Source organism: Lepisosteus oculatus, chromosome 21 (genome assembly GCF_040954835.1).
Source record: "Lepisosteus oculatus isolate fLepOcu1 chromosome 21, fLepOcu1.hap2, whole genome shotgun sequence".
Taxonomy (NCBI): domain Eukaryota; kingdom Metazoa; phylum Chordata; class Actinopteri; order Semionotiformes; family Lepisosteidae; genus Lepisosteus; species Lepisosteus oculatus.
In genome coordinates this window covers 14,178,147-14,322,325 of record NC_090716.1, presented here as the reverse complement: position 1 = coordinate 14,322,325, position 144,179 = coordinate 14,178,147, and the positions used below count along the sequence as shown (strand labels likewise).

Genomic DNA, 144,179 nt, shown 5'->3' with positions numbered 1-144,179 from the left:
GGGTATTTTAGATTTATATGAACTTTGTCCCTTTGGTGTTCTCTTGATGCTCCTCAAATTCTAAATGTTTAGGAACAGACTTATACTTGGTTTACTGGTTCCTTAGGTGGCTTGGTGAAGAGTCGGTCTCATAATTATAGCATCTGTGACTGGTATCCAGGTATCCAGCATTGCATTGCAAGACCATGGGCAGACAGTCCGTGATTTGTTCAAACAAAACCTCCACTAGAGCTTCTGGTCCCCTTCTTGGCATGTAGCCAAATAGACACCCATATGCAAACATGTTTGCCTTTCATTAAAAGAACTGTTCATAAGTCATTTTACATATGACATTTGAATAGGCTGTAAAAAGACTGCTATCGACTGCTTTTCTCAGAGCACAGAGTCTCATTGATAGTATCCATGACTGTTTATTTGGAGTGCTACTGAGTTCTGAAATACGGAAGAAAGGGACAAAGTTGCATAAACTGGAAAGGCAATTTAAAAAAAAAGACCTTATACTGTAATTCACTTGAAAATCCTCCTGAAGGTTTCTATGTCATTCTGAATCGGATACATATTATTAATGCTGTAAAATATTTTACTTGTTAAAGTGCAGCTTTGCAAAGAACAGAAAACTAAAGAATTCTGTTTCCTATAATAAAATATTTTACGCGGTCCTGCATGTTCTTAGGAAAAAAGATTCCTGGGACAGTTTAAGAAACTTGTGCAAAAAAAAGGGAACTGATACACCTTCACTGCACTGATGGTTTAAATGCACATATTGTCACGACCACCAGCCAGCGGAGATCAACACGTAAGCGAGCCAATCAGCACCAGCAGCGGATTACTACTAACAAGCGCCGCCGCACGAGTTAACACACCTGCAATTGCTCTACCGTGCGGCACGCCGGGTTATTTATACCATTCGCACCTGATTCCCGTTGCTCGGTATTGGCTCGCTTACGTGTTGATCTCCGCTGGCTGGTGGTCGTGACACATATGTATTAATGTGTTATATGTTAGATGCTCTTTGTTGTGATGTGTGTTTACAGTGGACATGGTAGCTTATATCTGCAGTTATTTACAGAGCTGTACAAATGACCGATCACTGTTACAGTTCAGTGTTTGGATACATTAGAGTATACAGTATACATTGGATACTGTGTGCTTTCTCTGCCTTTAAATTTAAATTATGTCTTGTTTTTCTTGATGTTGCTAGTGCATGAATTTTAATGCACTCGTCCTCTACTTTTGGTTTTATTCAAAATTCTACAGCACCTTGACATAGCTGGACATGGTATTGAAATGTTGAAATCTCACAAACACAGTAGTTAGAATAGATAAGAGTCCACAGATCCCAAATTTCTGGCTCTTCAAGCTCTTCACATCCTAGTAACTTCCCCAGACTTCATCTTTCTGTTGGTTGAGAGGCTACTCTGTTTGGTCTTCTGGGATCCATTTCAGAAGTTCCTTTCTTTGCCTCTAGCCTCTTACCCTTTTAGTTTCAAAACAAAGTAAAAAGTGCAACAGATTAAGTAAACTTTACTGATCACTACCGAGTACTGCTAATCACAATTGTCAATTAATTGACTATAAAGTTGTTTTTGAAAATTTTAGTTTCAATTAGCTACTGAACTAGGAAACAATCAAGGTGTCCTTATACAAATGTAGTGTTGGCATTTCATTCGAAAATGAGGCTCTGGACTTTCACATTCATTCAAAATCCTCCACAATTTTACACGTCATTTGGGTAGTTATTTAGCAAGTTTTTTCATCATCATTCTGAGAAAATCCTACTTTGTTCTCAACTAATTTTGACCAAATAATATTGTCTTTCTGCTACTGTCCAAGATGGAGCCATCGTTTTGTTGCTTTGACTGGTATTAAGGATTAAAAAATCTCAGGAAAGGAAAGTTACAGGTATAATCCATGATCCCTGGCCATGTTTTTAACTGACAGTGATGGAAACTACCCAAGTGGCAGTGCAAATCTACATGAATATGACAAGAGCTGGGTAGGCTTTTGTTAGGAGGGGTTTCCAGGTTTTGAAACTTGTGGGACCTATCAGGCACCTAGACCCTTGAAGTGGTTAGGGCCTCTGTCGACTGACTGATGCACTGTAGATGAGTTGGAGGAGTATGAACACAGATTCTCATTTTCACCAGGAGGTACAGGGGCTAATAATGCAAAGCTGATTAATAAAACAAATACCTAAAATGGATGGGCATAAAATAAGAAAGACCTGCAGATTTGAACTTTTTTCAACACTAAAATTGAAGATACTGTTTTTACTGTCGACTGTCAATGTCAACAAATAAGCAGATGGATATCAAAAGATATTGTGTAAGTTAACATGTCTTTCAAAGGTGCTCTGTTCTTTACAATCAAATGGTATCACAACCTGTAAATTATTACCAGGGTGAGTGCAGCTTTCTAAATCTAGTACAAGGGATAAAACAAGGGAGTCCAGCATTTCTGGAAAATGTTCACACTCCCTTAAATAATTATATTCATTTGTTACCTATGAGTCAATGAATACAGTACAGAATATAAGCTACAGTATTTCATTAGAAACACAACTAATCCAGTTTTTGGATTGGTTGCCTTTTAAATACCTCTCAGACACAGAGCCGCATGCTCCAGCTCTGCAGCCAAGAAATGCTGGGACATGCTGGGTCTTGCACTGTCATCTTTGCAGATGCTGTTAAACAAGGTGAATGCTTCTTGTATTCCTACTCATTTTAATACTCTTAGTCTAAATGTCAACACTGATACTAACAATTACAAAGTAAATATGTGTTTATTTTAATCAGTATAATTCATTTATTTTAGTGGAAGCCTAAATAATTTTACTGTCAATTCTTATAGGAGCACCTGTGTTTTAATAGAGTTGCAAAAAGACGGAGCATTCACTTTAAACACAGTATAAGAACATGTTTGTCTTGGCACAAAGAATGAAAGTAAGACAGAGAGAAAGTCCACCTGTGTCAGGTGTGTTTTCCTTTTGCCTCCCTATGCAAATGATTACCTGGTCTGAAACTGCAAAGTAACCAATGAACTTGAGGAGGAAGTGAGTACAAAAAAATCTGATTGGCAGAAGAGCATCCTCTTTAAGTTGTCACATTTTTAGAGTTGTACAACAGAAACAGACCTTCAGCAATACGTGTGTGAATCCACACTGACTTGTTGCATTGCAGAATCTCTGTATACTCAAACAGGACACCTTCACAATAGACATTCTAATATTAGACCCCATTCTTCAAATCTGGTAAGTCTTGGTTTCTATTTTACTGTCACTTCAGCTCTTCAAACAATATGACCAAAAACTCTGCCAATGTTTCATTAGGCTGATGCTCTTCTGCTTCGCAATAAGAGGTTATTTTAATTTATTAGAGCAAGGCATTTTCCATGGAACATTTTAAAATTAATTTTTGATGCTATTAAATATATTGTTTAGGATTTATACCATAAAAATGATTGAAAGTTAAGACTGTGAACTTCATAATAACTTTAATATCGTTACCTGCAGTCATTAGGTAGTCGTTAACGAGTTAAGTTAAAACTAGAAGACCTTTTGTTTGTAATGGATTAGGTCTGAAAAACACTGTCTGGCACAATACATTTAAGTATTCATATTTAAAATGTATTCCAGATGTGGGCACATTCTGTGGAGTTTGCATATTGTCTCAATGTTTTATGTGGATTTTCTCCAGGTAATCCATTTTTTTCCTGACTCCCAAATACTTTCTTTGGTTCACAGCAGCTTAGGGAAGTGGTCAGGGTTTTCCACACAGGAACTGGAAAGATGTGGGTTGAAATCCCATGTAGAGCAATTGCAATTGGACCCTGGAGCAAGGCTCTTTACTCAGATTGATCCAGCAGAACACTCAAGCACCTGCCAAATTAGCAATAATAGTAACACGCTGGCCAGGTTAGATGGTGTTAATAAATTGTGTGTGTGCCCTGCGATTAGAAAATGCAATAATACAAAGGAACAGGACTTTACAATTTGATTCAGGAAATAATGGCGATGATCTGTTTTACACCAATGATGTACTGTGTTTGAAACAGTCCTAGTTATTGGAATACATTATGAAATGTTATTAGTAAAAGTATAATTATCACTAGTATCATACAGTACATTACACAGTTTATCACAGTTTACAAAGTGTTTCATTCTGTTGAAATATTCATTGCATCAATTTTATTTTCTAAACAATCTTTCCAGAATTGCAGTCCGTTTTGCAAATTTTACTCAAAATGTGTGTGCAGTAATATAAAAGCAGAGACCCTGACCTGTAACAGAACCATCTTAAACTGTACTCAGATTAGATTCGCTATGCTTTGCAATGTACTGTAGATGATGGAACCTATGGAAATACACTTTTCAAAGGCCTCTGTACTAAGGAATGTGGACTGCCTTTCCTGATTTAGCCTTGGTTCTGTAAAAAAGGCACCTAAACTATTTTATTGGCCTTAAATAACGTGTTTTGTGGTAGTTCTTTACTATTGAACTCTGCTTGCTTTGGCTGTCGTTTTACAGTAATTGACTGTGGATTCTGATTTCATGTCATTTTTCTCATACTTTGCTTTAGGATTTATTGGTATGAAATGACTGAAACATAGGAACATAAGAGAGTTGGTAACTAAAAAGAGGCAAATCAGGCCATCTAGTCCATTTGGTAGTCAGAGGCTTTGATTCAAAGTTCTCTTCCAGCCAAGAAGCCAAAGCCTCAATAACACAGATGGATAACTGGTTGCATACTCCCACAGCAATTTACAGGGTTTTATTTCCACTCCAGTTTATTTAATCATTGCACTAACCATACTACAGTACAATAGTATTCCAAAACTGACTTTTACTACAATAAACCAACAATAAACTTGCTACAGCACACTATTCCAAACCTTTCTGCAGTACTCCAATATTAACCTTACTACAGGACACTAACGTAAGCAATGGGCATGAAGCAGACAGAAGTACTCTATTCAATAGCAGGCCTTTTAGAGGCATAGAACATAGTTTTGACAGAATTTTGAATTAGAGAATATTTTCCCAATGAAATGTTATATTTGGCAGGTTTTAATACAGTACTTGAGAAGAAATAAAATGCTCCCTTTTTGTAAGGAACGAAGAGGAAATGAGAACCCCTAAGGATAGCTAGCTAAAAAAATATAATAAATTCTTTAGCCCAAGATATTTAAAATTCCTTTGTCATAACGTTTTACAGACAAACATAACAGCAAAAAGAACATATGAAAATGTGCACATGATCCACTTGGCTCATCTAACCTGTTTAGTAGTTAGTTACTACTAATGAACATCCAGCCATTTCTTGAGAGGATCCATGGTATTGGCTTCAACAACAACAACAGTAGTTGGAAAGGTTGTTCCATACTGTCCACAAAACTTTGGGTAAATAAGTTCCTCCTGTTTTTTGGGTTTATGTGCACTTCTACGTAAATTCCACTTGAGTTTTGTGGTTTGTTTTAGTATTTATTCTGAAGAAAATGTACAGTGGAATACTTCGCAGTATCATTCAGAATTTTGAATCTATACAACAAATTGTTTCTTAAGGACAGTTCAGGGGTTTGAGAGTCAGTACAGCAGTACAGTGTTATTTAAGGAAATTATGAGGAGATTTGAATCAGATTTTTGTGAAATAGTCTTTTCTGTCCCAAGACAAAAACAAGTTCAATTCATTCAGCCTGTTAGTGCGGGGCATTCTTCATAGTTTTTTATACATTAAATGTTTGATTGATTGTGGTGTTTGATTCCATTGGTGCTGTACTGTAAAAGTAAAGAATGCTGTTATAGACATTGTTGCAGGTTTAGAAGAACAGCGGAGCTCATGTGGAAAAGTGCAAAAGCTGAAAAATGACATGATATGATGGCCTACATAATGAAATAATATTGCTGTGTCCAGGTCAAGGTTGAAGTTGCCTTAAGGAGTTGTGTTGAGGTGAAGGACATACCATCCAGTTGAAATCTGTATATTATTTGGTTGCTGTATTGAAAATCTGTAAACTGAGCAGATGTTTTTTTTCAACATTATCTCGACCATGATGGCACATGTATTAAATTTCATAGCAAATGTAAACTAAAGGTGTCATATTATTAAAGACAGACATTCCATAACTTCCCTGTAGTCAGGTATTTCTGGTAAACTCAGGTATTGTAAATCACAAATCTTTTAGTCTGATGGGCTGTTAAAAGAAAAATAAGTCAGGAAACTATTTATTAAGATATGGATAAGGAAACACTTGAGTGCTCACTCATTAAAATTTATGGAAAGTTTAAATTTCATTAATAAAAATAGAGATTCTAGATTAGACTGTCCCAAATAAATAATTTTAGCAATCTCATTCACTCTTTCCATTTTTTTAATTTACAAGTTTTTCTACATTGAGTCAGTTGTTTTATGTTTTGAATTTGTTTTGAATCTGTACAGATTGTTTCTTAAAGACCAGAGTTCAGGAGTTTGTGATTCAGTACATTGGTCATTTTTGGAAATATGAAATTCATCATTTGAAACATACTTTAAAGTTCTTGGTTTCAACACTTTTGAAAAATGTAAGTTTCTCCAAAAATATATCAAACTGGTGCAGCAAGTTCAGGGTCACATAAAGTATTACTGTCATCTTGGATGTCCACGCTCTTCACTGCATAACAATGAAAAAAACTATGACAATTTTCTGTCCATGTCCATATTCATTGCTTGAGGTTCATTAATGAGTGAAGAAACCTGGGAAGTGAGTGTGATAATCTTTAAAAAAAAAATAGATCGTGCACGTTCACAAAATAGTTTCTGAGCTGGGCAGACATTAAAATTATCCTAAGGAACAAAATAATAAAACAATATTTTTTCTTCTAATTTATGTCTTGTTGTTGTTTTTTTTGTAGGCTGTTAAAACAGGTCAAGTTGGTTTACTCATAAGATCTTTTTGAGATAGAAATAGTATTGTTTCCTGGTATCTGCAGTGAATGAGAAAAGCTTGTTTTTTATCTCTTCAAGTGTGACTCTGTTAAAGTATGCGTGGAGAAAAAAAAATAAAAATAAATTAATTAACTATTTGTTAAAAAAAACACTGCAAAATGGCAATGTCAAAGTTTTCACTGTGGTTGAATGTATTGGTATATTTGCAATTGTGACATTAAAGAGAACTACAGAAAGAGTAGGAATCTTCCTTCCATTCTTATCTAACCACTTCATCCACTCTGAATGGGATGCCAGTCCATCGCAGGACACACACAGACAGGCACGTGCAGTACACACTCACCTACTTTGAATCTTCTCATACTGAATAAAATTTGCCTTTTTGCAACTATTCACCCAGAAGACAATTCATGAGATATTGAGGAAATTTTGCAAGGGAGCCCTGAGCTTTTAAAAAATGATTCCTTTTTGCAAGTGTCTTTTAACCTATACGAGAAGTCATTCAACTCTATAAATAGTACAATAAAATGAATATAAATAGTACTGTTTCAAATTCAAGTCCATCCGGACATTTTTTTTTTGCCTGCTGGGGAATTCTTCTTTCATTTCACTAAGAGACTTATTATAATGTTACTCTTCTTGAACCATGTATACAGTATATCAAGAGCAAGAGTACCACCATCACATACCTCAATCTGCAGTAGGAAGTTAAAAAAGTAATTTATTACATGTGAAATATTATAATATGTATTAAATATAGCGACTCCATCCAGTGAAGGTCATACAGAAGAGCTGCAACAATGTTTACAATAAAAACAGCAGTAAGAGCAAAAGTGCTGTAGGAGCTTACTGGGTTACTAAGCTTGTTTCACTGACATTCCAGTGGACAATAAGAGTCCAGTAAACCCTTCAGTGAAACCAGGAAGGTACTGTATGGGGTTTGGGATGTTCCAAGAAGCAGCATATAGTAGTTGGTAGGGCTCCTGACCTCCAAATGCAGGGCCTTAGTCTCTATTGCAGACTTTCCTGCCTGGAACAAGGCATTTTACCTTGATTGTAATAGTATGACCGGCATGCAGAAATGGGTCCCAGTATTGCTGAGGACCCTTGTGATGGACTAGGACCCATAAGGAGGTACTACAGTACTGTATGTACTCTATACTCAGGTCAGGTAACACAACAGAACCCCAGATAAGCTCTGGCCTGATGAGACAGACTAACCACAGTCTCAGTATGAAGGCTGTAAATTGCGTTTCCATAGATAACACCTACACCATGAAACAAAATGAAGTATATTTCACTCATCTGTGGGTTCACTTTTTATATGTTACAGTCTGCTTCTGTTGGCCCTGAAAATAAAATAAACCTGGAAGTATTATTTCCATTAATGTGTGCTCACAATTGAGAAAATAATGAATAAAATACCACATAAAAATGTAGAATCATTGCAGCCTGTGAGTTTAAATTGTAATTCCTTGATCGTATTGAGATCATATTGGGCCTGCATTTTAAATGACAAATTATATGATTATTACAATCAATTAAATCTATTTCCATTTTTTTCTAAGCACCCCCCACATTAAATTTATGCCATTCTCCTCCCTATTACTGTTTCCACAAACTAAAGACAGGTTAGGAGTTACACTCTCTTACTCAACACAAACTGTAGCTTTTCAGTCAGACTAATGTGAGTAGCCCGCTGAAGTAATCTTGACTAGAAAAGCTCTCACTTTGGTCAAAACTGTCTAATGTGTTGATAAAAAATATAATGAAACAATTTAGTTTTTCCACAAATGTACAAAAGCCAGTTTGTATTGGTCAGTATTAGAAACTGAAGTTCACTTGTTTGTATCCCTATTAAATACAAAAAATAAAAACCGATCAAATAATATAAAAAAAGCAGCAATGTAGTCTCAAACAAAGAATAAATCTGGCAAATCTCACAAGTCTTCATGCAAGGGAAACGTTCCTTCTATGAAGTTTCATCTGATCTGATTGAATGTATTCGCTTTGGGTGAGCTGTGTCTTTAAAGCAAAATGTTTTCTTTGGTTGTTATTACTCTTATGCCTCATAGGCGAAAAGAAAGTGTGTAAGACTAACTGAAAGAAAAGATCTCTTAGGTGACTAATTTAAACATATATAGGCAAAGCAAATGTAATTATGTCTGCAGAGGGCTATGATTACTCCTGTCACACAGGCTGCAGGGCGTATGAAGTTTCCTTTGTCGATTTACACTTAGCACCTGCCAGTACAGCACATCACGGAACAGAGTTTACAGTGTCCTGCGTTCTTGGCACTGACACTGCATGCCGATCTGTTCCAGAGAACAATGTTAAACACACAGGTAGATCTTCTTTAATGGGGGCTGATTTCTGGTAAATTAGACACTGTTACACTATCTACGTTCTTCCCACACATGGGGAGACTGGAAACAAAAAAGCCAACAGTGCCAAAAATAATGACTGATTATTTTATAGCATTAGAAAACAAGCACTAAAATGTGGCTGTTGAGTTTTTAACAATCAGAAGTTACACAACTTCACATATTTAATTTATATTTCATGTAATTCTTCACTGTGGCAACTTCCCAAGTCATCCCATAATAGGTTCACAATTGTGTAATCATCGAAACCATTACTTTTAGCTTAAATGTAAAGCAAAGTGTTAAATGAGGAAAGATTGCGTGCCATAAGATCCTTCTTTTCCAGGGTCACATATGTTGTCAGAAAATGTGTAAGCATTCTAAATGCATATTTTCCTGCCAAGAGACAAACAATAATGAAAAGAGAAATGAAATGGAGGGGAACTGAAGTCTTGTAAAAGGTGTTGTGCGTCTGGAGCTACCTGCCTAGCCATGTTATTGAAGTCAATACCCAGACTTCTTTCAAGAAAGATCTGACTGAGATTCTCAGATAAATTGTCTAGAAGCTAACAAACATTGAGATGGGCTAAATGGCTCATTTTTTACCTTTAAACCAATTCTACAAAGTAATTTTAAAATTACTGTATTTCTTGTCCTATGGGATAAATAATATTTTTTTTCGCTAGATTTCCTTACAGACTGTCATTTCCTCCTCTGATTGCAAAACGGGGAAATTTATTTCTTCTCAAGTGTAGGACTGTCAAGTGTAAAATCTCTTAAGGAAAATATTCTCTAATTCATAGTTGTCATAACAACAGTGCTGTTCTATGCCTCTTATAGATCAAATATTAGCCTATTAATATTGAATTTGTCTGTTAGTTGCTTAAGTTTTATGTACTGTAGTAAGGTTATAATTATAATTTTATGTTAAACTTGATTAAGTGGAAGAGCAAAGCTCTTCATTAATTCTTTAGCAATGTAGGTTGCTTATGTATTGCAATATTGGATCAAATTTGTAGACACTGTGAGCTTTAATATCTAGCAAAATAATTTGCATGCTAATCTTGTGTATCATACAAAAAACGGCATGTTTGGAAACAGTGCTGACACTGAGAAATACATGAACAGTATGTTATGAAGTGTGAACTATATAGTAGTGTGGTAGTGTAAACTGTTACACTAGTTTAAACTAAAATAAATAAAAAAATGTATAACCCTTAGGCATTTTTAAGCCAGTGAAGGACAAAGTAAAGAAAAATGTTAGGGCACGTTAAGAAAGATTTCTTTGTTTTTGCATTTTTTCAGTGTGTCCTTGCAGGATGTAAGATGAGCAACTACTGTACAGGGTTAAAGACAGTTGATCAGCAGTTGCAGTAATGTGCCACAGGGGAAATTTGCTCCAACAAATGAAGTACATTAGAGGTTTGGTTGATTTTGAGTTTAGTTTTATTGCAGTCATTTCAGGTGTCATAGGTAAAAATGGGAATGCTGTTTTCATTTAAATACTTTTTCATTTAAATCACTCTCAGTAATCAAACATTACTTATTAAATTTGCTTTTTAATACAACGTTTTCAAAGGTGCTGAAGTATGACTTAAAGATCCATGGTTGTGGGGGAACCTATCTTTACTGCTGTCCTTGTGATAAATGGGTCAAGTCTAGAGATATTATTGTTGTTTGTCATTCTCTTTGTGTTGAACTGGCAAAAGTGTTCTTAATCAGATAATATAATTCTGGGCAAAATTTATCAAACATACTTACAAAGGGGATTCTCTTGCTGCTCCATCACAGATGCTATGTAGAGTAACTGAAGAGCATTTTAACACCAGGAAAGCAGTTTTTCTTTTCTCTCCTCCATCCCTGCTGGTCACACTATTACTATTACTATTACTATTAGATATGCTGAAATTCTTTGCATTGCTTACATAATTTCCTTTTGATTAATTTAATTCTACTTAATATTTGTGAGCAAACTTATTTATGCATTTCAGAAAACAACAGATTAGCAGTGCTGATTTTATGATAATGTACTACACAGGTATTTGTTTTTCATCCATAGAAAAATTAAATAGCAAATCTTTTGGCCCAGTTTTCCAGCAGTGCACAGGAACACTTTTCATAAACAGAACACAATCTGGAGCAGTTGGCTTGTTGTATTTGTTATGTTTGTTACTAGCAGTATTTAAACATAATCATACTTAGGTTAAACAAGAAGCATGCATGTAAAGTAATATGCAGTAAACTGCAGATGGTTACTGAACATGCTTAAATATGAATTTAACTCTACAAACATTGGTAATAATCCTCTAGCTTTACTGTACAACAGATTGAACTGTTGAACTGAGCAGATTGAACTAAATCTATTTAAAATTGTAACATATATTTTACTTTAATTATTACAATAATTACATACAACAAGAAAAAGACAAAGTAGGCTTCAAAGTGGCAAAAAGAAAACTTTGAAGAAGTTCACATTGCGTCAGCATGTGTAGGCTGCAAAATAACAAGTAAAGGTTTATTCCAGGAAGAAAAGAGAAGAAAAGAAACACAACAAACACAGCCGAAACTTGAATTTATCAAGTGTAGGCGCAAGGTATTAATGACAGCCTATTTGTGTGGAAAAGAGACATATCCTTAAAGATTTTTTTTATTGATGTTGCAGTATCTTTGGGGAAAAAAACAAAATATAACAAAATACATTTTCAATGTGTGATACCCTCTATACATATACTGTATGTATGAAAACTAATGAATATAATTCAGAAATACACATATCACTGACAGATTTAAAACATTTTGTTTTAGAAAACCCAAAGGCTTATTAAAATTCCCTGTCTCCCAGTCTCCTTTATTCAAGTTCTACAGTAGGTATCCAATGCTGATCCTGGAGGAATGATGAGACTGTGAGTCTTTTAAGTCTCTTTAAAGCATTTGAAGGACTGAAAAGAGCTGAAACAACTGCCAAATTGGTCCAATTAAACCAGTATTGTGTTAATTTAGGTCATTAAGAATTGAATCGGAAGAAAAACCTATAGACACACTGGTGTGCCAGGAACTGGATTGGTAACCCTAGTTCCCCCAGTTCAAGAGGGATTCCTTTAACATGCTCTATCAGACAAACCGCCAAGTTCTTGGTACTCTTATCTTAACTCTAAGACTATAATATCCATTTTACTTTGTGGTGAACACTTGCAGGCAGTGCTGTGCAGTTGGGGCAGTGCTATTGGAGAGGGACCTGCCTCTCTTCCAACCTATCTGAGACGAATATGATGAATAACTCTGATTACATGGCTGGATTACATGGGATGTTAGAACAGAGGTTCCCAACTTTGGTCATGGGGGCTCACACGCCTGCTGCATTTCTTTCCAGCTAAGGACTCGAAGGTGGGTGGGGTCTTGAAGGGGGCGGTATCTCAAATATGGGCGGTATCTCAGATATGGGCGGGACCTCTATGTGGGCGGGATCTCAAATGTGGGCGGGATCTCTACGGTGGGTGGATCCACCTACACTTCCTCCCCTGTGGAAGATCGCAGGGATCAGAGCTCTGAGCCACAACGTGAATCTAAAAACACACAACTGACTATCCCAAATATGACAGAAATACAAAAATAACTGATGACTAAGACTGTTTTAAAATAAAAAAATGTAATGGGGCTAATGAAAAATATTTAAGATACCATTTCCTTTTACAGTATATAACAAACTTCATTTTTTCATTGAACGTATTATTATGTTGTCTACAAATAATAAGGTAGTTTCTTCCATCTAGCAAACAATAATATTCAACATATGTGTTGACTATTTTACATTTAAAGGCAGTCTGAAAATGTCTGACTAATCCAGTTGGCAAATCTGTCTGTTTTACAATTTCAAGATATGGTGAGTTAAGGTTTATGAAGGGAACATTCCATATTAATAGCATTTTTAAATAAAATATTATTACCAACATGATTAAAAAACATAAGAATACAACATATACTGTGTATTTATCTTTAGACACTTACAGTATGAAGTTGTGATGTCACTCTGGCTTCAGTTTTTCAAAACCATGTTCATGGTCTTCAAACAGTGTAAAGAAAGTTAACAAACAATACAGGGGCTGTTTGAGAACAGGTTGTGCAAGTGTTGCTTTCGTTATCAGTTGCTCATAAATGTACAGTACACAATTTAGCCAAAAAAAACAACTCCACTTTAAAGTTCTAAACAACCAAACTGGAAATGAATAAATTGCTGGATTGCTCATCACACTTCTTAGCAATCTGCAACCATATGAACCTTTCAGCTTGCTCTGCTCCTGCAGCATTGTTTTGCAAACAGACGTCTCTTTTTCCTTCTCTCAGATGCCGGACTGCCCTACCCTTTTTAATACCTGCATCCCTTTTTATTTTAAACTTGGGGTTTTCCATAGCTGGCTCTGGTGAAACTCTGAGGCCTTGTTGGGAAATTTACTTTTTTCATTTTCACATTTTTCCAGGACTGTACTATATGTCCACTTGTTTGCCTTAGTCCTACAAGGAGTATGTCATGCACACCATATGTGAGCCAAAGTACCAACTTCCTATATTCCAGATTCTGTTCTTATAAATATATATTGTATGTATAGGACACATACACTATATTTTATATTATATATACATTTATATATAATTTTTCTACATGTATATTTTTTATTTTATGTGAGGTTTAAAAATTATTATGAGTTATGAATGTGAGATTATGATACTGTTTTGTATCGTGAGACACAGTTCTGTTATTAGCAATTTAAATGAAAATATTTAACACTGTTGCTTGATGTTTTAAGCTGCATCCTGTTCCTTGTATATCTCTAGTATAAGCAAAAGACTAGACAAATAGAAAATGAAAAGGAGTTTTTTTTCCACAAAGCATATTTTAATATTCCATTTGAACATATAAAATATATGATTGTTTTAAAAAAACTATAATATTTTAAAATATTTGAAACATGGTCACATAATAAACCAGCTGTTCTATTATTATTTTTTGCCATCAGATCCATGGACTTCTCTATATTCTTCATAGGAACCCATCGTGTGTACATTTTAAACCCTTGTTAATTTTACTTATGTTAACAACTTAACATCAATATTAAAAGGTCACGATATGCAAATGACCTACTTTTCGTAGACTGGCAAAGTGGTGTGGCACTTAAAGTAGCTTCTTTACAGCTCTTGGGTCCTGAGTTTGATACGAAGTTTAAATGTTCTTTCTGCATCCATGTGGGTGTTTGCCCTTTGGTCTGGTTTACCCCAAAATCCAAAGATATACTAAGTTAATTGGTTAATTGGCATTTCTCCATTGTTCATTGTTGGTTTGTCCTGGTTGTATTTGGCATACACCATATGTCTGATAGATAAGGCTCTGACCCTGTATTGGACTAAGTGGTTGTTAAAAATGGGTGGATAATGTATAGTGCAAAATATATAAACTGTACTCAGATACATACTGTATACATACATTACTGTTTCTCTGCATGTTTGAAAGTGTTTAAGTAAAACTAAAATGCAATTATGTTAAATTCTTTGTGCAGAATCAGCAAGAGTGTGCACTTGCAGAGTTTCAAGTTTGCTCTTGCCTCTGGTGTACTGCACTGTGTCATTGTACTGCACAAGAATGCTGCTGTGATGTTTATTTGTCTCACTCATTCCTAAATCTGTCCCCTCTAGAGTGCTTAGCTAAAACAATGGAGCCTGAATCTTACTTTGCTTACTGCCCTCACCTAATTGTGAAAAAATGCCCCCTTTTGTCTCCCTACTCATAAAAGAAGACCCCTCTTTTTATCATATTTTTTCTTTTTGTACAGCCTTGTGTATGAAGGATCTTCTTATGATCTCAAAAGTAATACATTTGCCACCATTCTCCAGACTGAGATTTAACTTTGAGTGATTATTTTATTATTGCAGTAGGGGGTGTAGCAGAGGTCCTGAAATCCTTCCTGTCTCACTCTTTCAGCAGCACTGGACCATGGTCCGAAACACCAGCTGTATCATGAGCATCCCCTCCAGCGCCAGTGTAGACAGCCAGCTGACCGGACCTTGGGGTTCACACTACACCAGCACAGACGGTATGGGTTCAAAGCCCGAATGTGTTCTCTCATTCATCCTCAAAAAACAGACTTCCTAAGTGTGGCATTACACATTACATGAGTATGTGAACAGGTACATCTGTGTCCAAGATACAGTACATGCAAGCATAATTCAATGTACCTGAGAAAATAGAAGTGGTGCTCATACCAGCTCTGTGATTCGGTGGGCCTGAAATCTGGCTGCAAGTTGTGCATATACTCACTAATGTAAAACAAAATGGACAAACTGTCCATAGTTAAATAAGGATCAGTGAACAGAGCACCGCCCAATAATTTAACAATGTCTATAGAATCTGAATTGCATATTTGTTGCATTTTAAACAGACGTTGGGGACTTTTAGCTGCTCTGAGAATAATTAAGTTAACTTGGATGTGCTCTGTGGCTGTTTGCAAGACACACTGGATGATTAGTAATACCCAACTCTATTGTTCCTAGTGCCAACTGTAGCCTCAGGTTTCCCAGGCCGACTGTGGCAGCAGGAGACCCAGCCTCAGTACTGGACTAAGTTCCAGGTGTGGGAGTGGCTCCAGCAGACACTGGACGTTCACCAAATCGATGCCACCAGCATCCCATTCCAGAACTTCGACATTGACGGCCGGCAGCTGTGTGCCATGAGCTTCCAGGACTTCACCAGGGCAGCCGGCAGCGTGGGCCCCCTGCTCTACCAGAGCCTCACAGAGCTCAGGTGGAATGGTATGTGGACCAGCACTGTGGAAGGAAGACAGCTCCCACCCATTAAAATTAATTAAAAAATACAGGATATTTTAAATCAGGACTGGGGAAATCTGTGAGGGCCTGAGGTTCCTTTGGATTTCATTTCCCCACTGATCTGTCAAATCACTTATTGAGATCTCAGTCTGTGAATAATTGAAAAGCAACTATTAAACTGCCCATTTTGGGTACCTAAAGGGTAAAGCTCATACCAGAAAAACTTAGCAGTCCCAAACTTCTCCTGCATCCTGTAGTATCAGGTAGACCAGAGATTGTGTGATGCTGGCCCACTGTAGGGGTCACTGCCCAGCAATACTGGTCCTCACGTATGCAGCTAATGATTCATCTTGGCTGTTGGGAATATAGAATAAAACACTGGCAAGTCTTAGAGGAAAACCTCTGCTTCCGACCTAAACCTGGGGACTAAATGCACCTTTCAGAAGGACCCACATGGCCAAAGCTACATTGGAGTGAGTTAGTAATAAGAATGTGGCCCACTCAAAATCCTGACTTGAATCCTATTGAAAACTCTGCCTATAAGCAATCCCTAAGCAACTTGAGAGAGTTTAATAGAGACTTAATAGACACCAAAAAGACCTGTGGCTGTATCTGCCATAGATACTTCGACCAAATATTGAGTTTATGAGTCTGAAAACATCATACAATTAACATAGTTCATTTTTTTCTTTAGTCTTTGCTGAAATTTGTAACTTATCTTACCTTTAGAACTCTTCAGTTGAAGAATTCAGGTATGGTATGTTTGGAGAAACTACAAATTAAAAAGAGTGAACACAAAAAAGAACATCCCGTGTCTTGTCTGGAAAATCTGTGAAAGAACAAATACTTTTCTTTTGTCAAGAAATATTTTAATCAAGAAATCATATGTTATTTAATCTTCATATTCTTTGAACTCTTTAACATCTCAATGTCTGCAAAATTGATCACAGAATAAAATATGATAAAATGTCACATATTTGTCCATTTTGTAACCTGCCAACCAAAGTGTATCTTTTCTGATCTTGTAGGTCAGTATGGCAGTGAGCTCTTTGCACCTCTGGACATTAAGACAGAAGTAGACGGTAAGTATAAATTGATTTGAGATGTGACTGTGATTCGAGTAATTATTTCTCCCACAATATATACCACAGATCATTGGCCTGAGAGACTATCCAGGTGATCTCTGGAAACAGAGAGGTCATTTTCTAACCAAACGTAGTAGCTGAAACACTTGACTAGTAGCTCACATGACAGGTCTATTTTGAAAGCATTAGTGGTTGACCGGCATTTCTGCTTTTCTTATCAAAGCAGAATTTTTTTTGTTTAAACTGAAGGTCCTTATTGAAAGTAAAATATAGTACAGTATATGAAGCCACAAAAGAGTGAGAACCCTTGATCTTAGAAATGTGTGAAAAAGAAGATTCAAAAGACTTTCAAAACAGACAGAATGGTGCTAATTCATATACTCCAGCACTGGTTAAAAGGAAATTTAACACATTCTGGAAGTCCATCCACCTTCATGCACAAGGACTTTTCTCTAACTCATTAGGGTTTCACTGCTTCTCACTTCTCTTTCTAGATTTTTCATGCTCCATTCTTCCTTACAAAGAGGAGAGCTGCTTCTACAGCTGCACAAACACAGGTATGCTATATGGGGTCTATACATAAAAAAGCAATCAGTTTGAACTAGAATACTAACTAGGTTGGTCACATCATATTATGAGTTAACAACATAATTCTAGATGTGTTATAAGCATGTGTAAGAGGCAGATCTATTTTGTTACAGTATGATGCAGTAAGTGCTGTTGACAATTACATTTAAAAATGAATTGAAAGACAAACCTGAAACATTTCTTGATTTCTGAATTGCAGATCTTTTCGAAACCAAGGATCCATTTCCTTCTTCGATTGCTGTGTCAACACCGGCTTCTCCTGGTACAGGTAAGAAGTAATTAACTCTGTTATCTTACAGGATACTCTCAATAACATGAATTCAAGAGCACAAAAGACTAATGAATTACTGGGCAATTCAATTAATTTGAGCAAGCCTGTGGCTAAGTACTGTTCACCATCCTGAAACTTTGCTTTCAGACCAGCCAATGTTAAAGTTTCATGTTGTTACATGCAAGGTCAATATTTTATTATTTTTCACAAATCTTCTCACAAATGTGGGACTTGGTTTGACCACCATTAACATACACCTCGTTTGTCTAGCTGATTTTGGATGTCTCATGAAAATTCTGAATAGAGAACAAGTAGCAAAGTTATGTTTCATACTTTTCATATTTCATACTGGTGATTATTTCTTATTCTCCATGGCCTATATGTGCAAACTCTGTCTGCTTGGACATGCAGGCCTATCTAGATTCTAAATTCCACTTTGTATGACTCTCCATTCTTGCTCCTCAGTAAAGTGAGAACACGTGGCCTGAAGAGGTGCATTTCAAAAGACACATGAATGGTGTCCTCATCTCACCTCCTAGGGCTATAGCAGAGAAAAATACCTGAGTAGCAGGAAGCAGTTAAAGAGGAACTGATATGATATGTTTATATTATTAACTTAGAAAGAAACAGCAATGATGAGTACATTTCAAACCACAATGAAAGTAAAAAGTACACAGTAACATGTAAAACATCCTGTTTACATCATGAAATTTCCAGGTATGCACAGTGCCATACAGTATTCTACAATTCAGAGCAAGGCAACAAAACTTCCAAAGATGTGAAAAGGCCCTATTGCATACATCTCAACCTTGAGACAGTTTTGCCGACAAATACTGCTTACTCATTAAATCTACATAGAGATCACGTTGAAACATTTCTGTGCTGAAATGTCTGCAGTACAACCTTATTCGCTCGTTTATCACATTACAGTAGTCATTACGGTGACTAGTGATCAGGAAGGGCCGCTTCACATCACAATTTGCACAAGCTCCTGCGCTCTCCCGGAATGGAAAAGGGCGGCCATACTGTAATTTCACATATTTCAGGATTTTGTGCTTAATGCGGAATTTGTAAAGTTTTGATACAGTCAATTAATTTGATTTGTTACCGAGATTTACAGTAATCACCGATCTGAGAAATTAGGACTGCAGTTCCCCGTTAAATTAGTTATTAAAGAGAAAATATGAGCAGACTCTAAATTTAAATAAACAGTACATTCATTTTTTGTGAATCCACATACTGTAGTTCTTATGTTAAAAAGCGAGATGAAACACCAGGTGAAGACCTAAATTCTTTATTGTAGCAGCTCAGCCATACAAACAAAACCATAAGTGTGAATTGGAAGAGTCATTTTAAAAATGGCAAGTTTCTCAGTTCTTTGTTTCTCCCTACTCAGTGCGGTGGGTCATCCAAGAAAACTATCTAATTGTGTGATGTACTGTATAGTAAACAATGTCAAGAAAGGCTACAACCAATCTAGCCCGTCTGGGAGTGAGTATTTGAATTCCACAAATCTTATCCTGCTGTTTCATAAAAGAAGCCAAAGCCAAATATTCTTTTGTGGCGACTATGACTCCTGCCATCAGCTTTAAATGAACTTCCAGCATTTTTCCATTTGTGTCCTCTGATTCATTTATCAAAGTTTATTTTAAATGAGTCATCTAAGCTCACTTTATCAATGTCTTAGACAAAGTTTGATATTCTCATGTGGCAAAGGTAAATTTGGATGTGACAAAAACTAATATACAGTACAAAGACTTTTTAAAGACATTTTTTGCAGATTTGCAGTTTGACAGCTCTCAGGATCCACAGGATGCAGCTCTGGGAGATTTGCATTGCACAAAGAGTCTAATTGTCTCTTTATTGTCCTCTCTCATGTTCCCAGATACAAAGAAGCTTCACAGCAGACCTCAGACTTCACAGATGAAAAAACACAGTAAGTCTAATTTCTCAGCCCTCATTGATACTCCTGGATTACTTGGGTTTATCAAGCTTCAGCATCTGTTATGTATACCTGGGCCTGTTTTTTGCGTTAAGACGACGAGACGAAAAATCTACTTTATGATGATAATAAATCACTCTCCTGAGAATGTAAACAGTTGTCCTGTGCACTGCATTTTAAAATAATGCAGTGTGTAAAATTAATGTGATTACCTGTTCATGGCCTAGATTTTGAATCTCATCAGCTTCCAGCAGCATATATTCCTGTATACAATATTTTCTGGCAAGTGTTCTCTAGCTACAAAATATATTTAAAATAAGAGAGATGGTCAAGTATGTCATGGAGCTTCTCTTCTGTTTCCCCTTCAGATCCTCGTGGGACACACCTTTGGGAGTTCATCCGGGATATCCTGCTGAATCCTGAGAGGAACCCTGGGCTAATTAAGTGGGAGGACAGGTCTGAGGGGGTGTTCCGTTTCCTCAAGTCAGAGGCCGTAGCACAGCTCTGGGGCAAGAAGAAAAACAACAGTAGCATGACCTATGAGAAGCTGAGTCGTGCCATGAGGTAGAGCCATATAGATTTCTCTCAAAGAGCAGCATATAAGAACCGAAGATATGTTTTTATTATTTTTTCAAGTTCATAGACCATCATAGTTTTGAAGGTCTTACAATGTGATTCTATTAGGGCTTGAATTTGCATTAATCAGTAAGATGGTAGTCTCTCAAAATCCAAATCTTAAGAGTAAACTGAAAATAGAGCCTCTTTATCATATCCATGTATCTATTCAATATCTATCTACTCAAACTCGGTTTTGGAAATAATATGCAATAATAATTATGCAGCGATGACATCTATTTCCAGAACCAAGCCCTCAAAATGTACTCCTTTTTCATCAACAGAGGATACCCTAGCAGTGTTATTGACAGGGCCCTTGCCTGAGCCAAAAACACCCCTCAGACCATCAACTCAATCAGGAACTCCTGCCGTAACAACCGCATTCCTTTGGTGCTTCCCTACCACCCCAACACACTTCCTATCCCCAGGACTATTAACGACACCTTTTCCATCCTACAGGGTGATCCCTCCATTGGGGATCCCTCCTTTTCTGACCACCCCATCATCTCATATCACCGACCACTTAATCTGCGTAACCTTCTTTTTCACAGCTCCCTTGACCGCCCTCAGCAACCATCCACACCAGGCACTTTCCCCTGCAACAGAGCTCGCTGTATCACCTGCAAGTACACAGCCACCACCACACTCATTCAAGGCCCCTCAGGACAATTCCGGATCACCCAGGTGGCATCTTGTACCTCCAGCAACCTTATTTACTGTTTCTCTTGCAGTAAATGCCCAGCCATCTACATTGGGGAAACAGGAAGGAGACTCAGAGACTGCTTCAGAGAACATGTTAGGGCTGTGAAGATTAAAGATCTCTCCAAGCCCATTGTTTCTCATTTCACCTCTGATGGCCATGACCACACTAATCTCTCCATCTGTATTCTCAAAGACGGTTTTCAGAACTCATACTGTACATCAGAAAGACTACAGAAACCAAAATTATCCTGCATCTAGGATCACACATTCCCCCTTCACTTAATGACAGACTATTTTTCTTCTAAACTCTCTCTATTCATTGTAGGTTTCATTTCACACCTCTCTTCACCTATCTTGACTTCACACCTCCTGACTGGCCTCTCTTTCTGTCCCTTGCTCCCGCCCCTCGCTCCTCATCTCTCCCAGCTTTTGTTCTCCCACTGCATTACCTTTGCTTACTGCCCTGTCTCTCTCACACCTGAAGAAGGCTCCACGGCCGAAACGTTGTGTTTTATTTCTTCTTTTTTCAGCATGGAATAAACCTATTACTTGTTCCTTTGCAGCCCCCCACCTGAACTACTTTGGAAATAATGTTTGTAAGACAGTTCCCAGAGTTAATCACTGTTGAAATATTTATAGTGGTGTTACTCATAAATTTATGGTTTTGAAAAAGTGATACATATTGTCATTTATTGAAACTTTGGTTTAAGAAATAAGTCTGTAATTGTTTCATGTCAACTTTAAAATGTATAACTGTTTCAAAGAAGCTTTTTATTAGCAAGAATACAAACGTTTTTCCTGGATGATATAATGACACTATTGTCAAGATTTAGGTGGCATTAGATGAACAGCAGTCTAAAGGACACACCCCTGCTGTACAAATAAAAGCTCACGTCTTGAGGAGATGGCAGAGACAGTACTTCTTCAACTGAGTCTTCAATAAAGGATTTTTTAAATTTTCTATATACCCTGATATAAATCATTTGTCTTGAACCTTTCAAATGGATAGCTTCTTTAAGAGCTTGCAACAATCATGTCTTGTGTTTGTGTATGTGTGCCATTGATCGTTCTTCTGTCAAAGTCATTGCCAGCTTGAAAACTGACATTTGACGAAAACCGAGAAAAAAATATTCTTTCTGATTGGCTGTGGAACACTCTCAAATAATAAAAGTAATGATTGCCTCTTTTCTTAAGTGTTAGAACTGGGCAGAATGTGAACAACGAGGAGACCAAAAGCACATTATTTAAATATTTAGTACCTAAATACAGTATAGAAATATAACCTATTTATATCTCTATATATAAAGTTGACTTTTTAAGCTCTTTGGTTGGGTTGAACACTGTTTTCTGGAAGGGTATGGCAGTGTTTTCCCAAAGTGAATGCAAAAGTCTTGGATCAGAGGTGGTCAGCACTCAAAATACATCTCTGTCCATATTTTTCAGATACTACTACAAGCGAGAGATTCTTGAGCGCGTGGATGGAAGGAGGCTCGTATACAAATTTGGAAGAAATGCTCGGGGATGGAAAGAATCAGACAAGTGATGGCAATGTATTATCTTGAAGCCATGAAGACTTTAATTTATGATATGATACAATGCAGCTATCTTTTACTATGAAGAATATTTCTTTGTGTGTTCATTTGCTTTTTTTTTGGTATTTGGTGTGCTTTGCGCTTCATGCGAAAACATGGACAATTTTTTTCCACTTTTTTCTTTTGCTCTGTGAAGATTTTTTTCCAGAGAATGTTGGAATGGTTTTTAATATGATGATAGCCATCTCTGGGAGGGCATGCTTGAACCTGAGAAACAATGGAAAATGTGGACAATAATGGAAACCACACATGGATGTGCCCTGCCTACCAATAATCCCCAGCAGTGTACATTTTATTTAATCTTTTGTCAAAATCCACTGTTCTGTGTTATATTCTATGGTTACAAGAAGGTGCTCTGAATTCAACTTAAGAATTTAAGAGCTTTTTGTTTGTGTTATTTCTATTGAATCACCACACTAAATAGGCCAAGTTAATTTTTTTAATATGTTTACAGTTTGATGTCTCTGTTCTTTCTGAACTAATGCTAACCCTAATCCATTTTTTCACGGGCTTCCTCACAAAATGAATCATACTGTTTGTCACAGAATAAGCCTTGATAAAGGTACTGGATCCAGATAAAGCTGGATTTTTCTTATTTTCGGTGCATGAGTAGAACAAATTGTTCAGCCATAATGAGATTGATTCCATCAGACATTTAAAAAAAAAGTGGAAAATCAATTAGCTGTTATAATCAAGTGATCAAGATGGGCTGAATGGCCATTTTTTATTTGTATTTTTTCATATTTTCTTAGTTAGGATTCCATATTCTCTCCCGGTTCACTGGAACATTAATTTGACAACTCTGTAAAAATGAAGGCACCATACATGTATATAATATGCCAAGCACTATTGACAGTGTGCAAAGCTCACTCTTTAATACCACCCAAGCTCACAGAACCAAGGCTCCCAAGCCAATTTCAATCCATTTGATCTCGGTGACATTTGGCTAACTGCATCCACTACACTGTTGAAGAAGCATTACCAGAACTGAAATTAGTGATTCCTGACTATACAGCACATCTTTCACTTTTAGCCATTAGGAACCCCCTGGAAAGTATCTAAATCAATAAGAAGAATTGACTTCTTTCCTTTCTGTTGTTCTTTTAGCAATATGTCAGCCAAAGGAAACCATTAATTACTTATGTCCCTAAGAAGGAACATCGGTCCTATTCATTAGTTCTTTAAATGGCATGCCATTTAAACACTGCAGCCTATTGATTTTCAAAAATGACCTGCATTACTCCTACATTTGTATTATTTATCATTGAAAGCATTTAACTCACACATCTTGTGATAATACGATCAATTCACCATTAGAAAAAGAGAATGCAAATTATGTTCTTCTTTACTACAGATGAAAAATGATCCCTCTGTTCTTAAAAACAAATAATATCTTGGGTTATTATAATTAAAATATAGATGATACAAGGCCATTTAGCCCATCATTTCATTTTTCAGCTGGTAATTAGTTCCGGATTCTAACTGTAAGAAATCTAGCTAAAAACCAAAGAAAAATGAAGAATCAGCTCTTATGTTGGTTAAGTGTTGGATGATCATCGACATCAAAACAAATTAACTGAAGGGCAACAGAGAACCTGCTTGCTGAAGGAGGTCTGTCGCATGTGCCTTATAAATGGATAAATGTTTTTGTTTGAAGGGACATAAAAGAGATATGGAATGAAGGGACATTAAAAGAGATATTGAGGAGCTCTATCCTGAAGAGGGATTTTGATCCAACCTCCAGCTGTCTCGGGTGTATGACAGCCTTCTAAAGAACCTGCTTGCTGCTGGAAGAGGAGTACTGGTCACATCTTTGCTCTTCATTTCACTGATCTTAAAGTGCAGCATGAAATTGCCTGGCTGTAGTGCTTGGTGAAGATTCAGTAGCATGTATGAAAAGAGAAAGCATGGTAACAGGGATGTTTTTTTTGTCGTTTCCCCCGTGTGAATCAGACCACCCTGATTTGTCACTGTTTTCCAGACAATGTTGCATTTTGCAGTTTTCATCAGGTTTGTAATACATACCAAAGATATGAATATTTGAATAACCTCTACGCACTGAAGGACTGTTGAAGGACACTTGAAAAAGTACTTGCTCCATTATGGAGTGCAGATATTTCACTTGGCATTTAGTAGATTTGTAGCTGTGCCTTATAACCCTTTACATTCTTTAAAACCTAGATCACATTACCAGATTCAGAGTGTCGATTGCTAAACTTCCAATTGTCTCACAATAGAAAAAGATTACATAAATGTATAGAAGAATATTGTGTAATAAGAAAGTCAATTACACTTGGTTCAGTGTTTTTAAGGAAAATGTATATATGAGAAATCTTGCACTTCACACAGTACAATTTGCCTTTGTTACACCCTTTTCCACAGCACCAGCAGTCACAAAACTAAACCAATTAAAGGATAATTAAAGGATAAAATGATTAAATTAAATTAAAGGATTTACTTAATATTCCAAACTCTCCAGTTAACCGTGGCTCATGAACCTTGAACAGCCACCGATGTCTGTGTGTTTTTCAGAAAGAGGTGTTTCCCATTGTAGAATTAATTACTTCAGTCCTATCCTTCTCAAAACAGGGACAAATTAACCGAACACCTCTACAGTTTGAAGCCAAGTGGGGAAAAAAAAGCAGAGGATGCATTCAGGGAAAGCTTTTTTGAATTGGGATGAGGTGCTTTACCCAGAATAATGAGGAATGATAACAATTTGGATCAAGTGAATATTCTTAGGCCACTGAGTATCCAATCAGGCAGACAGTCAATCTGTATTTCTTCAAAGGAAACAAATATACAGTAGCACTGGGGAAATGTCTTTTTAAATGTTAGAGTTTGTAAAGGATTGTACAGATGTGAACCATGTCATCTTTGAAATAAAGTATATACTGTACATTATATATACTCGAAATGCTTTGTCGCAATGACTAACAACTGCTTCTACAATATCTTAATTGATCAATAATTGTCATTTACAGATTTAAGTCTGTATGCAGTGAAGCACATTGTGTGAATTAACATTTCGAAGGGTGAAAGAATCTGCAAAATAAAACTAAATAGAGTAAAATTAATATATACGGTATATTATCAAAAAACGTTTTTTTATCAGAAGCTATTACTCTTTGAAGTATGGAGGTAACAAAATACATTAACTCACAGAGATTTAACTAACAATGAGACTTGACTTTATAAGAAGTTGTTATGTTATGTTTTATCACTTCCCCCTTTTTACCAGTGAAGAACGATCCCTTTGGAGGTTTCAGTCGAAAACTCCAACCTTAAGTAAAGAAGCTGAGGTTTGAGGATTTTAACACCTACAGGAATCTGTAGTAACAAACACATAAACAAACAGTACAGTTCCTATAGAAAGTCTTTACACACTTTCCAAAGTAACACATTTTCTGGCTTCCTAAAGAAAAAAATATTTTTCATGTAATAAATAATACAACGAAAATTAGTAATTCTGATTAATTTTCAGAATATTTGAGCATTTGATTTTCACTTGAAGTTTGTGCGTTAGCACAGTATGTGTGACTAAAGGTAAAACAAATTCTTATTTAATGTGTCTTGATTTCAGGATGTTAGGCTACAAAATGTGTTACTTTGGAAAGAGTGTGTAGACTTTCTATAGGCACTGTGTACTCAAAGATACATTAATAAAACCTTTAAAGATATTTACAGATAGCATAAGCTATCTGTCATCTTTTTGCACCTTGTACCTGGATTATGATACAGAATGTATATTAGATCTACGCAGTTTCACTTCTCATCGTGCTGTTCTGGGTGGATTGTTCTGTTAAAGAAGCCTTTCTCTTATCATAGTCAACATGGAGTCACTGCAGAAGTTGGCTGAACAAGCACTCACTTCTTTTCTTTTGCTCCAGAAATGAACCGAAATTTCCAAAGATGGACAATAAAACAGTTCTTTGATTCATCTTCTAGAGGGGATTTTATACTCACGAAAGAGATTTTTTAAATAACATGCAAACCAGAAAAATAATCCTGCTATGCATATGTTTAAAAAATTAGAAATGAAAAAAATGTTAAAGCAAAATAAACAGTAGACTTAACAAGTGATTGAGTTCCAAGTGACACAGATTTACTATGTGTGTTGTATGCACACAGCATACAGTTTATTTATTTTTTTATAGAGAAAGTCTGTTGTGCATCAAATTTAATGTTTTTTATATAACTTACAAAAATTATAAGATTAATTTAATGTGGTTGGTGTTATATTACTGAACAAACTAGTCTTTCTTTGTGTAATGTTAGGTGCAATGGCAGTTAGTCAGATTGACATTATCCAGAAGAATGAATTTACATTCTTATGAAAGAAAAAACGATGCACGATGATTCAGCAAGTTTCTATTTTTGTAAGTTATTTTCTTCAGTGCTGTATATTGCTTGAAACCATTGAAACAAGAACATTATGCAAAGCTTCACAGACACTGTGGTACAAAATTATGTAAGTTTTATAAATTCATGGAAAATCATGTAGATAAAACCTTAGTATCAGCTCAAGTTGTTTAAGTTGAATTTTGTCGCTCTCTGGATCCTATAATTACATAGAGCATAACATCGGCAACTGTATAAACCTGGAAATTCCACTGAAACAGTAGTGAAAGCCAAAAGTAATTAAGGGTGTCTGTGGTAAATGAAAATTGTCTAGCAATGCTAATACACTGAGAAAAATTAAGTATTTCTCTCTCTTCTTTACCATTTTGAATGTCAGCTTTCTCCAGACATTAGACACTGCCGTTTATAAAGCAGTTGATATTTAGCACAGGAAACCATACATAAAAAGTTACATTTACGGGTTAAACATTTTTTATTTGATTGAATTTTTGTTAGTACTTTGATTCTTTTCTGGTGTACCTACTGCTTCAAGAGAAAACAAAGTACATTATGCACATAATTTCATTTTAATAAGCACATTACATACGTTACATAGTGTACTAGTATGTAGTGTGAAACCTACTAGAAAAATTGAATGAATGAAAACATGATATAATGTAAAAATGCACCAGAATCTTGACATTATGAAATGTTTGCACTATAGTTATTGCATCTTAAGTTCCATATTCTTACAATTAGGCAGAGTAAATGAAACTGTCTTTAGTGTGAGCCAGCCTGGAAGGAAGGGATATTTTGTTCGTTCCTTTGGCCTGCTTGGGGGAAATTCTTATCTCTTAAGATACAGTTTCTAAGTTCATATAAAATGTAATGCACTAGGAAATATATCACTTATAACTACAACAGATTTATTAGGTTATCAGGGAAATTGCCAAATATGTTTTCTTTTTAAATTCACTATGTTGATTAAACTTTTTCGGCAACAGAATTGGTGAACTGTACCCAATACACAGGTACACAGTCAGGAGCTGGTAGTGCATGTATGACCACTATTGAAGAAATCCAATCTGTACATCTATTGCAGAATAGCATGATGGCACCGTGATAAGAAGTGCTGCCTTATAGCACTGGGTTCAATTCCTGGGGTGCTATTTGCGTGGAGTTTGTACTGTCTGTATGCTCTGCCTGAGTTCTCATGGATTTCCTCCAGGTGCTCCGGTTAAGTCCCATCATCCAAAGACATACTGGCAGGTTAATTGGCTTCTGGGAAAACTGGCTGTGGTGTGAGCGTGTGTGTTTGTGTCTGTGTGTGTCCTGTGATGGACTGGCGTCCATCGAGGGTGTACCCTGCCCATGGCTTGCCAGGAGAGGCTCCAGCTGCCCCGTGACCCCGAATTGAATAAAGTGGTTAGAAAATGGAAAGGTGGGTCTGTGATGCATGCATTGTATCAGGTTGCACATGCTGGTCGGGGATTCTGTGCCATTCCTCTTATAGACCCTGGCATGCATCTACTCACTGATCCCTGAGCCTAGATGCCACATGTCATCCCAGGTCATCCTGCCAAAAAAAATCAACGTGGACACCCATTGCTCAGCTATCATGCTCCCAAATTGTGAAATAGATATTGTTACAAGTGCGGCCAATTGTCTGTCTCATAAATTAGGCGATTTAGGGGTTTTGCAACAGCTAAAGATTCCTGTCCTTTATCCTGAGTGTCCCAAAGCCTCTCTCTAGTGTCTTTAACCAAGATGGATATTCCAGGATTCAGTTGTTCCATTACATTTAAGAAAAATATATTCTATAAATATAATAATTACAATTTAATGTAACAATTTGCATTGGAGGTTTTTTACAATTTACATAATCAGAGTTTGTAAATATGTTTTCAGAAGGTGTTATGCAATAACCTTATTAATTTTACATGAACAAAATAATAGCAGTTATCTCCTTAAAATCCTTAATTATAATTTATTGTGACTGTTTCTGCTTGTAACTAATGAGCAGTGATTGTCAATACGCATTTTTTTCGATAACCAGATTAACTTCTTAATTATCTTGATAGATGGGTTAAGCATGTCTGCCATCTTGATGAAGGGAAGTCTGTTTTGACATTGTTTCAGTTGTAAGTTTCCTGTCTAATAAAGACAGATATGGCTAATAAAGACATGTTAATACCAGTGTGTTGCATAAGGTAAGTTCTTCAGTGTAGAAATAGCTGGGTGTAAAACAGATTTTAATTTCAATATAACTGCTAGTATCATTTGTTATTTGCTGTGAGAAGCAGTTCTTCGTGAGTAAATGAATAAATTTGTTAGCTATTTCAGTACCAGAAATTCACTGTTCAATGTTCAGATCATCGAAGATTAAACTAGCTCACTTGGCAAAACACAAAACTACACCAACTAACTCTACTACATTATAAAGTCATGTTTCACAAGCTATTTTTTCTGCAGTCATCATTAGATCATTAGTCACTGGTGCATCCTGTGACCATTTCAATTCTTTAATCAGTCCCCCATTTTTCAACAGGAAGTCAGGCTGGACTGAAAATTTGCTACTTGTTTGCATTGCATTTGGTGGAACTAATGTGCTAATACAGTATGTGCCTCTGGTGTTGTTTTTAAGCCACTGGTTTTGTGATACAAGGTGCATATCACTGATACCATGAGAAGTCATGAACACAAATGTCCTTTGAAGCTGCATCTGAGTCGTCTATCATCGCCTCAGTATGAGTGATAAGAGCTTTGGTTTAGATCAAAAAGATGAGAGCCTGTCAGTTAACATTATGTTAGAACCGTAAATCACAAACAAATAGGCTCCCTCCCTGTATGACAAATGATTAGTTGATTTGGATAATGGCATTTGCTTCAATCTTCTTTTATCTCACTTGCTGAAATGCAAATTTTCAGATACAGTAAATGTTAGTACTACAGTCTCCTATCCCAAGGCATTTTTCCCTTAGTGCTGAGACACTATTGTTTTGTGATTGACCCAAAAAGTGAGGACAAGCGATCTCAATAAATGTAAAGAGAATGCTGGCACAACGTACTTATGGATACAGTGAAAACTCTGATCTCTTCATTCCTCTTGCCATACCAAATATATTTCTAGCAATATTATCATTCTCAGATCTTCACAATGCCTTCCAGAAAAGGAGAAAAAATTCACTGAACCCCCCCAAAAAATTTTTGCAACCTGCACATCTATTTTACATCTTATTGTTTTTACTCTACATGAATAGATATTCTTATCCACAGTGTAAATACAAAGCAATATTGAGATTATGGTCCGTAGCTAATGATTTCACTGATGGTATTAACATTTTATATCTGATCAGCTGGACACAACAATTCTATACTCATGTTCAACAGGGTGATCTGTACAAAACCTGGATTCGTCATCAAGAGGATTTGGCTCTACTGTTGCCGAGACCATCTGAGGTGTTAATTTTGCCAGTGAACACTGGTAAGCACCAGACCCCCTATGTGGTCCACTGCATCCAATGATGTTGTACTGTCACAGGGGTTACTGTAAATTGGGATTTCCAATGTAGTGTGAAAACAGAGTTGGAACGATGATGTGTCAGTCTTGGTCTTGGCAAGGTGTCATGGCTCCTGGTGTTCTAAATTACGGCCTATTATTAACAGGCTGAGTTTGGCTATAGAAATCTACCTCTGTGCTTAATTTGGAGCTTGCAGATTTGCCAGATAGGTGCCTAGAGATCCCAGAGTATGAACGCATCTCAATTTGAGACAGTCCTCACCCTGGGTCCTCTATACCCATTCTGGCAGCTCCTTGTGACGTGAAAGATTTAAAATACATATAGAGTGCAGCTCTCCTGTGCCCCAGCTGTCACAGTCACTCGCAGGCTCTTGTTCATAACAATGCTCCCAAGCCAGGAGATACCTCCACCACACCAGACCAGCTCCTCTGTTATAGCAAGTTTTACACTGTCTTGGAGAGGTGTGGTGGGTCCTGAAGCCTTGTGTATACAGTAGATTCTGAAGCCTAATGGGAAACATAACGTTTGGCAGTCATTTTGCCTCTTTAAGAGAATGTAACGTAAACTTTGCGTGTTGTATCAATAGAATATTTTGTTAATTAAAAATTAAAATTACATAATGATTTCATACATTTTATGTATCTTTAAATTGAACTGCATCTTTAGCCTTATGCCAGATTACCAGAGTGCACTGGAAATTTAACACAGTATTTAGCAGGTTTTCTACATTTTATACATTTTCCCCATGTTTATATCATGCATTTACACAGCATTACCTTGGTTTTCCACACTTTACCAAACTTCTGCTCAGCTTTTACTATGACTTCATATACTATACAAAATATCAATTTTCCATGGTATATCATGGAAAAACATACAAAATTACACCTTTAAGGCGCTATGTGCAAAGATTCAAATTCTGGGAAATTACAATTGTATGCTGTTAACATATCTGTGTTCATGTGAATACAACATTTCCTACAGCACCTTATACTCTACAATCATTGGAAATGAGAGGAGTACCATAGGGCTCAATATGGCTTTAGCAAACAATATTGTTTCTTTCCAGCAATAAACCCAGTCTTAGGTCTTCCTTTATTTAATCAGTAGCTAGCTGAGGTTTTGTCCCCTAGGCAATTCTGTCTTGATTTTAACTAAAAAATGGCTGTTGTTACACATGTGGATTAGGAAAATCTGAATAGATCAGAGTCAGAACAAATGATTATGAAACTGTTAGGCAAATAATCTTGTCTGATTAAAACTCCATTGTGTATTAACACACGGAACTGATTTCCCTAACAGTTCACTGCCTGCCTCCAAGTGTGAACATAGCAACAGATATTATGAAACTTCAATAATTTTATTTTATTTTACCACCAACATGATATCACCACTCAGCACTGCAACCTGCAAAACTGGAATCCTGCACTTTCATTCAACTGTATCAAAGGCAAATATTCTTACTTTGGGAAAACAGTCAAAAAGGCAATCCTGAAATTACAGCATATCATTACACAAAATGCACAAAACAGTAGAGCTCTGTTTCATGTTCATCAGAACCAAAGCAAAGTGAATTACTTGCAACTTTACTTCAGGGTGCCACCAATGGTCAATGATCATTCTCAGTGTTAACTACTGTAGTTTGAACATTAAGAATGTTCTAGCAGTGACAGTTCATGTGACAGCAGCTAGGCCAGCTCTAGAACTCCCACTGCCTGTTACTCTGTTGTTTTTTATGTGTCTCTAAGGTTTTGGGGACATAAACAATTGAGAATCTCTACAGTACGTGCTTCTTCCAGATTCTGAAGAAACGGAAAGATTTCCATTCTTCTGAACTTTCTCAAATAGCCGCTTCACTCACATACAGAAAGTGATGCTAGTTCAAACCTGAGAGGATGAGTTCATTGATTAGGGCAGCGGCTACAGCCATACAGTCTCAGATGCCAGCTACTCAGCAACAGATGCTGAAACTAGCTGGAATTAGTTTGAGGTGAACAAAGAGAACAGGAAAAGGTGTGAATGCTTATGTCGTGAAATTGGAGAGTTTGAAATTTAAGTTGTCAAGCTGGAGGACAAAAACTGTTGTAATAACATCTGCATAGTGGGTCTTCCAAAGAGGAATTGAACTAGACAATCCGGTTAGATTCTTGGATAAATCAGTCTGTTTATTTTGGCATAGTGGGATATGGTAATAGGAGAGGTCTCTGCGGTACCTACTGTACTCTTCTGGGGGCTATGACAATCAAGTTTGAAGTCTATATCCTCAAACGTCTCGACTATATTGACAGACACAATATATATTTAAGAAATAAATACTACATACTGTATAAATGTTAAAATAATAACACCCAAGAGGGAATATTACTTCTTTTTCCTTTGGACCAGAAGAGGGGCTCATGGAGTCCCCCCCAGGGCCCATAATCGAAGCCTTCTGGGAGTAGTCTTCCTTCATCACTCTCTTGCATGGGCTACAGAGCAGATTGCAAAGGCCAGCCAACTGCTCAAACAAAAGAGTAGAATCTGAGGATATTACTCAGACATTCACTAAATTAAAATGTACTGTCACCTATAAAACATATCAGAGCCTAGTTTGTATGCAGTTAAATAAATAAATAGACATAACTGAACTCTTGGGTGGACCTAAAATTAGACACATGGCCCTTCAGGAGCTGAATTTGAAATCCTTATTCTAAATTACTTCTAAATTAATTTAATAAATATCTTTATCATCTTAAGATTGACAGAACAGAGGGAAAAAATGGATAGAGTAGAGTTCTGTACATGGAAGTCTTTGAGGAAAACCTGCTTCACCTTTCAACAGAAAAATTATCCAGAGCACAAGGCAAAGTGGAGCAGCTTAAGAATAAGAAAATGGATGTCCTTGAGTGGCCCAGTCCTGACGTTGAATCCTACTGAGAATCTGAGAAAAGACCAGAAAACTGCTGTCCTTACATAATCACCATGCAATCCCCATGCAACCTGAGTCAGCTTGGTCAAATTACTTGTCTATTATTTTAAACACTTCTTTCCCACGAGGAATGGGAAAAGATTGCAACAAGTCAGTGTGCAAAGTTTGTAGTCTTACCAAAAAATCGGTGTGGCTGTTGAGTTTACAGGCCTGCTTATGCAATCAACATTATTGACTATAACTTTTCTTACAAATCTTCAATTGAGCACTCATGTTTTGAATAATTCAAGAATAATACTTCTTAAAAAATATCTATACATCATTTTGTTACACCATAAAATGGAACACCATAGGAAGGGTCTCAATACATTTGAAAAGCACTATAGATAGTGCTTGAGGTGGAGTGGTGACTCTGTGGCTAAGGATCTGTGCCTGTGGCTGGAAGGTTGCCGGTTCACATCCTGTGCCTGGCAGAGGAATTCTACTCTGTTGGGCTCCTGAGCAAAGCCCTTAACCCCAACTGCTCCAGGGGCTCTGTACAATGGCTGACCCTGTGCTCTGACCCCAAGCTTCTCTCCCTGTCTGTGTGTCTCATGGAGAGCAAGCTGGGGTATGCAAACAGATGAATTCCTAATGCAAATTGTGTATGGCCAATAAAGTGATCTGATCTTATAGATACACAATTTGTCAGTTAATCTGTTGATAACTGAGCTAATAAGGATTACACATATCTCATAATTAAAGCATTTTTATTCATTTGTGAGCTCCACATGGCAATCTACTGTAGAAGAGGTGTCTATAAAGTGTAAAGAAAGAAATATAATTTGCAATCACTCAGTACTTTTAATTTCACATACATGTTATCTTATTAAAATATGTTTATAAAATGTGAAAATATGATACAAACGTGGAATTTGAAGTTTTATGAAAAAGCTTTAAAGAACTGGGCTAGTAAACTTGAAATGTGTCAAAAACGACTTAATTAAAAATAATTTACAACCACACAACACTAAACTCAGGTGCATGGAAATAGGAGACTTGGCCACTCCTTGAAATGAGGAATCAACACAGAGCCTCATAATGTTTGTTTTTTTTTAAAATGCCACATGCTGTAAACAAAACTACTCATGTAGGTTGGCTCATCTCATATCTCCAATGGCACCTTGCCAGCTTTAGCACAAAACCACAGTTGACTTCTTAATTCTCTGGAAGTATCTGGAAACCGGTCTAGTAAGAGTATAAATTAAAACGCTCCTTCTTGAATGTTGACAGACTTGGCGCAAACTACAGCACCTGGCAATTAGCAGCCATGCTACCAAACTGGTTGTAAAAGATATCAGAGTAACATTAGACTGAGACACAGAAAATGTTATTGAGGTTTTGGTATTTAATTAAGCTTGTCATCATCTCAGAAAGCAAGCATTGGCGACGTTTTCACACATACAAGTGCAGAAAACATTTTCTTGGATTAGTCTTTACTAGTCTCGCTGTACCTTCCAGCTCTCAGTCCTTATTTCTGAGGGTGGAGTGTTTCAGACACCTGCTGCAACCTGAATAATGATGAGGCAGAGCCCGTAAACCTGTTGTTTAAATGGAGCAGAAACAAACATCTGATACATTGTGGAAGACAGCACTTCCCGCTCACCAAATGTACAATTCAGTAGAAATCTTCATCAAGATCTAACAATAAACATTTTCATTAATGAAGTTTCAGTTTACATATAAAACTATTTAAAAACAGATCTTGTAGTTGATTATAAAGCAGGGGACTTACTGTAAATATATCATAAATACATCTCCAACAATGTTCATTTGATTATTAAGTATAAAAAAAAATGTTTAAGCTGTAGCTATTAGTGAACGGTATGTTTTATATGTCCACTGTCTATAGAGATGCATTATTTTTGTTCTAAAGTATTTAACTTTGAACACACAAGATTTTAGATTATTGTTTTTGTCCCCTAGGAAAATGCTCACTAGAAATGTTACTCTATGGTCATATATAGCAGATTTAAATATTAGTTGACATGTGAATGAATAATTTGAATATGAATTCAAATGTCAATATACTGTAGGTTGTTTTAAAATTGGTTGACTATGAGGTGGTAATAGCTAATGAAGGTCTTAAACATAGCTTTACTTGACCAGACTTTAATTTTAATAGAATCAGTTATGTTGTTTCTTTCCCTACAGCATAATCAGCTGGAGAATGTTGTGCCTTGTCTGTCCTCATATATCTGTAGAAATCTGACTCTGGCTTGGGATCATTACTCCTGGCTTGAGTGAATTTTAAACAGACACCTGTTGTTGTATATGATGTCTCAGAAATAGTCGAAAGGCTGGATAAAATAACCAGGAGTAGCCACTGGGTCATAAGTAGGATGGTAGCTCATAAACCTCCATTCCTGGACCATGGCTGGACCCAGACTATAAAACCTTCTGTAACACTGTTGCAATTCGGGGCACTATGAGAAATACACCTTGTGTTTATCTCCTTCAGTGTTCTCTGGAATGGCCATTTTCATCACAATTAAACTCATCACGAACCTTTACTGAACTGTGTTGTGACTCCTTGCATCCCAACATATCCTACCAAAACTGAACAGTCTCTAAATCAGAGAAATGATGGAGTCACGTTAAAAAAAAATCTTGGGTAGCCTGTTTCCACTTGGGTTTCAATGTTTATTCTGAAGAAGGAATAATTAACTCTCCCACCAGATGCTTCATAGAAGGACTGAATACCTTCTGAAACGTCATGTAGAGGTCTCAAGACTTGCAAACTGCAAATTCACAATCTCTTACTTAAGAAAACAAAATGAGAAAATTCAGAAAATTAAATTCCTGAGAAACTGGTCACTTAAAAACAGTTTACAAATTAAGAGAAGGGGTAATACCGAAGACGAACTTACTGTGCATATGACACACAACACACAACTGAAATGAACTGTTTGGATTTTTACATAATTTACAGTACAGTATATCTTGATCCTGAAGCCTCAAAATATTCAAATGTATTTTTTAGGTGAATTTCAAAAATCAAATAATAGGCCATTTTGATTTTTTTTCCATGAACAAAATTGACAAATACATTTAAAATCGTGCTCATGTAAAATACACTCTTATAATATCAAGGGAGAAAATTTACTATAGAAGAAAAAGACAATATACAAATATATATATATAACAATCTACAAATCAGTCACTATTTTTGGTTTAATATGATAGTAAAAATTGCTCCGTAATTACAGTGCTTGTTGAGATTTGATCAAAGATATGGAGAGCAGTGTTAATTTATCAGAGCCTCGGAGTGAAGTGATTTGGTTAGTTAAATAATGTGTAACATTGAAAAAGCTGGCAATAGTGATAGATCTCATTCTTTTTCTTTATCACCCATCCTATTTGACAGTCAAAACCTAATTCACTGATTTGAATGATCCCTTTACTTCCTCTGAGCAGCCGATATGATTTCATTCTTTAAGAAAATCTCCCAAAACAAACCGTTGTCACTTAGGGAAGCAATTTCAGATAAACGTGAACATGAAGATAACTTTTGGCAAGCTTTTCTGTCATCCAGTGCTGCTTTAGAAAAGCCATTGTTCACACAAGAGATACTGAATGAGATGTTTCTTTAATTGCTCTCATTTTATCGGGGGCTCAAAGGTACAGTACACAGGATATATAGTTTCAGACATTGACTCAACAGATTTGACATTTTTTGTTTTTTAAATATATATATGGATGCAATCATGGATTTGAGCCGTTACTGAGTTTTGCTTTGGCTCTTTAGTAAAACTTGTGTGCTAAACAACACATGAAGTATAGAGTGCAGTATTGTTTAAATCATGGACATAATGCAGAAACTAGTACACTGAAGTCTAAACATATCAATTTAAAGACACCAATGTTTAAAAGGTTATATGAAACACTTTCCGGCAAGACCCTTTTTGTTTGTACTCTAGATTGCTGGAAATTAGGGTTTGCCAGCTTTATTTATGAATAATTCTAAAACAATTAGCTTATGCCAAAATCAAGTGCTACTCCACCTAAAAATCAAAATACTGTGAAAACTTTATTGTAAAAGAAGTGAAGGTATATACCTCAACATGAAGTTAAAATTCTAGGTCTGAAAATAAAAATGCTTAAGTGCGGTAGATCTACGATCTCCGCTTCTCTGTCAAAATTCAAGTGCCAGAAGGAGACCCACCTCTTCAAAATTCTTCCTGGAATTTTGTTATGTCTGGCCAGTCTGGCTATACTGGTGGGGTCACGAGAGTCCGCGCTTCAGCCACAGAACAGCTCGTGTACCCAGCACCATGAGTGACCTGTAGGCAGGGTAGCATGTCAAGTTAAATTTCCTATCTTCACATATCAAGCACGTTTTTTTCTTTTGAGACACACTATTTAAAAAAAAATATATATATTATGTTCCAAACCCTAGGAGATCGATTTACCACTCATATAACCTCCTTTTACTTTATATTAATTTCACAGAAATTAAATACTGTTCCATTCCAGTTGCGTCATCTGACTAGTCTACAAAACAAATGAAAAAAAAGTGCTTTGTATCCCATCCCAGAAAGAGATGTTAAAATACACAGCATTTGGGACTTATTTATACAGGGGGAAAACAGCAATCGGAGAAAAAGTCTTTGTACCACAGAGTTGCAAAGCAAATAAAACTACATGTTGTTTTGGTGTGTTCTGGTCCATCATAATTTGAATAGCCATCACAGAAAACACTTTTTAATGTGTTTATTATTATAGCAAATTATTTGCTGTACATGATAACCCAGTTTTATATTTTAAAACTAGAAGATTTTGCATACATTTCTACAGTAAACCTCTTGTTTATAAATTATCCTTAATATTAATCACAATATGTAGCAAGAGTTTTTTTAGGTCATGTTTTAAAGAGCGAGTGTGAGCACTCTGCAAAGCAGTTATACTTACAAAAGATCTCAAAGCTGTTTAAGTCACATTTAGTCATTTTCTACATTACATTAGCACATTCTCTCATTATAGCAGGGAATAATATTTAATTGACTTAAGAGGTCAGATAGACAAAAACAGTAGAATCCTTTGAATGTGAGAAGACGCCAACATCTTGTTACACAGTATATGGAGCATTATGTTACCTAATGTGCTACATCACCTCAGGAGAGCAATGATGTCAAGCCTGGTAGTTTGGTCTCTTGGCCATCCATTCATTTTCTTACTGTTTTATCCAATACACGGCCTTGGGGGTGCTGGAGTCTATCCCAGCATGCAAAAATGGCGCAAGGCAGGATACACCCTGAACAGAACAGTCCGTCACAGGCACACACAGAGAAACACAGAGAAGCACACTCACACCAGGGTCAATTTTTTGAGAAGCCAATTAACCATACCAGTATGTCTTTGGGCTGTGGGAGGAAATGGGCACCAGGAGGAAACCCATGCCAACGTGGGGAGAACATACAAACTCCACTCGGACAGCACCTCAGGTCCCGAATCGAACCCAGAGCCAGCTAATCACTGCAACCCTATACCGCCCTTTGTCTCTTATATTGGATTTTTATAAAGCACCTACTCTGTTTCCATGTCTTGCTAATTAACTAATAAACGTGCTAATGGCAGCTGGGCTTGATAATTGAATAGCTCAGTATTAAGCTACAATGAGTTTCTGATTATTTTCTCCATGCAGTATATTAAAACCTTTACTTGGTTGGTGGTGGTGGTGGGGGGGGGGGGTCATTTTAATTAACTTTCATTTCTATCAAATGTAAAATGACATTGTCTTCACCACTCCCCAATACAAATAATCAAGAACATGATTTGTTAACCTGCAGTGCTTTATACAAAATACAGGTGATGGGTCATATTTTTGTTCTGATGTACTTTTCCGTCATTTAACATGGATTGTTCATAATACTCCACACCTTTATAAATGAAACATGATTTAACCACTTGTCACTTTGCAATATACCCCATAATTCATTTTTCACATTGGAAATATTTAATGGTGCCACCTACTGTCAGTAGATGAAAATTGAAATATCCTTTCAATTCTTGAGTGCAAAATGCAGCTCCTCAAGCCCACCTTCCTTATGCCAGCAACATGCACACAAAGGAAGAGCTCCCCTTGGTACAACCAGAGGCCTTTCTCGTCTTTAAAAGAATAATCATCCCAACCCTTCTGTGTGGCAGTTACATCAGCTTCCCCTGTTATGGTTTCACAGCTCAGCTTCCGATTACAACATGACTGGGGAACGGCTGGACTTGAATACTACATTCAAATAGAGTACTGGATTTATAAACTAGAGCGGACATGCTATTTGGGAAAACTGTTAAACAATTAAACGTAATAAGTAAGACAATGATCAAGGTTAACTGAAACAAATATCTTAAACTGGAGTCTTTTTTGGTAATCTGTTCAGCACTAATAGGCTCCTTTTGTTACAGATAAAGGTCAGGAGAGAAGAGAACACATACACTGTAGGGTACAGACCAGACCTATACTCTAGACTTGGTCTACAGACAGAGTCAACTTGCTTTGCTTGTCTGCCTATACTGAAAATAAATACAAAATACGCCAGAATTAGATAACAGTATACATACTGTATATTACATCCTGTAATAAAAAAACACACTGAACTACAATTAATGGTTTATTACATTTTCAAATGCACAGATATATTTATATGTACAGTATATTTCACACAGTGACATGCATTCTTCAAGGTCAACTTATTCTTTATATATATATAGGCTCTGAACTCTTAGCTATCACAAATCAATGAACACACACAAAATGTGCTCCTGTATCAGAAAAGGATGGCAAAGAACAAGATGTAATAGAGTGTGAGGCATAGCTCGCAGTTTTTAATTGAGGGGCATGCTAGAACTGCCTTTCGCATAGCTCTAATCATTCAACAAGATAACACATCTGTTCAGAATGTCTGCACATCAAAAAACTAGTGTGAAAACAAAATGAGGAACTTGGATCACAAAATGTGTTCTTGCTGGAAATAAACCGCGCTCCACGGATGTGTGTGTGCCCGGGCTGAGCTCGGTGTTTCCCCACCTCTGCACACACCTCTCAGCCATGCAAATCACATGCCACTGGCTTCCTGGTTCACAGACCAGACCAGCTGTGTTACACTGGAACTGGGGTACACTGACAGAGCAAAATGATCACTTCAAATGAGTCATCGTAAAATAGCCGATTATAAATTTAACTAAAGCTGCAGATTAAAATGTTTCCTAATATACAGGATATTAGGATTTATCATTATCATTTATATTTGGGCACATTTAACAGATTGGCTTTGTTTCCTTTACTAAGAGCTAGAATGCCTAATACATAATGAGGTGACAAGTGATTACCTCTCTAGCCCTTTAACTTAATCCAGACTCTTGATTAACATTAACAAACATGCAGTAAAGATTGATGATTCACACCCACACCCAATAAAGAACCCCCAGTTATATTCTTGTGGTGCTGCTTTACAAACATCTCAAATCATGTTTGAGATGCTTTTGTTCTGAGATGTGCACTTGTTTATCACCAGTGTTAAGAATAGCATTTTCTAAACAGTTACCTCACTGAAACAATTTGTTTACCTACGTTTTAGTTCTCTACACATTATGAGGAATTTTGGAATATTTGAAATGGAAATTGTGAATGAGTGATTCATGAATGAGCAACCGAAGTGTTTTGAGAAAACTTTGGGGTAAGAAGGTTATCTATCGTAAACTATAAACATATGGTGTGCTGCGGTTATATTCACCAGCTGGCCATAACATCACATTTGATGAATTACAATTTTGTTTCAAATTAATGAACTCTTCCCATTGTTTCTTATGTAGTGTCAAACCTCTGTTTTGTATGTTACCAAACTACTACTTTCCACCTGAACTTAAGTAATGCATTAACAAATAGGGTGCTTATGTCGAATTGTATTTATCTCGTTTAGATAGAGTAGGACTGTGCAGATCATGGCTTCTTTAAATGTGTGAAGATAGCAAGATGTCAGAATAATGTGGAAACTCCGCAAGGGGCGAATACTATATAAGTAATATTAAATAAGATTACAATGCGCTCAGAGGGTAAAGACCAAGCAGTTTTGAATTAAAAGCATGTTAGGGTTATCAGACTGTATGCACCAGGAACAGCTCTAAGCTATTCTGGTGTTTCCAGCTCCTGGGATATCCCAGTGTTTCTGTTTCATTCGTGCTGAACACTGGGAAGGCAGTACAGAGGCACAGTGGTGAGCAATGTTGCCTTGCAGTGCTGGGGCCCTGGGTTCAGCTCCTGGGGTGCTTTCTGCATGGGGTTTGTATGTCCCGCTCGTGGTCCAGCGGGTTTCCTCCAGGCTCTTGGGTTTTCATTGGTTCCTCTGTTTTCTGGCTTCTGGAAACCAAGTACTGGTTTGGTGTGTGTGTGTGCGTGCGTGCGCTTCCATTGTGATAAACTAGCATCCCGTGCAGCATGGATACTGCTTTGTACCCTTTGCTTGTCAGGATAGGCAATGGCTCCCCTGTGACCCCGTATTTAATATAGTGGTCAGAAAATAGATGAATGGATTTACATTGTGGTTTTGGCTTATTAAGCTCGAAATTGAACTCTCAGTTCCTACATAGTAGATGGTTAGAAACAAACGTTTTAGCTGTCCACTTATTTAGGTTTGCTTCTTTGACTTGTCTTTATTTAACTAATGGGGACATGCAGCACCAAGAACACTTATTCCCATCTCTGCTCATCATTACTTGAGTGACAGACCATAAGAACTGTTTAGAAAACAACAGAGGAAAATCAATTATAAAGAAGATCCTTTGTGCAGAAACTGGTTAAAAATGATTCAATTAAGTGTTCAATAAGCTTAACTGATGAAGAGTTCAGTTAGACTGACTCAAAAGATGGAGAAATACTCCAGGTCAGGGAAACACTCTGTTTCTCCAATAGTACAACAAAGCGAGAGCTACTATTTAAATAGAAAAACAGACGAAACCTGGCAGAAGTCTGCATGCGTATGAATGATTCCTTTCCTTCACTGGGCCCAGAAAACTACTCCAAAATTAGAATAATCATTTCATCCAGTGCCTGTTCACTGGGGCTGTCCACAGCTCCCATCAATCTTCTCTGTCCAGAGAGAAGCTTAAGCAAAGTGAGACCATGTCTTTTGGGGACTGGTGCCTTTCACCAAACATTCACATTTTCCATCAATCACATGTGACTATAAAGTTTACAGGATTCCTTTCTCTTCAATGGGGAGCTGAGAAGGGTTCAGGCCACACTGTTTCATCTGCACAGCAATATCGAAGAGGTAGTCGTAGCACTCACACCTGGAGGAGAGCCAGAGATGTGAATATTAACAAGGAGTGTGACGCATTCTGTCTCACAAGTGTTTGTATGGCAAACCTTTGAATAATAGTAAATGTCAACAGGTAAATGACTAAGTCAATGCAAACACATTAAACTATGCCAAAATTGTCTTCATTTAATAGGTCAAAATGAAAATGAAATGTTTGATTTTGTTCAAGCACCCTGTTTTTTTCCTTAGTACTCCATAGTCCATATATAATGAGCAGCTTTCAGTGTAGCCTGTAATTGGTTAGTTACTAGATTTATAAACAAGATATTCTTAGTGTTCTGTAACACCTAGAGTGAACAAAGCGCTCTGAACACATTCACCTGGGAAACTGGTCTGCACACTTATTTTAAATACACTGAGTCAATGTCTTGTGGACCAGAGGTGGTGATAAGCCCAATCAAGAAAGAAAGGCTTGTGCGACTCACCCGGGAACAGGACCCTGGAGTGCTGTTAGAGCTCACTGGACCCCTGGGCTTGAAATAGTTCTGCATCTCAATCAACTCACCACCTTTTCAAACAAGTTAATTTTCTAAAGCTGAATCTCACCTAATACAGATTTCAGATTACGAATTGGTCTAATTATTTAACTATGAAGCTGACTGTTTCACTTCAACCTTCTGAATATTTTGTGGCTGTAGTGAAATGGAGATGGTTACCCGCACATCTGTCTGCTGCTCCTAGGCTCCCCTGTTAACTCTGATCTCCATCCGATTATGTGAAGTAATTAATGCGATATAATTCTGCTTAGCCCACGGGAACATCATTGCTCATGGTTGCTGCACAGTGACTGCAGATTTACAGTATGCTTCCATTTCTTACTTGTCCTTACTGTCCTGTGTGACCAATCGTAAGAATGACATGTGACCTTGATTATCAAACACGTCTAAAGAAAACCTCTGGAACGATCAAGGGACCTTCTGTATTCATTAAGAACAGAATTCTGAAACTGAGAATTAACTAAAAGAACATTTCAAATTTAGCCCTCTTGAGATTAGAGGAGCGTGCAGACGTGAGATGGTAAGGAGAGGCACTCACATGGTCTTGGCTTTTTCCCAGGTCTCCCCCCAGACGTACACCCCGTGTCTGCGAACCAAAACCGCACAGGAGTCCGGGTACCCCTCCATGGCACGGGCCATCCGCTCCTTCAGGTCACACTCCTCGGGGGTGTTCTCGATGATGGGCACCACCAGGGTCTCATCGTATCTACAGAGAAAAATACACAACGCAAACTGCACTGAGCACAAAAAGAAGTCATGCTGAAGCTATATCAATTCCCTGCATTTGATTTATGATAAACAGGCCACACAGCAAAATTTAGAAAAGGACTTTAGGACTGAACATAGCCAGCCCTTCTTCACTTAGAAAGAAACACATTTGTAACACATCTGTAACACATTTGCCTAGCCGATGTTGCAGCATTTTGAGAATTGGGTAGATAAGACATTGAGGTAAACTAGTTACTGATAAGCATGTGAGGAAAACATGGTAAAGGACTTCATTTTCTATGTTCTCTAGAATGCTGTAAGGCCTTCTATGTTTTTATTTAACATTCCAGCTGAGCACTGAATGACTTCATTAGAGAACCTCCTGAACAAGTATAAGCTGAACACCTTGACTAGGCATCTTCCCGCTCCGTCTACGTAAACCTCAGGATTCTGGTCCCTTTGGACCAGCGACATAGCCAGACTGCACAGTCTCTACTCAGTACAGCTGGTCACGGTTACTTAAGTTACTTACATATACATGAACATTTACAAAACACACAACTTTCTTTAAAGTATTCTTATAACCAAGACTGACTAAATGAAAAAGACTGACTCAAATCTACCCATTAGTGATTTAGCATGAAGTAGATTCTATGTGACTAGCAGAGATGCTGTGCTTTTGTTTCCTGTCAGAGTAGAGTACAAAAAGGGCAAGGTGGTAGCATGATGTGAAGATTTTATATTCCTAGATTATATTTTTGTTATTGATGACAATTATATTTAACAAATAGAAGCTTTTGAGGTTCAAACAGAGGGCAACTGGTAGATAAATCTCTGTTGCTTTTATGTGCTACACCCCAAAGCCATTTCAAACGCAGCACAGCTGACAAGTGAGCTAACAATTTGTTGAAAAATTATATATTACTCCAACTAGACAATTTTTCCAGCTCCTAAAATTACAGTAAGACCCATCTGGTGGGATTCTATCATTTCCACTGCTTTTTATATTACTGCCATTCCTTTGATGACAATGGTCATTGTACTGTAAGACATCTCGGTGTTTCACACTTGCATGGAGATAAAAAAAATAGCCCTGCCCTTTATTGTACTTGAAAACGAACAAACCTCACCTCATACCTTAACACAGTCGTCAGGAGAGACTGCATAAGAGCTCTAGGATGTCTAAGACCTGCTGTAACTAGCGGGAGGAAGCAAGACAGATCTTTAATCAACACTAGTTCCATCATAGCACTCTATGCAAACCACGCTATTTTATTGCTTTGTCCAGGCTTGATTTCTCCTTAGCTTATGATTCTATTCTTAATTAAGTTAGGTATGATTCACTGCTTTAATTTGAAGAGGTTTCTGACTGAATCAGCTCAAACATGTTGTGGCTTGAGTATATCTTATAAGAACTGGTTCCAAATTTAACAAATTACTTTAAAAAAAAGTGACATCTCTTACCTGGAAAAATATATAAAACATATCATTTATCTTTGGTTTAACTTTAAATAGAGTGTACATCACAGTACTAATGTCTGAAATGTCAAGTGTCATTACACTGCACCATGAATGTATGTCAATGTTTTAGTATGTTTTTGATAACACCATAGCTGTCTGCTTGCAAGTTTGTGCTTACATTCATTCCCTTATTCACATCGCATGTTTCTTTTCCTATTTCGCTATTTTGTTAGTTTTATTTATTGGCATAGAGGGCAGTGGCTGTATTTTTACTGTTTATTCACTGCTAAAAATTAGAACAAAAGATATGCTCAATGTACGTATCATTTGAACTTGATATTGCAACTTGTTTGGAGCAGAAAACAAAGAACATGGTGCATTTAATGAGCTATTATGTGTTCTGCTAAACCCAGCCAAACTATACTGTGCAACCGCAGGGCTTGAACAAAAGAATTAAATACAAAATATCAATATCAATAGATACTCAATTACCATTTTCATCGGTGAAGATACTGAAAAATTGGCCAATACAGTTAGTATTGTATTGTGTGGGTATAACAAAAAATAACTCGTGATCCCTAATGTAAAAAAAGATGAGTGGCTCATAGCTGGATGTGTCTGCATACTTGTCACTTGGGGGTTCATGGGGTTGGCAGATGAGCACAACAAAACATTATTGGTGATTCTGAAGTATTTAATCAAAACTGACTCAAAATCACACCGACACTGTGAACTTGAAGGGGATTTGGGGAAAGAATTCCCATAGTCTGTGTGGCAACAGAATGTCCTATAAAAAAAAAATCTCTCCAAAGAACACTAAACTAAGAACTATGCACGCATGGGATCTAGCATTTAGCAAGAAATAGACCCCATTACATACGCCATCAGTTCACACTTCCCCAGCTCATTGCCTTTTAGCTTTCAGTTTATGTTCCTGGAGGGGACGTGCTTTGCAAGAAAGTGGTTTGATTACTGGCTGACGTATCTGCAAGCTTGTCGTGCAGCTGTACCTGTAGTTGGTTCCCGAGGAACCTTTCCGGATGCCCTTGATCATTTCCTGGTGGGTGATCCGGAACTCCTTCCCAGGGAACAGCAATGTTGCCATCACTGCTGCCTTGGAGTGGGTGTGGATCACCGCCCCTGCCCCTGGTTGGGGAGGGAAGGCACGTGACGCAGAGGAATATATCCATATAAGCAAGAGGAATTAAATAGAAGTGGAAATAAAAACTAAAGCAACATGGGTTTCTGAATACATGCATAAACACTCACCTAAAGTGTATGGCCACCTGGGTCTGCACATCTGGGTCAGAGATTTGTCATTTCTAACATATCGGGTGCCTATAAGAACTACTGGCGTCTAATTTTTATCAATTTCCATACAGTAGGACAGTTGACCCTGAAAGAACTTTGAACAAAAACAGATTTTTTGTACTTCTGTACTGAACACATTTAAGGAGATGAAAGTGAGGAAAAAACAATTCAAGAAAAAATAGGCGTGCTGAACATGAATAAACTTATCACTGTGCATGTTCATATTCAGAAGAATTACGTATATAGATTTTGAAAAATGATTAAGTGTTTTCAGCATCATTTTGATTTTGTAATATCAAAGTCATTCCTAGCTGTCATAGTCACCAGGATCTTTATTGTAGAAGCACTAAACCACCTCATTAGTGATAGGTTTGATTGGCCACTGGAATGAGGCGATTTAATCTGTTTAAAGTCTGGTGAAAATGAAGAAAGAAAAACATAGCAACTAAAATACCCTTATTATCATGTGAAGAACTGTTGGGAGCTGTAGGGAAGAGAAGCAATAATCAAAAGAAAAATATTTAATAAAGCGGACTGAAAAGCATTTGCACAGCCAAACCCTGTGGCCCAGCAGATGTACACCGGTATACAGTTCTGTGGAACAACAGTCACACCCTTGTTAATTTTGTGAATGTTTTGCATATTCCCACCGGAGTGGTGGCACTGTGGCTAAGGATCTGCACCTGTAGCTGGAAGGTTGCCGGTTCAACTCCCGTGGCCAGCAGAGGAATTCTTCTCCGTTGGGCCCCTGAGCGAGGCCCTTAACCCCAGCTGCTCCAGGGGGTGCTGTATAAATGGGTGACCCAGCGCTCTGACCCCAAGCTTCTCTACCTGTCTGTGTGCTTGGGTGTCTCATGGAGAGCAAGCTGGGTATGCAAAGACAAATTGCATATGGCTAATAAAGTGATCTTATCTTAGATTTTCACCACTATTTTTTTCATTTAGTGATTTAGTCTTTGTTAAAGAGGTTGTTATTATAAGTACGAGTATACAAAAGTCACCATCTACATAAATTGGTGACCACCTGTACTTGTTCAATCTGGCTCCCTCTATACATCCCTATGAACCATGTGACACTCTGAAAGCGTTCAATGGTGAAAATATGAAAATATTTTTTAAAAATACTTTTCTGATGGAGCTGCACCCTACCTCTCATGGTGTAGGCGTTCATGAAGAGAGGGGTGCACTGGCTCTTCTTCAGGCTCTTCGTGGGAGGGGGGCAGCTAATGTCCCTCTCCTCCATGTCGCACACGAACATGTCCTCAGGCTGGAGGGCAAACACACACACACCCATCAGCAATCTCTGATGGGCTGTTTGCTCATTCCTTCCTCTGTCCACAAAGTTTGAAATCTGTGCTCCTCTTTTAGCAGGCTATGGTGTGCTTCTGATAAGAAAAACCTGCAATTATGTGTAGAAAATTCACCCATTGCAAGGTACAGATGCAAACCAAACAAAAAGCTCCTTTTAGCGGTGGTGTTTTTTCAGGTTTTTAAGAGTTTTTAATCAAGCTCCTAGCTCGCCTGCCTGTAACAGCAACCCACCCTCTCCAACTGCACCTTTTCACTTAGCATTCTACCACACTGCAGTGCAGAACTGATTGATGACCTTGTTGATTCTGCTGTTCCCTGTTCCCTTCCAAGACTTAGCCTATCTGTCGCCTAGTCCCCCTCTTTGTCTTATTGTCCCTCTCATCCTTCCTCCCTTGTCACCCCCGCTCTGGAGCCTGCTATCCAGAAACATTGTGGCTATACCTTCTCTGATTGCTCCCCGGCACCTCCTAAAGACCCTACAGTAAATATCTGATTTTTATGCGACTGATTCAAAGCAACAGCCTTCATTAGAAAGGCAGTTACCCAGTTTGAAACATTTGAAACCTAATAAGTATACATAGCAACATATCACTGAGCGGCTGATGTCGGCTGGCCAATAGCCCCTCGCACTCCTTGAGCTGCCTTAGGAGCATGGATTCTTCTTTTGGGTGGCTTCAAGGTGTGGCCCCCAATGCCTGCAGAGGCCATACTGCCAATATTTCTTAAATTAATCAGATTTAATTGCTAACATAATTAAGATAAATACAGCTTAATTACAGAATGACGTGGGGAATAACCTGCTGCCTTTTATCACCTTACTAGTAGAAGGAAGACAATTTGCCAAGTGATGACCTAAAACAAGGAAGTAAAGGCTTTCAACGCCTGAGAGCAGAATCTACACATGACAAGTAGGACAATGATTAATAAAGTATATAGACATATGATGGTGCTAGTAAACAGTACTTCTGCCAAACTTTGTGCTCAGCGACAAACTTGAGAAGAGCTTTGTTAGGGCTCTAAAGCAGTTAGGTTTTGTTTTGTATTTTGACAATTTACTGCTATTTTCCTTTCTAATTAAAGACACTAATTCTAATTCAGCTTGTGTGTCACGCATGAAAGAGCTGTAAAAGAAGATAACTGAGTGAATTAGTTATCATGGGTTGTAACACACAGACGTTTTTTTTTTGTCCTGGGTAGCTGACACTAAAGTTTATGTTCTGGAAATGGGTGGAAGATACATTAACACTTAATTTGTGGTGGAAGGAAGTTTGCAAAGTGATGCAGAAAGTGCAGTAGTTGATTGCTAGCACTCTAGAGATTAGGAGATCTTAGCATTAATCTACTGCTTCCATGCTTGGAGAAAGACAGCATAGAAGATACAGCATTCTGCTATCCAACACACTTTCTCCTTAATACACCACAAATATGTCCTTATTTTACTTTTTAGTTTAGAAATAACCTTTAACTTTTAATTTGAAGCTCACATGCCAACACAGCTCCGTACTCTGAACAATCTGGGTATTTTATTGGTAAAATTGTTTTTTTTGTATTTAAAATTGTACTAGGATATATCTGACTTATATGAAAGCTAAAAAAATATTATCCGACTAGATACCTGAGATAAGATACATTAACCAGACACCTAATGTCAAGGGGAGAAAAAAGGCATTAAACTCAAAAGGTATTCAGTTACAGGTCCCAGGCAGTTCCTCAGAGATCTTTACTGACCTGAATCCTTTCCTTCTGCACTCCTGAGGGGGCAATGTAGATGTGATCTCTGAAGGGGTAGGCCAGAGAGATACAGTCAGAACACAATCTCATTAAGCATTTGCTTCTAAGTGAAGTAACAAGAACTACTTGCTTTATTTTAACTGAACAAGACAGTTACTGCCTTTATCCAATGAGAAGTTACACCTGTCTTCTCCACAATAAAGAATGTAATCTATATCACCTGGACACTCTTTTTTTAATCTAACACATGAACATGACAAAGGACTGTCTTCACCTCAAAAAAAAAACATACCAGTATAAATCAGACACATTTTAAAGTAACTTACAGGAGGGATTTTATCTTGATGAAATATCCCTGTTACACACATTCACACCTGAAGAAGGCTCCACGGCCAAAACGTGTTTTTTTTTCTTTTCTTTTCAACATGGAATAAACCTATTACTTGTTCCTATAACACTGTTATCCTGTTTACCTCTTGACAACCTCTTTATACATTTGTGATATAGATGCATTGTAGTGCACATGCTTCTACTGCTTCAGCCTCAGTAGATTTAGCACACTGTTGACTTACTATTTAGGCTCACAGCTGAGAGAGTAGACGGTAGTCTCCTGTAAGAGGGCAGTGACTCCAGACAAAATGGAGATTCGGTTTGCAAGGACAAGTGGTCAGGTGAGAATTTAAAAGGGCTGAGGCTTGACAGGGTCAGCCTCTGGCTTCCTTTCCTCACGCCTAGCGCAGCACGCACAGTGGAGGATCTGCGCTCTGTCCCCAGATGGCAAGGCGAGTTACACCTTGAAGACATTTTGTCTGGGGTCACCGGCCTCTCACACCTTCCCAAACCTGAATGGGCACAACTGAATGAAGATTGTCTTCACTTCATACTCTTTCTATGAAATGGCATTTGTTCTCTGAATTGGTGCTGCACACTGGATGACCACACCAGATTTCTAAGCTTCAGGCTTGGCATACTCACCCCTGCCTGAGACTGATACCCCCTCCTGTTCCTGTCACCCAGCCTAACTGGTAGAAGAGTTTGCAGAGCTCAGGAATCAGCAACCTTGGGTTGTCCTTGTCCTGGAATGGAAAATATTCACTAAAACAAACGGCAATCTCATTCTGTCTCAAGCAAATTCCATTACTGTCCAGTCAGTTCAAGGAGTAGGGCACTAGGGAGTATTCTTGACCACCATCCGGTGCAGAGCAGCTCAACATCTGTGCTGTTTTTGTTGCAATATACTGCTCATTTCTTAATTGTGCAAGGCCACAACTCGCAAATAAAATACATGTCGAAGGTATCTGTCACGTGAGTGATTATTTAATTGTGGAACGTCATAATAATTCAGCGGCAATACCACAGAATAAACGCTAAAAGGGACAATTAGCACATTGCATTATGTGCGTCTGTTGCTTGAAAGTTTCTAAAAGCAGGCTGACCACATGGCAGCGTAAACGACGTTTATATCATCGACATTCGCGTTGTCCGGATTTAAAGGGGGGGAAAACTTCAATATTGTTACGTAACGTAAACACATTTTATATTTCTGAGAAAGCAACTTTGGATAAACTTACCTCAATAGATTGGGCACATTTAGAGCAGTCGCGATTATAGACCGCTGAAGACATTTTTAGCAATACTCTTCGGCAAATAAAAATTAATGCCTAAATTAAGGCCTAAACTTGCTTTCGTTCCTTGACCGTGTACTTGGTCACAAGAACGCCTTAAAGAACAGGACGATGAAAACGAAAACCGCTCGCCACCCACCCCTCACGTTTTTGAGGCACAGAAAGTCTAAACAGTACAGCCACTATGTTGGTTTTCGATGGCTGCTGCTCCCTGCTGCTCCCTGCTGCATAAGTCTGCGCAGCGTCTGCACAGATCTGCACAGGTCCGCTTCATGTGACGTCGTATGTGACGTCACTGCGCAGCCCCGGTCAGTAAACTCGGTAACTCTGGAAGACAAGATGCGCATGTTGCTGGTATCATCGTGAGGCACAGCTTGCTGGATCATCTGCAGCTCTGAAAATCTGAATATTATCCAGCCCACAAGTACCAGAATTAAACTAACTGAACATTTCTTTTTGTTTAATTGAGAAACAAATGAGTGTTCCTAAGATGCTAATGATTTAACCTATAAAGGCTATAGGAACTGGGGTTCTGTGTACCAGAGAGGTAAACTGACACCAGAGATATACTGACACTGCACTTGTAATTACTGTCAGAAGTGTTAAATTACCTTAGGTGTGCCTCCAGTCTGTTGTTCTTCCCCCCTCACAATGTATTTTTGTGAAACAAAGGTTGTCAAAATACAGCAGAGAAGCAGGCACAACATTGCAGGAACTCCTCCTGCTACAAACCCTTCTCATCCAACACAATAAGAGATGGAGCAGGTGACCACCTATTCAGCAAAAGATGAGGTAAGCAGGATGTGGATGTGAAAAGGTATCATCCCAACCTGCTTTATTTACTCTACATTGTGAAATCCACATGTTACAGTGTGACATGCCGCATTCCTGTGTCCAGGGGACACATTTTCACAAGAAAACCCCTGGCTTGAGGTGGAGATTACATCAACTACAACTCAAGGGCAAAATGAACACAGGTGCACAACTCTGGTCCTCACAAGAAGAATCCAGCAAGGGTTAATATCCTACTTCCTCCTACTTTTTTTAGTAGCTTGGGTGTTTGGGTACCAACTGATAATGTTTTAAGGAGGGAGCTGTATAACACACCTACACTGAATTAAACTGGAAGGGCTGGGCTTTGCCTGCGCATATGCAACAGTGCGGAGTTTGCAGACTTTTCTGGCTTAGCAGTCGAAATTTGCATGCAGCTCTGCTCTTGCCTGCCCGACCGCCGAGTGCAGTGAGATCTGCGCAGATCTGCAGGCTTTGCGTATAAAGGAAGCGACAAGAAGCGCGAAGGACCTCTTCTCATGGATGGGGTCCTTCTATCACAATTGTCGTTTGTTTTTGTAGTTAGTTATCCTGCCTAAATTTAAATTGTTTTATTTAAAATAAGTGGGAAAATGTCATATTTTCGTTAAACAGCACTAACGTGAAACATGCAGTAAAAAACGTATCCATTCATTTCTGCACTCAGAAACGCAAAACTTTGAAAGGCAGTAGGGTAACTGGTAATTTCCGAGGACACAAATATGGCGGCCTCCTTGCGGATGGGACATCGGGGGATATTGAGTGGTTTGAGGTTAATAAAACTGAAGAAATGCACCGGTTTAACCCAAACTCAGGATGGATATTATCGGCACTTTTTTCAGTCCTCACCAATGTTTGGTAAGTGTTGGCGTGTCACATGATAAAAACCAAAACGCACATCGCTGGCTGGGTTATAATGGAAGGTTGTGTGCTACTTGTACTGCTGTATTTTATTTTTACGCTGTTTTAAAGTTTTTAAAGCGTTAAGACTAGCACGCACGGTTCCCCTTCTAAATTGTAGTACACGTACAAGCCAGAAATAGACAACAGACGGGGACATTTAACGTTGATCATCTCAAGTTACTGTACACATTAGGAGTTTAGATTTTAATTCATAAACATAACATTGCAGTTCTTTATATAGTGCATTAGATCAAGCAATAGGTTTATTCCTGCTGAAAAGAGAAGAATGGGAACACAACGTTTCGGGTGTTGAGCCTTCTTCCGGTGGCACACCCTTCCTCCACCGTCCACACCCGAAGAAGGCTCCATAGCCGAAACGTTGTGTTCTCAGGAATAAACCTTTTCTTGTTCCTTTGCAGCCTACGCATGCTAACGCAGCTATACAGCTGGACTACTTCACAATATGCATTTTATGTGTATTATGTTATATCTTGTTGTTGATTTATGTTGGAATAGGCTGGGGGTAATCAGCATGTTTGCTGTAGCATTAGTTAACGGCAACCTCACCACCTTGTTGCTGATCCCTGCATGTTTCTATTACATAAACTTTGTAAAATTGAGTATATGAACAAAACTATATTAAACTGCATAGTCCACTCAACACTATTTCTACCTTTCATTATGTTATGGTGCTGCTTGTCTAAAGGAGAAAAAAAAGTCTTCTGTCTGCTAAAGGGAGACAAAGGCAATATGAAGGTTATGTGATAGAATAGTAGCCAACCTAAAACTGGGATGAAAACTCGCTTTTCATCAGAGCAGTGACCCACAAAATGAGTCCAAAGCTACATTCAAGTGGAACAACAGAAAGTGAGTGCTATTGAGTGTTCTAGTCATGATTCTGACTTCCATCCAATGGAAAGCCAAGACTTTGAAAATCGGCCATCAATAATAAGTGTCGGTGAGAACAGTCAGCTGCAGTATACATCCTGTTATTTTATTCATTATATCTTTCCAGGTAGTGAGAAGATGAAAGAGTAATCCTTACCAAGTGATTATGAACTCCTATCATTTTTCATACATGATTTGTGTCATATTGTTACTACTTTGTGATTAGTCTTTAAATTCTGCAGGAAAAAAAAGAGAACATTCAAGGCATGCTTGTCTGCCCCCTTAGAGCATAGCAGTCCTTTGTATGATGTTCTGCTTCAGGCCCTGCATCACACAGCGTCGATTAGTACAACTGGGGTTGGCTGTCCCTTTCTTGTTACTGCTTTGGTTACTGTTCCTTTGCATGGCCTTCATGTTGCCTTCATCAGTGCTACATGTTTTAATTTTGCATGGCTATCTCTCTAATGCAGTTTGTTTTCTCCTTATAACCATGCATTATACCGGTCTAACTTGCTAGATCTAAAGCATCATGTACTATTAGGATATGGTGTCATTGACGATTTAGTCTTTAGTAGGTTTTAAAAGGTATCGTAGAACTCATTAACAAAAAGCAATCAGAACAACTGGGTGGAAAGCATTTTAAAAGAAGTGCTAATTCGATCATTGCAATAGTAATGAACAATAATTCCATTTTGTTGTGATTCTTCAAAGGGGCTGCAGGGGGCAGCAAAGTCTCTTTGCAATTGTTTTTTAATCACGGTTTACTTTTTGTACTGAGCCTCCTCAAGAAGTAAAGTTGGCTCTGACCCTTCATCTAGATACCCTGAGTGTTCTTAGACCATTCCAGTCTATCGTCTATTTTGTTTTTCTTGAAGTAGTTTGGGACCTCAGCTACTTGGTTGGGAGAGCAGAAATCCACAACTCTTTTTGTCAAGAAGGATTCTGTTATTTTTGTAGTCTACCTTAAATTAATTCCCTGCTACTTTCCAGTTGTGATCCTGTATTCATTTTTGGTGAAGTAGTCCCCTGGGTTAACTATGTTTGCTGTATATTGTACCCATTACAGTTTTATACACATGTAATACATCTCCTCTTGCTCTGTTGTGTTAAAAGCAAAGACATGCTGCTCTTTTAATCTGTCTGGATAAACCAGTACCTCTTGAGGTAAGGACTCTTGTTTGTCTTGGTTGTCTGAACTCTTTCCATGGCTGTGATATCCTTTTTGTGGAATAGTGTGCAAAACTAAGCACAATATTCAAACTCATGTGTTACAAATGCTTTACAAACCTTAACCATAATCTTCTTTTAAATTAAATGCTTTATACTTTGTGGTTTGGGGTCATCAAAAAATCTGCAGGAACATCCCTTCATGTGTGGTTTCCCACTTTAGAATCATCCAGTCAACTTTTTGTACAGTGCTCTCTTTCTTTTTTCTTTTTTTTTTGTCCAGTACCATTAAGGCTGTTTTTTCTAGACCTGGACTTTTTGCTCCAGGATTTTTTTTTAACCTTAAACATTACATTTGTTTGGGTCACATAAATTGGGTTATACATAGTCCCGTAAAGTTTTTGTACGATTCATAAAGTGTGAGAATTAATTTATTTATTGGTAACCCTCCTCCTCCACCCATCTCTGTGGCTGCTGCTGCTTGTAAGAGTCGGTGTGTTTCCTTCTGTCCTTCAGGAGTGGCCCCAGTCAAAGTGATGATGCCAGCTCTTTCCCCCACCATGGAGGAGGGCAACATCGTCAAGTGGCTGAAGAGGGAAGGTGAGAGAGGTCCTGTCTGCTGCAGCTGTGTCATAACAAAAGGAAATAAAGGAGTGCTTCTGCTGCAAAACGATACGTTTGGAGTGTTTTGTCCTACAACACAGTCCACCTGTGGTCTTCCTTCTTTATTTCACAAGTTCATCCTGCTGGCGGTTGAGCTTATTAAACATGTGGAGTGATATTCGAAAAAAAGAAAAACACACAGAAAGGATTCTATAAACCCCTATGTTCATCCATCTGTGGGGAGCTGGACTATGGCAGTGTTATGATGTTATGGCCCGATGCGGTCCATCAATAATAGGCTGTGATCTGGGAGACCACGAAGTCGTAGTACCTTGTCAGGATTGGTGGGGAGGCCCATGTGGAAAGGTCTGGTACCGTTTAGTTGTTGGAGCTCCACTTGTAGCACTGTACAGTCAGATTGGGCCCTCACTCTCCCGGGTGAAGGATGTGGTCTCATACTGACATGACAGCATTCCAGTAGGATAACTCGCATGTGTGCATCTGCTGCTTCTTGACAGTGGCTTTCTTGCGAGAAGAGAATTTTGTAAGAATGCTGTGGCTGCCTGAATGTGCAGACTGGAGCCCTGTTAAACATTTGAAAGATGAGCTGTGAAGATTATCTAGCAGCTAGCATAGAGACTAGTGAAGAGGCATTATGAGAGAGAAATAGGACGGGTTAGACTGAATCTGTACCCTGATGCATGACATGCGTCATGGATGTATAGATTGTATTGCTTCTAATGGTGGCCAGACATGGTACCAGCCCGTTATTTTCACAGTAGACCCTCCTTTGATAACAGGTTAACGGTGTAGTGAACTTGCCCATGCCATATTTGTTCAATAAAATGTCAGTGTAATAATGTGTGCTGGAGAATTCATGCTTAAAGGATGAAACCCAAAACTGACCATCCCAGCCTTTGTAATTACCTTAGAGCAAAGTCATTGTTTGGAGTGAAATGCAGTGGTAGTCAATCTATACCATAGCAGCTGATAATCTCAGTGATGAGACATCATCCAGTTCATACAGCCTTGCCGATTTGTTTCAGACAGCATTGTTCACATTCTACCATTCTTTATATAAGATAACATGCAGTTTAGGGAGTGGTTACATTTTTTTGTAGGAAGGAATATACAAAATCTAAATTCTTTATAACTATAGCTAAAGATAATTAGGAATATTCAGCAAAATTGAAAGGTAAAGTAAAATCTGATTCTTCCGTGTTTTTCATCATATCTCGTGTCCCACCCTTCCAGAGCTGCGTTTAAGCATGACCACCGAAAGGCATCGGCAGGAATGTTAATGTGAATTTGCTTGTGAGCTGGTTTAAAGCTAGCCAGAGCAGCTGAGAGCAAGCGGCTTTAGTGCTGAATTCTGTCGTAGGCTGGTGTGACCTGGTGCAGGGAGATTTTTAAATTTTCACTTAACCATAAAGCATGACTGACAAGTCTGTAAAATGTGAAACCAGAGGCTTGACTGTGTAGTGCAAAGCAAAAGAGGACCTCAATGTAAATCCTTTCTCTTACAGATACACTGGTTAAAGTGTGGCTGCTTTATTTATTTATATAATTGAACACAAGGGAAATGTCACCTTATTTTAATTTCTTACTTCACAACCTATAAATACTTCAACAGAGTGACATTTTTTTTGTGGTACTTTTTAAGACTAAGAACTTTTTGGTTGTTAATATTGGTGTGTTAGATAAGATGGCTTAGTGATGAAGGCTTGCAGCTTTAAAGCTAGTCTGACAGGAAACAAGTGCAGAAGACAGAGGGCCCTGTTCGGTTTTTAGTTTCACACACCAATGTAATAGGGTTCTTATGGATGACATTTGGATGGTGGTCTTCTCATAATTCTAAATTTTTTTTTTTGAGGGGGAGATTAAGCAGCTGCACTTTATTACATTTGAGAAGTGTTTATTGGCTTTGTTTTTTAAACTTAGTGCTTTTTTTTTCTTTTGTCTGCCCCAGGGAAATATGTGGACAGTCAATAATCATTAATATTTTAGCTGTTCAGCACTAGGGATGACCTTCATATCACTCTTTTCATCATTGCTTAACAGAACTATTGGGACTGACAAACACCTTCTACTGTTTCAATACTCGAGTGCTGCCTCTCTGTGGACAGTCACAGTATTTTATACGAACTGGGGCTGGCTCAACCAGAATAGTGAAGCTCTGGAGTCAATTGTAATAGGTGTTTAAATAATTAACATAACGTAAAGTTAAAGTTACAAATCAGTGCATGAATATACCTGGCAAGTACATTTCTGAAAGTAAAATAAGTAAACAACACTCTAGTAAAGTGTGTGTATGTGTGTGACACAAACGTCTGTTTACGAACCCTAATGAAGAAGGGTGATTGGTAAGCAAAATAGTTACAATAATCACAAGTGCTTAGCCCCAGCCTTTTAAAGAACCACATTCTCAGCCACCCACGTATTTCTGTGATAAACAGATTGGGCGTCTAAAAGACCTAAATTCAAAATAAAAAATAAAATAATCAATTGGCAATGGAGATTCAGATCTCGGCTTGGGCAGACATTGTTCCTCCAGCATTAGTGTTGGGAACCATTACTCTTAACCAGAGGCAGAGAGACTCTTTTTCCCCTGTAAACAATAAATTCATCCGAAAACAACAATTTTAATGTTTATTTTGCTAAGAGAGTTTCTTCAAAATTTAAATCGATACACCTACAAAAAAAAAAGAATACAGTCTATTTTCTAAATTTATACTTGGTTTCTTCAGGTGTAAGTTACTTGCAAGCTTCTGTTTTTTCAGAGTGAAGGCACCAAGTACAGGAGGTGTGGCTTGTAAAAGAGGAGTTGCTTTTGTCATCCGAGTTAGAATTATGATGGCCATTCACCTCTAAGTTTGTAATATTACTGTATTGGAGCATCTTTTTACACGTCTGCCTATTCATACCTCCAGTTTAAAGAAGGGTATTGGTTCAGTTGGTGTGAGTGGTCATTGCAACACTCTGTGGCTTTTCAATAATCACAGAAGGTCTCCTTAATGCTGCTATGACACATAATAAATGTATGTCAGAAGTATATCAGTTGTATGTCTTATGTATACATCTGATGTATGACAGTTATATGACATATACCAGACATGACAGTATTTCATGCGTTCTGTTGAACGTTGTTTTTCTAATTCTTTGTGTTTCTGGTGCAGTTCTGGATGTAAATTCTCTATTAAAAGACGAGAAAATAAGACTATTCAGCTGCTGAAAGCAATTATTTTTCTTGCACTACTCTACTTGAAAACTTGATTTTCTTTTAGGAGTGCAAAGCTCTTTCAAAACGTGTCTTTTGAAAGTAGGAGCACTGACCCAGGGAATTGCAGTCAAGCTGTTTCTTTTGAGCTTAAAAGCAGCAGAAGAGGGCGCTCTTGTTTGTGAAACGCTATATGATTGTTTCATATCTCGTGCAAGCAAGTCCTAGTCTTGTATGGTTTTTGTTCTTGCTTTTGTTTTAGAAACCAAACTTAGTTAGATGAGTACCTGTTCACCAGCTTGAATTGTTAATAAGGTCAGTTAAGCCATCGAACTCCACTTCTACTCCTCCTTTTGAAGAATTAATTTTCCCCAAACTTTGATTTCTCACTGTGCATGGGGGAGAAGAGACGTTCAAGAGACTGGGGAGAACAAGGAAAAATGAGAACCTAGTTTCCTTGAAGTCATCTCTGGATTGTGTGTGATGTGACTTACGGAGTGTAATCTCCCAGCCGAAGAGAGTATGGATTTAAAGAATAAATTAATTAGATTTATCACAGACAAAATCTTATAAAATTAATTTTATCTAAAACAAATCATAGTTTTCATGGTCAAAATGTACACTGTGTTGGGGCTCATCAGTTATACTGAAACATATCTCCATCTCTTATCTGTTCTAAGAGAGAACAGAAGAAATGTTTTCTAAAAGTGTGAATAATTCGAATACTTTAAAAGCATGTAAGGAATACACTGTCATTATTCCACATCTTCTCGAGGTTTGATAATGTTAATGTTTTTAATGCATATGTTTGCTCTCATTTCAATGTCTTCATACTGAAACAAAATCAAGTACACATTCTAAAGTATCTTTAAATTTGTTAACATTAAACTTTGTCACATTGTACTCTGGAAGAAAATACTTTGAAAATCAGCATCTTCCATCCATCCATTTTCTAACTGCTTCTTACAGTTCTGTGTAGTAGGGGAGCCTGATCCTCTCCCAGCAAGCAGTGGGCATGAGGCAGGATACAACCTGGACGGGACACCAGTCCAGCGCTGGGGATGCAGACCCAGACATGCACACACCCACACCAGGACCAGTTCTCCCACAAGCCAGTTAACCTACCGGTGTGTTTTTGGGCCGTGGGAAGAAGCCCACGTGAACAAGCGAGCATGGGGAGAAGATACAGACGCCATGCAGATAGCGCCGCAGTACTGGAATTGAACCCAGGGCCCCTAGCATGAATTCTCCATTAAAAAGAACTTAATGCACATCACCATTAGTTTGTAGGATACCAGGTCATATCTTTGGACTTGACAGATGGAAGCCTTACACAATGTTATATCTTGATTAAATTTGCTGCTATTGATATTTTCCCCCAGGATTTCCTCTCTACTACACGTTTAAGCCTTTTTGTTTCCTCGGTTTCGCTAGTGAATAAGACTGGCTTTGTGTGGCATTCTCTGGCACAGAGAGAGATGTGTGCTTAGTGATCTCTTCCTTTCCTGCAGTGTGGGTGTTTTATTTTTACTTGCCTATTACAGGCATGTGGCGGAAGCACTTTTGGGATCTGGAGGAGTTCTCAGTCATGTTTCTCCCAGGCACTTGCCATTCAAGCCTCTTACTGCGAGTAGCCCCAGCACTCGTGGAGTCCAGACTGAGGGCTTAAAACAGTAGAAGCTTTAAAATAACCATCCCGCGGGATTGGAAAGAATACATTATAATGGAATACACCTCTACATGCTATTGAAATTATTAAAGGAATGCTTCTAATTTGTTTTTCAGCGTGCACTTCTTGGCAGGATTCAGAAACGGATCTGAATCCACCACCTTCACTGTGACAGTCTTACCTCTCGTTAACTCTCGCTGAGCTGCGGTTCAGTGCGTTGGCACCGCTGACTCGGGCACAGAGCCGGCCATCTCTCTTTTTCTCATTCACAGGCCTGGCGGGTTTTATACCAATCCATACAGGCTAATGGGGGCTGGTTGCAGGCATTCCAGTGGTTCTGTCAGGTGTAGTCAACTTAAACTGAACTTGTTAATGATGAGTTTCATCATCAGGGTGATTAGGCCAGATATGATTCTGTCAGTCTGCAGAATGAACCAAACAGCCACAGCTTGGAAGGAAGGATATAATGCACACCCTGCTTGTGCTTCTCGTGGCACAAGGTCTTACTTGTGTTTTTCTATTTACTATATTTTATTAAAATCTTGCAGTTTGTTTATGTATAAATAATCTGGACAGGTTGTGCTGGCAGTGTAAACAATGAGCCCTGTTGTCACTTCACTAATATTCCAATTTAATGTAGTCAGTCATCTAAGATAGCATTACTGTGCATAGAAACTTTTTTTTTTAATTAACAGAAAAGATTTATTATCTTTCGATTTTACAGAACGTTGTAGATAATACGCAGACTAGACAGTTTTAGCCACCACATCATGAGTGAATTCACAGAGGGGATTTTGGGGGTTGTGATTGGCTGCAGTTGTGGCACAATGATCGAGGTTTGAACCGTTGATCTCTGAACTGAACTCCAAACAAATGGCATTCCTTTACTGAGCCACTTAGAGTGCTTCATCAGCACTACCTTCGAGCTGCGTGACCTCGGTGGAATTTTACTGTGAATGTCTGATGTATTGTGTGATCTTGATCTAGATCTTGTGATCTAGGTGCTGTCTGTTGATCTTTGCAGGGGAGGTGGTACAAGCTGGAGACGCACTCTGTGAGATCGAGACCGACAAGGCTGTGGTTACCTTGGAATCCAGTGATGACGGCATCTTGGCAAAGATCTTGGTGAGTTTGTTCTCATTGTAAAACAGTGTTTTTATTGATCTTGCAATCAGTCTGTAATGTCCCATATTTGGTTGTATCATCCTGAGCTTGAAAAGTTAGTAACCACTCACCAAATCTAACAATGATGACCTGTCTTGCTTAATCTGTTAGTCTGGCAATATCTGCAGATAAGTTTCATAATATGAAAAGAGCCATTTGTCAAAACACTGAGAAAAGAGTGCCAGGATCTTCCATGGTCTGAAGGTCATTTGCTATAATGGTCTGGAACAGTGAATTTTGAAATGTAGAGAAGAATAAAACATCCCCAGTCCCAGAGGACTAGAAATCAAATAAATCTGTGCGCTGTCTTGTCATCTGGTTCAAAATGTCAATAGTAAATTGAGCCACAGGCAACAAGGAATGTTTTTTTAAAGGTTTTATTGTGTGTATATTTGACAAACTCTGTTACTGCTCTGTCATGTTATACTAGTTTTTTTCCAACTTTCAATAGGAATGCATGCTTTCACTGGAAATGCAACTTGGCATTGTTATTGATTAACAAAAATAGCAATCACGACAGTAAGCACAAATGCTTCTTACAGAGTTAACTCTGCTTTGTCTGATTTTATACAATTGTTCCAATAGCGCGTGGCTAAATGTATGCTCAAGCTGAAGAAGGTGATGTTCCTCACTTTCTTGAATGAAATTTAATTATAAACCAAAGAAACAAAAAAAGCTCTTGAAACTGATAAAAAATGAACGTCTAGATATGGTATGTCACGTTTTTTACAAAGTTTGCTTACAGTCTCAGACTCCTCCAATCCTTCCAGATCCCCTGAGAGTTTCTGTACTGTCTCTCTCTCCTGCTGGTTTTGCATTGGCTGACAGATTTTTTTTTTCAGTTTTTCTTTTCAGAATGGTTTTGCCTTTATTTAGAATATTAAAAAAACATTGCTGACTTTATTTCTTTTCTCCATAATTAGAGCTTCTTGTTGAAGCACAATGCACTGGGGAAAGAGACGCTTAGCTCTTCTTTTTCTTTTATGTGGTAGCTCTGCATATTTAATGCCAAACTGAAACAGATCACGCGTGTCTCTGAATTTCAAGGGGAAAGCTTACTTTGCATAAGCAGACTTTTTTTTCTGAAGACTGAAGTGCACTGTTTGCAGATAACAGGAGATTCAGTCTGCTGGTCTGTCTATTGTTTCTTATCTCCGATGTGATTAATACTACTCTAGATGCACACTGTGTTGAAAATGTGAGAATTGCCCCAAGTATTGTCAAGACTAAAGATGCAAATGTGTTTAATTAATCACATTTATTTGTTAACTTGCATATTAGATAAAGAAAAATAAAGATGGATTTTGACTAAATTGTAATGATTTTGTAAGAAATGTCATGTCTTAATCAAGAGGCATACATTTGCCATGTGGTTTATACTGACCAACCGCTCATGTTTCATGTCCATTGCTCATATGGTGCAGCTGTCATGAGACCAAAGAATAGTGTTAATCCTGGTGACCTGGTTTCCACTCTGATGTTAAAATATGGCCTACCTAATGTTCTGCCTTTATTCAACTGGTGAATGGATTGCTTACTTCTTTATCTGGTGTCTAGTTGGGCTGTTGGTACACAATGACTGCTGCACATCATTCAGAAGAAAATAAATTACATATCCACCTGTAAGTAAAATACTTTAGGATCCTATGGGATGCAAATTGCTCTATAAATGTAAGGGATTATTATTAAAATCAGTAATAATTCACAGAGATTTACTTGGTTTTACAGAACGTTCAATTGAAAGCCTTTTTCACTTCACCTTGAACTCTGTCTTGTTTTGATATTATTCGTGTGTAAAAGCAGTAAAGACAAAAAGGTAAATTCCATTCCACAGGATCATGTGGTTTTCACACGTCTTTCGTACTTAATTAATTAGTTGGATAAGAATTTGATTCAAAAGTTTTTTCCTAATAATCTTTGCATGTTCAAAGATACCTGTTAAATGTACAGGATCTGATCCTTTAGATCTTAAATTGCTTATCCTTGCTTAAGAGGGTTCACAACAGGCTTAGACTTAACGTTTGACATGCAGTTAAAATTTAACATTACACATTTAACTGGTCTCCACTGGTGACTGAAGCTCGAACTGCTATCGAACTGGAGTGTGCTATATAAATACTCATGCTTATTAGAATAGCTATATTTCTGACAGCTTCACCCCACTAAAAAAAAAAAAAAAAAGATGTGTTTGTCATTTTGGGAGAAACATTTATGAAAAAAGAACTGCTGCATGCAGCAGACAGAATATGGAGCTTCACTGCTGCGGTACAAGGACAGTACGCTCAGCTGTGGTTATTGTCTGTCATGTTAAAGACACCAGAGGGACATGATTCACAGTAGGCTCCATGTCTGCTTGCTCATATCTGCCCACAGTCCCTTGGCTAAAGGATTGTTCTGTTCATTATTGTAATTGAAACCACTTTCTATTCTTGACTGCTGAGTGGCATTTTATAAAACACGGATTGTAATGCTTATCCAATTATACAGTCATTTGCATGCATTTATAAGGGATTGCTTTTCATTTTAATCCAATCAAGTCAGAATGATGTGGATTCTGCAGAGAAACCCTTTTTTTCCTCATTGAGCATATTGTGGGTTGGCCTTACCTTTGTTAGGTTAAGAATGGGTTCTTGTAACAGAATGGGCATTTGCAGCCACTGATTGGTAATTGTTGCTGTGTAGAAATGTGTGTACTGTGCTTTTGAAATATATAGATACAGTCATCTAGAATGCATGTCAAAATTCGCTCTCGCAGGAAGCACTCCTTGGCGTACTGCAGTGCTGTCTGGAACATCGCTTTCAGCCCTTCACAACTCAAGACAGATCGCTAGGTGGCACTTGCGTTGCATTAGATGTTACTGAAATGGTAGCTTCATTTAATCTTTTTATTTACCCTGATAAGCATATTTTTTGAAATTATAACATATTGCATCTCTCACACTGGACCACTATGTGTGGTAGTTTGAAGTCGGTACATACATTCATGTAAGGGAAGCCACCTTCTTTAAATCCACTTATAACAGTATATTGTCCAATTCTCTATACTGAGGCATTAGGACCCACATGGATAATAAAATAAAATAAAAAATGACCAAAATATGATAATGTTTCCAAATATATTATTAATATTTAATTACATATTTATATAACTGATAGTGGTAGCTGAAGATTGTTTTAAACAACTTCAAAATTAAATCTGAGCATGTAGACCCATAGAACACGTTTGTGCCTAGTTTAATTTAAGCAATAACTGTGCTTTCTCTAATACGTTATTAAAAGAAAAAAAAGTCTTAAAATATTCCTTTTATTGAAACTTGAAAAAAATATGCTTACATAGTATATCAGTAACTAATAAAAATATTGTAAAAAGTCTATATTGTGGTGTGGCCAGCTCTGTGTCAGAGAGCTGAAGCAGCGAAGTGGGTTCTGTTTTCTCTGAATGGCTTCTGTGGTAGTTTCCATGGAAACCCGAGATGTGGGGAGAGATGGAGGCAGGTGAACAAAGATTGATTGATAAGGTGCAGTACAGTACTATGCCAAGCAAGAACAATGAGGAGATTCCATAAGCACTTATACTAATATACACTCAACACTGAGATGTTGTTTTCTGTGTTTACTGTTTGTTTACAGCTCTGTAAAAAATACATGTAGACGCTCGTAGTCCAAGGCTGTTTTTCTTTTTAAATGTTTGTTATGTGTTGGGGGATTTTGAATCCTGACCAAGTTCAACAAGACTTAAATAAAATCTGGCCCCTGCTGCACCCTGACTTAGTGTTCAGTCTTTAAGTCTGGAGGAGGGTTAGTAGTCCTGCAAGGGGTGATTGCACACTGTCTTCTCCCCTTGGGCTCTGCTTGACCCCAGGTGTCAGGGCCTTGAATGGATTCCTGTCCAAGTGGTAACAATAGGGCTTTTAAAAACAGCAGCGTCATAAATTATGTAGTAATCCCTTTTTAATAGCAAGGTTATGCACTTGCACTTACTGGCTATATTTTGTACAGTGCCCTCCAGGTTTATTCATACTCCCAAAAAACATATTGTAACAAAACGAGCAATGGGTGGAATAATGTGTAAAACCATAAGCGCCATCTATATAGTTCCAGAGGCCTCCACTAATAAAGAAAGAAGTGTTTTTTGTAGATTTGATTTTGTTGGATTTTATTAAAGAAACACAATTATGACAATTATGTGGCCCTCAGGATTCCTGGGCTTATTTATGACAAATATCACTTTTGTTCCATGCAATGATGTCATTTTTACAGGACAACGGATTTTGATTCTTTGATAGCAAGACATGTTGTACAGTTCCTACATGTTTTTGTTCCTGGAGTAGAAATAAATCACAGGACAACAGAATTTGAAGTTAAATATGCCTTTTCACTGGATGCTAGGGATTTTCCACCATTTTCAGGCAGTTGTGTGACTATGCAATCATATAATTTACACCTGACATTACATAGTTGAAATTCGTTTGGCATTTGGAAGATGCTTCCAGTCAAGAAATACAGGCTTGTGAGTGCACTTTGGCTGATCCAGTGCTGGTGCTGCACAGCTGTTTATACTTAGACCTCACATTCGCATGTCTCCTAATGGACAGTGAAGGAAGGACAGAGCTGGGTCTTGACCCCAGCAGCAGTCTCCATTTGCAAACCAGTGTAAACCATCTCATGTCCCATTAATAATGAAATATTGTTCATTACAGTCCGTCAGGCCAGCTGCCGAGAGCTCATGCCGTGTTGTAGGGTTTGAGTTCCTGGCCTCCTGTGTGTTGTTTATAATGCGCTGACAGCCTCTGGCAGTGCACACAGGTCCTGCACTCGGGAAGCGCAGGTTGTGGTGTCCCTGGTGCCTCAGCACACTGGCAGGGGAGATTTACTGGGGCTGGGCACACAGCAGGCCTTTCAGTGGAGCTGGCCGGCAGGGAGAAGGCCTCTCCGGCACTGCTTTCTGATTTGTGGGCGCTGTCAGTGTAAAGATTACACTACCCCCCGTGTGACCTGCCCGGGCTTTAATCTGAAAAACAGCCCTCACCCCTGTCAGACGTGCCCCATTAGGTTGATATCTGCTGTGCCGCAGGTCACGCATTGGTTCTGTGTCTTTAGGCGAGAACCACTGGCAGATTTATTTGCTATGGATTTATTTATTTTCTTAGAACCCAGGTAAGTGATGCGGGTAAACTGGAATTTCATTTATTGAGATTTTCTTGAAGTGCACTGCAGTATATCATACAGTGACTTAATATCCCTAATTACATTCATTGCATTTACATTTTAATTGTTCTGAGGTTATAGGTAGCTGGAAATTTTAATTAAGTCTAAACTTTTACTAATGTCTTTTGATATGCATCTTTTTAAGAGTAGGAAGGTGTAATAAAAAATATTTTTCCAGTTAAGACTCCAATGAAGAAACTGATTCTGCCAGTTATACGAACCCATGTGGATTTGTTAGTGTCAGTTTTTAAACTTAAAACACTGCGGCCCTATATGAATACACAAAGTTGTGCAAATGTTTTGGTTATTTAAATGAAACAGACCTTTATTGTAATACAGGTTGCTACAGTTTCTATTGAATATAATGTTAAACACATAAGTTGAACCGTGTAAATATCCTTAAATAGTTTGACTAATATTTTGTGTTTTCTTCCTCCTCTTTTAAGCCTCTGTGACTTTAATTGCTTCCAGGAGAGCCTGAACGGGGGGAAGAAGAGCTCCTTTAGTAGGGACAGTTCTCATTAGAATCATATTGGGCTGGTTTACAGGTCTGTGGAACGTGGTGAGCAAGCAAGACTTGCGAAAATGCAGTTTAGGCTGTACTGATGGATGTTGTAGAGGCAGGATGCTTGGGTGTAAATAGTAATTAACAGAATAGGCTGTCTGGACCATGGCTGGCTAGAGGCATTTGCACCTGGAGGAAGGGGGCATCTCCTGGCAAGCTATCAGTGCACCTTCACTCCACAGCTCAGGGGGGGAGGAGTCTAAATGGCACAGGTTGAATCCTGAGTCCTCCTCGGGCCTTACCTTCAGGAGGTAGACTGGTAGTCTCAGAGCGTGTGGGAAGTGAGAGGTTGAAAACACCAAACTGGCTCCTGCAGTTTTAGGGGCACACGTGTAGATTACAGAGAGGTCTCACTGGCCAAACAGGATCCGCTAGGGTTAGATATTGATTGTGAAAAGTTAATGATTCTTAGTGAAGGTCTGGTGCTTGGTGAAGAGTAAGAGCGAAGAGCTGAGTTAACATTTTAGTGAACATTGTGATCGGACAACATGTTGCTAGTTGAGTTGAACACTAGTTCCTCGTGATTAATGAAGACAAGGAGTGAAGAGTCAATGAGGAAATCTTCTAAGTTACATAAATAGTACAGAACCAAGGAAGATGACCATGCAGTCATCCCTGAGAGTGGGACAATGGAAGAATTGTGACAGACATCTGAAAAAACAAAGGCAGACCACTTCAAATGCAAAAGACTCGTGTAACAGTAACAGGATTTAAAGTGGCATGTATGCTGCCAATTATGACAATCTTCCTTATTTGATTGGTGTTTGGAATTTCAATTCTGGTCTTATCAGGAAAAAAAACTGGTACTAATAATGCAGCGCTAAAATGAAACTTTCAAACAAAATGATCCACAAAAATCATCCTTCTACAAAAACAACTCTAGGTTTGCTTTTTTAAAACAAAATTGGTTGTTTTTTGTTTCAACGTGTCATGAGTTAATGAGATTATCTGACTGCCTTTACACTCAGCCAAAAACGTTATCAGACCTTGCTAGTGTAACTTGAGAAACAAGTGCATCAAGGAGGTAAGGGACAGAATAATCAGCCAAGAGAAGAATTCAGTATACAGTATGAAATCTGTCACCGTGTAAACAATATGAAGGAGACTGCTGTCGTAATGTTCTCACGAACCATCACTGCATTTAGTTTTGAGGCACAACATGGTGTGTGTTTAAACACATTTCTATTTCTGTGAGCTGTGAGACATGGCTTTTTATTTTTAAATCCTAGGCAAGACATGCTGAAATCCTGTCCTCCATCATAATTCCTCTGAACAAAAATTCTTTCATCCATTGAGGAACACTTTTGACCTTTTTAGTAAGGACAATGTCTCCCCTTCCCCTCAGGGCTTCTTCCCAGTCTGAGGGGTTTCCACCAAACCCACAGCTCTGCTCTCAACATCCGGTGTGTGTACCTCAGATATAGACCATGCAGAGCAGCAGCTGCCTCTGTGGGCTGTCCACTCTCTGGTTTCACATGATCGCAAGGAGAAAAGAAACATATCTGTTGAGGACCAAGTGGCATGGGCATTTACTGATTGAGCTTTTCCTGGGTGCTTATGGACTTCTCTCTGCTGCTGGGCATTGTGGATCTGCTGGGTATCACAGGGGGACATGTCTGTTCCTTCTTGGAAGATGTCTTCCCACCCCAGCCTGGGGAACTCGCTGCCATTCTCCAAGTGTTTTTCGTCTAAAATGATATTGACATTTTTTTTTTTTGCCAGCTATACGATCGCTTATTCAAGACTGTGGAATAAGGCATCGCACAGCCCTGTTTTGGAGGCTTCACATTTTATCTATTTAAAATAAATATTAATAAGTGTCCAGAACATGCACAGATCCTTACAAAGTCCACTCGATTCTAAGTTGCATGCTATGTAAAGATGTTGGGCTTAGTTTAATTTAGGCTCAGATCAGGATCTTACTGTGCTGTCTCTCAGTGATCTCCTTTGAGATCAATGATGACTGAAAACTGTCAGCAAAGTTTTCACAGTTACCACTGATCTCAAAGAAGTCGACAGTCGGTTGTGTGGATTGCCCGCGAGGGGAGCTTCCACTTGGGTGGCAGATACTGAATCCAGAGGGGGATCAGCTCAAATCTGACACAGCTTTAGCTTTCACTCCTGCACAATACCGCAGCTTTGCAGTCAAAATGAGAGTCATTATCAGCTTTTTATAAGGGCTAATGAAATCAGTGATTAACAGCTCTTTTTAAAGACTATCCATTGGGGGTTATCCAGGCTGGCACAAAATATGTTTTTCTTTCATAACTGTTCATGCTGAGCAGCCAGAGCACAAAATCCTCTTACGGCAATGTTGCCTTCCATTAGTTTTAAGATTTAAGTCATTCGGGCATTGTGAAGTTCTTGTATGATGCATTTCAATTTTCCTAAATGGTTTGTCTGACCACAGACTGCAGCGAGTACTCCAGAAGGCTTTTACAGTCTTTTCATGCTCTATATTTTTTTCTAATATGGATTCTTTTGGCCTTACAGTTGTTTTGTTATTGTGTTAAAGTACCTTAAACCCTGGATTAATGCAGGTAGTGTTGTAGTGACAAGCCATATTATTACACTAAAAATTGAGTGTTATTACACATTTCTAATAGTCTTTAGTCTTCTTAGCCAGAAAATAATCTAGCACTTTAGGCCTCTGTATAAAGCTCAAAGGAGCTTCTCTGATCAGCATGATATCCAAAGTCTGTAACAGAGACCAGGGCATTGTAATCTGGTACCGTTCTCAATCTCCCAAATGATGAATGGTCAGAGATCTCTTGTGCATTTTCTTGAAAATCTCTTAGGATGCATGTGTCTTATGAAATAATTATATATTAACTGTTTTTAGACTGCATTTGTTCAACTGTTGCTGACATTTTGGATAACTATTCCAACCAGTGTTATATGAGCACAGATACTAGGGTTAGAGAAAGTGCCTGGTTGGGGTTGGGGTTAGGGTTAGAAAAACCGTAAAGCTTTGACTCCAGTAAAAGCTATGGTTATATTCTGCATGGCTTCAAAATGTTAGTGTGATACAGGATGCAAGTATCTTACTTTTTTATCGCAGTAGACTGTAGTGTTCCTACATTGGCTATTCATCACTTGAGGAAAATGTGTTTCCCATAGACGGCACCCTACAGTATCCAACATTAAATAACTGGCAGACAAATGTGCCTGAAATGGGGGGATTGAACATAGAAAGTGCTATTGCTCTAAAATGGTGTCACATGTAAGCACAGAAATAAAAGGTAACATCATGCACTTTTGCTTCATGTTCATCTTTTCTTTTTAAATTTGAACTCTTGTAATATACAGCAAAAAAAGCAATTTTGTCTTCATTGTCCCAAAATGTATGGATGACACTATATATTACTCTTGTTGGTTTGCTATGAACGTTTTGGTGTTGTATTAATAAATTAGTGCAGTATGGTTTTATATTGTTCGTATTGATTCCAGTATTGTTGGGAAAATTACTGCAGGTGTGCGACAGAACTAGAAGAATAGATAATATCAGTTAATTATTCATTGTGCTATCAGTGGCTGACAGAAATATTGAAGAGCCATTTTCTTAATTTTTACAGCAGAAACAGATTTTGGAAGCATAACATTTTCCCAAGGCATGGACTTAAAAAATAAAAGCTGTGTACTGAATCGGTTTGTGTTAGTGGGAAAGCTGACAGGTGGGAAGATCTAATTTGAGCAATGATGACTCATTGTACACTGATACTTGACACAGTAGATGCAGTTTGTGATAATTGCAGTTACAATACTGCACTTCAAGATGTGATCATGAAGGTTCACATTGTTTTTATTTTATGATAGCAGCTGACAGGCAGTAGCAAGTGAAGAGTTCTTAAACTATTGTAATATAACAGAGTGGGAGTTAGTGTTAATAGAGATTGAAGGATTCTGTATAAATTAAAGATCAACTTGATTATGTTGCCTCAGTGAATACAAATATATCTGGTGTATTCTGATTTGGTAGGCAGTTAACCTATATCTGAATATTTAAAATATTTTGAGATTTGTGAGTTATTTCACTTCAAAATATAGAACTGTATTTTTTTTAGCATGTTGTATGTGATTTAGATTGCAATTAACATTTTGTGTTAATTTTAGGTACTACTCTTTTTCATAGAGAGACCAGACAAACCTGCAGGCATGGTCAGAGAAAACTGAAGAGCATTATTAATGTTACAATTAAGAAGAGGCCTATTTGTCCTTATTTGGTTGTTACTGGCGATTCAATCCCGATAATGTCTTCAAGGAGCTCAGATGTTCTTTAGAAGTTTGCAGATTTAATTCTGTTCAACCTAACGATAGCTGGGTGAGACGGTATTGAAATGGTACCACTTTGCAGTTGTAGTCTGTGAGTTCAGACAGTTAAGCACATTTAGCCCAGCTATGATTATTGAAAGCTTAACCATTTATGCTCTGAATAATTAACTGGGTTTAAGGGCAGCAAGTCATAGGAAGTATACAGTAGCTGATTTATTACAATCTGATTAATTATAACTGCCTAACACATTATTATTTGGTTTGCTTAGCAGTACAGTGGCCTTATCAGTTGCATATAGTCAGCACAGTGATTAGATGCATGCTTAAATGTGTAAATGGAGATGATTCATTAATCATCACCTTATGAAAATGCTTTAGGATTAGGTTCAATGACATGGGCAACATGGACACTCTTGGACTCTTGAGGTACAGGCTAAACACAAAGCTTTTTTTTGTACTCAGTTTTCCAGAACAGTTTTGATTGTGTCTTAATAGAAAGAGTAGGGAATCAAGCTGAGTAAAGCTATGCTTGCTCTTAATGACCCAACTTCGTCTTCAGTCTGCCTGGTAACAGGCAGATAAAACCTTTAACCTGCATTTGTTAAAACACAAATGCATTCTTACAGAGTTACAAACTGTCGTTACATGTCGATTTTGAGCAGGAAATCATGAACTCCCTTGAGTCTTTCTCTCTGGGGCAGGTGTGGTAATTGCATCCTTGATGTTGGATGTTTAATGGTCCGAAATGCTATTAGCGAGGGGAGCTCAATAAATATCTCTCTGTCAGAACTCTGATACACAAACCAATTCCTTATCCCCAAGAGTGCTTTCTGTGACATGCTTTTGCATTGCTGGGTGGAAAATCAGAGACTATGTGATCCCTTTCCTCAAAATACAACACCCTAATGTTTTGTGATCCCCCCCTCCCACATAAGGCATATAAATCAGTACAATTCATCAGCCTTTCACGGAATTGTGCTCTTAAATTTAAACTGGGACAAGGGGCTTCTACTGCAATATAGATTCATGACACAACAGTACAGTATGCATAAACAGCAGACAGAGAAAGCAACTATTAATACAAATGAAAAACAATCTTCATTTTCATTTTCTGATGAAAGCTTTTTCTTATGTGTCTGCCAGCATTTGAATCATATGGTTATTGTAGTGGTTACTGCTCACCTTTGTATATTGTACTTTTAACTGTAGTGTGCTTGTGTGCAATATACACACTCTATACCTTGCATTAGAAATTTGGTAAATGCCGTTTTTCCTTAATTAGAAGTAATTAAATGGCTTTTACTGTTTTATAACCTCGACTGCACAATTGCTTTTTAGTGTATTGTGGTGAGTAGTTCAGTATAGTGACAAGCAGTGGGGCCATGATGAATTAGAAGAAAAAAAGCAATGTAGTCACGGCCACTTATGCTAGGGAAGACAGTGAGCCAATATTGCAATGTGTTTCTCCCTGGAACCTTGATTACACAATAGTAGCACTAAGGACTACTGATGTTATTACTTATTATAATTGGAATCCCTTTGTCCAAGCAAACCAAAAACACATGAATCTGCCTTCTGTCCAGACAGTAACCATAGCTGTGAGCCATCTGTAAGTTCCAAGTGGCTTAGATCTCCCAGTTAAAGAGCTGGAGATCTAGTCTTTAGTTAACCACCTCCGACAGCAGGTTTGGGAATATTAGGTCTTTGGGATTCAGGGCTGCTGGGATGAAAGGAGGTGAAGAAAAGACTACAGCTGTTAGAAAAGGGTTTGATTTAGTGGAGAGGAAGTTGTCCTTACTGCTGCTCCAACAGAATGGTGCTTGCACTGCTGCAGGTGATAATCGTTCAGAAAAAAATACACATCATAGCTCATATGGTCACATGCTTCTAAAACTGTCAGTCAATTTTTATTAGATTTCTTTTTCATAATGCTCATTTTAGTGGCTTTTCAAAGATTTTATGGCTGTCGACGTACATCAGTAGAATGGGAACACAAGTGCAAGTACATTACTGTCAAGTGTAAAGTATCATTCATGACACATGATGATTAATGTAATAAAAGAAAGTTTATTAAATGTATTTTGTGTTTCAAGAGGCTACAATAAGTTTTTAAAAAGTACAAAAACCTGAAAATGTCCAAGTCACAAAAATGACTAAAAAACTCCGCAATCCAAGAATGCAATATTTTAACTTGCTGCATTAATAAGGCATTGCATTACAATGGATGGTACTTCTGTTGGGCCTTCTCTTCTTTTTTTTTAGTCAGGGTTAGAAAGACAGTTTGTAATGCCTCAGACTTGTCACTAGTTTTTCAGAACATTATGTATTTAAACAGGACAGGGACTGTCTTGTATTTTCATGATGCTGCTCTTCATCACGTGGATTGAAGGCTCTGCTGTTGCTAACCAAGTGTTGTTGCTAAGCAAGATTCTGCTTTATTTTAATGACAAAGTTCTAACAATGTTTTTGGAGCTGATAATGAATCTCAAGAAAATGAAAAGGTGTGCCCTTCAGCTTAAATGAGTTCCTTTTTCACCAGCAGAGAAGTACGCAGTGCTACTCCACAGCATGAAGAAATTTGAAGACTGGATGGTGAACAAAGAGGACTGGACACCAGCCTCCCTAAGTGCTTCCTTATCCCATAAAAGGCATGCCCCATCTGGGCAGTTATTGGGCTATAATCTGTATAAAGTTGCTGTAAGATCCTCAACCAGAGAAGAATGAGCTGTATATCTCAGTTCACCAGTGACACTATCGGCCCCCAAAGCAGGGATGAATTTCTAGATAATGCATAAGATTTTGACTCTGACATACGGTATATTTCTATTGAAACACAAAGCAAATGCAGCAGTCTGCATTTTATATCAAAAGCTCAGTTTGAACATTCATATTATAAAGCTTGCATTATAAAGACCTACTCTTTGAGAGAGTGAAATACATTGGTCTGATCTCTCAATGTGCTCAGTGTTTTGTATTAGAGTTTAATTCAAATTTCCAAAGTGAATTAAGAATGCATATAAATAGCCATTAAATGAACCTAAGGACAGAGAATGATAGGGCTATGTCCCATGTGAGTAATGAAGTTTGCCTGGCTAGTGTCAGTATGATTAAAAGCAGTCTATCTGTGTGAGAAGTGTCCTGGAGAATGAGTTCCAACAATTAGCAGCCTGGTCTAGAGGAATCACTGCCCTTTCAGGGATAGGCCAACTTCTGCATGTCAGAGTGCCACCACACCATCCCGACTTCTGTTCCAGCTGCATGGTCTCTTTCTCACTGAAGTGGTGAGAGTGTGAGAAATATGTGGGTGAATGAATCAAGGATCAGTAGAGTGGCTGTTTGTCTAGACATTTGGCGGCTATTCATTGGTAATGATGAGAGATGAGACGAAAAACTACTACCTTCTGCGGGCCGGTGAACATATGAGGTGGCTTCAGTGAGAGTGTTTACTTAGTGATCAATGTAGTTTTGTTCTTTACAAACATGATGGAGGGCAGTTCGTTTGAAAGTAGTCTTAACACGAATGATGGCTGCTGGATTGTTCATACAGCTGGAGGGATTGTGGAAGTGTGGAGATATGTTAATAATCTTTAGTACTTATCGAGGATAGCCTTACTGCTGATTAGTATACTGACAGACCCATTCAGCAAACAAATGTTTAAATGTTCCTACAAACCCAAAAATGGGGCATCCATCAGAACATACGTGGGACCGGCATGTACAGTAAATGCCATCAGAGGCAGATAAACAACCCACCGACCTTCACCAGCTAGCTGCTGCTCCACAGGACATGGTGGGAGAAGATCCCACAACAGTCTTTCCAATTTCTCATCAGGCTTGTGTGTCACTGCTACTTTACGTCAATGCTCAGGGTAGTCCTGCAGATAATAACTTTCTTTGGTTTGCGTGTTAACAGTGTATCACATTCTTTACTGGAAATCTTTTCATTTTATCTTCTTGTTCATGTTATCTGTGATGTTGTTAATCTATAACTGGAATTTGTAATTGCATAGACCTATTTCTTTGGTCTTTAAGATGCTGAATGTGAAAAAGGGATCCCTGCATATACTGTACTGATGCTTTGCACATTTTCAGTTTCTCTTTCCTACATTTCTGTTTTTTGTTTTTGCTGATAAAATCATGTCTGACTCATATCAAACGTTCATGTTTGTGCGTGAAAGTAACATGTTTCCAACCTAACAGAAAGATAGAAGCTGTTTGGCAGAAGCTGATTGCATCTGCTCTATGTTAAGGTGCCAAAAAATTCATGAATCTGCAAGTGGTAGGTAGATTAAAAGTTTATACATCATAAGATATTGCGTGGAAAAAGGAGGAATGAATAACTTTGCCAGCTGTCCAGGAAAATAATTAGGGTGAAATTACTGGGCTGGTGTGATGATTAATTGCTGCCTTAATCACACTTCCTCCTGAGAGATATCTGACAGAAGTCTATTTGTAAGATATGTGATGCCAAAGCAGGTTAGTTAGAATGGAAGCCCCCGTCAAACAGCCTAACATCTATAATAGGAAGAGGCAGATGTTGTAGCACAAAGTATTCTTGGAGCCTTGTGCAACAGTAGCATATAACTTGCAGTGTTTTCTAGCATTTCTTCCTCGACGACTACAGTGTTTCTTCTTTCATGTTGCACCGTGCTAACTTGATCGGAACGGAATGCGGAAGATGATAGAACGCAGACACGATTCAGGCGATGCTATGCTTTCCCGAAAGAAAAATAGAAATCAAAACAAAAAGCAGCTGAGTTGTGTGAATTCAAAGGGACCTGCGAAGCCCAAGTGGCGACACTCTGAAAGGTGCTGGAGCCTCAGTCACCCCCTCATGCCAGATGATGGCAGTCTTGTGCTCTGGGAGAGCAGAATGGATTGATTTATTGTCAATATGGCATTCTGTCATGTAGAAAAATCCAATAATTTAAAAAAATTACATTGTGCCAAGAGCACCTCACGGGAATGCATTATTAAGCCACGCTATAAATATACTCACTATAATTACTCTTGCTTTGAGTTACTAATTATGTGCTGTGGGTATGGGTTTGCTGTTACACTGGCAGAGGGAGTGGAGGGAAACTGAAGCCAATCTCAAGAGGTTCTTCACAACAGTTTGGAAAATGGCAAGAGCTCTGCTTAGAAATGGGTAAGAGTTTGATTGAAAATCTGGTGGTTTGTAATTTGGGATTCAGATGTGTTTTCCTTTTGAGTACTGCAGACCCCGTTTAGAATGATTAGCTCACCAAAGGATGGAGTGATTAAGTGAAGAGAATAAGCCCCCCAAGGAAGATCCTAAATACTTAAGTTCCATCTTTGCTTTGTAAACCTCCCTGGCATAGACAGAAAAGATAATACGATTAAATTTAATTAGGGTTTGTGTAGTTTAAAAACAGTCATAATCAATCTTAATCTATGTTGTGTTCCCAGATACCAGATTATGTGTGCTTTAAATTTGATATTGATGTCCTTTAACCCAGCATCTCGGAGGTTATTTACCTGTTGGATTCTGGGATGGTCAGCTAAAAAGAGAATGTCACCTTGAGGCATCTGCTTGTGCAGAGAGTGTCCAGTGTGCAGGTGTGCAGTGTTCAGAGGGGCTATAAATGGAGAAGCAGGGAATAAGATGAGAAAAGTGTCCCCTGGGAGTGCTGGGAAAGGGTGCTGAACGCGAGCAATATGGAGCGACAAAAAGCTGTGGGCATGGAGCTGAGAGGAAACATGACAGCACAGCAGGGGTGCCAAGCAGCATGTTTGATGGAGGTAGATATAAATGGTGTCGAATGTGTTCTGCATTTTAAACACCCTTTTCAAGCACGTTTAAGAAAAAAAAAGGCATTTAACTTTGATCTAGGGAGTTATTTAATTAGATACTGTACCAATTTACACCATGCCTGAATAGAAAATATGCCTTCTTTCATAATTGTGGTATAAAAAGATATTACAGTTATTAAACATTGGTTTAATATACTATATATATAATATACTATTATATACTATGCTACTCTTATGTACTATGTAATGTACTGTTGCTATATTATATATTATATACTGTTATATCTTGTTTTCAGCTGACAGAAGAACTATTGCATGTAGCAGAAAGGAATGGGTCAGATTGTGGTGCCGCTAGTGGCAGGCAATTATGAGACCTCTGAAAAACAGATATTACACTTCATAACGTGAGGCCAATATTTGACATGGCTTTGAAGAGACAGATTAAAGTCCATATTAAGTCACAATCTCAACAGAATGAGCTCAATCTGGAGTGAAAATATGTTATCTTTTATGATTTTTTTTTACACAAATGCCAAACGGAGCTTTCAGTGTTACCTAGTTACGGGTTTTTTGATCCGATCTGCCAGTTATAAAAAAGAAATAAGTTTTGGTTGTGCTGTGCCAAATGGTGGTTCATGTGAGAACCTGGTGAGTGTGTCTGAGAATACCCAGACGAGAGCGGAGCGGTTTCACTGTAAAATTCCATTGATTCCATTGACTAGACCGTCATCTATTGGAGTAGGTAATCATCATCAAATGTAGGACCATCATTTACCATATCTGTCTCTCCACAGAAAGAGGAAGGCAGTCGCAGTGTACGTCTGGGCACCCTCATCGCCCTCATGGTCGAGGAGGGACAGGATTATAAGCAGGTGGAGATCCCAGCGGAGGAGAGCAGCCCGACACCCCCTGCCCCTCCCCCAGCACTGTCCCCTTCACCCCTCACTGGGGCAGTTCCTGTGGTCCCACACAGAGCAGAGACCACGACCAGCACTGCACAGTAAGTCTTAGTCCATCTTTTATGTGGTTCATTTTGCCCATTGTCTTTCTGTGTCACTTCTGGTATTTTCATTTGTAACTTATTCTGATATATTTCCGAGTTTTTGAATTGCCATGCTGGTTCACCAACACCACACCTACGCCGACACACGGTGACAAACTGTGTGTTCTTCCAATATGTCCACTGTTGGGCTGCTTGTCTTTTTAAGCTCCACTGCTTTTAACAGGACAATGTGAAGCACTGTGAATCGCTGGGAGGAGTGGCCACAGTCTTGCTGGGTGCAGGCAGGTCACTGTTACATGGCAAACCAAGGATGCAGTGGTTGGCTTAGGTCCTCCATTTTGGATTGGTGTTCAAACATGGGTGCGCACTCTCGAGGAAACCCAGACACACTTATAGCCCTAGTTCAAGCATTGGCTATGTCAGCCAGGAGCTCCTTTTTTTTTTGGTTAGTGTGGAGTAGATTTTGGGATGTAGAGTTTTCTAATTTACCTTCCAATTCTAATTCTTTGAATGTGATTATTCTGAAAGGTGACATGATTTGCGACATAATACCTGTGAAACTGCACTGTGTTCAAACAAGAAAGATTTCAGTTTATTAATTATTACCAAGTAACCAAGCGTGGACTAATGTAATAGATGTCAGAAAACCCAACAGTTTCTCTATGAATTGATTGTGATATCCTGGTGCGGAAATTCCATTTGCTGTTAAATTGCTTAGTCAGTGACAAGAAGCAAAAGAGGTCATAAGGTAAAACTGGTATTGACAAATGTCATTTGTAGTTAGAGTTTTGATTCATGATACATTTTTGATTTATGCTTATTTGACCTACTCCCCAAGATATGCAGGGTTCTCTTATTTACTTTAAAGCTGAGAACCCAGTTACTGAATTCAGTTACTAAGCATGTTTATTCAGTCTTTATCACGCTGGTGATGATTTAAAGCTTTTGGAACAAAGGAATAAAACTATTACATAGCAGATGTATTCCTTTCCGGGATTTGCTAGTTACATGCTCTGATGAAGCAGGGATCTATTGATGCTATTTAGTTAAAATTATCATTTTTTTTAACATACCCCCAACATTCACAATTGAAAACCACCCAGCACCCAGTGTTGTCTTTCATATGCAATTCCTCTGCTCCTACTAGAGTAAAGAAGTGGTCTGAGGGTCATGAAGAGAACCTAGGAGCAGGCTGGCTCTGGTAGCAAAATAAACAGCAGGACCAACTGTCCAAAGCATATTTGAGAGCAAAGAAGAGTTTGTGCCAAGAAATCACAGTTCAAACACAAAGCGAGAGTCCAGGAGGCAAGGTCAGGACAAAGCAAGGCCAGAAATCCAGAATGTTGCACAAGCAGAGAGGTTGAGATTAGAGAACAGATCTAAGGTTCTCTAAGGTCCAGTGCCAGACAAGAGTAATGCACAGGCAGGTCTTAAATAGTCTTTTCCTCATGATACAGTCGTGATTGTTAATGGAATGCAGGTGGAAGACGTCCTGCCTGAGCAGGTAGTCACGATAACCAGTAGATAGGCAAGTGGGTAGTGGCTCTGATGGTTGCTGTGGTAATGGTAGCACATCCTACAGCGCTCCAGCAGGTGCGAGAATGACTTTATTAAGACAAGCTGTTCATAAAACCTGAGCTGCCTCACATTGCTGTAGAGTTTGATCCTGCTGGGCAGCCAGGTTTTGTAAGAAAAAGACACCCCTGGACGCCCCTGACTAAAGGATAGTCAGAGATCCCTGAAAACAAATCAGTTCTACAGATTGCTGTATGTAACTTAAAATAAGTAAAGGAATCCATAGTTTTGAAAAATCATTGGAAACAGAATGACCAATATTACAGATAAGTCATGTAACAGATAGCTGATGCTTATTTCTTTTATTAAACTATAAATGTTTTATAAACGAAAAACATTCTTCATTATAATAATGCTCTGAAATATTAGGCTACTTCTTTGTAGGAGGATTTTCAGTGAGGGTTAATATATCACAAAGGCAGCTGAACACAGGGGACAAAATTCGCTTTACTAACTGAATTTGATTGATGATATGGGTATAAATGCTGCCAGTACAATTATATCCTTCTCTTCCAGCATTTTTATATCTGTTTTTTCAGTTACACGCATGAGTTGGACACATTCCTATGTCTAGAATGAATAATCTATCCATTCATTTTTCTAGCTGTATTTCCAAAGCAGGGTCAGAGCCTATCCTAGCAAAGGCAGGATACACCCTGGACGAGATGTCAGTCCATCACAGGGCACACAGAGACACATAAACACCAGGGCTGGTTTTCTTAGAAGCCAATTAAGCAAAGCACAGTCTTTGGACTGTGAGAGGAAACCACAGAACCCGGAAGAAACCCACACGAACATAGAATATCCAGGATTGAAGCACCCTAGGAGTGGAACCCGGGGCTCGTGCTGACAGTGTGCCACCCACAGTAAATCAGTCTGCATTGTTTAAAAATGTAGAACTGGCAAAGACATAACTGAGAAGACCACAGGGTTTTGCAACGTGGACAGTTTCTTTTGAAACCCCAACACTTGCTTGTTAGATTTTGAGCAATTAAACAGTAAAATTGGTCTCAATTTCTGTGTAGTCCTTTTGTTTCTCATTTAGTGGCATGAGAACAACAGCAAGCACACAGCGTGCACAATTCCAAGCACAGGCGTGCTCGGTGTTCTTCTGTTGCCTTTGTGCCTCGTGACAGGTTGACATCCCTCCTCTTTGTGCTTCGTGTCCTTGACGCTAGTGGTCAATGTTTGTTTTCTAGGCACAGGATGAGTCCAGCTGCCCGACACATCCTGGACACACACGGGCTCGATCCTGGCCTGGCCACAGCATCAGGACCCCATGGGATCATCACCAAGGAGTGAGTTTGGGCTCCAGTCTCAGAAGAGTGTGGGAGAAATCAAGGAAATTATGGTTTAAATATTATTAATTTAATGCAAAGTTTTGTTTTCTTGGGGCAGTTAAATGAGTGAGGTAAACCAATGTTTTTAGGTTCTTAAGGGGAGAGATAAAAAATGCAAAGCCTTTAAGATAGACACCAGCAGTTGGCAGTGCAGTATTCGTTTCCACAGAGACGTAACATTTTCTGGAGAAGGTTATGTTTCAGAGCTGTTGGTGGTGTTACCTGAAACAGCATCCCTTGATAGGCAACTGTGAAGTCTGTATATCACCTCTAATAGCCGCATCTCAGCAGTAGCAGGCTGGGGACAGATAATTTCTCATTCGCTGACTCTGTGAGGGCCAGTGTCAGCTGTCCCACTGGGACCTGTGTGCTATTTTATTAAGGAGTCCTTGTTTCTATGGATACCAGCTGCTCAGCTGTAGCCTTAGAAACTGCCAGTACTGCTGTTTTTGTGTATGTATGGGCAAGTGTTTGGGGGGAGGGGTCGCTAAATAAAAAATGCATATCGTAATAGCTGCTTATATTTGAGAATCAGTACTGTACAGATTTTGGAGATGGTAAGGCTGTAATTATGATAATAACGTAATCCTGTTAATTTAACAAAAAAAGACACATTATAAAAATCTACACTGTTCTCTAGAACCTGGTTTTGGAAAGTCCCTATCCACTTTGGTCACTTTTCCTCCAGTTAATATATTTATATAGCTGGATCAGCTGATAGCCTGAAGGCAACAAAATCACCCGGATCTGAAATGTGGTGTACATTGCAGTAGATTTAAGTGAGAAATATATAAACATCCAGTTATGTATATTGTATGAATACTTGCAAAATTTATTGGACAAAATAAGTCTTTAATCTGATAATTTTGTGGATTGAGCAGAATGGCCAGCAGTTTCCTGATAATATGTTTATGTCGAATGAAATAGATTTCAACTCTGTTTGCCAGGCATGTACTGTAGATAAGATCTGACAGGGTTTATTGTTTTGAAAGTGGATAATGAAATTCACAGAAATGACAGTAGAGATTAAAGGTTCTGAGAACTGCCTAGCCACAGCGTTATGGCTCCAAAACACTGGCAAATAATGAACGATTATTTTAAACTTCTGTCTATAAAGTACTTTTAATACACTTCAGTTTTTTCTCCACATGCTAGTTCAGGCTCCAATGTTAGATATACCTTCTCTACTTAGTAGGCCATTTTAATTTAAAAATGATAAATCTCTAGCAGATGAGAGAAAGGTGAGTAAGCAATTTGCACAAGTAGTTCAAAGCCACATCAAAGATGTGTCTCTAGCAGTTACTGTTAATTTTTCTCTGAGTCACAGTTGGAAGCACCAGATGATTAGACCCCTGTTCGCCTCAGCTGTCTAATTTAGACTATAATTTCAACTTTTCATTTCCTTTGGACAAAGCAGAGTTGGCAGTATTACATAAGGAGGGAAACGTTCTTTTTATTTTGTCTTGTTAGCAGAATGGCTAATCAATCGATCATTTAATTCTACAAAAAGACTCCCAGACTGGCTTGAGCTTGAATTTCTGCTAGAGACATTGCCCATTTCACAGAGTAAAAAAACTAACAAATTTTAAAATTTAGGACCTACATTCAGCTGATTGAAGGTATAATGACTTGAAAACAGACCTAAAAATGGGAATATAAAATATTATCCTCAAGGAAGACAGTGCTTGGAAAAGAGAGGTTCCTGCTTATGCTAAAGAATGTTAAATCTGGATATTGAAAGCAGGAATGTGGCAGGGTCTTCTGAAGTGAAGTGTTCCTTTCCACTTCAGATGTTCCACTTCTGTATGTAATTGTTGGCTTTTTCTCCTTTATAGGGCACATTCCCATTTGTTGATTTGCTATTAAAGTTTTCCTCTCCAGTCCACTGGTAGTCACATTGGCTGTGTATCTCTTCTGCAGGTGGCATCATCTTATTTTCACTTTTGTTTTTAGCTATAACCGTATAAACCTAAAGCAGCTAAAGCAATTTTCTTACTCTTAAAATATTAAATTATTCTGTCTACATATTTTCTGCAACTGTACTGTACCACAAATACTGTTTCAAAACTACCTTTTTATCAAAAGTCACAAATATCCTGACAAATATCCTGAAACCACCAAGCTTCAAGGTTTCTCATGGAGTTTAAGACTTAGGAAGCCAGATTACTGTATTAGACCAAATTACTGTACCTGGGCAAGTAAAATGTATTGTTTTAGATTAATTACTGGACGCTGCAATGAATTAATGGGATAACCTTTTACAGATGCTGTCAATGTGGTGAACCTTTTTTTTCTGTGTTTATTGGAAAGAAAACATCACACTGTTGAAAACAAAAGGGTATTGAATTAAGAACATGTGGGGAAGCACAGCAGAATTTACATTTCCACAGTAAGACATTACTGGACAGTAACTTCTGTGTCATCATGACACATAGTCGGGAATTCTCCTCAGCTTCCCAATCAAGTAATGAGTGAAAATGATAAGGAAGATGACTAATACTAATAAAAATCATGTTGTTTCCTGTTAAAAAATATATTTGTATTAACAAAATTACCAGGAGCTCAATTAATTTAAGCTATTATTGCTTAAATTATGGATTTCCGACAACGTGTCCTGGATCTGAATGAAAATAAGAAGGAGTGTGTTTAGAACTGGAATCAGAAAATACTTCTTTTACTCAGGAGGTTGTATGTATCAGGAGCCCATCAGATTCCCTAGAATAAATAGTCTAGATAGAAAGAGCAATACCGACACAAGATGTTAAGGCTCAAAATGGTTCCTGGTTTTATTGTGTAGGTTCAAACACAGACAAGAAGCTGCGCAGAAACCAAAGAAAAAATCTAGTTCCCTTGCAGCTCCGATTATATACTGTGACATTAGCATGTCCAAACCCAGTATGAATGACTACACAAAAACTAATCAGGCTCATCAGCTGGGGATAACACCACCTATTTTGGTCTCCCATGCAGTGAATGACATGCCACAATTGTTATACAGGTCCTCTCAATGGTTTACACCATGTTCCCATTAAATTCTCCATTCAATTAATAACACTAGCAAATTAGCTAAAGCACAGTCTAATTGTTGCTTTTGTGGCCCTAATGGTCATCCCATTGACTTGACATCCTTCAGTTCTAGGCTCAGGTGATGAGCCTTCACATAAGGTATTCCCACTAAGGTGTGCTCATAGAACAGAATCTAACAAGGGGTTGAAAATAAGGTAGATTATAATTGAAAAGAGCATTTTAATGATTTGTGGCAGCCACACGTAATGCCGCATCTTATCTGGGAAAATGAACCTACGAAACTCCTTGGTCTTGCAAAGCAGACCTTTTCGTATTCAGGTTTGGCATTGTCCATTGAGATACAATGATGCTGTATTGTAGCTCTTTTCCCAGAAATACCTGTATGGAAGCCTTAGGCTTTGGCATAGTGAAGTTTCCCAGATTCTATGCTGTCATGTTAAGAAAATCTCGGTCATCTTTAGCTGCACAAGGCAAACACCCAGTGTGTTGTTGCGATTGAGTCAGAAAATTACTATTTATGACCTTTACTTCTAATTGTAGAATTGTACTTCTCAACTTGCCAGAGGCAAAATAATTTGTTGTGCAAAGGAATGAAGATTAACTTTCGTCCCTTAATACGGAAGGTGTTAAAGTAAAGGTACATGGGAAGGAATTCCTTATATCAGATATTTTCAAAAGCACTTTTGAAAGATGCACCTAATTAAACCAAAATTAAGTGTAACAGTTTAAAAAAATCAAATCTATACTAAAGGATAACATGATAACAGAGAAGAGGAATTTTATGATCAGCTAAGGTTTATTAAAAGATGGAAAAAGAGAGCGTATTTGACACTAAAAAAACTTTCTTAGACCTTAAAGAAAATTCAAATCTCTTTTAAAAAACTGCTTTTTTGAGCTGTAACTCCGTGAGGAAAAGCAGACATTTTGTCAACAGTGCCTGGAACACTCTGTACTGTCTATGATAAATTGAATTGCTGGGAACGGCACTGTGAATCAGGCCTCACTGTGTGCAGTTTCTCAGTCAGAAGCTCAAAGGATTTAGAGTGTTGGTTTAAATTTCAGATGTTCAAATGTGGGAACACAATAAGAAGAAAAACATGGCAAATATTAAATTTTAAAACTATGAGAAATAACAATGGAAAAAGTTAAATTATTAATGCTTACGCTGTTTTATATGCTGAGAAAAGTTTGCAAAATACTGTGCTCCAGGCTGTAGTTTTTCATCTATAGTTTTGTAAATACGCAAATGTTTGTGTTTTGAGAGCTGCAGTCTAGCATGTTGCTCCTGAGAGATCCCAGCTCTCACTGCAGCCTCACTGCTGTGCTCCCAGTACGTCAGGGCTGGTACAGAACCTCTGGCCCTGGCTGGCAGAGTGCAGGCAAGAGCACAAGCAGACGGGTATCGATCGTTTTTCAAAGGAACACAGGGTGTAAAAACATTAAATATGTCATGTTTGTCTTAAGGATTGTACAGATACTATGATTTCCCATTATGAAGAGACAAAGTCTTGAGAAAGAGTGTAAGAACCATTACCAATGAGAGGATGCTATTTGTCCTATCTGGTGCATTAGGTCATTGGTAGCTAATTGATCTTCACACTTGATTGGCTGTAGGGTATTCTGTTGCGGTCTGTTCTTTATCTTATTAGGTTGATTCACAATAAAATATACAAATTATTTGATACAAAATTTACTAAAACAACTTCAGCTTTGGAAATGTTGGAATTTTTATTTTTTATTTTGTTTCAAGTACCCTTTCTCTCAAACATTTTTTTTCTTGTGAGACACAGGTGTTGCCATCAAAGTTACATTTTAATTCACATAACATGTAGCATAACAACCATTCAGGCAGATTAATTGTACACAGATTACCTCCCATTATTATGTCCACAGACATACAGTATAATACATTTTTGCACATAAATAACATATTTAACCTTGTTTTCCTAATACAAGACATTGTATATGGCTAATAAAGTGATCTTAACTAATCTTTACAAAGCAAAAAGGCCGTGGCATACAAGCAATGTATGATATCTGAAGCTCTTATGGGAATGCAGTTTATAAAGCAAAGAGTCTGCACCAGCATGAATAAACCTACAGGGCCCAAGAAAGGCTTTCAAATATAGTGCAAAGCAGCAAACATTTAGGAATGTTATGGGACTTTTTGGAGATTGAGTTAGGTGCTCAGAATCCTGAAAGGAGCTGCCAGAGCTGGACCCAAACAGCCATTTCAATTTCTGCAAGGAACAGAGGACACAAAGCAAAGTTATTTGGGAATGTTGAAAGAGCCATAGCTGTTGGGTCTTTAGAACAGAAGCCAATTCACTGGGATTTTTAATAAGCTACAAACAAACACCTACTGAGTTCCCTTCTCTTGTTTGTATCCTTTCTTATTGACTTTTTCTGCTGTGAAAGAGTATGGGAGGACTGTGCAGACAAGACCGTCTGAGTTTGTCAGGCTGATTGGATAGCCATGGAGGGCTGTGCAGATCAGTCCAGCTGTCGCCGGAGTGAAGTTTTTATTTTATCTGAGAAGTTTTCTTTTTAAAGTGCAACAGCTTGAAATGTGATGTGATGGAAGTCATAGCATGACAGGACATGTGGACAAGGAAGTAAATATTTCTGTCATACTGGTTTGGTAAATAAGGTTAGGTCAGTAAGTATTTTGAACAGCACTGGAGTGAGTGACAGCTACCAGAAGCCTTTATTTTGATGAGGTGAAAAGGGTTAATTCCCAGGTTAATTTCTAAGCTGTTCCAAACAGATGGCAGTATTGAGCAAGAGTTTCAGACGGTGCAGGGGAGGTATTTCTTTCTTCTTTTTAAAATTCAGATCAGCCTCACACTCCTTTCAAGACACTTTTAAAATTCCTGTCAGTGTAGACTATAAAAAGCTTGCTTTGAACCACAGCTGTCCACAGAAAACCTCTTTGCTCGCCATTCTGTACTGTATTTAGTCCTTTAATTTTAATCAGTGATGCAGTCATACAGGAATAAAGTATTTTTTTTAATTAATTTGGTATCTGTGAGAAAGTGTTGTTTTTGTTTTTTCTAATGGGTTGTGGAGGAGGAATGTTTGAAGTGCTCTCTTCCTTTTAAGAAGTGTATTGAACTACAAAACATTACCTGCCATGTCGTAAATGTGCATTTAAGTTGTAATATGCTGAAGCGTAGCACATACAGCATGTGTGAAGAGAAGAAAGCTTTTCTTTCCAAAGTAAAAAAAAGAGAGAGAAGTCTGTGAGGAGGAAATATTACACCCACATTTAATCACATGCTTAATAAATGACATAATTTAACACTGCAGTATCTAAGGAAAATCTTTCTGAGATGGAAACATTAGCTTTCAGGTTTCAGATGGGATTAAATAAAGAGCATTTTCGAAAGCATGAGTAAACTTTTCATGTAATGTTTCCTTGGTGCTGTAAGTACCTTCCCAGAACAGACCTAAGAAGTGGCAGAATCTGACTGAACACCGTGATTGTTGACTCAGAGATCAAGTTTGTTTTTGAATTGTTTTTAAATGAGCTGTGAAGATACCAACCTTTTTAGGTATTTGGAGTGTACCCTCATTTTTACCTTTTTTGTTTTCTTAGTTTAAGCCTGACATCCAGCCTTTTCTTTATTTAGAATCACACATGATATATTATTAAGTACGCGCCCAGTTGATATCCCGTCTCGCGGTGATGAACCCTTTACCCACACAGGGAGAATGAAGAAGCACATATACACTCCCTTCAAACTACTTACCCATTGAGACACTCACCTTCTGAAATGTTACAAGCTACACAGTGATGCATAGTTTGTTCCTCTATGTTGAGGCTGATTTGCTGGTGATTTCATGTGATGAAGGTAAATCAGTAACCTGCTACGTATGACATCTGGAGTCCCAACTTTTTTAATTGGCCTTCTCCAAACTGGGATCTTTACAGGTGAAAAATATATTTTTTTGCTTTTATTGATATGGACCTTTTATAAAATGTTTAAAGGTTTAATTATAACATTAAATTATAAATGCACTGTTTGTTTTAACTAATTTAAATATATGATTACTCACAGCACTGGAGACTTGGGTTCAATTCCTGGGGGTGCTGTCTGTGTAGAGTTTGTGTGTTCTCCCTGTGTTCGTGTGGGTTTCCTCTGGGGGCTCCAGTTTCCTCCCAAAGTCTAAAGACATAATGGTAGGTCAGTTGCCATTTCCCTTGGAAGGATTTTGAGCCTGAGTTTGCAGAGGAGGGATATTTTGTATTTACGGGCAGGTTATGCAGGAGGCTGTATCCTGAGAGACTGAGAAATTTGGCTGCGTTGTAATGTGTGGCACAGTTAAACCACATTCTATTCCATTGCTTATTTCCACATCAGGCTCACTCATAAAAACTTGTCTTGATGAATAAATAAAATCATGATAGATTCTTCTACTTTGGCAGTGGCAGTTTCTAACTAGCTGTTGCTCTGTGGCTGTGGGATGTGAGAGGATAGTGTGGGTGAAAAAAGAGTTATGCCAGGTTATACTGGGATCTTCCGTAAGCAGGAAACTTCACCGTCAGATGCTATTCTGTACATGTATTGTATGTTTATATAAATGTAACATCAGGAATAGAGTCATTATTTCATTTTGAAGAAACAGTCAAGAATTAAACCTCAAAGCGTGTAATTACACCTTAAATTAAACATTTTTTTTTCCATAAAGACGAGGGCAAGTTAAAGTCGTACAATTACAGTATATGCCCGATAGCTTTGCTGTATTGGAGTGTTTTTAATTTAAAACAGCCTGAGTTCTTTTACCCACCTTAAGCTTTTGTACATTTTATTTCTGGTACACCTGCCAGCACTGGTATTGAATGAACACCCCACCTGTGGTCTCCCAGAGTATCCACTGCCAAAGGATGACACCTGTGCTTACTGCATACCGTGAAAAATTTATTCACTCATTGTCATTCAGGGAATTTTCAGCGTACCATAGCTGGGAGCAACTCAAATAATGAACAGAATTTTATTTAAAATGTGATCCATCTGTCCAATTCTAGCATGGGCAGATTTTTTCGGGGAACTGGAAATTTGGAAACTGGAAATGTACTTTTACATTTCTTATCTGGACAAGAGTAAAGTTAATTCTGAGACCATTCCAACATTCCAGCATTTTGCCTTTTCAGTGAGTTATTGCTTAGAAAGATCTCTGAACTCTTTGGGTGTATTTTCAGTTTTTTGTTTTAAATATAATGAAAATTGAATTTCCAGGGAAAAAAGTTGGTTTCTTTGGTACACAGTACTACCAGTAAATCAAATCACAGTGCAAGCATTGTTGTGAAAACAACAGGAGAGTGGAGTGGAGAGGGCGTTTACCTTACAGTAAAAACATTTCACAGCCCAATAAGAAAAATGCAGCTACCCTGTAGTCTGTACTTGACCGCATAAGATTGGAACATAATGAAATTTAATTGTGTAAAACATGGATATGATTTTGAATGCTCTTAATTTTGAGCTACATTTAAAAATGCATCCCTTAATTAAACTGAGTAGAAATGAAGCAGTAGTTACAAATTAAAAGGTTTGTAACACTTTCTCACAAAAGCACAAGAAAAACATAAAACATTAGTCATATGATGCAGCTGCCAACTATCACATTAAACATTTAAAAGTTTGCTAAAATATGCTTGATTCTAAAGATGAAATCACATTCAGTTGTGCAGATGGTTGGCAGGAAAGGTGAACAGTACATCAGTTTTGCTTGTGTTTTTGTATAATAATTTTTAAGTGCATGGAGACAAACCGGAGATCAAATAATAACCTATTTTCTCAAGTGGATTTAAAAAATATAATGAACACTTTTTTAGAAAAATAAAAATAAGCGCATGCATGGGTTAAAAGCTAATTAGAAAGGCCAGGATAAATATAAAAAGGAGCAATGGAGACTAAAATAAATTAAAGGGTTCATCAGTATTGCAACAATAAAAAATAAGCAGTGTCTCAGAGATGATAATAGAACATTTTAGATGATAGCAGAGAAATGACTAATGTATTAAATTAATATTCAGTCAGTTTTTTATCTAGAAAGGATCAGACTCAAGCCTCAGACTGAGCATACAATGAGTTCTATATTAATATTTCCTATATAAAAAGTATTTGCAATATCACCTTTTTTAGGTAATCTCTAAATTTCAGTAAATTCTCTTGGAAAGAGCAGCAGTCAGTCCTAGAACCAAATTATTGTTTTATTGACAGTCTACTGTTACTCCCAATATTGATTTCCTTTTTCTGCTTTATAGTCAGTTCTTAACTACGTTAGATTTCTGCAGCTTTACATCTAAGGATTTGTCTTCCATTCAGTTTTTTGTAGAAGGTTATTGAACATGCCAATATATCTTACACCCTAAAGAGATCTTGTGAGCTAATTACTTCATCTGATAGGATAGTTAGGCATGATCTTCTAAATCCATGTAGATAATCTCCTAGAGCACAGCTGTCATTTAAGAATTGTACTAATTGTCATTTTTTTATTTTTAAGAAGTGTAGATAAAATTGAGGTGAGGCTGGTTGGTCTCTAATTCTCTGACCTTATTTTGTCTCCTTCACTGTACCTAGGTATTACAATTGCAAATGACAAAGGTATTACAAATATCGTGTTGTTCAGGCTATTTGTTTTCGTGTTCTACTCTCATTTGCTAAAACAGTTTAAAAAGATGTGGGACCCTTAATCTATAACTTATGTGTTATCAGTTTTCTTCTGTGTGAACATCTGTGTAAAATAATGTAAATTGACATTTCCTGCTTGTCAGACTTGTTTGCATCCCAGAGACACTTCTTGCTGAATTGTTGTAATTGGAATATTGAAACAATCCCTTGGCATCAGCTTTGGCTGCATTCTATATTTGTATCTCAATTTTGGGTTTACTGATACATTCCTGGAGAACAATGTCTTGTATGTTATCAAAACACATGGAGTTTGAGCAAACAGCTGTCTAGATGTAGAGGCCCATGACATGATTATTTCAGTTAATAGATTGTATTACTGGGAGCTGACTGGACACTGCCAAATGATATTTTAACTTCTTTCACCTTTAAAAGTGTTCAGTTTGAGCGTTCAAATTTTGATTATTACAAATATTTGCTTAAAAAATGAGTATACTGTACATCATTTGTAGCTCAACAAAATGGAACATCATTTTGAAGGATTGAACAGAAGGTTTATTTGTACCTAAGGAATAGTGCAGTTTGTTGGAACAGATACTTCACAAGGGCTTTATAAGTTGTGTTTAAACTTGAACAGGGAGTTAATTATGTGACTGCTGGAGTCTTTATTCACAATTATAGCCCATGCTTTGCGATGTTTTTATTTTAAAGTAAGCGACTAAAAATAAATTATAGGTTAAAGTTTTCAAAACAACAGCAGGCGCAAAGTATCTGAAAGTGGGTGGTCTAATATGAAGCAGATAAAAAACTGCAGGTTAACAGGAATTGTTGCATGTGCTCAGTTATTAGAGTTTGGCTTCAGATCTTGCACAGAAAGGTGTGTGTGCTATAAACATGTCTGCCGTCGTCTTTAGAAGATTTTCAGACTGCTCAGATAAAAAGAGATATGGAGTTATAAATGCCCATGTATGTCAGATAATACACACATTATAAACCTTCAAATCTGGACACATTGAGCTGCCAGATTTCTGAAATTCTGCAACAGAATTCTAGGGTGCATTTTTTAAAGGCAGTTTTCCATCCAAGGATTCGCTGTATTGTGAGTCATTTAGCAGGCTCTTTTTTTATGTAGTACTGCAATCAAACTAGGTGTTGGAGTACATAATAATTGCTCTGTGCTGTCACTGACAAGAGGTTCTTGGTCCTATCATGTGTCCAAAAGATGGGCACATGCATGTTCAATAACTTGGATTCTTCCATAGAAGAATGAGTTATTTTGCACTCACGGTAGTCACCGTATTAATCATTGGTCATTTTAAACACTTTAACTCTGCAATGGGAAGCTGAATTGTAACTCAGCAAAAGTGACACTTTAAGATTTGACTTTTCATATTCACAAGACATTTGGGATCCTGTGTCGAATTACCATTCATAGATTTGGTCATAACAGTTCAGTAATAAGAATGTTTTTTTAGCAGAATAAGTCTTTTAATCGTGGTAAGTTTTTTGCAGGACGTGTTTTTTTCTTTCTGTGGTTCAGATCAAACATTCATCATTCATTCAATTAAGTGCTCAGCTGGAATAAAAACGAGAAGGTGTTTGGGTCCTCAGGACCAGTATTGGGAAACCCTGGTTTATATTCTTTAAAAAATGCTCTGCAACATAGTTTCACTGTAACACATAAAGCCCCATTGTACTAAGATTGCACATTTTTAAAGCAATTTAAAAGACTGAGTGTTTTAGGCACTGGAGCTTCAACAGGAGCAGAAGACGATCTTTTCTCTTCCATTCAATGCCATTACAAGGATTTGAATCCTGCAGTAAACTAATCCTAAAATGCTTAGTTGGACATCACATGAAATGGAATGAAATGAAAAATCCCAAGGTTTGTCTGCTCCCATGCTATAGACTTCTCTAGGCATCTCCAAGTCTGGTCCTGGAGCCCCAGTCCAGTAGGCTTTATAGGCAAGCATTTCATAATCAATTTCCAGAGACCTGGAACAATTTAACTGAAATTAGTTGGTCAGCTGACTGTCGAATTAACAATTTAGATTTAATTTTGAACAGATGGTGTCAGCCATTAAAGACCTCAATGTAGCATCCTGCTTTCTTAATTGAGCATGTTAAGTTACATGTGTTTCACATCTTTAGCATAAAGTGGGTTATTGGGACCTCTAACACTTACTGGGTTGTTTCTCTCTAGACCTGTGCTTGTTGAAGCACATCTATACATTAGGCAACTAACAATTGATGCACCTCCTAGCTAATAAACAATGAATTGCTCTTTAGAAAACAGTTGCTGTGATGCATGAATGTTGTCTGTAGTTGTATTTTTTAAGTGCAGCAAGTCACAGACTGATGGGCTGGTGTTGGTGTGGAGAATTCATGTCCTGAGTGGAAGGCTGTTTCACTTCTATCCATGTAATCACTATAATTGAATGGTTGTGTAGAAAAGGCCCATAGCATTTAAGATGAATTAATTACAATTAAAAGCTTCCATGTATATTCTAATTGCAAAACTACATTGGCTCAAAATGTTTGAAATGTAAAGGATTTTTATTAGAGTTCTTGCTTTTCCCCGAGTTCTGTTCTTTCAAAGATGTTCACCTGAAAATATGCTGAAAAGTAAAATGAGTTTAATTTCTGTGTACTGTGTTTCTGTGTCCTAACAGATAGTTTAGAAATTGATCAGGTGTTTTTTCTTCACAGGCAGTATTTAGAATTTGTACACTGAGTCAGATTATATGAAGAATAAAGAGATACTTTGTGCACCTTTTTAGACCATATCCATGTTTCATGTGTTTCACAGATCAGTGGTTTGTAGGATGTGAGAAAATGCAGTTTAAATACAGTTTAAAAAATATTTTTTAGTGGTTATAAAAAGGGGGAAGTGGATCACCCCTGGTTATAGGGACAGACACAATACCTATTTCAAGAGTTATTTTGAGGTTCCTCAGAAAGGGTATGACAAGTTGCTTTAACCAAAATGAAGAAACCGAAATATGTTCATTGCATAATCATTCAGGAAGTAATTAAGTAATTAAGCTGCAAGTCTTTTTGGTCTCCACCAACTTTACATACCAGCTTGGTGTGATTCTTGTCAATTCTTCCTGGCATGTTGCTTAGATTCTCTCATATAGCCGTTCTCAAGACTTTCCACAGAGTCTCAGTAGAATTCAAATCAAGACTTTGGGCCACTCAAGGAGTATACTTTTTTTTTCTGATTAATATCAGCAAGTTTATCATCTATGGCCAGGTTTTCCTTCATTGACACCCTTCTTTTTGATTCCTGTGTACTGGTGCTGATAAAACTGCTTCAACTATACTCACAACCATAGTACAGCCATTGAAATGCTTAAAACGCTTCAATGTCATAGTAAACACCAGTAGTCATAGTTGTGCCTGTTCAATTCTCCCTTCTTACAATTATTGAGAACCTAGAGTGGATTGTACTAGCTTTTGTTGGGAGTCAGTAAATATTTTCAAGAGGTTTTTTTGAGTAGTCCTCAACCCGGAAAATATCATGCACACTTTTAAAATGATTCAGCTTTGAGTGAAACATGCCCATATTTTACATTTCTCTTAATTTTAAGGCAATGTTATATCCTCAGCAGCTATTCATCACCAAAACCGAAAGACCGATATGTTTTAATAAGACAATCGATTTGGATTTCGACTAAAAGTGAGCTGGGCTTTGAGTGACTTTCACCTTTTTTGAGCAGCCGACCAAACCTGCTTGGCTTCAAACTTACCTTTTCCTTTATCCTCCGGATATAAAGGGAAGCTGAAGAGACCCTTTGCTACCTTCTTTCTCTTCTCCCTCCACAGAGATGCTCTGAAGCTGCTGAAGAAGATGGAATCAAGGGAGCAGGTGGCTTCCAGAGCACTTCCGGTTTCTCCGGCACCTCCTCAGCCATCTCCCGTGGTATCACCCATGAAGGGTTCAGTTCGGCCTTCCGATCCTCCAGTCTCCATTCCTGGGAAACCCGGTACTCCTGTGAGTATCTGTACCTCTGGTCCTAAATGAAATTAGGCTATTATGTGGTGCTGTGGATACTCACACACTCATTCTTTAAAAGACTGATTCACATGTTGTAATTTGGTCAGATTTCTGAAGATAAGCAAGACTGGGTCTGGTCAGTACTGGGATGGGAAACCTCTAAGGAAAACCCATTTGCCCAAGTGGATGCTACACTTGGTGATCGAAGTTGGTCATCTCCTATGTTTTAAGAAATTTTAGGTCTCTGTAATGAATGATTACTGATGCAAAACTATTATTGTTTTTATCTGATTAACAGTATTAAGTCCAGTCTCTCAAAAACACCAAGATACCTGTTTCAAGATGACCTCAAGCAGTAATACATTGCTTTGTCCCATTTTAATGTTATTGGATTGGTTGAATTGGATTGGATGATATTGAAGATGCGTATTAATTGATTTGGACTGAATGACATAAGAACATAAGGATGGTTACAAATAAGAGGATGCCATTCAGACTGTTTGACAGTGGCATGTCAGTCCACACATCCAGTATCCACATCCAGTAGTTCTTTGAGGAAAGCCCAGGATGGATGGATACTGGATAGCTTGTTCCGTATTCCCACAACCCTGCTGGTAACGCATTGCCTCCTGTTCTTAGATTTAAATTTAAAATTTTCCACTTGCCTCCTCTGGCTCATGGTTCATTTTGTCAGTGCTTCTGGGAATTTGGAATACTTGGATCAGGTCCCCTCGTAGTCTTCTGTGATTTAGACTAAAAATGTTCAGCTCTTGTAGGCTGTCAATGTAGAACATTCCCTTAAGCTAGTGAATGAAGAAAGGGAAATCCAGAACAGAACTACGGTATGTTTTTGTAACACGGTGACCTACATTATGTATGTGATTCTAAAAGAGGTCTTGCTAGTGCATTAAACAATTTTAAAATAGCATCCCTTGATTTAAGTTCCATATTTTTCGGTATATAACCTAACATTTGTGAATCATTTTTATTACTTCAACAAATGTTCTAGAACAGGGGTCAGCAAAAGGGGATTTTTAATGACGCATACTATGAAAATACAATAAAAGTCAGATAAACCATGCATAAACTACATTACAAAACAATAAAAGCTGTGCTTGACTGTTCTGTAATTCTCTACAGTATGCTGCCTAATTCTTTGGCATATAAAAAAACAGTTTACTTGTTTTGTCTACTGCATTATTTTTAGCAAGACCAGCCTGTTTTCACAGGAAAACTCTCACTTAAGTGTAATGACATTTTGGACAAAATTATGGTTGTTTAGAAAGCAAAGTTAACTGCTCAATTGATTAGTTCAACATAAAGACAGCACAGCGTACTGTTTGTGTGCTTAGTAATGTGACGACTGCAATGGTGAAAACAGATAATTTGTTGCTCAATCTGCCTTGGCTCTTCAAACTCTGCTTATGGTTGTGACTCGGCTGTCTCTCTGTGCTTAAATGATAAAGGTCCCTCAATAAGTATTTGATTGTAAATGGTTTTGTGATTAGTGGTCAACAGTACCCAGCTGTACAAAACAGGCTTCATTCTGTTTTCTAAGAGTTCTTATGACCTCAGAAACACTTCTTGATTCCACTACTCAAGCCCTTACTCAGAAAGCTTAAAACAGTGGGTATCTTTAGAAATGTTTACTTGTGAGTTTACCTAGCCTAAGAGGCAGGTAAACACACATGATAACAGGGTGTTGCTGATGATTTACCCTAGGACCATAATAAAGAATGAATTTTCAACCAGTCTTAAATACAAAGGCTAAACTGAGAAAACAGAGGAAAACACCAGCATGGTGTCACATTCTATAGTGACCACTACTGAAGTTTAAGCAGAAGTGTTAGTATTAAGAATGTATCTACTTGAAAACAAAATATGAATGACATGGCTATAATTTAAGAAATTCTTTAAGGAAGCAGAATTTCTGCATAGCAAAGTAGATAGTTTGGGATTCCTGTAAAGTGAAAGCACATATCTGTGAATGTGATGTGATATATTAATTTTGACAGGTTGCTTAGCGTGAGGTCTGCATGGTTTACACATTTGAAACTGCTCTGCTGTATTGCTCTGTAGTACCGAGGGCACTGGAGAATAATATTGAACTACACTCTCTTCATAAAAAAAAAGGAGAGGAAAGAGTGGTACTCCTACATGTGTGTAATTTCACAGCTTGTTAAAGTTGCCCTTCTTGATTTGGTGTTCGAATGTTACTATACCAATCCAGCGGGTCTGAGTGTGAACAGGGAGGGTTGAAGGCCTGCCCATTTCAAGACAGGGCTGTGAGAGCTGCTCTTTTCCCATGTGCAATGCTGAACCTGGAATGATGGGATTTCCCAGATCCCATCTGGTGTACTAATAAGTATTAATAAGTATTACTATAAGTGATCTAATAGTAATGCTTTTGTTAGTGTGTATATTAACTCCATGTTTTCTATTCCATTTTTAGAAAAGTCTAACCCAGTGATTCTTCTGAAGAAGTCTTAAGATCCAGGGGGTTTTCTGAGACAGGGTGTTTTCAAACCCAGCGAGAGCTGTAAATATTGTTTGAAACATTTTCTACTTTTCAATATTCTAATCGGAGCTCCTAGTTGAGGTCTGCTGTTTCATGTTTTGTGTATGCTGTGGACTTTTTGCTGTGCATGTGAAATGACAGGCTTTTCCAGCTGTGTGATTTCCAGTCATATGTGAATCTCCAGCATGAGCAGTAGTCATGTCTGGAACCTTAAAGGTAAAACACAGCAGGATGTGTGATGTGAAATGTTCCCAGAGTAACTTCATGAGGCCCAATATACTGGAGATAACTTAAAAGAGTCTCCCTAGGAGACTTTGTTTTTTTTTAGGAATCTTTGTGTTCCTTTTTTTTTTTGCGTCCTTGAATATTTTATGTTTGATTTTGTGCTGTTGCTTCTACTTCTATTATTTGCCTCCTTAGATGCCCAGAGAATCTGAGGCTTCCATCAGTGTGCAGCCACTGATTAACGAACCTTTGCACAGTTTAATGAAGCATGTTTTTCATTTTTGGACCCTGCATCTTTAGTATAATCCCAGAAAAGATCAATGTTGCCTAACAGTCTACAAAGGGGATTTATGGTCAGCTGTCTTTCACTGCTTGTCCCCCTTGGGCTCTTTTTCTGAGTTGTGGTGATTTGTATGCCGTGGGCTACTGAAGCAGAAAACCTGCTGTGTCCCTTTCCTTTCAGCAAGAGCACAGTTAACTCTCTCGTGCATGGCCTGAGGGCTGTTTCGCTGTCCACTGTGCTGCAAGCTCACAGTGATCAGCTTCAGCCATGTCCACTTCTTGTCTATTTACTGGCCCAGTCTTGTACTGTACAGCAGGGTCTGCAGAGAACTGTCACAAATAGCCATATCCCCATATAACCAACTCCACCCCTATATAGTTGCATAATGTGTATAGTACGTACTGTATGTTTAAAAGAAACATTGGAACGGATTGTGTTTTACATTATCAATGTGAACAAAGCACAGTTTCTTTTTGTTTCTCCAGGAAATTGTATAGTTAGTAGGCTAATGATGGGAGGAATTTCCCTATCTGTAGATCAAAAACATAAAAAATGTTTTTCACATGAAAAGTAACACTTCAGAGCTGTGTAAGAGTCATGTTGTTTGGAAGGAATCGGGCATGGAGGAGATTCCCAGTGACAGTAGCAGCAGTGACTAACAACAGCAGTAGGCAATTAAGAATGACCAATAAAGCTTGGTTTGGCAGTAGCTCAGGGTGGCTCAGAAATAGGTACTGAGACAGCAGCAGCAGCAAGGAAAATAGATGAAATGTAGAAGCTTGTTTCATATACATGTACAAATACGTACAATTTGAGGTGAGCTTCTTATCTGTTTTTTTGAAAACAGCAGTAAGACTAAATCTACCTTCAGTGTCCTCATATTTCACCCATTGTGCACCAGCTTCAGTAACATAAATGCAGGTAAGAGCAAAATGGTATTGCCAACTATACGGCTGCTGCAACACTCCAGATACCAAATTATAAGGTATCAAATTGCTGGTTGCCAGAAAATAAAATAACATATCTGGTTCCAGGCATTCTACAGTGCAGTGCTCTTTGGTTGGCCAACCACTATCACATTTTGAAGACATCCTTCAGTATGTTGTGCAGGTATACAAGCTAATGTAATATCTTAATATTCAGTTTTGTTATTGTGTGGATTATAATTCAATTTTACAAAAAGGAATAAAAGTTTTCTCAGGTACTATTTTAATTTTGCAGGAGGACCAATGACTAGCAGCTGATATAGTCATATTGTATCTTTTTGTAATTGGAGACGTAGAGACCTGCAGCTGAATTCTGGTTTTGAAGTCTGTGTCCCCGTTAAGTTAGAAATTATAATTGTGATAATTGTGTCATTACGTCAACATCCTGAAACATCTAATTTAATGAAATACCACGTTTCTTGTTTTTACTGTACCATGTGCTTTTAAGAAAGTCACTGAACATGACTGAATACTGTATGATTTACAGTATTCTGAAGTTGTAAATCATTTTACTAGAATGAAAACAGTTTTAATTCATCTTCCTTTTTTGCCCCAATCGCTAACACAGCATGCTGTCACAGGTTTTTCCACAGGGACTTTATGTCGTGTACTTGGCCCACACAGGATTGGGCAAGAGTCAGTTTGCGTCAGTACATTATGAGGTTCACCAAAAGACATGTCTGCAGGCTGAGGAGGCTTCCCCGATGATGATAATTTGCCTAATTGGCAGTATGCCATAATGTAGGCCTTTTGAAATGTGCAATTAGCTTACAATGAACACTGTCAAACAGCTGCGTAGATTTGTGTTCCAATTTCACTGTAGTCCCTATGTGGCCTTTGGGAAGTGGATGTGCAATAGAGGCAAGGGGGAGTGAGATTTGATCTCTTGTAGAGGCTTTTAAGTCTCGCCCTTTTTTCATCCCTCTCTTATGCAGAAGAAAGGTAACAGAAACGAGTTAGTCTCGGCTACTGAATGTGTGTTCTTACCTGACATCTAAACACCAATCTCTTCTGTGGCATTTGTTTTGTAAAGTGTGCTGTATGTTGTTTCCACAGGGCACTTTCACTGAGATCCCAGCCTCCACCGTGCGCCGTGTGATTGCCAAGCGGCTGATGGAGTCCAAATCCACCATCCCTCATGCTTATGCCTCTGTCAGCTGTGACGTGGGCGCGGTGCTGCTGTTGCGCAGACAGCTGGCCAAAGGTAAAGCAGTGCAATAGATATTGCCAATTTAATACTCGGAGCGCATTAGTAAAATCTCATTCGGAACATTGTTTACACGTTGCCATGTTTTTACAACAATATTGTTATCATTGAAAATGCAAGATGCATGTGTTCCATTTTATTTTGTGTTTCTGTATTTGGTGTTTTTTGCTACATTTAATGTTGGGCTTCTTAAACCAAACAATCTGCCTTTTTACTTATTACATTAGTGTGTAATGTTTACATTTTTAAGAGATTGGATAATTTCTTAAGTCGCTAGCTTAAATAAAAGTATTCGAACTTCTTTCATTATTGGAGAAGACTGATGTGACAATTAACAATGTTAATTGTAGCTGTAAACGCAGGTGAAGGGGACAGAATTGTTCAATTGTTTTCTGTTTTTCAGTTAGATGCACTCAAGACACCTCAATATATTTTTGCCTTTTAAATGATCACTGTTCAAAAAGAGTGAATGAAAGTTGTTCACTTCCCAATACATCCGAATGCTTAACAGATTACACTATTTTTTTAGCACAATGATGAGGCATAATGCCTCCTGCTAAATAAACATTTAGCATATCCTCACATAAAAATGGGAGGATCCCCCATTTTTATGAAAGCATATCAGGAGAGAGTAAATATGCATCTATCCTCCGGTTTTGTTAAAGTTATACACAGGTTTTATTGAGCTGTAGAATTTAAAACATAAATATGTAAAATAAATATCTATCACCTTAAGCATGAACTGAGAATGCAGTTTACCAATGTTATGGTCAACTTAAACAAAACTGTGAAATATAACAGCGGACCATTATGGACATGCAAATATAAAAATAGAAGGCCCAGGTAGAATTAATAGCTGGAACTTATTTTTTTTAACCTTTTTTTTAGGTGATTTAAAAAAAGATCCAAAATACAAAATGTGTGTCATTAACAGTAAGGCCCTCACTTAGACATAAATTAATTTGTTTAAGCTTTTTACTGTTAGTAGTTATCCTGGAATTATTTCCTTTTTAAAACATTCAGGAAGAACCTTCAGCCCTCAAGGGTGTGATTCTGAAATTATTCAGGGTTTGACTCTGACGTAAACACAGCTGTGATCCATTTTTCATTTGAAATGACTGAAAAGCTCAGAATTTCATCATTGCTCAATTCTGGGAAGCACCTATTTAAAACTGGAAAATGACACAGCCTCTATTTAGAACCTTATCTTAGGATTTAGGAGTGCCTCTTTCTTGGCGTTATTCAAGAAATTGGCATTATTATATGATATGATGCTTTCTTGGCATTATATAATTCAAGACCAATTTAACTTGTTGAGCACTTTTATCACCTCATTTATGAGAATATCTTTGGGCAGAAGTGATGAGGTGATTAAATCTGTTGAAAATCAAGCTTTGTCAAAATCAAGAAAGTAATACTCAGAAAGAAACCAATATGCCAAAAACCAATATGCCCTGCTTATCAAGATAACAATGTCTAGAGGATAGAATAAGTCAGGGCATTGTCACTCACCATCTTAGGTGAGTGATGGCTGAACACAGTCCATTAATGATAGGCCAAGATCTGGAAGACCACAGGTCACGATACCTTGCCAAGATCAATGGAGAGGTCCGAGTGCGATCGCCTAGTCGCTACAGAACACCACTTGTAATGAATGATGGCAACCTGACTGCAAAGAAATACTGTTCATTGTGACCTGTGACCTCACTTGCTGCTGTGGGCTCATCCTGATGTGGCACCAGACGTCCTCTGGCTGTTCGAGATGAGAATATGACAGTTATGGCATGGATACACTATTCTCATGTCCCACTACTTCAGCCCCACTGAACGTTTGCAAGATGAGCTGGAATGACATGTGGCATCTAGAGCTCTGGGAGAAGTAAACAGGCACAGACTTGTGCATATTGTGCAAGAGGAATGAATTGGAATCCTACAAGACTGTATCTGCAATGTGGTGCAATGCATTCTCTTCAGATGTGCAGCTTCTGTTGCTTATCCACCAAACAATGTAGTGGACAGAATCAAAACCAGAAACATCACTGCCATCTTTCACAGACATGCTCTAAAGCACACTGTGTACATGTGTGTGTTTGTGCCCACACGGTGCCTGCCTTAGGCTCCATGCTTCCATGATAGGTTTCAAGCTGCCTCTACCCTCAGCAGGAATAAGAGGGTTTCCGATAAAGGGTAGATGGGTTATGTTTGATGTAATTCTAATTGTTCGGTATGTGAGAAAACAATTTCACAAGATGCAAACTGTCTCAGAATTTTCCAATTTGAAAAAAACGTAATGGTGCCGTTAACACACTACTTCCATTTGTCTCGGGCTTACTTCAGTGCCATTCACTGCTACACTGCCTCTCTTGATGTACCCCTGGTTGTTTTAGGGAAAAGCACATCTGATTTCCTCAAGAATGCGGCAAAACAGCCAAATTTATCATTTTCTTTTTCATTGTTTAAATATGCTATGCAGAGAAAAGCAATGATGTACATCCAAAGGGGTTCCTCCCTATAAAATTGAAACAGTATTTTAATAAGGGGTCGCAGTAGTGGCTAATTAATAGAAAATAAATGTTGAAAAAGACTTAAGAACTGACACATACGGTATAAAGGTTGTATGCTATCTCATAGCACTTGTTTGAGATACCCTAAGACCTGCATATGTATTGTGTGTATAGTATGCGTTTGTAAAAACAAATAAAATTAATTTCATTAAGTAATAATTTGACATGTGCCAAAGATGATGTAAACATTATATAATACCTGGTAATCATACCACCTGAAAGACAAAATGATTCAGAAAAAAACATGGCTACCGTGGTACATGACGATCGTGTTTGCAGTGTCAAATCCATTCCTCTGACGCAGGGCCTCAAGGTTTAGTCCAGCCTGCATGTTCCTGGTTGAGCTAATTATTGACCGGAGTTAAACAGAAAAAAAAACAACTTTTGTACCTGGTAGCAAACAGTGAGAGCCCAGCCCCAGCCAACTGCAGAGATGTGGAGCCGCACATGTGAGAAAAATCTCTCTGTGGTTTCCTTACCGTCATGCTCTCAGGGCAGCTGACTGCGCTACTCACCACAGGCGTGTACAGCTTCTGCAGCGCTACAGTTAAGAACTGAATAAACAACAAAATGTAATAATGCAATATGTCCTATGCCATGTTATTAGTTGATTAGGTGCCCTGTTCTTATAGATTTTGGGGGGTTACTGTGTCATCTAAACATCCTGTCTAGTATATGGTTGTAAGAAAGTGTCCCACTAAGAAGAATGTGGCTGTATGCTGTGTGTCTTTCTGCAGCACGGTGCTGCCTGTCGTGCCCCCATCACAATACTGGGATGCATTGTGTCCAGTGGGAAGTGCCTGAACTACTGCTCCAGCGGCCCTGATTTTCCTCTGTTATCTCACTCTGCAGCAGTGATAAGGCCCAGTTTCTCCTTTCCCTTTTCCAGTTTTGAACTCTGACATACATGTGGGGATGTGTAAATGTAAGCAGATTTCAAAGAGTGGGCAAGCGGTATATATGTATGCAGACAGGATACTTCCTAAGAAGCCTGGATGTCAGTCCGGAGCTAACCACAGGACTGATAGGAAGCAACACCTGCATGAGGTGGAGTGAGCAGACCTAGCGGAGGCAGAGGATCTGGCTGATCCAGAGTGTACAGGGTGCTGGTGTGTGTTTAATGTGTCCTCCCAACTCAAGCGGAGGCATGGCAGGGAGCGTGACCAGGCTGAAGCTGAGTGAGATAGAGCAAGTCTTTGTTGACGCTGACGGTTTCACAACATGTGATAATCTCCTGGTGTCGTCTGTGTGGGAGACGCTAATGCAGCAGGAGGCTGGAAGCTGCTGTCAGTCTGCGGTGAGAGAGTGGACGGCTGTATGCTGTGAGCTAGCAGGCTCGGGATGCAATGGCCACTTATTCAGCAGAACACTCAATGTGTGAGTTGTGTCTACGAGGCTCTGATTGATTCTAAGGGGTAGCGCTGCCCTAAGGAGGGTGTGTGGGTGCTACAGGTTGCCCATTAGGGTGGTGTGGGTTGAAGCCATGCAGTGGCGACGGGACGGTGAGGGTTGTCACCGTTGCGTTTGAGTGTGAAGGCAGCATGGTCCAGGCACAAGGGAGGTGAACCACAGGCTATAAGTGAGACGAGTGAAACCGTGATGTCCAAGATAAAGTATAGTATAAAGGCGGTAGTGCAGGTCTAACCAAATAAGAATGACCATGTGGAGAACATCACACCGCTAAGTCTCAAAAGGGACTATTAAGAGAAAAGATCAAGAGAAGTAGGGTTCACTGAGCCCCGGTTACTTTGAGCAAAGGGTCATTGCCAATGATGTTTTGTAGAACCTGGAACTGACCTCAGAAGAAGTCATAGAAGGAGCGAGAGGTATGAGAGTTGCAAGGGATTATGGTATGAAAGCAAGGGCAGTGTGTCTGGAGTACAGGACTCTGAGCCCGGGGTTCCATAAGTGAAGGGCTCAGAAGTCCTCAGTATTGAAGTTAGCTCATAGAGGAAGAGTGTGAAAATGATATAGTCCGCCTTGTGTCCCAAAGTAACCTCAATGAGGGTACTGCACATGGAAAAGTGTGTGTGTACAAGAGGAAAAGTACTACGAAAAGTTGCCTAACAAGCTGTGACAGGGAGTGCCTTTTTCAACCATGGGAAATGTCTTACAGTGCCTTACAGAGAGACAACATGAGCTGGTAGAATGATGCAGCAAACTCTGCAGTAAGATGCAAATTACCTCCTACTCCTATCAGTGTTCAGTCAGTTGTTTACAAGTAAACTGTGAGTAATCACAGTGGATGCCAGCTATCCAGGATTAAGTCTAGCTTTCAGAGCTGATTTGAAGTGCATGTACTCCAAATGAGCACCTTTTACTGTTTGAACTTCCTGAGACCCCTGTAAATACTTTCTTTGATCTTGTACTTTTTAGTGGCAATTAGTACTTTCATCTCTGTCATTAGATGACTGATGACTGAAACAATGTTAAAAAGAGTTACAAAGTACTTGTATTATACCGAATAATGGATCAACCTAAATAAAACTAAATAAAGTTCTGGGTTAAAGCTACACAGTGTGTCATCAGACAGAAACCAAAATTAAGGGATGTCTTTGGAAAATAAGAGGAACCAGAAATCTAGGAGGCACAGTGTTTGTGTGGGAATAAAATAGTTCAGCATGCCTGATTATGGTCTGATTTACTGTTTTCTTTCAGCTTCTTGAATCAATAGACACCTGGCATGCAAAAGGAGCATGATGTACTTTCTGTCTTTCATAGCATTTCTTGTTTCCTCTTGCTAATGTGTTCATTCTGGTGTAAAGCTAAATATAATAGAAAAATAATCTTTATTCAGCCATTGCAGGATGAGTATGTGTTTTTTCTTGTGTTGGCAAATTGTGCCTTTAGGCATATAACAAGGAACCATGAAGACAAAAACCTGAATCTTCATTCTCCAAGCAGGTTCCGGTTGGTTATTGGAGTGTGAGATTTAATATGTATATGCACTTAATTCTGTGTTCAAGATCTTTACCTCTGTCAGGTTACAGATTAATTTGTCAATAAGGCAACATCTGTGTTTCACACAGTCACCTTGGAACTGGTCTTTGGCGTCTGAAACCAGTTTAAATAGTGAGAACCCTCACCCTTAAATATTAAACCTTTGAAAGTACTAAGAACGTCTTGAGCAGGAGGTGCAATATTCTCTCAGCTGCTGTAATATTTGCCTCTCAGTCCCACCCCAGTCTTCTGACATGATTGCCTTTAGTTAAGGTTGTGATGACAGGTAAGGGTTATGGGATTGAATTGCACATTCCTCTGTGTCCAGTGTTAGAATATAAGCTTTGTTCTGGCCTGGGAAGGTAAAGCCTGTCACAGACTCTGCAGGCCAATCATGCGTTGTCTGCCAAAAGCAATCTGTTTTGTTTGACAGGTGATTCCTAATATTTTGGTAAGTGCTGGTACTCTGTATACAGTAGCTGAAAATGTTCTTTCACAAAAAAAAATACACTAAAGAATGTTTACTAGCAATTTTTGGTGTCACGAATATTTAGCAATGTGATGAGAAAAAAAACAATATGTTCAGAGTGCAGGTCGAGCCCTGTGGAAGAGAAAGTGCTGTTTTGGATCTGGGTCATGTCAATAGCAGGCTGTGTCTCAGCAAGTAGTGATGTCACTACCCACCAGACTAAAAGTGTTGCCACAACAGGGCATGACTTCTCTGCTTTTGCCAGAACAGCACCTCCCGTGACTTGTTTAGTGCCTGAAGGCTTTCAGTAACAAGAGAGATGTTCCACATTTCCACTGCTAACTCTCCGTAAGGCGCTGTACAGCTTTCGGCATGTCAAAAGATGAGAATCTCTGATGGATGGATACATCAGAGGAGCCTTTCTGAAGTTCCTTATCATTCCCATATATAATAGCAGTCATTGCCAGGACCAGGCTTTTGTAATAACCAATTATGTTGGGCTTAAAAAATCCTTTTTAGATTGGTTTGTGTTGGAGAGGAAAGTGAACATAAGATGATTGATAAGAATAAAATCCTCAAGTTTTTTTTTGTGTTCATCTTGAGTGAATCAGGGAGCATTTAAAAACAGCACTTGAATTTCTGCAGGAACCTGCCAGGTACTTCTTGGCCAGAGTGATCAATCCCTTTTTAATGAGAACATTGGAAACTGAATGGGGAAGAGGGGGGTCCCCCAGGTGACGGTCCGAGCGCTGTTGACATTTGCTTCATTCAGACCTCCGAAGTGGTCTGACTGGACCTGCTCATTAATCTGCTGGCTGTCCCACACAGTTTTGCTGGTAAACACAGCATGCACAAAAGCCGGCACTCCGAGGGATTTCGTTAATCCGAAGCCTGCTTTCTTTGAGGCGATTAGGCGCTGGTGCCCTTTAAGAAGGCTCTGCCGAAGCACTCAAGGCTGACCTTTCCACCCCTCACTCGTGCAAGAAAAACAGGAAAGGGGATATGAGGTCTCATTCACACTGGAGGTCGATGGAGGTGTCTTCAAAATATCCCCTTTACCTTTTGCTCAGCAATCCACAGGGAGATGTGAATGGAAAGGAAGAAGGGATTTGAAGTTTGCGGTTAATGTATTGACTGTGGGGAGAAGCAAGACTTGTTTTATTGATTATTTTCCCTTTTATCTGCTATTAATCAATCGAACTTTCTCTGCTTGATCCCATGTCTCCTGAAGAGACCATCTCACTTCTTCCTGTACCTCTAACAGGCCCCTTGCTTGTTTTGCAGATGAAATCAAGGTGTCAGTCAACGACTTCATTATCAAGGCGGCTGCTGTTACCCTGAAAGTAAGTCACAAGAAGTGGGTTTTATTGAATAATCAGACTTCATTTCAGTTCTTTAAGTCCTTTTGTGTTTTTTAAAGTAAGAGTAGCATACATCTTCTCTATCTAAAGACTCATAAAATTATGCCAAATTTTCCTAGTATTGATGAACCTATAGTATAAGCATTATGCTTTTGTCCAAACACAGAGCAAAAACTATATAAACACATTAGGGCATAAACTATCAAGCATTTTTATATATTTTTACAACATACAGTTGTCTGGGTATTTAATTTCTCAGCCATTTCTGTGACCGAGGAGGACAGTGCCGCCATGTTAGTTTTTATCAGCTGTTTGTTGATTATTTGGTAACAGAGTGGCCATCTTACCCAGCTTGTGAGAATCAAATTCTTTGTTTAAGTTTCTTCTTGTCTGTGAAAGAATCAGGAAGTTATTACATCTGTTCTCTTTCTGGTTTACCAGTCAGCGTTTCTCACGGACAGCAGTACCTTCATTTTCATTATAGAAATGAACACCTGGAGCAAATTACTAAAGTTCATACATCTATTTAAATTGGTGTCAATAACTTAATAACAGGGCTGTCTCACAATGGGAGTGAAAATCTACAAGATGAAGTCCCGAAAGACATCGTGAGCCTCAACTGCTCTACAGTCAATAGACCTACCTATGAGGACAATATGTTCCTAATACCTTTCACCCCTGCTCTCAATTACATCTGTCATGTGAGATGGCAAACAGAAACTTAAACCCAGTTAACAAATCTAAGACCGTGAGGTCTTATCTGAGCCTGTGGCCAGCACTGCAGTTTTTTTGTCATTGGTAGTTTTCAAGTATCAAGTATCTTGATCATTATGCAGCTTAGTTCCCTTAACATTCATTTCCTGCAGCATTTTGTTTTTTTAGAGGAGAAAATGTTATTGGTGTTTAACTTGATGCTGGTGTTTAAGTTCATAAATGGGGCTACAGAAGTAAATGTGCACAGTCATCTCTTGCCAACCATGGGATCTGACCTTCATTGCTGTGATGTCATCCATGTAGATCAGGTTACATGGCGTGTGAGACTTTGACGTTCCATTCTTCTGCTCACTCGGATAGCTTTCTATGTAAATTGTAGATTCATTTACGCCAAACAACTGACCCAAGAGCACTATTGCATAGTCTTTCACGCAATTTACTATATCTAAGACTTTACATTTTTCTTCAAAGCTCATCGCAGAACTAGATCATTTAGCAGCACTGGGCTGTTCGCCCTGATTCATGCACTTAGGAGCCACATTAGTAGAAATCGAGGACACGTCTACTGGCAAAGGCTGTGTGGTTGCTCTCTCTTTTCTCTTCTCATGAAAAGAAGTCTCAATCCGGCATATATCACAGCTCACAGATGCTTCTCGACCTCTCAGATATCAAAATTTGGGGGTCTCACAAGTTGAAAATGTATGCAGCAAATTCTGCGCATGTACTATAACCGCAGATACCATAAGCGTAAGGTAAATTTGTGTAAAGTAAGGGACTACTGTAGTTGTCACATACTATATACAGTGTGCACATACATGGAGTGTGCATATTAAATCTTTACATAAATGAGAGTTTTCAGCTGTACTACAGAGCCTTTTTTTAATTTGAGAAAAAATTAAGTGACAGTATGATTTTGAGCTGACATGGAAGTTTAGTAAAAAAGACTTCTAGCCATACTTGTATCATCTCCTGTGTAAGTGTTAGAGTTGGTTGATGTTTGTTCCCTGTTGAAATGTGTCAATGCTGATCTGCTCTGTTGCACCTGAGTGTTTTCAGCTGTCCTCTCTGCTCCTCAGGGACAGATCTGCAAGCTTGCGGGATTCAGAGTTAGCTTCATATCTACAGTCTTCTTTGGAGACAAGGCTGCTACAGAATGTTTAGTCATTGTTAGTTTCTGTACTGCTTTTTGTGCCTTCAAATTTCCACGACGATTTCCCATAGTGGCAGCAGCAGATGTGGCTTAAAAACTTGAAGCACTAATTGCAGAACTCTAAAAAAAAATGTTATTCATTCCCACAACTGTTTGTGATGTACATACAATTTATCTTTACCTAGATAGTGTCCAGATTGCTTTTGACAGGAAAGATTGTAAGTTAATCTCGATTTGTTTCCAAGCTGTTTTCTTTTTATGCTCTTTGTTTTTTGGTCTGTGGCATGTGGGGAATATTGTCTGAACAAAGATAGAGGAAACACCTACAAGTGCATTTTATTATGTGTGTAATGTTTATTATTGTGACGACCATGTCTCTGAACTGGTAAGTCAGCAATTACAGTCTGGCAACGGAAGTCAAAGCCCTTCTTTGTTTTGTGCTTATTAAATTCTTCTACCAGAAGAGGTCGAAGGACATTCCATAAGGGCACTCTTGCACAGATGAGAGCTGTTGTTCTCAGAACAATATGTTAAACAAAGATGCAGTAAGTGGCATGTCTGGTCTTAAAGGATTTTTACCACCTGTCCATGAGGCCCCCCCATGTGTTTTGGGGTAGGTTTCTTCAGCCTAATTCACATTAGATACACAAATGAGCTCTGTGTCAATGAGAGGACATACAATAAAGAAGGCTGACAGTGGTGAATCTCCAAGGAAACAAAAAGTAATGGCTCGGGAATATAATTTTGATACAGTAGACAGAATCATCAGCCATTGTTTAGTTTGAAAAGTCCAACAATATCACATTTTATAATACCCCCTCCACTCTTGTTTGCCTGGTTCTTCTGAATTTTGCTAATACAGGTAGTTCTTGCGATACAAATCATTGTGAGAGCTGGCTCTTTAAAAAGAAACCCTTGCGCATTTCTGAGAATGACCGCCTCTCAGCATATTCTTAAAAAAAAAGGTGGGAATGAGCTTTAATCAAACAGCATTACAGGCCTGTTCCATGCTCTCATTAAAGAGCTTGCTTCATCAACATCCATGCATGTAGATTTCTAGGTAGATGCATCTTGTACAAGTTAGACCGCCAGCTTTTCTGCTTTAAAATGTTCATCTCTGTTATTACTTGTTTCTTCTAATGGGTGATAGAAAATTTAATAGATATACAGGAAAGAATAACTTCTGTGTCTCAGAGTCTTGTCTAACAGGAAACATTTTGATGTACAGCAAAAAAGGTCTGCCTCATTTCTTTCCACTGGGGGCATTTGACATTCATTGAAAATATATCAACTCAAACAAGTGCACTGCTGAACAGGTATTTTTTCCCACAGCGAGACAGTATGGTAATGATCGAGATCAGCTGGGATGGCTTGATCTGAATTTTTGTTTGCTCGTAGTGTCTGATAGGTTTCCTTAGGCTGATGTTTGAAATTTCAGGGAGATTGATCATTTTCTTTTAGTATCACAATGATCTAGGTATTAATAGAGTCACTCCTGAACACAGAGGAACACAAGTGGCAAAAGTACCTCTCATTGTCCCATTGCCAGTATCCATGGTTGGAGAGCATGACAGCCAGTGTGCTGCGACAGTAGAACAGATCGGGCCTGTGTTTAATCTATATTATTTTAACTTCATTAAGCACAATTCCAGCTTGTCTTTTGACTTGTAATTAATGGTAAAGATCTTTAACATTCAATCTACAAGATATGTTTGTGAATTGAAGACGACGGTATTTTATTGTTATTCGTGTTGCTCAACCATTTGCACATAAGCAGTTTATTACCATGACAACACACAGTTAACAGCTTGCTTATCATGTATCTGTGTACTGAAATAAAGAACATTTAAAATACAAGGAAGAGTTATTGACTAAATGGACATTGAATTATCTTACAAAATTCTGTGCTCTTTTTTTGTTTTGTATTTTATCATTTGGTTTCGAAGAAGTGCATTTTCCTTTAAACCCTCGTTAAATATGACAAGGTGCATTCATATTAGTGCTCAACAACCTATATTTTTATAAATAGATTATATGAAAATATAATTCTTCCATTAAATTAATTAATGTATTTCCTGAATATTTATATATAAATCTAATTTTTTAAAGTCACATGGAAAATGTAAATCAATTTAAAAATATATTCATTTAGACATTTCATATAAATTGAATAGTTTACTATAGTCAACTATAACTATAGTCATATAGTTAAAAATAGACTAGTCTATTGTAGACTATAGTCATATAGTTAAAAATCGACCATGAAGACGTGAGAGCTTTCAAACAGAGAGAATCAGTGATGAAATGGAAGAGAGGCTCCGAGCTACAGGGTTCCATATCCCTCTGAATGCAGTGAAGCCTGTAATTAACAAGTGCAAGTTCAATGTCTCATACCACCCAAACACTACCTACAGTACGTAAGGCTGCACCCCCAGGAAATAACATGGCTAGAGATATCATTGCAAAGTCAACTGAAAGATTTGCCAAGTCTGAGATGGGATTCATGGAAGCAGGATGGTGATGTGCTTATCAGCGTTGGGTTCCCTGGATTCAACTCTGGACTCGTGGTGCTATCTGCCTAGAGTTTGTGAGGTGCTTAAGTTTCCTCCTGCAGTCCAAAAACATATTGGTCGGTTAATTGGCTTCTGGGAAAACTGGCCCTGTTGTGTGTGTGTGCCCTGTGATGGACTGGCACCCGATACAGGTTGTATCTCACTTGCTTTGCATTGCTTGCTGGGATAGGCCCCTGTGACCCTGTATTGGATAAAGCAGTCAGAGGATAAATGGATGAGTCACTTTTCATTCATCCAGACCATCCCACTCTCTAAACAAAGCTGACCTGTAGGGGTGAGCAACAAAAATGAAAGCCTTTGCTGAAAAATCGCAAGGGGGATATACTGCATGTAGCAGAAGGGTAAGGTGAAGGTCCAGACTTGAAATGAATAGGAAATGTATGGCAAGGTTTGATGATTGCAATACAACTATCTCCTACGTGCTTGTTAGAACTAGAGCAATTTTGTCGGTACGAATTGGCAGACTTACACCACCCTACTGTACAAAGCAGGTAGAGACCTGTGCAAAAACACTGGCAATAGTAATTGCTATTGTCGTCAGTGGTGCAGCATGTACTGACTTAGAGGGCTAAATACTTATACAAACGGCAAATTTCTGTTTATATAGCTTGTTTCACATTTTGCCCTCTGTTCATCCTCCTTTGCATAAAACAGTGTTCAGTCTGGTCATAACAGTTTAAAGATATGAAATCTTCATTTAAAAAAGTATGCTCTACTTAATCAGAATGTGATATTATTGACAGGAGTAGTATATACTTACACAATGAACTATATATGTCAGTTTAAGACTGAAATATATTTGAAATTGAGTGTTTAACTGTTATAATAATGAAATATGTACGCTTTTAGGATATTCAGTGCCTTGCAAAATTATTCAGACCCTATCACAATTTTCAATTTTTGTTGCTTTAAAATTTTGTCAAGACACCTTTACATAGCTATTCACATTTATTCACACAACCTGCTCTGTACATTCAAAGCAAAAATCAAAAATAAGAAACAAATGGATAATTAATATGAAATAAAAATGGAAACTTTATAATTGCATAAGTGTTCAGCCCCTTTGCTGTGACAAATCTTAATTTAATTCACATATCCCTGGGAAGGGGAATGGTATACAGTACTTCAAAGATCCTTGGTATCTCTTGTAGAGTGGTGAAGTCAGTCATTATGAAAAGGAAGGAAGACACTGCCTATATCAGGCTGTACCTCCAAACTATACAGGCACATCTGGAGGAAACAAAACAGGTCTGGGATGCATGCCGCCATGAGGCCAGTGGCGACTTTAAAAGAGTTATGGAGCTCAGTGGCTGAGATGGGAGAAGATGTCCAAGGGTTACCAATATCCCTGTCATTCTGCTTGTACAGATCTGAAATGAAGTACGATGTCTGACACAAATCCGACATTGTGATCATTCATCATTCCATCAGCACCATCCCCGCTCAATCATGGTGATGACTGCATTATGCTGATTCCACGCCCCCCTCTCATCGCTCACTGTTTTGCAGGAGATGCCAGAAGTGAATGTGACATGGAGTGCAGAAGGGCCAAAGGCTCTGGACACCATCCACATTTCCATAGCCGTGGCAACAGAGCGGGGACTCATCACTCCCATCATCCGGGACGCTGCTGACAAGGGTCTGCAGGAGATTGCAGCCAGTGCGAAGGTGGGTAGATTGTTCACCCACACGGAAAAGGCACATGACGATGTCTGTGGCGGCATATTTTACAGATGAGTGTGTAAGCATATATACTGATGGCCAGAAGAAATTCAACATGTAGGTCTAAAGGGTCGAAAGGATTTGGTGATGTCTGCCTTTACCTCTGGTTATCCTGCACTAATGGCAATTTGGTTTTACGGCACCAAAAGCAGATCTTCTTAAGTTTGTGGTGAATTCTAAGGAGAGAAAATGGTTCCAAAATTGCTTTGCATAAACCACAATTGTCGATGAGTCACTGAAAAGTAAATTTTGGGTTAGACTCCAGAATAGTGAATAGTAGATGTACCTGTAAGATAAATCATTATCATTAGATGATAGCGGTACAGTTCTCCACTCCTGCCTCTCTACAAGCAGGTTCATGTGGTCTGCATGTGAGTGGTGAATACGCAAACAATATTTTAAAGCACTTCTAAAGTTTTATCTTAGGTTAAATATACACATATTACATATTTACATGTAACATACTGGAGTAACATTTCATTATCCGGCATATTTGATTAAACCACACCCTGTTTTTCTAGTATTTGGAGGCTTGATAACAAAATGTTTACTTAGGACTATTTTAAACATAGATATAAAACAAGACCACAGAAAATGCAAACAAAAATCCAGAGTCATGTTGTGAGTATGAAACATGACACACAGTCAAAAGTGTATTTTGAGATCACGCCATTGTAGTTCCAGTATTGTGTGGTCATGCATTGTCTTGCTGGAACATGTACACCTATGGGTGTTGGTTTGCAGCAGTAGTACAGTTGCCCCCACTCTCCAAAGGCATTTGTATTGACTAAGGATGCAGCTCACCAATCCTCTGAATTAGGAATGTTTGGCAGTTAAAGAGAAGGTTAGTGCAGAACAATCATGTCAAAGCAAAAGGTGTCTGTACAAGAGCAGCTGAAACCGAGTTATCTGGTATCCAATTAGTCTAAAAACGTAGGTGTTTCTTGTGTCTTTAAAATTAGATAGATAGATAGAGACTTTATTGATTCCATGAGGGAAATTGCAGAGGGAAATTTGTTGAATGAGCTATGAGATGGATAAACCGTGAAGCAAAATTCAAGAGAATTAAATTGTATAGTTTACACATAGTAAAAAAAGGGGCATTGCATTCCTTACCTTAATTGGAATAAAAAGTTGCATAATTTTGTTTAGTAATTTCTAGTTACACCTTATAGTTTTTATTTGCATCTCAGTAGATATTGTCTCCTGTCTTTATTAACGCCTCTTGTCTTGATATTGTTTCCTTTCCTGATGTAATTTCCTGTCTTTATTAATCCCTCCTGGCTTTATTAAGGCCTCCTCTCTTAATAAAGATCTATAGATCTATAACACTGGAGGAGGCTCCTGCACAGCTGCTCTGTTTTAGCTATGTAGTGCTGCTTCAGTCTTCCTTTGAGCAGAAACTTTGAGAGAGTACCATCAATGATGGAAGGGGACTATTGTATTGTACTGTTCCAAGAACTTTTATTCTTTCTTTGTGAACTTTAAGTTAATATACATGGTTCAAAAAGCAAATATAGTGTAGTAAGGAATTTTGTACTCTTATTCTTAGCCTTTCAGTATAATTTGAATATATTAAGTACAGTATTTACATTAAATCCAGTTTGTTTAAATACCTACATTGGTCTCAGAATAATGTACTGTATTACCTTCTGAACTCTGGAAATATAATTTTGTGGGAGGCAAGGTAGCACATTGCTGCCTCAGAGCGCTGGGGCCCTGGGTTCAATTCCAGACCTGGGTTGAGTTTGTATGTTCCCCATGTGCGCATGGGTTTCCTCCAGATGCTCCAGTTTCGTCCCACAGTCCAAAGACATGCAGTTAGGTTAATAAGGTTCTTGGAAATGTGTTCCTGGTGTGAGTGTGTACATGTTTGTCTGCCCTGCTGTGGGCCGGTGTCCCATCCAGGGTGTATCCTGCCTTGCCCCGTTGCTTTCCGTGTTAGGCTTTGGCTATAACCATGACTCTGTACTGGATGACAGAATTAGAAAATACAGTAGATGGATACAATTTTGTCTTTGATTTTAATGTAGCAGATTAATGTTGCACCCTAATAGAGCAAGAAGGTGGTTACACAGCTTTGTGTATGGGTATCATGACATAGTCAACGTAATCCAACACCTCCAAACAAGGAGGTGGTGTGCTTCAATAATTGTATATATTATACTGCTATGCTACTATAGTTTTCAACAAACAGGCCTCTTGATGCACGGATGAGCATTGGGTTTTAGTGGTGGGCTTGTCACTGTGAAGAAACACCGAGTCAGTAAACAAAAGAAGATGATGCAAGACGCAGGGAAAAGCCTGTAGCTGTTTGTGAAGGTACTCTGCAGTCATTTACCATCAATGACTTCTACATATTTGTTCCACTGCATGAGCTCTGCTGCTCTGCTTTCTGTCACTAAAATCCAGTAATTAGGAGTGTTACTTTCAGCAAAAATGTTTGTTCATTCCCCAAGGTAACTGCAAGCAAATGGAACTAATTGATGCTCATTTACTGCAAGTACATAAATCGTCAGCTGTATTTTAATGAGTTTAGGCATTTTTAATAGGTGAGCTGTTTACCAACATCTGCAGTAATTCTTTTTCTGTGTATTTATTTTTAACAGTTTATTTTGTTTGTTTTATAGTGTATATATGCATAGATATCCTGAAGGGTATATATGCACATTGTATGCTGTGCATACCTGGGAGGTTCTGCTAGGGAAAATCATTCTGTACTCCAAAATACTGCAGTAAATATACTTCTTTCCAGTGCTTTTTTGCTAAACAGCTTACAATGTACATAGCAACACCCAATGTACTGCAGCATCAAAAGTAAAATGAGTTGGCTGTTAAATTTTCCCTGTAGTTTAACTATAATAATTAATCAATAAATTACTTAACTAAACACTGTTAATTAAAATTTAAACTATTGTAAGCAATTCAGTAAACAAAATTATCTATATCTAAAGGCTGCTGTTAGTTCCTAAACTGTTCCTAAACATCTCGTGTTGTCATCATTGTCTTAAAAACAGGTAATAAATTAGATCTGAGTTTAATAAGAATAATTAAGCATAATATAAATTAAGAATAATAAATAAGCTTCAGTAAAAGCCAGACCCAGACGTTCTGCAACACAAACTTAAGCTCATGTATCTTTCTCACCACTGTCCGTGACAGCTGCAACACAGATATTGAGCGAGTTAACAGATGTGTTTCAATGTTCACCTTATTCTGACTGGATTGAAAAGCTTTTAACTGATTTATAATGACCTTAAGAAGTGACTTCCTTTTCCTGCTCCCTGTGTTTTACTCCCATCTCTCTGATGACCATGTCCCCTGCAGCAGAGAGAATTGAGCTGCACATAGAGAGCCGAGCTGCAGACTTGAATAATTTCCATTCACACAGCCTTTGCGCTACAGTGCAGCACTTTTCACTTCGCTTTTAAAAGAAGCATCTTAAGTGGTTGTATTTAATGGACACGCCATCACATTTACTCATATAATACGGCATCTAACAAACAGCAAAATACCCCATACAAAGCACTGCTTACAGTGTAAAATAACAGTGTAAAAATGGTTGCCAAGTGTAGGGTGGGATTAGTCGGACAGTCTCCCTCAGGTCTCGGCTACAGAGCAGCCCTTCTCCACCACACCACACTGCCACTTCTGCGCATAAGCCGTGGAAGCTTTCATTACTTTTTTAAATCATTTGTTGATGGGAGACAGTTTTCTACCTTTCGGGCAGAATTTAGTTTCTTCTCAGCTGTTGTGTTATTGCCTGATTTCTGTTAAAAGAAACTACTTCAAGAAGTTCTATCTGGGAAGGACACTTAAATCCCAGTTTAGAAATTAAATCACTGATGTGTGACTAGATTATGTTTTCCCACAAAAAAAGTCATGGGAATTACCATGGTGGGTTTTTATCTTTCTACCGTGGTCTAAAGGACATGAGTCAGCTTGAATTGCAATCGTGTTTTCTCAAAGTCTTTTTAAAATACCAGGCAAAAAAGCAGGCTTGTGTTTTTAGCGTAAATGTGTCTGATTTGCAATGTACAGGTTTGTGGCAGTATTCAGTTGCATTGCTATGTGCATTGGATTATGCTGGATGTGATCTTGCTTGGTTTCTGAATAAGGCCTTAGTCCAGGTTCTCTCATGTACGGAGGAGAGTGTGAGGCTCTTTACATGCTGTGAGCTGCTCACAGTGCCTGTGGTTCCCTCCGCTCCCTGTCTGGATACACAGTGGGTCTTGGTGCTTTTTTATGTTCCAATTTGTAGTCATTTTGACTCCTGTTGGTCAAAAAGATTTTTCAGTCTTGGGTGGGTGCAAGACATCTTAGTGAATAGGTGGTAGGAGGTGGGTATGTTCCACAGTAAATATAGTACAGTTGTGCCACCGTCATCATTTAAACAACGATCAACAAGGGCAAGGTTCACCGTTCCACCAATTTCCGCTCACACTATAGGAGCATAGCAGAGCTGACAAAGCCAATTCAGCCATCTAGTGTATTTATTTTAAATATATTGATCCGAAGGATCTCATCCAGCCATTTCATGTATTCAATAGACTGGTTCTGACGAGTCTTTTTCTGAAATCACGGCAGTCTGGGCTGCTCACGAAGGGACAAAGTCCCAGAGTAATTCCCTTTCATGCACAACTGCAAAACTCTCTTTTCATGTAATTGTAGGTCAATGCATAAATACTGTGTAGATATGTGTATAATATGTCCACAGTAGTGGATAATAAAGTATCTACGTAATATAACACAGCAGTGCATATACTTTATGAACATGCAGAAATTAGGTGTCTTTTTTATTTTATCAAACTATTAATTTAACAGAGCTGATGAACCTTAAAGAACTTCATTGTAACAATTTAAATTCACATGCAATGGTCTGTGCAGTCCACAGTTAGTTGTGAGAACTTTGTAACAAAGGCGGTGCCCGTCTGTCTGTAGGAGCTGTGGCTGTCTGGATTACCTGGCACTTTCCCATGGGAGGAAAGCCCTGTAATCTAAACACCAGCTCAGGGCCCTGCTGATGAAGCACAGCGAGACTCGGACACAAGGCAATACTTTTAGGTCAGTATATCCGTAGATCCTTCATGGCAAACAGCTGTAAGTGAGCAAAAGGCTAACTTCTTAATAACTAAATTAAAAACTATTTGTGTTTTTATATTCCTTTTTTTTTTGTAGAGTTTCACTCTGTACTGTGGTTATGAAGGCATTCATGAAATGTAAGCTCTGTCTAAAACACTGCGGAGACACACTAGTCTGAAGTCACCTGTAATACCTGAAGCTCATGCAAATGGATTGCATGATCAATAGAATAGATCTGATTTATTTGAAGTGTTTCTCTCGCCTTTGTACAAGAAAGAATCAGAACCTGTTTTTTTTATGTCATTTAGACCATTCAGACTGGCACTGCCTGTGTGCGTTTATTAAAAAAATCCCGGTTAGCAGTGACTGGGGGTCGCGGGCGCAGCAGGCAGCGTGGCTGCAGGCAGGAAACCGTACGATAAGGCGTGCACGACATCCTCAATCTGTCCAGATCCAGGGCATTGTGAGGGACCGGCCCCGCCTGCCTCTTCGCATTACTTTCGTCCGCTGACTGCCTCCTGGCTCTTCCGGTAGGCAGTGTGGTAGCCATCCCCAGCTCACAGAGGCTGAGTTACTGCTGCATGTGCCTCACCACGTCAAGTCATGAGAAAAAAATCATGAATAAACAAGATAATTTAACAGACGTGTATCCAGGCATGTTCTGAGAGTATATAGAGAGAATGATGGCATAAGTAACCACAGCAACACTGAAGTAGTTCGAGTAGAGAGCTGCATCAGCATGCGTAGGCTGCAGAGGAACCTTTACTTGTTCTTTTGCTGCTACGCTGGATCACCAGAGTCACTAAGTATTGCAGAGACGTGTTATTGGTGGTGGAGGAACGTTAGAGCAGTCCCCAACACTAATCTTAAAAACCCTGCAGTCTGGAATCCAGAGTACGAACTACTTGAACTTGAACTTTATTGCCATATGTAACCGGTACTGGTACAATGGAATTCTTACTTACAGAGAGTCTCTCGATTGTAAAACAAGTGTAAAAAACAAGACAAAGTGCAAACAGTGCATCAAGACCATGTACAAACAAACTACTACTTTTCCACACTACCCTCAAACTCTACCATAGATGAATAATGTCAGTGTGTCTTCTGATATACCAATAACTGACCAGAAATCTAAAATACATAAAAAATATCATAGCTAATTACTTAGCAATTATATGTATAAATCTGAAAGACCAAGGAAAGGGGGGGATTTTGTTAACTACACTAAAAATCAGTATCGGTATCAAAATCTCTTGTGACAAGTTCTCACTTGAGATCAGCAGAGATGACTGCTTTCAACATTCATTTCTGTCCTTTCAACCTGCCTTTGAATCTATATTTAGAACTGTTAAATAGTATGACTTGCTAATTTAATTTGAATGTTAACAGTATTTGAAGTTACATAAACTTATGTATTCTCCTATCTAAATGTTTACTCTCATTCTACGATGGATGTAATTTTTTATGTGCTGTATAAAGTAAGAGTTGATCTTTCTGTAAAAAATAACTGATACGCTGAAAAAGCAAGGAAACAACTGGGAGGACAGATTGGCGTTTGTAAGATCTCTATGCACATGACGAACTGCATTTTATCAATGAAATTAAAACGACATGTGGCAGCAAGTGGCTTGTCCCAGGCTCAAACACATGGTCATAGAGCTCCGATTGTGGTTCTGTGAGCACCTTAATCGATTGAGCCACTTGGAAGGCTCTATATTGTGTCACTGTAACACCCCTGACCCACTGTGATGTCAAGGTTTGCATGAAATATTTTTTGTGAAAATTAGAGACCTGAAAAAGTAGCATGTTCTGAGCAGAACCATTGCAATGTGCACATCAGACGTTCCTGCAATAGGACAGAAAACAGAAAGGTGATGATTGCTAGATCATGATACAACATAGTGCTGAGCTGGGCTTTTGTCTACCGTTTTTAATTGATTCACTTATCACTTATTTTGGATTTTCTTCTGTTTTCTGCTGACCTCTACCAGTGGTGATCTATTTTTGTACTGTTTTTTACCTGCTGTTACAATCTTGTCAGTCCCTTGGAAATGGAAATAATCTCAGGGGTAACCTATGAACATTCACATGTACTCTTATTTCTTGCTTTCTTTCTTCAGTGCAGTGAGGCTCACTGAAAGGTTTGGTTGCTTGAGGAAGTGGCTGTGTGCTTATTTAACCTTGAATTCCTTTTGGGGTTTGACCTGGGCTTTGCTCTTAGATGTCTTTCATATTGTGGGTTTGTGGTGCTTTTGCAAAATACCTCTGACTTCAGCTCAAACCAAGTCATCCAGAATAGACTTGTTTGAAATGTATTATTACTTTTTCTGTATCTAAATAGGTACACAGCATGACCTCCTACCATCCATTTCCTCAAGGCTGAGAAAGAACCACAATGCAAAAACACATTGCAATATTTAGCCCAAGTTTTAGTCATTATTCTGAGATGTGTGTGGGATTGTGTATAATAAGTACAACATGTACCTGTCAGTTATGTTTAAAATACAAATTTCTTAAAAATCACACACATGAAAGGGCACTTTGTAAAGAATGTTCACTTAATAATAGTTTAATAATAGGTTGACTTTAATTTTTTGCGAACATTATGTACTGCTGTAGTGAGTGTATTTCTGGTCTGTATCACTGTATTGTCTCTAACACCACAGTCATAAAGGTGTTGTTCGGGTTTCCTCAGGCTCTGGCCCAAAAGGCTCGAGATGGAAAACTGCTTCCAGAAGAATACCAGGGTGGATCATTCAGGTAAGCCTTCTGTTTGTTTCAGCAGATCCCCATTCATACCAGTATCAGAGTTGCATGTGATACAGTCTGTAATGGGGTCACGCAGAGGAGCAAAGCCAAAAATGTAATTATACATCACCTATAATTTATTTCTGTTCAGAATGAAAAGTATATTGTTGTGTTTGTATTAGGCCCACATTTGGGATTTAACACCGTAAAACATTTATCTTCATGGTTGCAGTCCCTGTACAGCACAGGGAGAAAACTAACTTTCACTTTTCCCCAAACACACTCACCTGTCTTAGACATTGACCTTCCCAACGGGCTGTGAGCTCCAAAGTGCCTTTCAGGGGAGTCATCCAGAAAAGCACAGGAGGCCGTTGGCCCACCCAGAGGGGCTCAGTTTCCCTGCAAGTGAAACACGCATACAGTTAGCTGGTGGCATAAATCAGGCTAAGCCAACGACATCTGGGCCAAACACCTCAAGTCTCTTCACTGCAGGAGCAACTGAGGAGCCCCTAGACTTTCTTTTCATGTAGTTGCTGTTACTGTTTTTATGATGAGCTCTCAATCCCAGTGTATGCAGAAAGGTGGTTGTAAATTATCAAGATGCTGTGTGCATTCAAGCCAAAATTGTACTCATTAAAATTAATGACCCAGAGGGACAGAACAAATTTATATTAAAAATTGTTTCCTTAAAGTAAGGCTTCTCTTTTTATGTTTGACGTATCTATTACTGCTGAAAATACTGTGGTTGCTTCTTCATTGAAGCAACAATAGATTACACATGCTTATTATTCCTCACAGCAGCTGTGTTTGCCTCTTTAGCACAAAAGAGAATTGTCCTTCCATTGTACAGTAACCATGGTTGCTTCATTTCAGAATTGTTGAAAAAAGCATACAAAATACAATTAGTGTTTTCCTCAGAAAAATATCACCCATTGTATAGGAGGGGCTTTTCAATCCTAAATTACAGTAAAATTCTGCAGTCTGCATTTTCATCTGTGTAAAAATGACAAAGGGAAAAAAAGTCATTTTCATCAATTCCATGTCATAATATGTTCAGGGACTCAGCAGGTCAACACACACAGTCCATACTGGAGCCTAGAGTCTCATGTCCAGAGCTATTTCCAGTTTCTGTGATGTGAAGTGGATCACAAGCACAAGACTCTCTTCTTTGACAAGATGCCAGTTCATTGTAGGGTAGCTCCCAGAGAAAGCTCCAGTTCTATACAGGTGGGACTGGAGTAATGGAGGTTACGAACTTGCCCAAGGGCAAGGACTATACCAAGGGCACAAACACATGACCTTTGATAGTATATACATTCCTTTTGCCATTGGAATCCTTCTTCCTGAAACATCTGGAGGTATTGAACATACTTTTTTATTTTAAAAGCCCATCTTCTATGTGATGGGAATGGCTCAAAAATGAAGAGTTACACATCAGTGTTCACTTTAGTTATTCTATTCTGTTGCTCAGGTGGTTTAACGCCCTAACCACACCAGTTATAATCTGCTTCACAGGTCCCACCCTAATGTAGCAGATAGCAGATGATGTTTTGTAGGTTAATTATTTCACTGAAGAAGTTTCATGCTAAGACTCTCATTTTCAATCAAATGGAACAACTTGCTTTATAACGCCAGAATTCTCAGGTATGCAGGACTTTAGGAGACATAGAGTTGTTCAATGACATCTGTATGCAATTTAATATTGATTTCTTATGGAAGAATTCTTCAGCGAGTTTGGTGGTAACTTCTTTGAGCTGTTGCCACCAGCCCCTCATTTGTGAAACATACAGCTAAAACGAGGCCCTGTGCACATCGACTGTGCAGCCACACGGAGGACCCTGGAAGAATTCCATGAGTAGTTTTCCATGTGACCCTTTCGCTCTCTTTCCTGTTAGTTTCCAACATCACGACAGCTCGCTAAACTCTTCTGATGAGTGCTTTGTTGTTGCTTGGTGTGTGGACTGGGTAGAGGGGGTCGAGGAAATTAAAGCCACACATTCCAATCCACAGAAAATATCTCCATCAAAGGGATGCCTAAACCTTCCTTGTTAGTTGTTTACCCTTTAATGGAAGCCTTTAATGTAATCACAAAGGGAAACAAGGTGTCAGCCTTGCTATCCGCCTAACAGCTGATATTCATATTTGCATATCTCATTCTGATCGGCATTGAAGGAAGTCCTGCAAGCAGCTACCTGTTCTGCTGGCAGAGGATGATTCCAGAGACTCACTGATTTCTTACTGCGAAAATCACAGGAACTTGGGGTTTGCTTATCTTCTCAGAGCAGGAAACCCAAATAGAGCACATCAGGCCTTGCTGTTAAAAGCACTATACAAAAATGTACAGTGCTGATTACTAAACCACAGGAATATTTCTAAAATTTCTGTATCTATTTTGTTTAATTTTCTAATTCTTTATCTTGCAAATGTATTTCATTGGATTAGTGTCAATGGCATAAAGATAATTTTGTAATCTTTGTCTTTTCCTTCCATCTCTTTTGCTATTCATGATGATTCTCTGCAACAAACTCTTCCAAATGTGGAGACACTGCTGTATTTATATACACTGTATTCACTTGTGATTAAGACACACCATGACTTTAGATGGAAATATTTATAAAATACGTTTTTGGGTGACTATACAGTAATTTATGTAAAATCACTGTCATTTCACTGCAAATGCATGTACACTATGTGATGCCTGGATTGCCAGGGTTGTGTCGGCCAGGTATCTGGGTGCTTATCTTGGTCTTCCTAAACAGGAAAAACAAGCAAAAGGCCTGATCATGCATTACAGAAAGCAAGTGCAGACCTCTCTTCCGATATGAAGATCTTAAATAATACGCTATTAGTTTGACCTCAGGTAGTTTTCAAAGTGAAAAAAAAAACGAATTTAGTGGGTAAGTGCTGTACTGCCGACGTGACTGAAGTCTTTGTTTTGCAGAAAATGATCAGCTATTATTTTGCAGTCTGCTCTTCAGCATTGCAGTGCTGCTCAGGGTGGTTGAAAGAGTGCAGCATTTTAGGGGGGGTTGCTGCTGCTTATGTAAATAGAAGATGTTCTCCTGAAATATGAATCCTGCATAACTCCCACTTTGCCAAGAGATACTGTCAAAAAGGCACGGTCCTTCTGTGTACACAGAATTAAATTGATTTTATTTAACAATAATGAAGATTATTCTTACACAACATATTATATTTCTAGTTCTGAGTTATTTAAAACGCCTTTCCTATCATAGTATGGAAGACTAATAAATATACTATAGCTTGTACTTCTCTTTTGTGCAGAATATATAGACGTTAATAGAAGCTGATAATAATAAAGGCAGCGCATCAGAATTACAAATTGTTTGTGAAGGAACTGACTGCTTTTTACAGACCTTTGCAAAACTTCAGTCCAGCAACAAAAGCAGCTGTTATCACTATTGCTTGAATTTGAGATATAGTGTAATTTTTATTCATTACCAGACACTTTGCTTATTTCCTGGTAGCTCTGATCCTAATCCACAAGCACAGGGGTAAAGTGGGACTACAGTCTGGACAGGGCATCAGCCCTCCGCAGGGCACACACACAGAAATACAAAGGGACAATTCAGACTGGGAGGAAGCCAGAACACTCAGATTAAACTCTGGACTAGACATTTGTAAGAACAGTCATGTGACACTGATTTCCCAAACAATTCACACTTCAGCTTCCATCCTCACAGAAGATAGCAATGCTGAATGTAACTGGTTCTGATCCGTCCTGTCTGTGGACCCTCTAGGGCACTCATTTTAGATTTCAAACCAAAATTCTGCTTCTTGAAAGTACTTAATTATGTTGTTCCATGTGATTTTGTGGTGGTAGATTGCAACAAATGCTTATCTGGGAGACGGATACCACTGAAATTGTTCAGCTCCGGGAAGTCCATATTTTTTCCCATATCTGCCCTTCCCAGTGGCTCACACCCTCAATACGCAGTACAAAGTTATGATCTGAACTGGATTTGCACTGTTTGAACTTTGCTGAAAAGAGAAGGAAGGAAACACAGCGTTTCGGCTGTGGAAACATCGTGTTTCTTTTCTTCTCTTTTCAGCAGGAATAAACCTTTAACTTGTTCCTTTGCAGCCTACACATGCTGACACAGCTGCTTACTTGAACTGTTTGAACTTTAATTTATTGTAACCTGTCTGCTTCCTGCTTCCTTGTTTTCTCCATCATGTAGCATCTCCAACCTTGGTATGTTTGGCATCAGTGGCTTCAGCGCAGTGATTAATCCTCCTCAGGCCTGCATTCTGGCAGTGGGGCGCTCACAGGCCGAGCTCTTCCCCTGCCTGGATCCAGAGGGTGGGGCTACAGTCCAGCAGCGGCAGCTCTTGACCGTCACCCTGTCCAGTGACGGGCGGCTCGTGGATGACCAGCTGGCCTCCCAGTTCCTGGACAAGTTCCGTGCCAACCTGGAGCGGCCGCAGCGCCTGGCACTGGTGTGAATTGGCACTCCGATACCATGCTGCGGGCAAGGGGCACTGACAGTCTTGCAAAACCCAGCGCAACAGGGGTTTGATGGGCAGTTCTGTTGAGTTGGAGAAGTCAAATTTATTTAGTCCCCCCCCCAGTTTGTTTTATGCAGTTCACGATTCTCTGTTTGGATTCCACAGCAGTTCCATAGTAATATTCCCCTTGTGAAAGAGGAGTGACAGAGATAGAGGAGGAATTTACCATCTCTTAATCCTCTCCTAACACATTGAACTTTTATATCTAAGCTGTATGGATCAAGAATAGAGATCTCAGATCCGGGGGGTTTTTACTCATTGGGGGCTGCTGTTATTCATTGAAATTAGGAAAGTCTTCCTTTTCTTTCCCTTAAAAAAATAATAATTAAGCTCCACTGAGCTTCCCCAAGGGGATGTTGCATCTTGACCATTTCTTCAATGGTCTTTAACCCAGGTTCCTGAGAGCCTCAATACTTCTGGCTTTTATAGATGTTTCAGTCTTTAGGTAAAGATCATGTTCTTGACCTGAAGGCAATAATGGGTACAGTTAAGCAACTGGAACTTTAGTTGGAATACAGACCAGATCTGGAAGTCTTTTGCCTTTCCATTCTGGGAACAGGCTTGGTTGGGCATCACACTATACAAAGCTTACAGTCTGTTCAGAAAAATAGCCTTATTTATTATCATATTTATTAATAATCGTGTCTGGCTTATTACAGGTTTTCAGAAGCACCTTTCTTCACCAATGCATATCTTCACTGTAGCTCAGCAGCTGCGCACTTCAGTGTAGAAGCATTTACATAATTATAAAGACTTGAAAATTTCATTTTACACTGGAATGCAGCATTTGGAAATTTTCATATGAGGTATAAAAATAAACATGAAAACAAACATATACTGTATGTAGTAAATTTTAAATAATATAGTAAAATGAGCAGGTGCATACACATACACCTAAGATGACACTTTTGTTCCCCAGCAGCAGAATATTGTTTAAGCCAACTTTTTGTTCATAGTCCCTCAAATAATTAGCTGTAACTCTTTCTGACTGCGTTTTGTAATCCTGTTAGAGAGCCCTAAGGATGTTGCACCTCTGTGTCCTGTACCTGGGGATTCTGTCCATGAAAACCTCACGCAGACAAAATAAGGAACCATTAGAACTTTCATAAATGCAAGATTCCTGTCCGCACATTGGTTTGTAATTTCTTATGTCTGTAATATTTAAAATGAGTAAATGAATATCCATGACGGAACATGGCAAATATGTGTGTTTTTCCTTCTTTCCAGCTGCATTACATCACTTCAAAGATAGCTTTTGTTGTGCTAGTACCATGAAACCTTAAATTAATTGCACGAGGTGAAAATATGTATTTTTTCCAATATTATACCTGCCAGAAGTAAGAATCAAACATGATCGTTTGCCTGCAGTCTTCAAAGAAGTGTTAAAGCTTAACAATGGTCAAATGCTTTGTCCTAAATGATAAAATGTGCTACTACTGGATTACTTTTGTGTGTTACCTCAGGGACACTCAGAACATTTGGTGAACTCAAGTATAATTTCAGAGGTTTCTGTTGCACTTCCAAAAAGCACAATATTGTTTTATTGTTTTTGTTGGATTTTATTTAAAGAAATACTCAGAGTTGTGAATAAATGTGGCCCTCTATTTTAATTCTGGAATTCAGTTAATTATTTATGAAGAATATGACTTTGCTCCGTACAATGTTATTATGATTACAATACAACATTTATATTTTTTTTATTCAAAACACATTATCCAATCCATAAATCTTTCCAGTCTTTTTTGTCCTTTTTTCATGGCTAATATGAAAAAAACTGTACGGCGCTTCAAATGTGTATTTATAGGCTTTGGGTTCCTGAACAAAAGATATAATTCATACTCCAGACTTTAATAGGCTCAGCCAGTAGGCTCATCATCTCGTACCTTAATGAGAATCAGAAGCCAAGAAATGCATGAAAATAATTGTTAAAATTCCAATTTGAAATCTTTCCACCTGCAAACACATGTATGCCTGCAGATAGACAGCTCTCCATGCAGGTGTAAAATCACAGAACAGCTGTCTGGTTGAGGCCCATCACAAAAAAGAAACTTGATTCAAGGCTGAAATCCTCCATCTTACTGAACAAGCAGGGTATGTGAGTGCCATGTGGCAGAAAACAGCACGTTCAGGTTTGCTCTTCTCATCCTCTGGTGTTCCCTTGGCCTGCTTGCGTTTTTCCTGCTGAGATACAGTATTAACCTCATTCTTGGCTTTAATAAGGCTAAATGGGCCCTTAATTTCCCTTCTGCATTCTTTGTTTTATTTTTTAAAAATACCATTTGTCTTGTACTACATAATTGGTGTCATCCTTCAATTACTTAGAGCCCTAATTAAATAAAAACTGTGACTGTCAGCTGCTTGCAAACCTAGAACGTACCCGATGCCATTTGCTCCTATGCAAAATTGCCAAACGTGCAAAGATGGGAATTATGGCCAGCCACTACGTGACTGCATCCATCCATTTCTGTCTACTGTATCCAATATAGGGCCGCAGAGCCTCACCTGACAAGCAGCAGGTACAAGACAGGATACACTCGGGACAGGACAGTAGTCAATTGCAGGGCACACACAGATATAAACACATACTAGGGCCAATTTTCCCAGAAGCCAGTTAACATAACAGTATTTTTTTGGTCTGTGAGAGAAACCTGGAGCACCTAGAGAAAATCCATGTGAACACAGGGAGAACATAACAAATCCAAGCAATGGCACCCTGGCAATTGAACCCAGGGCCCCAGCTTTACTGTACAAGAAAGCAATGTATTTATATGGGACTTTATATGAAACTGAAGTGTATCACAGGAAATGTGGAATAGGTTTAACATGTAGGCAAATAGGGTGGCATGTTGCATTTGCAGACACATTTGTGATATGGTTCCTGACACTAATTGTATGTTTATAGAATGTGTCTCCTTTTGATTTAAGTAGTATTCATAATGATAATTCCTTGCATTTATACTGCGCTTTTAATCCCAAAGTATTCCTAAACACTTTACGTGTAGGAGGATGTGACGTGCCCAGTACAAGTCAATGGTTTGGAACTAACCTGTGTCATGAAATGTTGGTTTAACAGAGTCCTTGGTGCTAAAGTCAAATAATGTGCTCTCTGATTGACTCCTTCCAGAACAACCTGAAGCAGTGAACTGTTGAGGGGAACAATTTTAATACAAGGCACAGACTTAAGGCAAATTGTAAGTATTTGTGAAACAATCCCGCTGCTCGGATCGGGAGTCATAAGATATACATGAACATTTGCTGGGTGAGAGGTTGATGTGTTGACAGAGGCCGCAGTGCGGTGCTGTGTACGGACAGGGGCACAGAGCCACAGATGGGATAGTGGTGTAGCAATGCAAAGGTGCAAAGCATAGATTCACAGGCGAGCAGCCAGGCAGCTGCATGGCGGTCGCAGAGCTGCGGGCATGCCACTGAGGTGAAAACTAGTGAAAGCACCGGGGAAAGGTCTGAAAGGGTAAATCCAAAACAGGCGAGACGTTGTACTGCAGAACATTAGGCGAGACGTAGTGCTGCAGAACATTAGGCTAGGTCAGGTGATCTGGGCCATACACAGGAGTCGACACAAAGGGAACAAGCTTGCAACCAGGGAGCTTCAAAGTCCAAACTATATCATAGCCCTGAGGAGAGTCCAAGCAGCCTGCTCGTGGGAGAGATGATAACTGCCTCCAGGTGATCCAGGTCTCCTGTCATTTGGTGTCCATGGCAACCAGCCCTGAGTGACAGGTGGGTGTAGCAGAGGCTGACAGTTCGGAGATAGTTTCTCTTTGACCTGTCTGGCTAGATACGCTTTACATACACCATTTCAGTTTTACATCTTTCTTTTTCTTTTGATATGATTGTCTCTCTCTATTTGCTTTTTTGAAAGATTCTTCTATGAGCTTAATCAACCAGTTTAGACTTAATATTTGCATTCATTACAATGCAACTTCTATTACCCACTGCTAAGTCTATACGGTTGTGTGCAAATGATGGTAACATTAAATTTCCTCTCCATGCACCTGATTTTCGTGAGCGAACTGTCCTCAAGTGTCTTACAATTACAACATTAAGTATTTATAATATTTATAGTAGCGTGATACAGTGAGTTGCCAGGTAAAATGGTTCTATGTGATTTGGAAATGCTAAAATAAATTAGCAAATCACAGGTATTTTTGTTACTACTATACTATACTATAAATGTCAAAAAGAGTGGAATATAATGTAAAAATAAAACATAAATCATATATTGTAAGTGCAGAAATACCACCAATAATCTCCACACTAGTCTACTGTAATGGCATTCCTAGGGTAAGTCTTCAACTGCTAACCCAGAAGTGCTTCTTCTGTGGAGTGATTGCAGTGCACAGAGAAACACTGTACGTCAAGAGACAAAACGAAATTCAGCTCTCGCTAGCTGGCCTTGCAGGTGACTCTGTACATCCTGCACCCAAGTCATTTTGCATTCAGCCTGTGCTAGCTGACGTGCAAGTGCCATGCAAGCTCTCAGCAGAGTCTCCTGCATCTGTAACAGGAACACTGCGTACTTCCTTTCAGGTCGTTGTTTTGCTTCCAAAGAAAGGAAGTATATATTCGATGGTGGAGAGACAGCTTTTTGGCCACATGCAGCTGCGGCGACAGAGCTTCAGTGTTCTGTCCTCTGCTTCCACCAGCCAGCCTTCCGCCGTCGCCTAGTAACAGAAGGACTGGAAGGTGCTGTAAAAGAAAAATGAAATAATCATCCCTCAGTTACAAGGCACTGCCTTTGAACTTTGCAGTCATGGGGAATGTTTGCCTTTTAAGCGGTTTCTTTTTTTTTTCTCTTAGCAAAATAAAACACATGAAAGGAATTAAGGGAGTTTGGGGGGCTTAATGGGCTGATAGAACAGTCTCCGAGTTTAAGGACTACACATATGTAATTATCTCAGGTGGTCCACATTGTGACAGTCATTCCTGCTCCCTTTGAAAGAATATCATTGCACATACTGTATGAGAGACTGTATCCTTTCAACACTGAGTCTTATTTTTGTATAGAAAGGCACGCAGATTATACACAGATAAGCAGATATTAAAGGAGGAAACAATTGCTCTACCCAGTTCAGTAACAAATGACACCTGCTTTCTGTAGTTTGATTTATTGTTAATATTTCATTTTATAGATTTATAATTCTGTTTATCTAGATCTATCAACAGTCTGTAGCTACAAGGAACAGTAGATAACTCCTCAGGCTAATATTCTCTTGAAAATATTTAGTATTAATAACAAACGATGCTAAAGTGGATGAGCTGGATTTTTTAAAGGTTGCTTCTGATGGCTAGACATGTACAGTACCAGAAAGCAGAATATACCTCTCGTGTTCTGCTGATAATTAAATATCCTGGAACATCTGGAGAGTAGTAGGAACTTTGGCAAAGTCATTGGGAAATATCGACATTTATGCACAATGAGGATATTATGGATGAAAGTGAGATAAAGATTGCAAGGAGGAATGTTACTCATTCTGAGATATGGTTCTTGGCATCAGAAACAATTACATATTTTCAGTCGTGACATATTGATGCTCTTCGTACTGCACGAAAGAAGACTGATTCAAGTGAGCTCCTCGACTACAATCTGAGGAGGCATTCACCATGGGTTTTTATACACAAGTTTATTAATGGGATACTTCATTTAGAGTGAAAGACTGGGATTTCAATGTGTTCTCTGATCCACTGAAATACAAGTTTCATGCACAACCTAGATGCCCTTTCCAGCATCCAAAGGAATGGGATCACAAAGTTCTTAGAAAACTATGGTCTTGTGTGTGCCATAGAGCACATGACCGTCATTATGAGCACAAAAAAACAGCAATTACATTTGCATAATTCTCTTTATTAATGATTCTAAGAAAAAAATATTTTTATAGATAATATTTATAGTAATTTGCTACAGATTAAATGCCTGTAACACAGTCTGCCTTTGAATAAATAACATGGCACAAAATCCTGTTAGTTTAAAAATTAAATCACAAGTTAAGTAGTATGCAACAAAGCAGAACTAATTTCATCATTCCATTCTGGCCCCTGGGCAGGCAACTGACATTTCATTTTCGGGAATTGCAATACAGAAATGGTTTGCTAACTGAAAGCTGACAGAATTTCCCTAATGTAATTTTGAAAATTAACAACTTATACAATCTGAAAGAAGTATGAACGATTTTTTTCCTACATGGTCAGAACACTATCTGAATAATACAGTGTTATTGGAAAAATGTAGAAATTGAAAATGAAAGAAAAAAGGATACAGGATGTAATCTTACAATCACAAATGTTTTAATAAAGTCCTTTGTGGCACCTATTGGTTTAGAAAAATAAAAAATTTTAAAAATGTGAACATTTTAAAAGAAGACTGATATACCTACAAATACCAGTACGATAAGAGTCTAGAGGATTTAAGAATAAACATGGAAAGGTCAAGCTTTCGCAATCCTTGGGAAGTGTTTAAGAGTAGCCTTGAATTGTCTGTAACAGTACACTAAGAGCTGAATGAAACAAAAGCAGAAGCTACCGTCTTCTGGTAACTTGGTGTTGTGTGCCATGCAGGGCCTGACATAGACACCCATGAAGAATGCTGATGCTCTTAACAATCTTTTAAGTGTTATGGTGCAAGAGGAATGGTTATACTTTTTGCTCATTTTGGTATTTTAATCTGCCTGGTGTCCGCATTACATTGTATTATATTGACTTTCCATCACCACATTTTAACAAACTTTTTCTTAATTTTTCAAATAAAACCAAACAAAAAAAACACATGCAAAAAAGTTGTAGGTTTACAGTTGGACTTCGATTAGGTTTTAGGCTGAAGCTTAGAGTGCTGTCTGGTCTCCATAAGTAGGGTTTTTACCCAAAGGTACTTGCATAAAGATTTGATTCTCACACTGTGTACCCTGTTCTTTCAATTAAATGTCAAGTCTAAAGTCTTATCATAAGTTACCTTGAAGCATTAATTGTCATGCATAGCTCAGTCTAGACTTTCTTAGTCTTTTTGGATAAAACAGGCATGCAATGACTATTCAATGTTATTAAAAAGTGTGATCCTTTATTTATATTTAACTATGTACTTTCTCATAGTAATGGGTGAATGCAAAACCCAAAAGGAGAAATATGAGAATTTAACATCTGAACTATTTTTTGTCGTACTAAAGTTTCATGTGCAAGCTGCATGTTTTAAAGTGTTTCAAAACATTCATGCTGGGCTTCTGTTGAAAGAAAAGAGAAACAAAGGTCAGCACAGTGTCTTTTTCTAAAGGAGGTGCAGGAAGTAAAGAAGGGTGGGGAGGATCACATTTCCTTCATTTACTGTCATACAGTACTGTAGAAAGTTACCCACACTGATTCAGCCTATATATTACCCAGAGAGCGATGTACAAAGTCCACTGTCAGAAAGAGGAACAGTACGGAGCTTCTGGTCCTCTTTCCTCTTTCCTTTTTTTGTGCACTTTGCAGATGAGATGCGTTCTGGCATGCTGAAGGCTGCAACTCAAGTGATATCACACATTCCATGAAGAAGGAAAATCTTTCCTTGTAGTTTTATTAATTGTTTATTTCTATTTTGTACTAGGGCATGTCAAGTCTTATTGATCCATTAAACAAATATGCAAACATGTTAAAAAGAGTTTTAAATGTACCGTTTGTCCTACAGAGCTTAGGAGGAGCCGATTTTATAGATCGCTCTTTATTAACCATTATTCTGAAATCATCCGTTTCAAAGTGAAACATTTTTTGCATGAGCTTAGCAAGAGCTATGTTCCATTTATTCTGTGATAGCAACTGCTTGCATGCATACTCCAACCTCACTTTGCACAGGATTTCTGAATGGGCTTTTTCACTCTGACCTACCTCACTTGGGATAAGGGTACAGTTTTGCACTGGGCTACGTGCCAAGAGGAGAACGAGACAGACTATAAACAAAAAAACAATCCATGGAGCTGACTAAAAATGTATCCCCCCAACCTGAATAATGAAATTCTTTATTATTATTATTATTATTATTATTATTATTATTATTATTATTATGTAAAGCCAGCCCTTTTGAAGCAATTTGAAGCTAGTACTAGCTTACTGAAATACAGTATTAGGTGCCATTCATGCAGTAAAACGCTAAATGCACTAAATGTTCCATTGTTCAAGCATAAAACGTCATCTATATCTCATTGAAGCCACAGAGTCAGCCTGTGTTTAGCTTTGTGTCTGCTGCTTTGTCATTCTTTGCTCCTAAAATCAGACTGCAATCAATATTTCTTGGGTCAATGCTAATAGCATGTCATTATCATTCCAGAAACTCTCCAGCTGAGATATAATGATTCATTTCAGTAGTATCATAGTGTTTACTTTTACCAAACATTTGCCTATCTAAACCGCTGTCTTTGTGTTCATATGTAGGGGTTTTTGTTTCTAAAAAGACAATACAAGTAAACGGTTCTTTGGATTTGAATTGATTTAAGAACAAGGGACAAATATATTACGACAATATCATATTATACAGACTTAGAAAAATGAGAATATCCTCTACTCTATATCCAGTCCATGTCAAGTACAGATTACATTTAAAGCTATGCTGTCAATCTCTTCAACCTAGCTTCGAATGTGTAATAGATAATTATAATGTGTAATAGATATTATAATCTTTATTTTATCAGCTTCACATTCTCAGTTACCAAGGTTGGGGATAACATCTCATTCTATATAGGAAGTGTGAAGAGATAGAGTAGGGTCAGAAGTATTGTTGCTTGTGTTATGGGAATGGTGAAGAACAATAAAAAGTTAAGAAAGGAAAAGTAAGGATTCTATTTTCTTAAAATAAGCCAATAAAAAAAGAGATATATTTTCAATTTTCCTACATTTATTTGAACTGAGAAAACTCTGAGTGTCTGAATAAAGCTCTTCTGTCTAAAGATTTTTCAAATGTGTGTAGCCCTGGAAATGTTTCAGAAAATGAGTTTTTTAAAGTAAGGATTTTTCTAAAGAGAAGTTTGTTGATAGGATGATACAAAAGGCTTTGTTTCTTCTACTATAGACAGTAATTGCTCATCCAGGTAGACGCCACCTCCTTCCTGGTCAGATTCCAGCAGCTAAGTAAAACTGGACAAGTCAGTAATGAGTTTGAAAGATCTCCATGGAGAAATATTTTTTTTTTACAAGAGGAACTTCCTTACACAAAGGGTTGGAATAAGCTACACATTGTCAAAGATGATACCATAGCTTATTTCAAGGAACAAACGTCTTCTTTTAATAAAGAAATGTTTCTTAAAATCAGACAATGCACTCCAGGTCACAAAGCAAAATAGAATGATAGGAATGATTTTGACTATTTAATAATTTTCAATATACTGCTCAACTACCCTAACATAAAACATTCTGATTTGTGACTGAATTATAATAATTAACTATGTGATTTTATTTTTCCAGGTAAAGACAAAAACTATTGAATATATTTTGCTCTCTACTACTTTTGCAGGTTACAAAGTGTAATCACATTGGGAGCAATCACACGCTTTTAGCAAATCAAATTAGATTTATATCTAATGATAGATTTTTGTTCAGAAAGTGAAGGGTTTTTTGTTGCTTTTTCAAAAGCCAGCCTCACCATAGGTGCTGCAATTTCTTTGCCAATAAAATGAACCTGCTGTGTAGAGTAGAGAGTGGGTCATACATTAATAGAGCAAACATAGAGGCTTGTGAGCCTGACTGGATACACAGGGAAGTCAATCAAATGAAAAAGAAATTACAGCGGAACATTATCTGAAAAGCAGACATATTCCTTCACTACATGAGTGTTTATTAAAAGAAGGCTGCTTTGTGCATCGAGTATCAGAAATGTATTAAAGAACTAATGGGAGAATTGTGAAAGAATCGCAGTCTCATTTCATACTGGAAGGAAAGAAAAGAAAAACAGGATTCCAGCTGTGCAGCCTTCTTCAAGTGTTTAAACTGATATGGCCCCCTCTCTAAAACTTGTGAGAGGTGTAATGTTTCTCAAAATGATGAAGAACTCCCCACCATTGTAACTATAACAGAAGTAAAAACTAATGAGTGTCAAACTGAATATTAATAACATATTAATAAACTATTAACCTATCTATTCTACCATAAGAATTGTCTCAGTAAAAACAGAAAAAATATCATCAAAACACCTGACAAAATAAAACAATATTCAGTTAACAATATCTTACATAAAACCTATAGAAAGGCCATTTTAATGGCAGAACAACTGAGTTTTAAGGTGAGAAACAAATTCAGTTTCTAATCTCGCAAAAAAAGATGTCCATAAAGATACACTAGAGAACAAGAGAGTGCAGCTACAGGTATAACTTATCAGGAGGTCAGGAATATAAGGGGACAGATATCTTTGTCTTAAATCTCAAGAGTAACATCTTGAAGTCTATTAAAACTGAAGTCTAACCCAGCACACGGGCAGCATTCTCACCAGAATGAGACCTGTTCATAATTCTAGCTGATGAATTCTTACCATGTTGGTGTTTCTACAAAGTGATCTGTAACAATCCAGCAAGCAGGATATTGCAGTAGTCATGTCTGAACAAAACAAAAGCTTTCACCTTTGAATGCCCTTTGCTTTTATATCTAACACAAAAGCACTTAAATTGATGTTCTGTGAAGCATTCTCTTTCTGCTTTGAAGACAAGGAAAAATATTTTTCAACAGTAAGATTTGCAAACCACCCATACTGTAGTTCATCTTTTATTTTTCATAATAAGTAATTGCTCTTTCACAGTCTCTGTACATCTGTGTTGTAGAAAATTGGCCCCACTGAGTCAGAGATTTTGAAGGTGGGAAGACAGTCATTATGGGAGACCCTGGTCCTGAGTGTATAGGTCTATGTTGTTGACTTCTATTTATCCATTTTCAAAGCGCTTTATCCAATTTAGTGTCATGGGGAAGCCAGAGCCCATCTCAGTAAGAAACAGGATACACAAGACACAAATGAATACACACTCGCACCTGAGCTAATGTTTCCATAACTCACTTAACCTACCAGTATGTCTTTGGACTGTGGGAGAAACCCCACACAGACAGCACCCCAGGAATTAAACCCAGGGCCCCAACGCTGCAAGATAGCACTTCTAAGCACTGTGCCTCCATGTTGCCCTCTGGTCAACTTCTCCCAAAAGATGTGATGTGAACATGGTTAAAGTGTAGTTTTCCCCTGCTTATATATTAATCTTTATTGCTGGAGGTCCTCTAGTTTATTTTCCTGCTGACTACACAGCTTCCTAATTGAACTGATAATTTGCCTAAATTTATTGCTTCGGTTGTTTTTAGTTCTTGAGACAATGCCAACAAGATGCAAGAATAAATAATGAAAAACAAATTTAATTATGGAATATGATGATAAAAGAGCTGTATGTTATATAATTGTCAGATCGAATTTAGAAGATAATGTACAATTCTGGTTACCACATTACCAAAAGGTTCTTGCTGACTTTAAGAGGGTTCTAGAGCAAACACAATATTATACAGAAATAAATAAGAGATAACAAAAGACTTGATAGAAGTATTGAAATACTGAAAAACGCTATCAAAGCTTATCCATAAAATACTGTGGGATAAACAATGATGCAAGCTCCTGGGACCTTTTCAGAAACATTCTCAAAAAAGAATTGAGAATGAGGAACATCCTTTACACAAAGCACTGTGGCATCTGGAACAAGGTGCCATGTTGTTGATACTGATTTAATCAGATCCTTCTATCAAATGCTTGATGAGATCCTAATGACTTTAAAGCACTAGTGAGCAAGCCAGCAAGATGATATCAATGGTATTTTATCAATTGCTAACCTTTTTCTTGAAAGTTGTTTTAAGATCTCCAATATCTGATAAACTGAAGTGACTAAATAATTAGTAAACTTAAGTAAAGACTTGCTGATGACATGTTTTATTGTCAATTGTAGGATTTCAACACCTTAGTATATTATTAACAGAGTAATATTAAACAAACAGCCACATTCTAGGAGAAGGACTGAATTCTTCAGTTCTGCTGTATTGTTGTGAGGTATTTGTGTTCACCACAAACACAAAATACAACAGAGACATCTGACCTCAATTTTATTTCACAAAGACTGCGGGATTTATAGGTCAATTGAAATCCTCACCTCCGCAGAATGAAAGCTAGCAGCTCTGTCCTAGAGATCAGTAACTAATAAGATTGAGATCCTTTTTCGTGACCAAAACAAACTGAGCTGCTATGTGTCCTTGTTTCAGTTCCTGTCTTCTCCACACACTCCACATAGACACACACCTGTTTGTCCCAGTTTGAGTGCCTGTGGTGGAGTTGTCCTTGTCAGTTAAAGTTGCTGGAGGGCAGCTTTGAGACGGTTTTTAGAAGAAGTGCAAACATTCACATGCAGGTACAACAAAGGGATCTAGTACAGCTGTTTCCAAACAGGCTTTTTTCTATAAAGAGATAGAGAGCACAGAATAGTTCTCTTGGTGAGGTCAGTCTCTTGGTGAAAACAGTTGGTGAGTTGGCTCTGTAGTTGACAGTTCAGTGCTCACCTGTTGACTCTGGGTTTAATAAATACAATATGGTCAATTATTATGGTGTTTGCCACCATTTTCTCTCTCAGTGTATCAATACAGTGGATCACTCAATGAACTCAACTACTCAACCAAGGAAGTGGGAGCTCTCAGGTAGACTTATGGGCAGAAGGAACCCATTCAGGCTTTGACAAAACGGGAAACAGATAGGCAAAGTGCGTTGTGACCCAGATGAGGGTGGGACAGTGCTTGTGGAACACCTGGGGTCGCGGCCCAGCCTCTTCCCTGGCCCAGAGATTCCTTGTGCAGTTATATTCTAAGGGTGTAAACGGTGCAGAGAATCAATTAGCAGGCATGGTTTTTCAACTACCACACCACAGGGGGACCTGCCACAGAGACCCAGCTGAAATCATTGTTGTTCTGGCTATGAAGGACAAAAGTATCACCTGTAGTCCTAAGTAGTCCTGTGCTTCAGATCCACTGTAAATACCTTTCACATGATGCTCAGTGGTAGGTTTCATTTCACTAGAATTATTCTTATGGAAATAAACAGAAAAATATAAAACAGGCACATGTTTCTAAAAATATACATGCATTAATTGAATCCTGCTTAAATCAGCTAAATAATGAAATGCTAAATTAAACAATGCACATTTATACAGTTTAAAGTAAGAGTACTTTCACAGTACAGTATATAAGTTTCATTTTAAAAATAACCATCTCCACATAAACTAATTATTTTTTAATCCACACCTACTCTCTTTAGTATGCAGATTCAAAAGATATGGCTGCATTTGCACTGAGGTAGAATGAGGGATGTGAAAAATGAAGAATAAAAAGAGGAGATCTAAAAGCTGAGACAGGAGCAGGTAGGGCTCAGTAACAAAAGCCACAGCATTGAATCAATCACAATGCAAACAGGATGTTCTCTTTGCTTTTGCCACAGTTATTTTAAAAAGCTGTTGCTAGGATGATGACAGAGAAAGGCAGTTGAGCCAGAATGATTTCTGTCTGTTCCTTGTGCGCTATATTAGGTGTATAAACTAGCTGCCTAATTTTACCGTCTTGTATGTCAGTAATTACTTCATTGATTACTTACTCGTTTTATCAAAATTCTATTTAAGATCACTCTATTGCCTATTCTAGTTTACCAAAACTATCGCCGTGAGTATTTTAAATCACTTAGAAGAAGATTTACTCAAACATTAGGACCTGAAAATGTGCAAAAGGACAGGCTCTAGAAAGTGGCATAGAGATACTATTTTACAGTATTGATTTATTTTTAAATGTAAGGCCTTTAAGTATTTTATAAAATCCTGGTTACTCTCTGGTTTCCTTTTCAACTCTGGTTTCAACTTTTAGAACATTTGTATAGGAGTAGTTTAGGACAGCTAACCAGTCCTATTCCAAAATGTCAACTGAAAGGTCCGTTGCGCGTTCTTGGGTAGACGAGAAAAGAGAGAAAATGAAAAGGTCAGTATGTAACACTAGGACTCCATTTCAGAACCAAACCAGAGACCCTGTGACATAACATAGTACTGTATACTGTTTAGTGCACTAGACTATGTCCCTCCTATTCACATCATTTGGTCTTAGGGTCAAGCACTTTTTCAAATAATAGAACATGACTCTCAAAATGTAAAAACTTTGCAATTAAAAATTATTCCAAAATTTTCAGTGAGGATAGGGTTCATGAAAGAAGAGCCATGCTGTTATATAGTAATTACAGGATCATGCTTTTCTTGTTTCAGTAATTGACTTAGTTTTTAATGAAGCCAATGTATTCCCCAGAGAAGCCATGTGCAGTAACCTGCCACTTGTGTCACTTAGTGTTTCATTTCATGTCAATATCTCTCTCTACCTGAAATAATGCTCCCCTCATACATAGACTCATTGTACTCACATTGAAAGCAAAGCAGACACTCTAATAGAAATATGCCTGGGATATTCAATGCATTTCTATTTCCAGAATGCATGACATGCTTTGCAGTTGGCTTGAAATTTAATGTTTGATTTCACTTCTTTGCAGGACAAAATATTCTTTGCAATACAGGACAAGAAGGGCTTTGATAATTAATATGATTATTTAACACATTGTGTTTAATAGAAAGGTGAAGTACACTTTACCTTCAATGACATTTTGCTCAAGAAATGAATATTATAAATATAAGACATGCAACAGTAAACTCGGGTTTGTATTTATCCTTGTCTCTCCTTGTCTCCTTGACTATGTCAGGAATTTGATATATCAGTAATGATGGAGTACTCAATCTCGAAGAAAAAAAGAGTTCAAGGGGACCTGATTCAAAATCTTGGAGAGTGCTGGAAAGTCAAGCCAGTGGACTTCTTTTAAATCAGCTATGACACTTAAAACAGATGACACAGATGGAAACTAATGGAAAAATCAAATTTAAAAAAACCCGTAAGTCTTTTACAGAAAGGGTTGTGGTTTTCTGGAACAAGTTATCCAGTCATGTTACTGAAATCCAATTGTGTTGCTTCTTTCACAAAGAATCTGGATGACATCCTTGGATCTATAAGCTACATCTAGTTAGATATTTGGTACTGAATTATCTCTTCTTATTTGCCAACTTTCTTATGTTGTGTGTCTTTATTTTAAATAGCCTTACCTATTATATTGTCTTATACGTCTGCACTTTACTTGATGAATTACTTAATTCATCCTTAAAATGACACCCAAACTAAATAAAAGAGGCAAAAAAACAAAAGAGAAATACAAAAGTATAAAATACACAGAGAAAATACAAAACAGACCTTGACCAGCTCTGCATTGTTCAGTCTCAGATTTCTGGAACTCTATCTGTGTGATGACAATAATACCCACTCCATTTAGACTAAATGTCTTCACTTGAAAGTGATAAGAGTTAATGAAGCACATTAAGTAAGTATTGCCTTGGTAGGAATGCCTAGAGGTCTTGACTATTATTGTGCCACCCAAAGCCTTAGTGATTCCACCTAGAAATGCATTAGTTTGCCAAGATTGGAGATTGGGGACAATGAGTGTTTTTAAATTGACCATAAATCTACATACAGTAACTATAACAAAGGGCTAATGGTTCACCTTGACCATGTTGGCATTCAAATGCAAAGAGCTTCATTGCTATGACAGATGAATCATGGTATTGACAAAGAGTAACAATTTACACAACATTAACAGACATTTCCAGTAAAAATGTTTTAATGAAAATCCCACTCTCTGATCCTCAGGCTGTGCCAGAAGACCACGTACTGGGCTGCCAGCTCTATTCAGTTTTCCCCCTCCTTTCCCAGAAGAATTGGAAGCTGTCCTGATTCTAGAAGGAGTGTTATTTCTGGGATTAAAATAATTATTTTAGGGAAATTCCTCATGAAACCCTCAGCGATTATAACTCACACTCTTACAATTTCCAGGCAATCCTTAATAATTACATGTACAGTATTTCAAAACAGGAGATCAAGTAATATGCATTACGCCATTTTCCCTTACAATGCTAGAGTGGTTTGTTTACAGTAAATATTAATCAAAATAAAAGACTTTCCTGAATCTCTGGCACACTGGGATCGATTAGCCAATGGGTCAAATGCTGGGTTTACAGTTTCTAACATCACCTTCTGGTGGTCCAGATTTTTCTTTTCCTTAGAATCACGTTTTTAACAGATTAAAGTGTTCTGGCTTGCTTTAAACAATTCTCTTTCACACTTTTAAAATACAAGTCTGTGAAAGTCATTCTTGAACTGGAAGAAAGCCAGTTTGAATGTTATGTGAAGGTGATCTGCACAGACATAAAAAAGTAGACAACCATCTTCTGGGATTACAGATGTTTACACACCGGACGGGTAATAAATAATTGACTTCATTTGTATTTATAGATGTTTTCCACCAATAGTGGATGTCATTACGAGGAGCCACAGAGGAAGACTAAAGAATCCTCTCTTAGTGGAGAGGTGCTGTATCTTGTGAAATGTTTTTAAGTTTGTGTCATTTACGCATATAATCTCCAGCAATGGGGGGGACTCAAGCAGTTTAAAGAAATATTCACAGTCTTAAAATCACAGGCAGCTGTTGAAGATCCTAAATCATACTGGCAAAGTCAACACAATCTTTAGGATGAGCACTGAAAAATTGACCCAGGCTATTCTTGTGAAGGGCTGGGTAACCAAATCAAGCTCCTCAGTCAGCATAAGTGGTTACTGAAGGTAACGTGAAAAAGTCATAATTTTTTTGTTTTAAATTTATTTTTGTGTTTGATTCTGACCATGACATTGTTCTTTAATATCACGTTTTAGGTGACAATTTTTTTTTCAATCTGGTGACTCTAACATGACTCTTTCTTTCCACTGCCTGGAACTCAGCCTTGTAGCTGCCAACTGCTACAGTACATGTACATGATAATCTGTATCCAGGTGGCCTGTAACAGACCCAGGGTCTGGAGTTTGTTAAACTCCAGAAGATGTACTTAGATTTTAGACCAAGTTAATAACCCTCTTATCAGTGCCTCCCAGGATAAAATACCTAAAGACTAAAGGACAATCCAGAACCTTCTTTTTCCACATCATCATGGTCAGTCATGGTGTCTTGGATCCACAGTGATTTAATTTCTCTATTGGGGAATTTGTTTTTTTTCTCTCTTCCAAACCCAATGACCTACTACTTTAAGTGTACATATAAAATCTGATCAAATTTATTAAATGTGCTTTTGTTTTTGGTTTCTACTAAGTGGAATCTCTGCCTCTTTTATTTTTCAGGTATCTGCTTCTGATAGTGATGGTTAACTAGTGTGTAAACATCTCAAAAAGCTATTAATGATCAACACAAAATTAAATCAACTACCTTATCAGACTTGCTAGTTCTGTGAATGGATAATAAATATAGTGTGAGAAAAAGACAAATACTTTTAGATGTTATTTACAACTAACACATAAATCTCACACATAAAATACAAGTGCTTAGGCAATCCCTATGGTGTGAATTTAGGTACTGTATAAGTCTGTTGTATTAAGGTGTAGTACTGTTTGTGAACTTCCAAGTACTTACAATCCACAGTTGTGCTAAAAGCCTCCGTCTGTATCTTTTTGAAACTCATTTAGAGATGGCAGAAAATGCAG

At 38.2% G+C, this 144,179-nt stretch overlaps 3 protein-coding genes and 1 long non-coding RNA gene across 5 annotated transcripts; 2 read left to right on the top strand and 2 right to left on the bottom strand.

Annotated features, from left to right (window-relative positions):
• Positions 1–3,123: 3,123 nt before the first annotated feature.
• Positions 3,124–25,797, top strand: ehf (ets homologous factor). Of its 2 annotated transcripts, none has more exons than XM_015338074.2 (9): positions 3,124–3,250; positions 15,258–15,366; positions 15,824–16,081; positions 17,125–17,178; positions 17,676–17,738; positions 17,969–18,037; positions 19,926–19,976; positions 20,351–20,546; positions 22,743–25,797. In XM_015338074.2, exons 2-9 carry the CDS (start codon positions 15,267–15,269, stop codon positions 22,840–22,842), a joined length of 891 nt encoding a protein of 296 aa, XP_015193560.1. In that variant the 5' UTR covers positions 3,124–3,250; positions 15,258–15,266; the 3' UTR covers positions 22,843–25,797. The 2 variants fall into 2 exon arrangements, with proteins under 2 accessions (XP_015193560.1, XP_015193559.1); XM_015338073.2 differs by having other exon boundaries at positions 15,255–15,366.
• Positions 25,798–40,295: 14,498 nt separating this feature from the next.
• On the bottom strand, positions 40,296–51,893 carry apip (APAF1 interacting protein). The gene is made up of 7 exons (XM_006642550.3): positions 51,605–51,893; positions 51,009–51,109; positions 50,031–50,079; positions 48,141–48,258; positions 46,691–46,826; positions 44,050–44,217; positions 40,296–42,985 (listed from the first exon to the last, which is right to left on the bottom strand). Exons 1-7 carry the CDS (start codon positions 51,656–51,658, stop codon positions 42,886–42,888), a joined length of 726 nt encoding a protein of 241 aa, XP_006642613.1. The 5' UTR covers positions 51,659–51,893; the 3' UTR covers positions 40,296–42,885.
• A 1,093-nt stretch (positions 51,894–52,986) lies between these two features.
• On the top strand, positions 52,987–127,750 carry pdhx (pyruvate dehydrogenase complex component X). Its single transcript, XM_006642446.3, has 11 exons — positions 52,987–53,326; positions 55,943–56,026; positions 61,940–62,040; positions 78,694–78,899; positions 81,677–81,775; positions 95,305–95,473; positions 100,545–100,692; positions 107,953–108,011; positions 113,976–114,134; positions 121,966–122,030; positions 126,221–127,750. Exons 1-11 carry the CDS (start codon positions 53,191–53,193, stop codon positions 126,483–126,485), a joined length of 1,491 nt encoding a protein of 496 aa, XP_006642509.2. The 5' UTR covers positions 52,987–53,190; the 3' UTR covers positions 126,486–127,750.
• LOC107075814 (uncharacterized) lies at positions 86,628–95,317 on the bottom strand. The gene is made up of 4 exons (XR_001477333.2): positions 95,229–95,317; positions 88,904–89,013; positions 88,613–88,770; positions 86,628–87,084 (listed from the first exon to the last, which is right to left on the bottom strand). It is a non-coding gene; the product is annotated as an uncharacterized lncRNA (long non-coding RNA).
• Positions 127,751–144,179: the final 16,429 nt, after the last annotated feature.

Bases quoted from the DNA above. Each gene is read 5' to 3' on its own strand.
- ehf (XM_015338074.2), top strand. From the start codon at position 15,267: ATGGTCCGAAACACCAGCTGTATCATGAGCATCCCCTCCAGCGCCAGT. The intron at 17,179-17,675 runs GTAAGTATAAAT...TTCTCTTTCTAG, and splicing joins CATTAAGACAGAAGTAGACG to ATTTTTCATGCTCCATTCTT. The intron at 18,038-19,925 runs GTAAGAAGTAAT...TCATGTTCCCAG, and splicing joins ACCGGCTTCTCCTGGTACAG to ATACAAAGAAGCTTCACAGC.
- apip (XM_006642550.3), bottom strand. From the start codon at position 51,658: ATGTCTTCAGCGGTCTATAATCGCGACTGCTCTAAATGTGCCCAATCT. The intron at 51,110-51,604 runs GTAAGTTTATCC...TTTCCATTCCAG, and splicing joins AATGTGCCCAATCTATTGAG to GACAAGGACAACCCAAGGTT. The intron at 42,986-44,049 runs GTGAGTGCCTCT...GCTCTCCTCCAG, and splicing joins TGGGAAAAAGCCAAGACCAT to GTGTGAGTGCTACGACTACC.
- pdhx (XM_006642446.3), top strand. From the start codon at position 53,191: ATGGCGGCCTCCTTGCGGATGGGACATCGGGGGATATTGAGTGGTTTG. The intron at 78,900-81,676 runs GTAAGTCTTAGT...TTTGTTTTCTAG, and splicing joins ACCACGACCAGCACTGCACA to GCACAGGATGAGTCCAGCTG. The intron at 100,693-107,952 runs GTAAAGCAGTGC...CTTGTTTTGCAG, and splicing joins GCGCAGACAGCTGGCCAAAG to ATGAAATCAAGGTGTCAGTC.